Here is a 144179-nt window from a genome sequence, read left to right as displayed (position 1 = left end):
AAGTCACGTAGCCTGTGCGGAGCTCTTGTGTGGATGGGCTCAGTAATTGTCTGACACTGATGAACACAGTGCCCGCATCTTACAGGAGTTAGGGGAAAGCAGGGCCACATGCCTGCTAGGACCACACATGTCATCATTAGGCCCCCCAGGACTGTGGGGCCTCCCCTTGATGGAGACACTGCTTGTACTGATGGTATCATGTCTTAATGCACGCCAGGCAAGTCTTATCAGGCCTCCCAGGCTGACTGCTTCCTTCTCTCCATGGGACTCACCCCTGGCCTCAAGCCTAGGAAGACCCTTACCCGCTTCCTCCTGGCCCACTGTGTGATCCCAACCTTCTCCCATACCCTCTCAGACTGCCTGTGTGATCCTTGGTCTTCTCCCAGGCCCTGCTTGCCATCACCTCCCCCATTGCCTGGTGTCACACCCTACTCAGCTGTCCCTAGGCGGTCTCACAGCTCCCATCCGAAATTTCCCTGGCACCATGCCCTGCTGGGAAGAGGGGCTACTGCCAGATTGAACATACTGCCCCACCAAGGACTAGAAAGCCAGGCATAAGATATCTCTCAGGAGACCTTTGGCTCCATATCAGGAAGCCTGGTGTGCAGGAGTGGAGTGGAGTGGAATGGAGTGGGGTGAAGTGGAGTGCAATGGAGTGGGGTGGAGTGTTGTGGATTGGAGTGAGCAGAGTGGAGCTGAGTGGGTGTCAGGCTTGGGTGAGAGGACACCACTGGCAGGTGCACTCTGGCCCCCAGGCTGTGTGGAGAGACGGAGTCCCACTTCTTTTGTATCACAGGGTCTGTGGCATCGTCATCCCCTGGAACTACCCCTGATGATGCTCTCCTGGAAGACGGCTGCCTGCCTGGCTGCTGGGAACACAGTGGTGGTCAAGTCTGCCCAGGTGGGTGTGGGCATGTTCCAGAGAGGGCCTGTGGGCTGTAGAGGGTATTGGTAAGCACCCTGTAAAGGAGACAGGTGCCCACCCAGGACTGGTTTCTCCTCAAGGGTGGAGGAGTACTGGCCTTCTATGGGTCCCATTCACAGTCAGAGGCGGCATGCAGCAAGGACTGTTCTTTCAGCGGTAGGGTGACAGAATCAGGTTAACCGACCCTGTACCTATTGTTGCTTGGTGAACAGTCAGGGATTTCTCCACAGGTGCCAGCACTCTGGGTTTGGGGGAGCAGAAATCCTGTTTGGTAACACTTGTCCAGGCCTCATGCTCTGAGACTGAAGCCCAGCCCCTCACAGAGAAGATATAGAGGTAGGACCTTCAGGTCACTCAGTCTGGAAGGGCCTGAGCAGGGTCCCCCTGGGATGAGGACACTCTCTGAATGAGCCTCAGCTGCAGTAGCAGCCCCTCCCCTGCCTGCCCCCAATGGTGTTAGGAACAGAAGGCAAGATTCTCCATCACGGGGCTCTATACAGTGTGCCCCAGAGGTCTCTTGCTCCTCTGGCTGGTTTGGGGCAATTTGGCTCCAAAAGTATTATAATTTAAAAACCAGAAATAAGGGGGAGGAGTCAAGATGGCGGAGAAGTAGCAGGCTGAGACTACTTCAGCTAGCCGGAGATCAGCTAGATAGCTTATCTAAAGATTGCAAACACCTGAAAATCCATCGGCAGATCGAAGAGAAGAAGAACAGCAATTCTGGAAACAGGAAAATGACCACTTTCTGAAAGGTAGGACCGGCGGAGAAGTGAATCCAAAGCGACGGGAAGATAGACCCTGGGGGGAGGGGCCGGCTCCCGGCAAGCGGTGGAGCAACGGTGCACAAAATCGGGACTTTTAAAAGTCTGTTCCGCTGAGGGACATCGTTCCAGAGGCTAAACCAGGGCGAAGCCCACGCAGGGTCAGCGTGGCCTCAGGTCCCGCAGGGTCACAGAAGGATGGGGGTGTCTGAGTGTCGCAGAGCTTGCGGGTATTGGAATGGGAAAGCCGGCTACAGAGACAGAGCCGACAGTAGGCTCACAGCTCGGAGTTACCTTGAACTGGTCGCAGGCTCGGTGAGCTCGGAGCGCGGCCGGAGGTCAGGCAGACTGGAGTAACTGGGCGCTGTTCTCTGAGGGCGCACTGAGGAGTGGGGCCCCAGGCTCTCGGCTCCTCCAGGCCGGAGACCAGGAGGCCGCCATTTGTATTCCCGTCCTCCGGAACTCTACGGAAAGCGCTCAGGGAACAAAAGCTCCTGAAAGCAAACCCGAGCGGATTACTCACCCCGGCCCCTGATAAGGGCGGTGCAATTCCGCCTGGGGCAAAGACACTTGAGAATCACTACCACAGGCCCCTCCCCCAGAAGATCAACAAGAAATCCAGCCGAGACCAAGTTCACCTACCAAGGAGAGACCAAGTTCACCTACCAAGGAGTGCGGTTTCAATACCAAGGAGAGCAGCAGAATTCCAGAGGAGGAGAAAGCAAAGCACGGAACTCATGGCTTTTTCCCTGTGATTTTTTTTAGTCTTGCAGTTAATTTAATTTTTTTCTTTTTCATTTTTTGTTTTTTTTTTCTCGCCTTCTGGTAAAATTTTTTTTTTAACTTTTACCTTTTTCTTTTTTAATGCTTTTTAACTAGTTTATCTAATATATATATTTTTTCTTTTTTATATTTTTCTAATTTGTTTTATTTTTTTTAATTCTTTTCTTTTCTTTTTTTTTTCTTTTTCCTTTTTTTTTCTTTCTTCCTTTTTGAACCTCTTTTTATCCCCTATCTCCCCCTTAAAGATTTGGGATCTCTTCTAATTTGGTTAAAGCATATTTTCCTGGGGTTGTTGCCACCCTTTTAGTATTTTACTTGCTCCTTCATATACTCTTATCTGGACAAAATGACAAGACGGAAAAATTCAACACAAAAAAAAGAACAAGAGGCAGTACCGAAGGCTAGGGACCTAATCAATACAGACATTGGTAATATGTCAGATCTAGAGTTCAGAATGACAATTCTCAAGGTTCTAGCCGGGCTCGAAAAAGGCATGGAAGATACTAGAGAAACCCTCTTGAGAGATATAAAAGCCCTTTCTGGAGAAATAAAAGAACTAAAATCTAACCAAGTTGAAATAAAAAAAGCTATTAATGAGGTGCAATCAAAAATGGAGGCTCTCACTGCTAGGATAAATGAGGCAGAAGAAAGAATTAGTGATATAGAAGACCAAATGACAGAGAATAAAGAAGCTGAGCAAAAGAGGGACAAACAGCTACTGGACCACGAGGGGAGAATTCGAGAGATAAGTGACACCATAAGACGAAACAACATTAGAATAATTGGGATTCCAGAAGAAGAAGAAACAGAGAGGGGAGCAGAAGGTATACTGGAGAGAATTATTGGGGAGAATTTCCCCAATATGGCAAAGGGAACGAGCATCAAAATTCAGGAGGTTCAGAGAACGCCCCTCAAAATCAATAAGAATAGGCCCACACCCCGTCACCTAATAGTAAAATTTACAAGTCTCAGTGACAAAGAGAAAATCCTGAAAGCAGCCCAGGAAAAGAAGTCTGTAACATACAATGGTAAAAATATTAGATTGGCAGCTGACTTATCCACAGAGACCTGGCAGGCCAGAAAGAGCTGGCATGATATTTTCAGAGCACTAAACGAGAAAAACATGCAGCCAAGAATACTATATCTAGCTAGGCTATCATTGAAAATAGAAGGAGAGACTTAAATCTTCCAGGACAAACAAAAACTGAAAGAATTTGCAAACACCAAACCAACTCTACAGGAAATCTTGAAAGGGGTCCTCTAAGCAAAGAGAGAGCCTACAAGTGGTAGATCAGAAAGGAACAGAGACCATATACAGTAACAGTCACCTTACAGACAATACAATGGCACTAAATTCATACCTCTCAATAGTTACCCTGAATGTTAATGGGCTAAATGCCCCTGTCAAAAGACACAGGGTATCAGAATGGATAAAAAAACAAAACCCATCTATATGTTGCCTCCAAGAAACTCATTTTAAGACCGAAGACACCTCCAGATTTAAAGTGAGGGGGTGGAAAAGAATTTACCATGCTAATGGACATCAGAAGAAAGCAGGAGTGGCAATCCTTATATCAGATCAATTAGATTTTAAGCCAAAGACTATAATAAGAGATGAGGAAGGACACTATATCATACTCAAAGGGTCTGTCCAACAAGAAAATCTAACTATTTTAAATATCTATGCCCCCAACGTGGGAGCAGCCAACTATATAAACCAATTAATAACAAAATCAAAGAAACACATCAACAATAATACAATAATAGTAGGGGACTTTAACACTCCCCTCACTGAAATGGACAGATCATCCAAGCAAAAGATCAGCAAGGAAATAAAGGCCTTAAACGACACACTGGACCAGATGGACATCACAGATATATTCAGAACATTTCATCCCAAAGCAACAGAATACACATTGTTCTCTAGTGCACATGGAACATTCTCCAGAATAGATCACATCCTCGGTCCTAAATCAGGACTCAATCGGTATCAAAAGATTGGGATCATTCCCTGCATATTTTCAAACCACAATGCTCTAAAGCTAGAACTCAACCACAAAAGGAAGTTTGGAAAGAACCCAAATACATGGAGACTAAACAGCATCCTTCTAAAGAATGAATGGGTCAACTGGGAAATTAAAGAAGAATTGAAAAAAATCATGGAAACAAATGATAATGAAAATACAACGGTTCAAAGTCTGTGGGACACAACAAAGGCAGTCCTGAGAGGAAAATATATAGTGGTACAAGCCTTTCTCAAGAAACAAGAAAGGTCTCAGGTACACAACCTAACCCTACACCTAAAGGAGCTGGAGAAAGAACAAGAAAGAAACCCTAAGCCCAGCAGGAGAAGAGAAATCATAAAGATCAGAGCAGAAATCAATGAAATAGAAACCAAAAAAACAATAGAACAAATCAACGAAACTAGGAGGTGGTTCTTTGAAAGAATTAATAAAATTGATAAACCCCTGGCCCGACTTATCAAAAAGAAAAGAGAAAGGACCCAAATAAATAAAATCATGAATGAAAGAGGAGAGATCACAACTAACACCAACGAAATACAAACTATTATAAGAACATACTATGAGCAACTCTACGCCAAGAAATTTGACAATCTGGAAGAAATAGATGCATTCCTAGAAACATATAAACTACCACAACTGAACCAGGAAGAAATAGAAAGCCTGAACAGACCCATAACCAGTAAGGAGATTGAAATAGTCACTAAAAATCTCCAAACAAACAAGAGCCCAGGGCCAGACGGCTTCCCGGGGGGAATTCTACCAAACATTTAAAGAAGAACTAATTCCTATTCTCCTGAAACTGTTCCAAAAAATAGAAATGGAAGGAAAACTTCCAAACTCATTTTATGAGGCCAGCATCACCTTGATCCCAAAACCAGACAAGGATCCCATCAAAAAAGAGAGCTATAGACCAATATCCTTGATGAACACAGATGCGAAAATACTCAACAAAATACTAGCCAATAGGATTCAACAGTACATTAAAAGGATTATTCACCACAACCAAGTGGGATTTATTCCAGGGCTGCAAGGTTGGTTCAACATCCGCAAATCAGTCAATGTGATACAACACATCAATAAAAGAAAGAACAAGAAACATATGATAGTCTCAATAGATGCTGAAAAAGCATTTGACAAAGTACAGCATCCCTTCCTGATCAAAACTCTTCAAAGTGTAGGGATAGAGGGCACATACCTCAATATCATCAAAGCCATCTATGAAAAACCCACCGCAAGTATCATTCTCAATGGAGAAAAACTGAAAGCTTTTCCGCTAAGGTCAGGAACACGGCAGGGATGTCCATTATCACCACTGCTATTCAACATAGTACTAGAGGTCCTAGCCTCAGCAATCAGACAACAAAAGGAAATTAAAGGCATCCAAATTGGCAAAGAAGAAGTCAAATTATCACTCTTCGCAGATGATATGATACTATATGTGGAAAACCCAAAAGACTCCACTCCAAAACTGCTAGAACTTATACAGGAATTCAGTAAAGTGTCAGGATATAAAATCAATGCACAGAAATCAGTTGCATTTCTCTACACCAACAGCAAGACAGAAGAAAGAGAAATTAAGGAGTCCATCCCATTTACAATTGCACCCCAAACCATAAGATACCTAGGAATAAACCTAACCAAAGAGGCACAGAATCTATACTCAGAAAACTATAAAGTACTCATGAAAGAAATTGAGGAAGACACAAAGAAATGGAAAAATGTTCCATGCTCCTGGATTGGAAGAATAAATATTGTGAAAATGTCTATGCTACCTAAAGCAATCTGCACATTTAATGCAATTCCTATCAAAGTACCATCCATCTTTTTCAAAGAAATGGAACAAATAATTCTAAAATTTATATGGAACCAGAAAAGACCTCGAATAGCCAAAGGGATATTGAAAAAGAAAGCCAATGTTGGTGGCATCACAATTCCGGACTTCAAGCTCTATTACAAAGCTGTCGTCATCAAGACAGCATGGTACTGGCACAAAAACAGACACATAGATCAATGGAACAGAATAGAGAGCCCAGAAATAGACCCTCAACTCTACAGTCAACTAATCTTTGACAATCCAGGAAAGAATGTCCAATGGAAAAAAGACAGCCTCTTCAATAAATGGTGCTGGGAAAATTGGACAGCCACATGCAGAAAAATGAAATTGGACCATTTCCTTACACCACACACAAAAATAGACTCAAAATGGATGAAGGACCTCAATGTGCGAAAGGAATCCATCAAAATCCTTGAGGAGAACACAGGCAGCAACCTCTTCGACCTCAGCCGCAGCAACATCTTCCTAGGAACAACGCCAAAGGCAAGGGAAGCAAGGGCAAAAATGAACTATTGGGATTTCATCAAGATCAAAAGCTTTTGCACAGCAAAGGAAACAGTGAACAAAATCAAAAGACAACTGACAGAATGGGAGAAGATATTGCAAACGACATATCAGATAAAGGACTAGTGTCCAGAATCTATAAAGAACTTAGCAAACTCAACACCCAAAGAACAAATAATCCAATCAAGAAATGGGCAGAGGACATGAACAGACATTTGTGCAAAGAAGACATCCATATGGCCAACAGACACATGAAAAAGTGCTCCATATCACTCGGCATCAGGGAAATACAAATCAAAACCACAATGAGATATCACCTCACACCAGTCAGAATGGCTAAAATCAACAAGTCAGGAAATGACAGATGCTGGCGAGGATGCGGAGAAAGGGGAACTCTCCTACACTGTTGGTGGGAATGCAAGCTGGTGCAGCCACTCTGGAAAACAGCATGGATGTTCCTCAAAATGTTGAAAATAGAACTGCCCTATGACCCAGCAATTGCACTATTGGGTATTTACCCTAAAGATACAAACGTAGTGATCCAAAGGGGCACGTGCACCTGAATGTTTATAGCAGCAATGTCCACAATAGCCAAACTATGGAAAGAACCTAGATGTCCATCAACAGATGAATGGATCAAGATGTTGTATATATACACAATGGAATACTATGCAGCCATCAAAAGAAATGAAATCTTGCCATTTGCGACAACATGGATGGAACTAGAGCGTATCATGCTTAGCGAAATAAGTCAAGCAGAGAAAGACAACTATCATATGATCTCCCTGATATGAGGAAGTGGTGATGCAACATGGGGGCTTAAGTGGGTAGGAGAAGAATCAATGAAACAAGATGGGATTGGGAGGGAGACAAACCATAAGTGACTCTTAATCTCACAAAACAAACTGAGGGTTGCTGGGGGGAGGGGGTTTGGGAGAAGAGGGTGGGATTATGGACACTGGGGAGGGTATGTGCTTTGGTGAGTGCTGTGATGTGTGTAAACCTGGTGATTCACAGACCTGTACCCCTGGGGATAAAAATATATGTTTATAAAAAATAAAAAATAATAATAAAAAAATAAAAACTAGAAATAACAATAAATAAATAAATAAATAAATAAATAATGAAATAAATTTTAAAACCAGCAATAACAACAGTTGACATTTACAATATTCACACTGAGTCAGGAACTCCTAAAGCATTTTAATATACAACAAATTATACTAAAAATTTGCATGTATTTGTTTATTGAGCATCACAGTAACCCTCTGAGTTGACCCATAAGTCTCTTGTTAGCATGGGGGTGCTGCGCACAGATCCAGGCAATTATCCCTGGAAGAGCCCCCGACGGGCCTGTGCTCTCCCAGGGCCAGCACCCCACAAATGTGGTGATTCTGAGGCTCATTGGTAGGTGGGGCACAAGCCAGCCTTTACAAGGAATATTACCTGGGCCCGAAGAGGAATGGCTGCTGGCAGGCCAAGAGGAGAGGAATGGCCTCCAGCAGTGAGAAGGTAATCAGAATCTGGCACTGAGGTGCATCCAGGCTGTCCTGGGACTCCCCACTGCCCGAGTGAAAGGGGGTATGAAAGTTTAGGAAGAGCCCAGGCCTAGCCACAGGGCTGAAGCCTGCCAGGAGAAGACACTAGAAGGTACATGAGGAAGCAGGCCTTACTCCCAGCTTTCCACTGGAGCCATGGGGGAAGCTGGCTGGGTTGGCAGTACCCCCTATGATGGGGCTTCCCCTCAAGAGTCTTCCTGCCATGACTGCTTCTCCCTGCTTGCTATCTTAGGCTGCTGGGAGAGGATGGAAGAACCTCACTTCCCAATTCCTCCTGACCCAGTCTTCTTTCCTGTCTCCTCAGATCACAGTCTTGAAGTTTACAGAGTTGACCTTAAAGGCTAGCATTCCAAAGTGTGTGGTCAACATCCTCCCGGGATCTGGTAAAGGATGTGGACATGGGCATCTGGGGGTGCCAGGGCTCCAGGGAGTTGGAGATGCCCATGGTCAGAACAGGGCTTGCTGCGTGACATGCTCTAGGGAGGCAGAGCAACCAGGGACACAGTGATCCAGTGGGCATGACCAGCCTGATGAGGAGACACCCTCTCCTGTGATGGAAGAAACAAATACCTGGAAGTGTTCTAGTTTTCAAATGCTTCCCCAAATATTTTCCTTTTTTTTTTTTTTTTGTATGTCTATATGTGCTCTGACATAAAGTACATAACTTGGGATCTGCCCTTGGAAGTTTGAGAGAATTTATCTAGGCTTGGGGCATCTGGGGAGGTATAACATGAGTTGCTTTTTTAGTTTCTACTGTGGTTAGTAGCCTAGTTTATTGGAAAGTTTCTCTCTTCTTGCACACATTTTAAAATATATTGACCTAGAGTTGTATTAACACTGTCTTATAAGTAATTCTTTTTGATTCACCCTTTGATTGTTAGAATACCCCTTTATACTTTACAACAGTTTTTCTTTCTCTTTTAAAATTGGTTAAATTTGTGAAAAGTGCTTGTTTGTTCCCATACTCCCCTCAAAAACAAAAACAGCCCTCAAATTTCTTTACCCATTGCATTGATATTCTGGATTTTTTTCTCTGCTTTCATCATTATTTCCTTCTGTGTTCTCCTGTGTTTTTTTGTATCTTTTTGAGTTGAAAGTTTAATTCGTTTATTTCCACTTTTTGTCATACAAAAATCATTCAAAGAAAGCTTTGGTGACATCTCATACCTTTTCATTGACATATGCATTATTATATAAATGCCCCCCCTCTTTATTTTTTTTAATTTTTAATTTTTTAAATTTCTTTTTTCTTTTTTAATTTTTATTTATTTTAATTTTTTATTTTTTTTGTATATGTAAGATTTAATTGTAAGAAACCAACAAATTGTCTTCCAAAGTGGCCATACTGTTCTACATTCCCACCAGCAATGAATAAAAGTTTCTGTTGCTCCATATTGTCACTGGTATTTGGTGGTGTCAGTATTCCAGATTTCAGTCATTCTAATAGGTGTTTAGTGGTATCTCTTTGTTGTTTTAATTTACATTTTTTCTGATGATATATGTCATGGAGCATCTTTACCGTGCTCTTACATGATCTGTATATCATCTTTGGTGAGGTGTCTGTTAAGGTATTTGGCCAGTTTTCTAATTGAGTTATTTGTTCTCTTATTATTGAGTTTTAATAGGTCATTGTATATTTTGGGTAACAGTCCTTTATCAGATGTGTCTTTTTCAAATATTTTCTCCCAGTCTTCCCAGAGCAGAAGTTTTAATCTTTTCTTTTTAGTGTTTTATTGTTTTTCTATTTTTAATTTTTTTAATTTATTTTCAGCATAGCAGTATCATTGTTTTTGCTCCACACCCACTGCTCCATGAAATCCGTCTCCTCTCCAATACCCGCCACCTGGTTCCCTCAACTTCCCACCCCCCGCCCCTTCAAAACCCTCAGATTGTTTTTCAGAGTCCATAGTCTCTCGTGATTCACCTCCCCTTCCAATTTCCCTCAACTCCCTTCTCCTCTCCATCTCCCCTTGTCCTCCATGCTATTTGTTATGCTCCACAAATAAGTGAAACCATATGATAATTGACTCTCTCTGCTTGACTTATTTCACTCAACATAATCTCTTCCTGTCCAATCCATGTTGCTATAAAAGATGGGTATTCATCCTTTCTGATGGAGGCACATAGTGTACATGGACCACATCTTCCTTATCCATTCATCTGTTCAAGGGCATCTTGGTTCAATCCACAGTTTGGTGACCGTGGCCATTGCTGCTATAAACATTGGGGTACAGATGGCCCTGTTTTTCACCACATCTGTATCTTTGGGGTAAATACCCAGGAGTGCAATGGCAGGGTCATAGGGAAGCTCTATTTTTAATTTCTTGAGGAATCTCCACACTGTTTTCCAAAGTGACTGCACCAACTTGCATTCCCACCAACAGTGTAAGAGGGTTCCCATTTCTCCACATCCTCTCCAACACATGTTGTTTCCTGTCTTGCTAATTTTGGCCATTCTAACTGGTGTAAGGTGGTATCTCAATGTGGTTTTCATTTGAATGCCCCTGATGGCTAGTGATGATTAACATTTTTTCATGTGTCTGACAGCCATTTGTATGTCTTCATTGGAGAAGTGTCTGTTCATATCTTCTGCCCATTTTTTAATATGATTGTCTGTTTTGTGAGTGTTGAGTTTGAGGAGTTCTTTATAGATCCTGGATATCAAACTTTTGTCTGTACTGTCATTTGCAAGTATCTTCTCCCATTCCGTGGGTTGCCTCTTTGTTTTCTTGACTGTTTCCTTTGCTGTGCAGAAGCTTTTGATTTTGATGAAGTCCCAAAAGTTCATTTTTGCTTTTGTTTCCTTTGCCTTTGGAGACATATCTTGAAAGAAGTTGCTGTGGCTGATATCGAAGAGATTACTGCCTATGTCTCCTTAGGATTCTGATGGATTCCTGTCTCACGTTGAGGTCTTTCATCCATTTCGAGTTTATCTTTGTGTAGTGTAAGAGAATGGTCGATTTTCATTCTTCTACATATAGCTGTCCAGTTTTCCCAGCATCATTTATTGAAAAGACTGTCTTTTTTCCACTGTATATTTTTTCCAGTTTTGTCGAAGATTAATTGACCATAGCGTTGAGGGTCCATATCTGGGCTCTCTACTCTGTTCCACTGGTCTCTGTGTCTGATTTAATTCCATTTCCATGCTGTCATGGCGATCACAGCTTTGTAGTAAAGCTTGAAATCAGGCAACGTGATGCCCACAGTTTTGTTTTTCTTTTTCAACATTTCCTTAGCGATTCGGGGTCTCTTCTGATTCCATACAAATTTTAGGATTGTTTGCTCCAGCTCTTTGAAAAATACTGGTGGAATTTTGATCGGAATGGCATTAAAAGTATAGATTGCTCTAGGCAGTATAGACATTTTAACAATGTTTATTCTTCCGATCCAAGAGCATGGAATGGCCTTCCATCTTTTTGTGTCTTCTTCGATTTCTTTCATGAGTGTTCTGTAGTTCCTCGAGTACAGATCCTTTACCTCTTTGGTTAGGTTTATTCCCAGGTATCTTATGGTTCTTGGTGCTCTAGTGAATGGAACTGATTCTCTAATTTCCCTTTCTGTGTTTTCATTGCTAGAGTATAAGAAAGCAACTGATTTCTGTACATTGACTTTGTGTCCTGCCACATTACTGAATTGCTGTATGAGTTCTAGTAGTTTGGGGGGGGGGAGTCTTTTGGGTTTTCCATATAAAGAATCATGTCATCTATGAAGAGAGAGAGTTTGACTTCTTCATTACCAATTTGGATACCTGTTATTTCTCTTTGTTGTCTGATTGCTGTTGCTAGGACTTCTAATACTATGTTGAACAAGAGTGGTGAGAGTGGGCATTCTTGTCATGTTCCTGATCTCAATGACAAGGCTGCGAGCTTTTTCCCATTGAGGATGATATTCACTTTGTGTTTTTCATAGTTAGATATGATGAAGTTCAGGAATGTTCCCTCTATCCCTATACTTTGAAGGGTTTTAATCAGGAATGGATGCTGGATTTTGTCAAATGCTTTTTCTGCATCAATTGAGAGGCCCATGTGGTTCTTCTCTCTTCTCTTATTGATTTGTTGTATCACATTGATTGATTTGCGAATGTTGAACCATCCTTGTATCCCAGGGATGAATTCCACCTGGTCATGGTGGATAATCTTTTTAATGTGCTGTTGGATCCTATTTTCTAGGATCTTGTTGAGAATCTTAGCATCCATATTCATCAGTGATATTGGTCTGAAATTCTTTTTGGTGGGGTCTTTGCTTTGTTTGGTGATCAGGGTAATGCTGGCCTTATGTATTGAATTTGGAAGTTTTCCTTCTGCTTCAATTTTTTGAAACAGCTTCAGTAGAATAGGTATTATTTATTCTTTGAATATTTGGTATAATTCCCCAGTGAGTCCTTCAGGCCCTGGACTCTTAATTTTTGGGAGGTTTTGATCACTGCTTCAATCTCGCTGCTAGTGATTGGTCTATTCAGGATGTCAGAATCTTCCTGTTTCAGTCTTAGATGTATCTAGGTTTCCAGGAATGCATCCATTTCTTCTAGGCTGCTTAAAACTTATTGGCATATAACTGTTGATAACAATTTCTGATGATTGCTTCCATTTCCTTGCTGTTAGTCATGATCTCTCCCCTTTCATTCATGATTTTATTAATTTGGGTCCTTTTCACTTTCTTTTTGATAAGTCTGGCCAGAGGTTTATCAATCTTATTAATTCTTTCAATGAACCATCTCCTAGTTTTTTCAATGTTTTCTAGTGTATCTCTTTTGGTTTCTAATTCATTGATATCTTCCCTAATCTTAATTATTTCCCTTCTTGTGCATGGGGTATGCTTAATTTGTTGTTGATTCTCCAGTTCTTTAAGGTGTAAAGAGAGTTTGTGTATTCAGGATTTTTCTTTTTCTTTTTCTTTTCCATAGGTTTTGGACTAATGTGTCTTCACTTTTTTTATTTCCATGAATTGTTTAAGTTCTTCTTGTTTTCCCATTTGCTTCAAACCTTCTAAACAGGATGGTCTTTAGCTTCCAAGTGTTTGAATTTCTTAACAATGAATACTGTTATGCTGAAAATAAATTTTAAAAAATTAAACTTCTCTTGTGATTGAGTTCTAGTTTCAAAGTATTTTGGTTTGAGAATATGCCAGGAATCATCTCAATATTTTTGTATCAATTGAGATCTGATTTGTGATTCAGTATGTAATCTATTCTGGAGAAAGTTCCATGTGCACTTGAGAAGAATGAGTATTCTGTTGTTTTAGGGTGGAATGTTCCATATATACCTGTGAGTACCATCTAATCCAATGTGTCATTCAAAGCTCTTTTTCTTTGTTGATTTTCTACTGAGTTTGTCTGTCCCTTGCTGAGAGTGGCATGTAAAGTTCTCCTACAATTAATGAATTCTTATCAGTATGTCTCCTCATTTTGTTTAACAGTTGGCTTATGTAGTTGGCAGTTTTCATGTTGGAGGCATAGATATTTACAATTGTTAGATATTCTTGTTGAATAGACTCTTTAAGAATGATATAGTGTACTTCTGTTCTTTATGCACAGTCTTTAGCTTAAAATATAAATTGTCTGATATGAGAATTCTACCCCAGCTTTCTTTTGAGGTGTGTTGACATGAAAAATTGTTCTCCATTCCTTCACTTTCAGTCTGGATGTATCTTTAGATTCAGAATGAGTCTCTTAGAGACAGCATACAGATGGGTCCTGTCTTTTTATCTAATCTGTAATCTTGTGCAATTTCATAGGAGCATTTAAGCCATTCAAGTTGAGAGTGATTGTTGACAGGTAAGATATTATTATTATCATGTTGCTTGCGATGTCCTTGTTTCTGTGGATTGTCACTGTATATGTCTGTTCTGTATCACTCTTGGGCTCTTTCTCCTTTTATAGAACCCCCCTTAACTTCATTAAGATAAAAATTTCTGCACAGCAAAGGAAACAGTCAATGAAACAAAGAGGCAACCCACGGAATCAGAAAATATATTCTCAACTGACACTACAGACAAAGGGCTGATAAGAACTTTTCAAAATCAACAACCAAAAAACAAATAATCAAGTCCCCCCAAAATGGGCGGAAGACATGAACAGACACATCTACAATGAAGAATACAAATGGATCACAGACACATGAAACAATGTTCATCATCATTGGCCATCAGGGAAATTTGAATCAAAACCACATTGAGATACCACCTTACATCAGTTAGAATGGCAAAGATTAACAAGGCAGAACACTGTTGGAGAGGATGTGGAGAAATGGGAACAGTCTTACACAGTTGGTGGGAATGCAAATTGGTGCAGCCACTTTGGAAAACAGTGTAGAGATTCAATTGTTTGAACAATTGAAAATAGAACTACCCTATAACCCTGCAATTGTACTACTGGGTATTTACCCCAATGATACAGGTATAGTGAAAAGAGGGGCCATATGTACCTCAGTGTTCATAGCAGCAATGTCCACAATAGCTAAAATTTGGAAGGAGCCAAGATGACCTTCCACAGGTGAATGGATAAAGATGATGTGGTCTCTATATACAATGGAATACTACTCAGCCATCAGAAAGGATAAATACCCAACTTTTGCATCAACATGGATGGTACTGGAGGAGATTATGCTGAGTGAAATAAGTCAAGCAGAGAAATCCAATTATCATATGGTTTCACTTACTTGTGGAACATAAGAAATAACATGGAGGACATTAAGAGAAGGAAAGGAAAAATGAAGGGGCAGAAATTGGAGGCAGGGGGTGACCCATGAGAGACTGTGGACTCTGAGAAGCAATCGGAGGTTTTAGAGAGGATGAGTGGTGGGATGGGTGAGCCTGGTAGTGCATATAAAGCAAGGTATATATTGCATGGAGCTCTGGGTGTTGTACATAAACAATGAATTTTGGAATACTGCATCAAAAACTAATGGTGTGAAGGAACTCAAACACCTGGAAGCTAAAGACCACCTTGCTTAAGAATGCTTGGATCAACCAGGAGATCAAGGAAGAACTGAAACAATTCATGGAAACCAATGACAATGAAGACACTTCGATCCAAAACCTATGGGTTTTCCTTTCCTTCTCAGCAAAAGCGGTCCTAAGGGGGAAATACATAGCCATCCAAGCCTCCCTCAAAAAAAATTGAAAAATCCAGAACACAGCAGCTGTCTCTACACCTTCAAAAACTGGAGAATCAACAACAAATCAAACCAACTCCACACATAAGAAGGGAAATCATCAAGATTAGAGCTGAGATCGATAAGGTAGAAACCAGAGATACAGTAGAACGTATCAATGAAACTAGAAGATGGTTTTTTGAAAGAATCAATAAGATCGATAAACCATTGGCGACACTAATCCAAAAGAAAAGAGAGAAAGCTCAAATACATAAAATTATGAATGAAAAGGGAGAGATCACAACGAACACCAAGGAAGTAGAAACAATCATCAGAAGTTATTATCAACAGTTATATGCCAATAAGCTAAGCAACCTAGATGAAATGGATGCATTCCTGGAAAACTATAAACTACCAAAATTGAATCAGGAAGAAATTGACAACCTAAATAGACCAATATCTAGTAATTAGATTGAAGTGATGATCAAAAACCTCCCAAAAAACAAGAGCCCAGGACCTGATGGATTCCCTGGGGAATTCTACCAAACTTTCAAAGAAGAAATAACACTTATTCTCCTGAAGCTGTTTCAAAAAACTGAAGCAGAAGGAAAACTTCCTGACTCTCTCTATAAAGCCAGCATTACCCTGATGCCCAAACCAGGTAAAGACCCTACCAAAAAGGAGAATTTCAGATCAATATCACTGATGAATATGGATGCTAAGATTCTCAACAAGATCCTAGCCAACAGGATCCAACAGAACATTAAAAATATTATCCACCATGACCAGGTGGGATTCATCCCTGGGATACAAGGATGGTTCAACATTCGCAAATCAATCAATGTGATACAACAAATTAATGTGAGAAGAGAGAAGAACCACATGGTCCTCTCAATTGATGCAGAAAAAGCATTTGACAAAATCCAGCATCCATTCCTGATTAAAACCCTTCAAAGTATAGGGATAGAGGGAACATTCCTGAACTTCATCAAATCTATGAAAGACCCACAGCAAATATCATCTTGGGAAAAGCTAGCATCCGTCCCATTGAGATCAGGAACACGACAAGGATGCCCACTCTCTCCACTCTTGTTCAATATAGTATTAGAAGTCCTAGCAACAGCAATCAGACAACAAAGGGAAATAAAAGGTATCCAAATTGGTAATGAAGAAGTCAAACTCTCTCTCTTCGCAGATGACATGATTCTTTATATGGAAAACCCAAAGACTCCACCCCCAAACTACTAGAACTCATACAGCAATTAGGCAATGTGGCAAAATACAGAGTCAATGTACAGAAATCAGTGGGTTTCTTATACACTAACATTGAAAATACAGAAAGGGAAATTAGAGAATCGATTCCATTTACTATAGCACCAAGAACCATAAGATACCTGGGAATAAACTTAACCAAAGAGGTAAAGTATCTGTATTCATGGAACTACAGAACACTCATGAAAGAAATTGAAGAAGACACAAAAAGATGGCAGATCATTCCATGCTCTTGGATCGGAAGAATAAACATTGTTAAAATGTCTATACTGCCTAGAGCAATCTGTACTTTTAATGCCATTCCGATCAAAATTCCACCAGTATTTTTCAAAGAGATGGAACAAACAATCCTAAAATTTGTATGGAATCAGAAGAGACCCCGAATCGCTAAGGAAGTGTTGAAAAACAAAAACAAAACTGGGGGCATCATGTTACCTGATTTCAAGCTTTACTACAAAGCTGTGATCAAGCTGCTGACCAAGACAGCATGGTACTGGCATAAAAACAGACACATAGACCAGTGGAACAGAGTAGAGAGCCCAGATATTGACCCTCAACTCTATGGTCAAATAATCTTCGACAAAACAGGAAAAAATACACAGTGGAAAAAAGACAGTCTCTTCAATAAATGGTGCTGAGAAAACTGGACAGCTATATGTACAAGAATGAAGCTCAACCATTCTCTTACACCATACACAAAGATAAACTCAAAATGTATAAGAGACCTCAACGTGAGACAGGAATCCATCAGAATGCTAGAGGAGAACATAGGCAGTAATCTCTTCGATATCAGCCACAACAATTTCTTTCAAGATATGTCTCCAAAGGCAAAGGAAACAAAAGTGAAAATAAACTTTTGGGACTTCATCAATCAAAAGCTTCTGCACAGCAAAGGAATCAGTCAAGAAAACAAAGAGGCAACCCATGGAATGGGAGAAGATATTTGCAAATGACAGTACAGACAAAAGATTGATATCCAGGATCTATAATGAACTCCTCAAACTCAACACACACAAAACAGACAAGCATATCAAAAAATGGGCAGAAGATATGAACAGACAATTCTCCAATGAAGACATACAAATGGCTGTCAGACACATGAAAAAATGTTCATCATCACTAGCCCTCATGGAGATTCAAATTAAAACCACATTGACTTTGGGGAGGGTATGTGCTTTGGTGAGTGCTGATTCACAGACCTGTACCCCTGGGGATAAAAATACATGTTTATAAAAAATAAAAAATTAAAAAAAAAACACATTGAGATATCACCTTACACCAGTTAGAATGGCCAAAATTAACAAAACAGGAAACAACATGTGTTGGAGAGGATGTGGAGAAAGGGGAACCCTCTTACACTGTTGGTGGGAATGCAAGTTGGTGCAGCCTCAAGAAAGATTCCTCAAGAAATTAAAAATAGAACTTCCCTATGACCCTGCAGTTACACTCCTGGGTATTTACCCCAAAGATACAGATGTCATGAAAAGAAGGGCCATCTGTACCCCAATGTCTATAGCAGCAATGGCCACGGTTGACAAGCTGTGGAAAGAACCAAGATGCCCTTCAACAGATGAATGGATAAGGAAGATGTGGTCCATATACACTATGGAGTATTATGCCTCCATCAGAAATGATGAATACCCAACTTTTGTAGGAACATGCACGGGACTGGAAGATATTATGCTGAGTGAAATAAGTCAAGCAGAGAGAGTCAACTATCATATGGTTTCACTTATTTGTGAAGCATAACAAATAACATGGAGGACATGGGGAGTTATAGAGGAGAAGGGAGTTGGGAGAAATTGGAAGGGGAGGTGAACCATGAGAGACTATGGACTCTGAAAAACAATCTGAGGGGTTTGAAGTGTCGGGGGATGGGAGGTTGGGGGAACCAGGTGGTGGGTATTATAGAGGGCACGGATTGCATGGGGCATTTGGTGTGGTGCAAAAATAATGAATACTGTTATGCTGAAAATAAATTTTAAAAAATAGTGCATGGCATTTGAAAGTATTCAATAAATATTTGCTAAATAAATGACTTCCCAATAAAAACAAAACAAAACAAAACAAAACAAAACAAAAATAAAAAACAGATGCATAGAGCAGTGGAACAGAGTAGAGAGCCCAGATATGGACCCTCAACTCTATGGTCAAGTAATCTTCAACAAAGCACGAAAACAATATACAGTTGAAAAAAGACAGTCTCTTCAAATAATGGTCCTGGGAAAATTGGACAGCTATGTGTAGAAGAATGAACCTCAACCATTCTCTTACACCATACACAATGATAAACTCAAAATGGATAAAAGACCTCAATGTGAGACAGGAATCCATCAGAATCCCAGAGGAGAACATAGGCAGTAACCTCTTCGACATCAGCCACAGCAACTTCTTTCAAGATATGTCTCCAAAGGCAAAGGAAACAAAAGTGAAAATAAACTTTTAGGACTTCATCAAAATCAAAAGCTTCCGCACAGCAAAGGAAACAGTCAAAAAAACAAAGAGGCAACCCACCGAATGGGAGAAGGTAGTCACAAATGACAGTATAGACAAAGGGCTGATATCCAAGATCTATAAAGAACTCCTCAAATTCAACACACACAAAACAGAGAGTCATCAAAAAGCGGGCAGAATATATGGACAGACACTTCTCCAATAAAGACATACAAATGTCTATCAGACACATGAAAAAATGTTCATCATCACTAGCTGTCAGGGAGATTCAAATTAAAACTACATTGAGATATCACCTTACACCAGTTAGAATGGCCAAAATTAGCAAGACAGGAAACAACATGTGTTGGAGGGAATGTGGAGAAAGGGGAACCCTCTTACACTGTTGGTGGGAATGCAAGTTGGTGCAGCCTCTTTGGAGAACAATGTGAAGATTCTTCAAGAAATTAAAAATAGAACTTCCCTATGACCCTGCCATTGCACTCCTGGGTATTTACCCCAAAGATACAGATGTAGTGAAAAGAAGGGCCATCTGTACCCCAGTGTTTATAGCAGCAATGGCCACAGTCACCAAGCTGCGGAAAGAACCAAGATGCCCTTCAACGGACGAATGGATAAGGAAGATGTGGTCCATATACACTATGGAGTATTATGCCTCCATCAGAAAGGACAAATACCCAACTTTTGTAGCAAAATGGACGGGACTCATGCTGAGTGAAATAAGTCAGGCAGAGAGAGTCAATTATCATATGGTTTCATTTATTTGTGGAGCATGACAAATAGCATGGAGGACATGGGGAGTTACAGAGGAGAAGGGAGTTGGGGGAAATTGTAAGGGGAGGTGAACCATGAGAGACTATGGACTCTGAAAAACAATCTGAGGGTTTTGAAGGGGCGGGGGGGTGGGAGGTCAGGGTACCAGGTGGTGGGTATTATAGAGGGCATGGATTACATGGAGCACTGGGTGTGGTGTAAAAATGATGAATACTGTTATGCTGAAAATAAACAATAAATTAAAAAAAACAGATAATCATATCAAAAAATGCGCAGAAGACATGAACAGACACTACTCCAAAGAAGACACAAATGGCTAACAGACACACGAAAAAATGTCCATCATCACTAGCCATCAGGGAGACTCAAATCAAAACCACACTGAGATACCACCTTACTCAACTTAGAATGGCCAAAATTAACAAGACAGGAAACAACACGTGTTGGAGAGGATGTGAAGAAAGGGGAACCCTCTTACACTGTTAGATGGAATGCAAGTTGGTGCAGCCACTTTGGAAAACAGTGTGGATATTCCTCAAGAAATTAAAAATAGAGCTTCCCTATGACCCTGCCATTGCACTCCTGGGTATTTACCCCAAAGATACAGATGTAGTGAAAAGAAGGGCCATCTGTACCCCCAATGTTTATAGCAGCAATGGCCATGGTCGCCAAACCGTGGAAAGAACCAAGATGCCCTTCAACGGACGAATTGATTAGGAAGATGTAGTCCATATACACTATGGAGTATTATGCCTCCATCAGAAATGATGAATACCCAACTTTTGTAGCAACATGCACGGGACTGGAAGAGATTATGCTGAGTGAAATAAGTCAAGCAGAGAGAGTCAACTATCATATGGTTTCACTTATTTGTGAAGCATAACAAATAACATGGAGGACATGGGGAGATGGAGAGGAGAAGGGAGTTGAGGGAAACTGGAAGGGGAGGCAAACCATGAGAGACTATAGACTCTGAAAAACAATCTGAGGGTTTTGAAGGGGCGGGTGGTGGGATGTTGGGGGAACCAGATGGTAGGTATTAAGGAGGGCACATATTGCATGGAGCGCTGGGTGTGGTGCAAAAACAATGAATACTGCTATCCTGAAAAGAAATAAAATTTTTTTTAAAAAAAGAAAGAAAATAAATAAATAAATAAATACACACTGAGATACGACCTTACGTCAGTTAGAGTGGCCAAAATTAACAAAACAGTAAACAACATGTGTTGGAGAGGATGTGGAGAAAGGGGAACCCTCTTACACCGTTGGTGGGATAGCAAGTTGGTGCAGCCACCTTGGAAAACAGTGCGGAGATTGCTTAGGAAATTCATACTAGAGCTCCTCTATGACCCTGCAATTGCACTATTGGGTATTTATCTCAAACATACAGATGTAGTGAAAATAAGGGTCATCTGTACCCCAATGTTGTTAGCAGCAATGGCCACAGTCGCCAAACTGTGGAAAGATCCTAGATACCCTTCACCAGACAAATGGATAAAGAAGATATGGTCCATCAGAAAGGATGAATACCCAACTTTTGTAGCAACATGAACGGGACTGGAAGAGATTATGTTGAGTGACATAAGTCTAGCAGAGAGAGTCAATTATCATATGGTTTCACTTATTTGTGGAGCATAATAAATAGCATGGAGGACAAGGGGAGATGGAGAGGAGAAGGGAGTTGAGGGAAACTAGAAGGGGAGGCGAACCATGAGAGACTATGGACTCTGAAAAACAACGTGAGGGTTTTGAAGGGGCGGGGGTGGGAGGTTGGGGGAACCAGGTGGTGGGTATTAGAGAGGGCACGTATTGTATGGAGCACTGGGTGAAGTACAAAAATGATGAATACTGTTACACTGAAAAGAAATAAAAAATTTTTTTAAAAAAGAAAGAAATACTAAGGACTATAGCTCTTAATTAATAGTTTTATTATCCTGCCATAATACTTTATGTACTTTCCATCCACTGTGACAGGGTTTAAAAACTTTAGTGTTCTTCTTACTAAAAGTTGTTCTTTGTGAAGGTTCTGCGCTATAAGTCACTGAAAATATTCTATTAATAAAGACAGATATTCAAGTTAAAAAAACGGAAAATCCTCCTTAGATCTGTAGTTCCTATTTAAAAAAAAAAAAAAAGATATGGCCCATATACACTATGGAGTATTATCCCTCCATCAGAAAGGACAAATATCCAACTTCTGTATCAACATGGACGGGACTCGAAGAGATTATGCTGAGTGAAGTAAGTCAAGCAAAGAGGGCCAATTATCATATGGTTTTGCCTGTTTGTGGAGCTTAAGGAATAACATGGAGGACATGGAAAGATGGAGCGGAGAAGGGAACTGGGGGAAATTGGAGGGGGAGACGAACCATGAGAGACTGTGAACTCTGAGGAACTAACTGAGGGTTTTTGAGGGTAGGAGGTTGGGAGGTTGGGTGAGCCTATTGGTGGGTATTATGGAGGGAATGTGTTACATGGAGCACTGGGTGTGGTGCACAAACAATGAATTCTGGAACACTGAAATTTTTTAAAAAATCATAAAAATGTGTTTTAAAGTTCCACTTTGTTCTTTACTACAACAACATGGTCTAGATTCAATGCCTAGGCTTTAGCTAAATTTAGCATTGTATTTGTGACAGAGCTCTTCCTGTTTTTGCATCTCCTAAGTCTACAGTACCAATTTCTGCCCTCCTTCTTCTTCACAGAACACATATCAATGTCTTGGGGTAGTAAATTACGGTAGCAAGAAAGACTATTTGCTCCACCTCTGATCAGAATCACCTTCCTTTGTTTAACCCAAAGTGTCTCTCTTCTTAATATAAAGATATAAGAGTTTGACCGTCAAAGAAAAGTATCACACTTCCTAAAGTCATAAGCATTCTTCTTCCCTTAGTCACATGACATTTGTATATTCTACAGAGGGGATATTTGGTCTTCCTTAACTATGCCAAATTGTTTCTCTGTATTTCCCTCAATGGTTTTGACATTGATTTCATGAGCATTGTGTTGAGACATGGATTCTCATTATCCCTGGATTCCATTAGAAATGTGTATTGATAAAATCATTCTGACAATCAGTTGGTTAAGCATCTGCCTTTGGCTCAGGTCATGATCTTGGGCTTCTGGGATTGAGCCCTGCATTGTGCTCCCTGCTCAGAGGGGAGTCTGATTCTCCCTTTTCCCTGCCACTTCCCCCTCTGCTTGTGCACACACTGTCTGTCTAATAAACAATAAAGTAAAATCTTTCTGAAAAAAGAAATGTGTGGCTTTTTTTTTATTTTTTATTTTTTCAGCGTAACAGTATTCATTATTTTTGCACCACACCCAGTGCTCCATGCAAAAGAAATGTGTATTGATAAAATTAAATGGTTATCCTAGATCTTTAGAGTCATTTATTCCATCATTCTTACTATTCACATGGAGATTGAGGGGAAAAATATATATTACATATATCATATACATATATAAGCAACATATATATATATATATAAATATATATAATTGTATGTATATACAACTCTCTCAAGCCAAAGTTAGATGGTGATAAATAAGTCAATTGTTAACAAGTCTATAGTGCTTCATGTATGTTATGCATTTTCTAAACGGTCTTCATATATTTACTTATATATTCCCTACAACAATGCTGTGATGAAAGCACTATTATTATCCCCCTTTTACTTGTGATGTTAATGGAGACAATATTAGTTAACTGAAAAAACAAAGCTCACCCAGCTAGTCAGAGGTGGAATCTGGGTTTAAACAAAGGCATCTGAATCTAGGGCACAAAATACTAAATCCTTCATAATTTTGCACTTCTGTAAATAAATGATGAGAATAGTCCTGTTGGGATTGCTTATCCGGAGGATTCTTATTTCCTCTTGTCCACAATTTACATCAACAGGCTTTAGTGAGTTGAAACTCAAAGGCTGAATAAAAGCAAGTCATGTTTATGTAGAATTATTGTGGTTAAAATGATGATTCTAGAGATTGAAAAAGATGATGTGATGATTCATAGAATAATAAAAACAATACTGTTGTCAGAATCTCTTATTTTTCTTTCCAGAAATAACATTTGCTTTAACATTCACATGAAGATGAATGAATGTTCCAGTTACGTTGTCATTAGAAAATGCCTTTTATCTTTAAGCTGGTATAGGATCTCAGAAACCTCACTTCTTTTCCTCCACATTTCACTTTTCTTTGTGGGACTTAAGCCCAAGCTCACTGACCTGACCATTACCCACTTTAGCTATAGTCCATATAATGATACTCCTCATCATGGGGTTCTTGTCTACAGACATTTGGTGACATGGGATATGCAAAGTGACTTCAGATGTGGAGTGATTGTCTTCCTTAAGGTACCGAGGGGACTCTCTACTTGTACACCTGCCTCTTAAGTGTGCTTTGGGCCATCACCATCAGCCCCAGGAGCTCCTGGCTGCTAAATTCAAACTTAAATCTCCAAATCCCATCCTGTGTTTATTTCTTTTCTTATAGGTCCTGAACATATCCATCTGTAGCAATTTGTTCCTCTGTACTTTGACCACAGCCAATGAGACCTAGGCTAGTCTTTTGTTCCTAATGGAGCACTGTTCCTTTCTGCCCATGAGCTAAACAGGGGCCTATGTTTCACACTGATGGCATTCAGAGATGTCTTCTTCATGGGTCTTAGCTCCTGTCAGGTGCATACATGATAATTCTCTTAAGGAGACATAGGCAGCAGTCACAGCATCTTCACGGCAAGAGTCTCTCTCCAAGAAGCTCCCCAGAAAAATGGGCTACTCAGACAATTATGCTGCTGATGAGTTGTTTTGTGATCATATATTGTATGGATTTCATTTCATTTTCCATGGGCAAGACATGGACAAATGATCCAATCTTGTTATGTATCCAGATGTCATGGCCAATGGTTATGACATCATCAGTCCTTTGGTGCTAAGCACTGGTGAGAAACAATAAAAATTATGCAAACCATGTAGGGGAGGAAAGGTCAGTGTTTAACAAAACAGCAATAGAAATATTTTAAGAGAAAAATGCTTCCACTCTTGTTAGAGCAATCTTATGTTTCACAGAATTTTCTCTCTGAAAAAAATTGATTAAATATAGCATTAAAAATTTTCTGTCATAACTTGGTAATTTAGTATCTATATGACTAAAAACTACATTGTAGATAATTTGGGCAGTCTTTTTTTTAATATTTATTTATTTATTTGTCAGACAGAGATCACAAATAGAGAGGCAGGCAGGGAGAGAGGAGGAAGCAGGTTCCCCGCTGAGCAGAAAGCCCAATGCGGGGCTCCATCCCAGGACCCTGGGATCATGACCTGAGCTGAAGGCAGAGGCTTTAACCCACTGAGCCACCCAGGCGCCCCTTGGGCAGTCTTTTTTTGAGAATTATGTTGTCTAATGAAAATTCTTTTTATGAAAGATTGTTTTTTTAACTTTTTCTAAATTCCCTCCACTCTTGGTGGTTTTAATTTCTTGTATTAAACTCTTCTGTATTTTCACTAAAATGTATCTATGTGTGTATATACTTTCTATATTGATATTGTTATATCTCTTATTAAGCCTTATTCCATGTAAGTGATTATCCTTCCTAGGAAGTTCTAAATCTTTATCACTTCAAATACTTGTTCTTTTTTTCCCCCAGTATTTGTGAAGTTCCAATTCAGTGTGTGTTAAACCTTATTATTTTATTTTCTATGTTCCTTAATATTTTTCATATTTTCCATCATATTTTCCATATGTTCTATGAACTAAATCCTGAATAATTTCTTCAATCTATTACTCTAGTTCACTAATTCTCTCTTCAGCTGTGTTTCAAACTGCTATTTCACACATCCATTAATAGTGTATTATATTTATTGTTTATTCCTAAGAGTTAGTTTCATTTGTTCTTTTTAATCTGCCTGGAGTATTTTATAATTACATATTTTCTTCATATTTTATTAGTTTTGTATGTATGCCTTTCTAAAAAACGTTTTACTCTACTTAATAATAAATATCTGATATCCACGGAAATATAATTCCATTTTCGTTTTTGAGGGCTATTCTTAGTATTTGAAAATTTTTAATTATGGCTTCATATTTAGCAAATTTTAATTCATAGGGAAAATCCTAGTTGAGATGTATTTATCCAGTGAAGGGGGATTTGAATTCTCTTCCTCCTAGTATATGACACAAGTCTGGGGAATTTTCAGATTAATCTTTTGTTTAGATTTTCCTGGACTCTACACAAATGGGGATAAATTTGAACTCCAAGCCAACATAAAAGCAAGATTTTGTTCCCAAAAGAAGCCAACAAAGCAGCGGGGTAATTTCATTGTTAAGTTCCTTTACCAGATTTTCCAAGCTCACATTTTTGCTAAAGACATCAATCCTTATGCACACTGGCTTTATGTAGGAGTCCTGTTCCTCCTCTATGCCTTGTGTGGATTCATGATATTGTCACCTGTCTGCATATAGTGGTCAAGATCCCCCTTTCTAGGTTCAATAAACAACTCAAGAGGAACCCACTTTCTCCATTTCAGATTCCTCTTCATATTATCCCAAGGATTTCCCACAGTTTTATAAACTGTTACACATTTTTTAAAAGGCTGCTTTGTACATGGTTTATAACACATTAGTGGTGGAAAGTTCTTCTGTGTTTCTAGTCTGTGTTATTACCAGAAGAACCACTACTTGTATATGAAAGAAAAAAAAATTTAGACTAATTATATAATAACTTGTTAGGCCACAGTGTCTCATGAGAAATACCAATTTTGTGATGTCTTTACAAATGCTTCAAAAAAATTCCAGGGATCTCTGTTTCCGTTTTTACCTCTTAATTTGGGAAGTGGTATGTAAAAGAATAATTATTATATTAAATAGAATTAACCCTATTAAAATCACCATTCAGCTTATTAAAAAATGGGAGTCTATTCATATATTTGAAGCTCATGTGCATCTTTCTCTAAATGCATTGAACCAAAAATCAAAACAAAAAATAAAAAACTTCTCCCAAATGAATTGCTATCTTGATTATTACAATTATTTTCTTTGCTTTTCATTTTAAAGTTGTTACAATATATGTATATGAATATATCATTAGCTTCCCTATAACCCTACAATTGCTCTACTGGGTATTTATCCCAAAAGATATAGATGTAGTGAAAAGAAGGACCATCTGTACCCCAGTGTTCATAGCAGCAATGGCCACAGTCACCAAACTGTGGAAAGAACCAAGATGCCTTTCAATGGACAAATGGATAAAGAAGATATGGTCCATATATACTATGGAGTATTAGGCCTCTATCAGAAAGGATAAATACCCAACTTTTGTATCAACATGGACAGGATTGGAAGAGATTATGTAAATGAAATAAGTCAAGCAGAGAGAGTCAATTATCATATAGTTTCACTTACTTGTGGAGCATAAAGAATAACACGGAAGACACGGGAAGATGGAGAGGAGAAGGGAGTTGGGGGAAATTGGAGGGGGAGATGAACCATGAGAGACTGTGAACTTTGAGGAACTAACTGAGGGTTTTGGAGGGGAGGGTGGTGGGGGGTTGGGTGAGCCTGGTGGGGGTATTATGGAGGGAACGCATTGCATGGAGCATTGAGTGTGGTGCATAAACAATGAATTCTGAACACTGAAAAGAAATTTTTAAAAAATATAAATGCTAAATTAAATTGATGTTTCCATGTTAAAAAAAAAAAAAAGGTATGTAGTTACTGGGACACCTGGGTGGCCCAGTCAGTTAAGCACCTGCCTTTAGCTCAGGTCATGATCCCAGGGTCCTGGAATAGAGCCCCACATCAGGCTTTCTGCTCAGTGAGACTTGCTTCTCCCTCTCCCTGCTGCTTCCCCGCTTGTACTCTTTCTTTGTCAAATAAGTAAATAAAATCTTAAAAAAAAAAAAGATATGTAGTTCCTTTCACAGATTATATATGTAGATAATTCTCGATGAAGTACCAGTAGTTTATTTTTACTTTTGTTTCCCTTGCCTCTGTACCTAGATGTACCTACTAAGAAAGATGTACCTAGTAAGAAGTTGCCACAGCAGAGGTCAAAAACGTTGCTGCCTGTGTTCTCCTCTAGGATTTTGATGGTTTCCCATCTCACATTTAGGTCTTTCATCTATTTTGAGTTTATTTTTGTGTATGGTATAAGAAAGTGGTCCAGTTTTATTCTTTTGTGTATTGCTGTTCAGTTTTCCCAATACCATTTGTTGAAGAGACTGTCTTTTTTCCAATGGATATTCTTTCCTACTTTTCCAAAGATTAGTTGACTATATAGTTATGGGTTCATTTCTGGGTTTTCTATTCTGTTCTACTGATCTATAGATCTGTTTTTGCCAGGACCATACTGTCTTGATCCTTTGGGCTTTATAATATAGCTTCAGGTTCAGAATTGTGATGCCACAGCTTTGCTTTTCTTTTTCAGGGTTGCCATAGATAATTCTATATTCATTCCTGGTGACTTGGTTTCTATGCTAAGCCTTCTGTTTTGAGAATATCCTTGATGCATGAAGCTGTAGTTCATCAACATTTCCATGGAATGGCATCACATGAATATAAAAAATGTCTTTTTCCAATCATCTGACTGTGTGCAGGTAAAAAGTCTCCTCTGAATATTACTCTAGATGTTTCCTGGTCACACACATAACATTTTTTCTAGGATGCATACAACTGAGAGAATTTATTTATTCCTAAATTATGCCTGTTTTTATTTATATTAGTTCATGCTAAATTGTTTTCCAAATGGTTCTATAAATTTACCTTCTATATTTGCAGTATGTAAGAGTTTTCATTCTAACCAACAGTATAATCAAAGTTTTAAAATTCTTCCAATCTGGTGTGCTTGAAATTGTATCTTATTTTATTTTTTATTTTGTATTTCCTTGATTAATAATGAGGATAAGTACATTTTCAAATACATTAAACATTCTTGTGTATTTTTCCCTAAATAGCCTGTTCACATGTTTGCCCACTTTCCCACTGGGCTATTTGTAGCTTTATTATTAGGAGTCCATTTGATATTCTGTATATTAATAATTTGCCAATTACATACACTACAAGTACCTTCTCCCAGTTTGCAGCTTGTTTTTTACACAGTTCATGGTATCTCTTCAACTTTTAAACTTACTATATAAAATATGGGATATAAACAAAAAAAGGGTAGTATAATATCAGCTATGTACTCATTACCCTTCTTCAAAAATCATCAGTTCATGGCCAATTTCATTTCATTTCATTTATAGCCACTACTCTCCCAACTTATTTTTTTAAGATTTTATTTTTCACTTGAGAGAGAGAGACAGGGAGAAAACAAGCAGTGGGAGAGGCAGAGGGGGCAGGGAGCCCAATGTGGGGCTTGTGATCCCAGGACTCACAACCTAAGCCAAAGGCAGACGCTTAACTGGCTGAGCCACCCAGGTGCCTCCTACCCACCCATCTTATGCTGAAACAAATATCTCTGACAAATTACTTCATCAGTAAAAAGTCAATGTTTCTATTAAACAAGGGAATTTTCCTTTTTAAACATATTCACAATATCATTATTGCACCCCAAAATTTAACTTAATTAGATATATCATCAAATATCAAATGGCCATGTTTTCTGTATTGTGTATATATCTTCAGTTTGTTTGTTTGAATCTGGTCAAATAAAGTACCACAATACCTTGTGATTGATTGATATGTCTTTTAAAACAGCATCCATGTATCCCAAGAAAGTAGTCTGGGAGAGTTTCAGTTTTCATCATTTACTTTGTTTGCTAGCATAATCCAAAGTGACTAAAGAGTTATTTTTGTATTATTATGAATTCAGATGCTTAAACATGTTTAATACGTTTCAACATATTACATTTATTATCCTTACTGAAGATCAAACTCTCCTGTCTTTGGTATATAGAAGTCTATTCAGTGTGGCTTCTGGGTCCTCATAGTATTTGATAGCATAGTATCCACACTTCTTTGTATAAGAAATTCCAAGTTCATCTACCTTTTCTGCCCCAGACTTGAAGTCAGCCATTTCACCAACAGGTGAATGCTTTGTATAGACCACAAGCTGGATGCTAGAGAAATTCATTGCTATTGGGTTTGTAATTTTTCTTAGACATTCTTTATCAAAAACTGAAAAGCATTTTATTAAAAAATACATATGAGTTTACACTGATAACTTAAATTTGAATTAGAACAAAGGGTTTTCACTATATTTTATCAATTTTATATATTTGTTTCTTTCTGATTTTATACCATCCTTTCTGCTTTTGTTTATATTTCAAATTTTCTATAATAAAAGAAGTTGAAAAAAGATATCATAGATGGTTTTAAAAAAAAGTTGCAAACCAGAAGATATTTGTAGGATATATTATTGACCAAGAATTAATAGTTCTCTAAATTTCCAAAATTCCTAGTTCTCAAAGGCATGAAAATCATTTCTCATTTGCATTATCCCACATTACAATCATCCATTTACAATAAGAACTTGGACTAGTTACTTCTTGAAGTCAGAAAGGCAAGGAAGAGATTTTTTGCCTTCCTGGTTCCACTATGATATTTCAAGATATGCTCTTAGCTGTAGTCAGCCTACTCATGTATGAGAAGCTTTGAGCCATGTCACCTTACTTTGGACCGAGGGAAACCTGGGCTACATTCCTAGATCTTGTATTTTGCAGAACCTGATAACTCATTTATTTCCCTGCATTTCTTCCTTACTTCCCTACTCATTCTAAATTTATGCCATTTTCAGTCTTTCATATTTTTCATTTATATATTTATTTATCTAAAAATATTCTTGAGCCCTTAGTATGTGCCAGCCACTGAGTAAGGCTTTCAAGAGGAAATTTTTTTCATATTTATTTATTTATTTATTTATTCATTCATTTATTTATTTATTTTTTTTTTAGGATTTTATTTATTTATTTGACAGAGATCACAAGTAGGCAGAGAGGCAGGCAGAGAGGCAGGCAGAGAGGCAGGCAGAGAGGCAGGCAGAGAGGAGGAAGCAGGCTCCCCGCAGAGCAGAGAGCCCGATGTAGGGCTCGATCCCAGGACTCTGGAATCATGACCTGAGCCGAAGGCAGGGGCTTTAACCCACTGAGCCACCCAGGTGCCCCTCATTTTTATTTTTTAACAGCATTATTGATGTGTGATTAATATAAAAATTGCACATATTTAATGTATACAGTTTGATGGGTTTGAACATATGTATGCACCTGTGGAACCAGGATTAATTTGTGATCAAGACACATACAGTCACTGCCCTCATAAATCTTACAGCCTAATAGGGGATCCAGACATTAATAAAGTATTCACGCAAATAAATGCAGAAGATAAATATGGTGAATGCCATGAAGTACAGATGTAGTGTTTAAGGGATAAATATGTCCAAGGTATTACAGGAATTTTGAGCAATGGCCTATGAGGTTTAGAGATATGTGTAAAAGTGCAGAATGTACATTCCAAAAAGTGTGGAACTCATGCAGATAAACACAGGATTGAGAAATAGTTGATTTGAAAGGAGAACTATAGGCTATGCTATGTTTTAGAAATTAAAAGTGAGTCAGAGAGTACAGTAGATCCCTGTAAGTGAAAAGTACCTCAATTCTTCACTGAAAAACCATCCTTCCCCCTTTTTCACTCCATGTAATTCCACAGAGTTGACTCCAGCAATGAAATCATGAGGAAGACCTCTAAAAATGTCAAATCCAGAGAGTTTATCTCATCTACACTGACTGATACAGAGATAACCATGTGAACCATCATGAACCTATCAGGGAAATCAACTTTGTGTTAGGTTCCAAAACAGACATTATTCTTTCAACCTGCTGTACCTCTAACAAGGGCATAGGAGTTGATCCTGCTGTCCCTATCTGAAGCCTGATTCTAAAACCAATACAGAAGCACCAAGCCCTCCAAGCCTACCAAGCCCAAAGCTGCAAAAATAGGAAACAAAGATTCTTCAAAGTGGATTGCTACATGTAATCATAAAAGGGCCTACCCTCTTGCCTCAGGTTTCCAGATCTGTGCACTCTGGATAAGGTAAGCAGATCCATTTATTGAACATACAACCCTGTCTGTAGCAGCATCCCAAACCCACAAGGTTTTGGATGTTCACAGATGGTTGTGTAGGGAGAAGATCTGTGGGCAGGGATTCAAATCCATACTCAGATTATGTCTACCCCAGTGCATAATGTGTCACCTTCTCTCCCCACCCCTCGCCATGATCAGAGAAGTCCAATACAGTCAATCTGTCACTATGGAATATTTACATATCAAAGACTCAGTATCAACCTCTACATTTGGAAGGCTGGGTGCCTAGCCGTGGTAGCCATATCAGCCTTGGTGAGTGGGAAGTCACGGTGTTCACTCCTTACAGAGCCATCTCTTCTGCCATGGCCATTTTGTGCATGGTCACAATGAATATGGAGGAAGCTGGGCCAGAAGTTGAGTGATATCCACAGGATCATGATTATGGAGAATTCCCTCTGATATGGCTGCCTTTGCTGGGCAATTGTGTGGTGATAAGTATATACATATTCCGCCTATTCTGCAGGATTGATCCTCTTACCACCCTCCCACCTCCACTGCACCCTCCCACCCCCACCCCATGAGACTGTAGGTATAGATTGAGGGAGAGAAGGTAAAGCAGAGGAGAGATGACTGATTGTCTAAGTTCTCAGTCTATGAACTTTACTTGTGGCTATTGAAATGGCTTTGGCCCAAACTTGCATATGCCCAAATCAACTTATATTTATTTTATATGCATTTTTTGTGATTCAGTGGATCACATTATACCCAATTCATAAGACATTCAGTTTACTTGCTGTCCCATGACCAGGTATCTACTTTCTTGCAGTGTTCATACAAAGCGGGAATAACTTTTAAAAAGGAGAGTAGTGGACAGCAGAAAAGGAGAAAGGCACAATCTTTCTTTTTATGGCCAGTGCTGATTCTACTGTAGGTTTTACCAGTGGAACCCTGTAGCCATCTGTCTGCCATGAACACCTCTGATACAGTTAGGTTTGCTGGGGCTTAAGGACCAAGAACCAGAGCAACTTGTCCTGTTACAGAGACGTTTCTTGTTCCAAGTCCCATTCCAAACTGGGAGCCTTATGGATTACCTTGTAAAGCATCAGCACTACAGGTCCCAAAGTAAAGCACGTTGCCTCCAAAATCCTGAGACACTCACCATTATGACTCTTTCTTTGTTGTGAGTAGTACAATATACAGCAACTTCTCTTTCACTTTCCTATAAATATCCCCTTTTGCTCCAGAATTTGGACTCTTAGGAACTCCAACTATTTGACAATGATGCTGAACTTTATCTCCCACCATCTGGCACACTTAATCGTCTTAATAGGACGGTTATCTAGAGTGCTTCCTGTAGGGGCCTACTTAGCCAGTGACTCCATCTCGGTTAAACAGCCATTTTGTTGTTTGTGCAGTAAAACTTAAACTGACCCTGGCTCCCACCCCCGGAGGAACTTACTTAAAAGCAAATCTAGAAAACCAGTAAAATATGGTTGACCAGTCCCTGGTAACAGAGCCCAAATACAAGAACGGGTCAGGTCAGGTGGAGATAACAGAGCCCAAATACAAGGAAAGGTCAGGTCAGGTGGAGACATCCAATCAGTAAAGCACACATACTATCTCCCTAACCACCAAAGAATGTAAACTCCACCTTATGGATGCCAAACTAGGGTGCCAATTCTGATCAGAGTGATAGGCTAGTTCAAACAGCTACTATAGGGTAAACTATAATTCAATTGGCCACCCACGTGTGACCTAACATGACTATGCAACTTTTTCTGCATGTTACAATCTCATTGGCCAGGTTCAACCACATGGCCTTTGATCTATAAAAGCTAGTCTGTGAGGCTGGGGATGGTAGCTCTCTCTGTAAGAGACGGCCCTGGCCAGTTGGTTTGATTCTTGATGCTGGCGCAAAATAATCTTGGCTTGACTTTCGCTTTAGTCTCACTCCTTTGATCACGGACCCCATCACTTCCTAATGCCCGATCACCAGATCCCATTAGCATGGGGTCATGAACCAACATGATGATCTGGTGCATACAAAGATGAAAAGCTCCCCCAGACTTTATTATAATACAAAGGAGGAAAATGGGTATAGCAGTTGGCAAAATAGTCAAGTAATTTTGTCCTTGCTTTATAAATGCAAATTTGTCTTTTATTATCAGTGGGAATGGAAAATCAAACACATGCCTGGATCTATTCCCCATGTGCCTTGTACCACATCTGCCTCCCCTCTTCTGGCTATCCCCTGTGCTCAGGCTCCACCCAGATGCCTAGAATCATAGCTACAAATCATCGCCCCATGCTAGGTTTACAGTAACCTTTGGTCATTCTCCATCACCCACTGTTGAGAAGTCAAGTAGTCCCTAATCAGCAGCGTGGTGGCTCACAGGGCATCAGGGATCAGTTATGGAGCTATAAGACTGGCTGGTTACACTTCCACAGAGTCAACCAGAAAGGATGCAACAGGCCCAGAAGGATTCAGAATGGAGGGACACGTTATTAGGTCCCCACTCATCTGGTCCCATAGGACGGCATAGAAATGGAGGGACAACATGAGAAATAGCACAACTGGCAGTTTGCTCTGCCACCCAAGAGCCAACTCTAAACTCCAGCCAAGTCATTTTCAGATTCACATGGAAGCAGGAAAGCGGTTTCTGACTAGAGTTTTCCTTCTTGTTGAAAAAATGTCCTTTAGAATTTTTTAAAAATTTCAACAGGGCTCTATATAAGTAGTAAGATTTCATTTATTTTCAAATATTCTTGTGCCTTTTCCCCTCTAATATCTTTAATTGTATGTAGATTCTATTGGGAGCCACCAATTACTATGACCTCTCTGCATTTTGGAGATACTTACTCACTTTATTACTCATCTGTTTTGCTGATGAGAAATCCACTGTTATTTTTACTGTTACTGATTTTTTTGAAAAGTTGTCTCTTTCCCTTGAAGGTATTTAAGATTTTTCTTTATTCTCGATGTATCAGTAACTTCTTCGCTAGTGTTCCACTTCTACGTATGGACAAAAAAAAAAAAAAAATCTGTGTTGCATTCTGGTAAAGAAGCTCCCCAAACCCTTTAATTTGTGGGATTTTGCAAAGGTCCCATTATGTAGACATGATGGATTAAACCACTCATCACTGGTGATGAGACTGGTTTATTTTTTTAATTTTTATTTTTTAAAGATTTTATTTATTTATTAGAGAGATAGAGAAAAAGCACAGTAAGGAAAGCAGCAGGCAGAGGGAGAGGGAGAAGCAGGCTCTCTGCTGAGCAGGAAGCCTGATATAGGGCTTGATCCCAGGACCCTGGGATCATGACCTGAGCAGAAGGCAGCCGCTTAACTGACTAAGCCTTCCAGGTGCCCTGATGAGACTAGTTTAAACTCGATCTTGACTTTTGAAGAATTTTTCCTTTCAACAGTCTTTTTTTTTTTTTTTTTTTAAGATTTTACTTATTTATTTGACAGACACAGTGAGCAAGGGAACACAAGCAGGGGGAGTGGGAGAGGGGCAGACGCTCAATGACTGAGCCACCCAGGCACCCCTCAATGATCTTTTTATATTTCTAAGTGTTCCATTTTTTTCTTATCTACTTGTATTTATTTCTGTTTTAAGTTTTTATTTGAATTCCTGTGAGTTAACTTCCAGTGTAATATTAGTTTCAGGTGTAAAATGTAGTGATTCAACAATTCTGTATGCTTCTTAGTACTCATCGTAAGTGCATTCTTAATCCCCTTCACCTGTTTCACCTATCCCTGCCCTCCTGGGTGACCATCAGTTTCTTCTCTATAGTTAGGTGTCTATTTTCTTTCTCTCATTTATAGCAGCATTATCTACAATAGCCTAATTAAGGGAACAGCCCAAGCGTCCATTGACTGATGAATGGATAAAGATGTGGTACATATGTCTGCAATAGAATATTATGCTGCTTGTTTTTCTCCCCTTGGGATAAAATATTTAAAAAAAAAAAAAGTTTTACTAATGTATAACTGATACTCTGTTGGATGTATATAACTGATACAGATGGATGAGTTTTGACATATATATGCAACCATGACACCATCTTCACAATTAAAATAATGTATCACCACCTGCAAAATTTTCATGAATTGCCTTTTCCCTCCTGATCCAACCCTATCCCCAGGCAATGGGGATCTATTTTATTCTTTTTTTCTTAAGATTTTATTTATTTATTTATTTATTTGAAAGAGAGAGAGAAAGAGGGACAAGCAGACTCCATGCTGAGTGTACAACCCAACATGGGGCTTAATCCCATGACTGTGAGATCATGATCTGAGCCAAAATCAACTGAATGAGCCACCCAGGCATCCCGATCTGTTTTCTATTATTACTGTTTGCACTTTGTAGAATTTTTATAGAAATGAAAGCACACAGAATGTACTTTTTATCTGGCTTCCTTAATTAAGATTCATCCATGTTGTAACAACATTTCAGTTTTTATTGCTGAGTATTCCGTTGTATGAATATACCATAATTTGTTTAATCACTCACCTGTTAATGGGCTTTTTAGTAGTTTCCAGGTTTTTGTTACTACAAACAAAGCTAGTATGAACACTCATGCACAAGTTTTGTATGGACATGTGCACATTTCTCTTGGATAAATAGGTAGGTGTGAAATGCCTGGGTCATATGGTGGGTGTGTGTTTAAACTTTCTAAAAACTGTCAAACTTTTTTCCAAAATGGTTGTACCATTTTGTACTTGATTCCCTTCTCCCTGTAACTGGGATTTCAATTTTTAAAAAACCGAGGTAAAATTCACATAACATACAATTGTGTTAAAGTGTACAACTTGGTGTTTAGTGCATTCACAATGTTGTGTGACTTCTCTCTAGTTTCAAAGCTTTTTCATCACCCCTAAATATCCCATACCCATTAAGTAATCACTTCCAATTCTTCCCTACTCCCTGGCAACCATTAATCTGCTTTCTGTTGCTTTGGAGTTGGCTAATTCTAGAAATTTCATAAAAATGGACTCACACAGGGGCGCCTCGGTGGCTCAGTGGGTTAGGGCCTCTGCCTTCGGCTCAGTTCGTGATCCCGGGGTCCTGGGATCGAGTGCCGCATCTGCCTCTCTGCTCAGAAGGGAGCCTGCTTCCTCCTCTCTCTCTGCCTGCATCTCTGCCTACTTGTGATCTTTGTCTAAAAATAAATAAACAAATAAATAAATAAATAATCTTTTTAAATAAATAAACAAATGGACTCACACAATTTGTGACCTTTTGCGTCTGGCTTCTTTCACTGGGCATGTTGTTGAAGCTTATCCAACTTGTATTATCAGTACTGCATTCCTTCTTCTGGCTGAATATAGTCCACTGTATGTATGTATATGTGTATGTATATGTATATGTATGTATCACATTTTGCTTATCCATTTATCTATTGATGAGTATTTAGGTGGTTTCCACCTTTTGGTTATAGTAAAGAGTGCTGCTATGAACATTAATAAGTGACTTAATACCCATTTTCAATTTGGAGGAAATATACCTAAGGAAATTGTGGGATAATATGCTAACTTGGTGTTATGCTAACTTGCTAATTTTTGAAGAAACTCCAAGGTTCCTATGTTTCTATATGCTTACTAACAGTTATTTTCCTGTTTGTTTGTTTTTCTTAAATAATAGCCACCCTAATGGGTGCAAGGTGGTTATCTCATTGTGGTTTTGATTTGCACTTTCCTAATGACAAATGATGTTGAGCACCTTTTCATGTTGGCCATTTGCATATCTTTAGAGAAATATCTATAGGGCCATTATTTTGGACAGCAATAATTTGGCTATGAGCCTCCACTGACTTGAGGTAATAAGGAGCGCTTAAACATTCTTGCTTAGCATATGCTTTTTAACTTTCTATTATGGAAAATTTCAAAGATATGAAATTAGTTATTCAATTAATAGTTCATAGATATCCCTTGTAGTATTAGCCCTGACAATATTGGGTTTTCTTTCCTTATTTGATTGCCTAGCCGTTCACTTCAAAGATGGCCATCTCTAATAAACACATTGCCAGCTATACCCTAAGATGCCAGCATTTACTCCCCTATGGCCCAGGCTTCTTGGTTTTAGGGATCCTAGTTGGTTTCTGTAACTGTCTACTTAAGCCATTTGTTTTTTTCTCTTCCAGCAGTTTAAATTCCCACTCTTACGTGTTTTTTTTTTTTAAATTTATTTATTTATTTATTTATTTATTTCCAGCATAACAGTATTCATTATTTTTGCACTCTTACGTTTTAAATTCACCAATAAAGTGTGAGTTCATGAAACCCTAGGCCCCACCCTCAACCCCAATAAAAGCATAACCCCGGGCCCGCTCATTCACTCTTTCTCCTCCTCCCCAACCTTCCCCCCAATCTCACTGCGTGGCACACATAACTTCAGGTCCTGTAAGTAATAAACTTTTTTTTCAGTTTCTTGATGTTGACTGCTGCAAGGGATCTTGTAAACATTTACTAAGAACCATAAGGGCTAGTCCAGTCATAATACTGGTTAATGATAGGCTGTACCCAGCACCAAACAGTCCTACGGTCTTCTTAATACCTGATTTTGACAAACTATGTGCTTTCTTTCTCCCTTTGTTTAATTAGAGGAAAAAGCCTGTCTACTTACATCACACTAACAAGTGATTTCTGCAAGTACTATTTTGGGCCTATAGCAGACCTATAAAGTTATGTGTAAAATTATCTAATGCATGTGATTTTTCTTTGGTTCTTCCAGGAGAATGAGAAGGCTTTTATATTTATATAAGAGCTATTTTCTAATAGTTTGGGCTACTAAAATGTTACTATTATAATAATATTTATGGGTTACCAAAATGTTGTTAAAATCTATATAGTCATAGAACTTACTGAGAAAAAAAATGAGAGCATACAACACACCAGCCTGCATCACAAAATAACAAAACACAGATCGAAAACACTGTGTGTAGGTAGCTGGTGCAAATAAATCACTGGGATTCTGGGTCACAGCTTCACCTTGCTCTCACTTGTTCTCACAGAAGCCACTCACCATGTTATCAGCTGCCCTAAGCAGAGGCCTACGTGACCAAGAACTGAGGGAGGATGCTGGCAGACAGGCAGTGAGGAACTGAGACCCTCAGCCCCACCACCCCAAAGGAACAGATTTTTGCCCCCAACTACCTGAGTGACTTTGGAAGGCCTGTCAAGCTTTGAGATGTTCACAACCCTGGCTGACACAGGGTGTCAGATGATCACAGCCTTTTGAGACTCTGAGCCATGGACCCAGGTAAGCTGTGCCCAGACCCCTGACCATCAGAAGCTATGAGATAATAAATGTTTGTTTCAAACTTCTAAGTTTTAAGGTTAATTTTTTACATGGCAATAGATAACTAATACACCAGGAACAAACGAGGTAGTACTATATCCTGGCCTGGAATTTGTCCTAAAGTTGCCTTGGGCTAGTTACTTAACCTGTGAAGGCGGCAGTTCCTTATCTTCAAGATGGGCAGAGCCTTCCCTGCCTCACAAATTAACTGTGGTATCTGCATGGAAGATCTACTCATTGACAAAAACAACAGGCTTGCTAGGAATTCAACAGAAAACTTGAACAGATTCAAACCTGCTTACCAATATCTTCAAGGAAGAATTTCAGGGAATTTTTCATATTTCTATTTCCTTATACCAAAAATATTTATAATTAGTAAAATCAAAGGACACACTCAACATCAGGTAAAAATCACGTTTTCCTTTAATTGCCTACTTAATTCACACCGTTTCGTCTCTTGGTTGCTACTTTGGTAACAATTAAGTCCCCACCTCAAGAACATTGCATTCTGAACGGGCTGACACAGAGCCAGTATGAACACAGGCCCCAAACCAGGGCTTTTGGAATAACTAGAACAGCAGAACCAGCCTTTCTCTTCACTCAGAAAGGGATATTGAATCAGAGGGTCTAAAGCTCCAATTTCCAAACACAGAAAACCTGGAGCTCAACGTAAAAATGGAAACCAAAATGCATCAGAAATGAAATATTGCACCTCCTCATATACTCAAGGTCAAGATGGCTCGTGAGAAGTATGTTATCTGATCAGTTGACTTGTTGTGTTAGGAATGGCCCCACTCCAGCAACTCTAAAGGAAGCTGTTTTTGTTTCTATTTCATTTCCCAGAGGGGTATAAAAATCTACTAAAAGGGATATAATCAATCAGAATAAATCAGCTCACTCACAAGACACTCCCAGATAATGATTTTTGGTTGCTGAACACAGTCAGCACATTATTTCAAAGTGGCAAAATTCAGGATAATTTGAAAAGAGAATTCAAAAATGACAGCTACATTGGCTGATAGGTTTATGTGAGACACACATACATTTTTTTCCAGTGTATATGTCAAAGGACCAAGATCCCTGATCATCAAAATAAGTTATTTTGTACATTATAGTGCACAGAACAACAGAGGGAAAGACACTTTCTCGGAGAATGACCAAAAGGCATTTTGCAAAAGGTTCGTATCACTCTGAAGCATAAGGACTGGAGCCCAGTGCCTTGTGGCCTTCATTAGCTTGACCCCTCTTCTTCTTTGGTTGCAGTGGCCTCAGTGGCAGCTGTCTCTTCTAAACGTTCTGCTGGCTTCTTCTCTTCCTCTTCCTCCTCGTCCTCCTGGGGATAGAGGTCGGGATATTTCTGCATGCATTCCTGCATGGCCCGGAACTGGTCTACACAGTCTGACCCCTTGATATCCTGTGTGCTATAGTGGAAGCAGGAAAAGGCTGACTTGAACTGTTCCCCGCAGGGGCCACTGGCCATTCCCCCAAGGCACGGGCAGTTCCAGTTAATGTCTCCATTTGGCAGGATCAATCCTAGAATGGGAAAATGTGAGACAGGCTCTCGAAGGTTTCTGAAAAAGCAAAACCAAGTCCAGTCCTCAAAAGATACTTGGGAAGTACAGAACAGCAGGAAATACTGACTGTAGGCCCTTGCCTGTGGACCTACCTCTATATTTGGATTAGGCTCAAATGCCTGTGCAAATGCAGCATTCTTTGGCTTGGCTGGAGAGAAGCCACCAATGGCAACTTTCTCCATGCACTACCCTGATCTATATTTTCAGCCGCCTCCCAGTGCAATGGCTCTGGCTGTGCTAAACATTGTAAAGCACTTAATCTGAAGAAGAAACCACCGCTGGGTTGGTGAGCAAGAAGCTTTAAGGAGCTGAAGTACTGACCTCCTTCTTTCACCCTCTGCTCAGCTCCTGCTCAAATGATCAGAACCAGAACACCCCTGCCTCCAAAAAAGACACCTTGCCCCCTCAAGCCCCTCTGGCTCTGCAGATGCTCTCAGAAGCTCAGTGTGAGGACTGGTCAAGAGGAAGCTGAGCCTTCTGCACTGGCAGGGAGCTACCCAAGGCATGCTGTACGAGGAAAAAGCTAATGGCACACCAGATGGTGTATTCTAGTTTTATAACAATGAAAAACCTAGAAGGATGTTAACCATACTGACCAACTGTTAAATAGCACGTGTGCTTCAGGGAAAGGGGGCCACTACAGACTGAATTCAGTTGCAATATTCTACAGGGCCCCTTACTTTTGAAATTTACACTTTCTTTGAACCTTACTCACATCTAAATAGTATTTCCTGGTTTTCTAAAAAGCTTTCAAGATGACGGCTTCATTTCCAGCTTTGTAACAGACAGGGAAATAGGATTCATATGAAAGTTTCTTAACATGAGTTTTTTACAGGATTGCGAGCACTCTGTAAGATTCTAAGATGCCCAGTGAAGTGACAAAATTTTTCGCTCTAACCAAATACCCAGGCGTGGTCCTCTGAGTTAGTGTCCAAAGTCCTAGGCCTAGGCTGAGCCCCACCTCTTTGTTCTAGCTCAGGAAACTTCAATGACCAACAGATCTGCTGCTGCAGTTGCTTACTGGTAAACTGGGCTACCAGTGGAGATGTCAGTGGTTACCGCAACCCCAGCAGGCAGGTCACCACTAGACCATCACTAGCTGCAGGGCATGCTCTCAAGTACCGAACTATATGTAGCAAAACACATACTCCTTCTGACAACCTTCTTCAGCATGTACTACAAATCCCAGTTCGCACAGGAGATTTTGTGGTTCAGTGGGGTCTAAATCAGGACTACAGCCAGGGCCCAAAGGATTCCCAGAGCCCAAGCTGTCTCCCTCACATTGTACCACCTCTCCCTATGCAGGCCAACAGGTGCCAGAAACCTACGGGTTCCCCTCAGAGATACTGTGGGTTAGCCTCCAGACACAATAAAGCTAGTAGCACATAAAGCATATCACATTATGTTCTTGGTTTCCCGGCGCATATGAAAGCTGTGTTTGCACCCCCCTGTATTCAGGGCATAATAGCATTATGTATAAAAAACAATGTATATACATTAATTGAAAATACTTTATTGCTAAAGAATGTTAACCATCATCTGAGCTTTCAGAGAGTTGTAAATTTTTGCTGGTGGAGGGCCTTGCCATGATGTTGATGGCTGCTGACTGATTTGGGTTGTGGTTCTGGCAATTCTTAAGGTAAGACAACAATGAAATTTGCCGCATCAACGGCCTCTTCCTTTCACAAAGAATTTCTCTGTAGCATGTGATGCTGTTTGATAGCATTTTACCGGAACAGAGCTTCTTTCAAATTGAAATCAATCCTCTCAAACCCTGCTGTGGTTTTATGCCCTATTCTAAATCTTTTGTTGTCATTTCAATGATCATAGCATCTCTACTAGGCATAGATTACTTCTCAAGAAACCACTTTCTTTGCTTAGCAATCAAAAATAACCTCTGATCCGATAAAGCTTCTTTTTTTTTTAATTGAAGTGTAATTAACTTACAGTACTATATTAATTTCATGTGTATGATATATAATTCTATACCCTTCTCGGTGCTCATCAAGATAACTGTACTCTTAATCCCCCTCCCAGTTCACTCCCCCAATCCTGCAACCATCAGTGAAAGCTTGATCATGATATCAAAGCAGTTCAGTCACGCCCTCAGGCTCCACGTTTTGTTTTGTTTTTTTTTAAGATTTTATTTATCTGACAGAGAGAGAGAGATCACAAGTAGGCAGAGAGAGAGGGGGAAGCAGGCTTCCTGCTGAGCAGAGAGCCCAATACAGTGTCCAATCCCAGGGTCATGAGATCATGACCTGAGCTGAAGGCAGAGGCTTGACCTACTGAGCCACCCAGGTGCCCCTTCAGTCTCCACTTCTAATCCTAGTTCTCTTGCTATTTCCACCACATCTGCAGTTACTTCCCTCCCTGAAGTCCTGAACCCCTTAAAGTCCTCCACAAGGCTTGTAATCTGCTTCTTCCAAATTCCTCTTCATGGTGATATTTTGACCTCTTCCCATGAGTCACACATGTTCTTTATGACATCTAGAACGGTAAATCCTTTCCCGAAGGTTTTCATTGACTTTGCCCAGATCCAACAGAGGAATCACTGTCTAACAACAGCTATAGCCTTACAAAATATACTTCTTAAATAGTAAGACTTGAAATCAAAGTGACTCCTTGATCTATGGAATGCAGAATGGATGTTGTGGTAGCAGGCATGAAAAGAACAATCTTGTACATCTCCACCAATGCTCTTGGAGGACCAGGTGCACTGTCAATGAGCAGTAGTATTTTGAAAGGAAACTTTCTTTTCTGAGCAGTAGGTCTCAACAGTGGGTTTAAAATATTCAGTAAACTACACTGTAAACAGATGTGCTATTATCCAGGCCCATCCTCAAGGCCCTAAGGATTTTTGGAATGGTAAGTGAGCACTGGCTTCAACTTTTAAGTCACCAGTGGGATTAGCCTCTAACAAGAGAGTCAGTCTGCCCTTTGAAGCTCTGAAGCCAGGCACTGACTTCTCTCTGGCTATGAAAGTCCTCATTGGCATCTTCTTCCACTACAAGGCTGTTTCATCTGCACTGGAAATCTGTCGTTTAGGGCGGCCACCTTCATTCGTGATCTCAGTGAGATCTGGGCAACGCGCTGCAGCTTCTGCACCAACACTGGCTGCTTCACTTGCTCTTTTCTGTCACGGAGACGGCTTCTCTCCTTCACCCTCGTGAACCACCTCTGCAGCTTCACACTTCTCTTCTGCAGCTTCCGCACCTCGCTCAGCCTTCACAGAATGGCGGGGAGAGGGCCTTGCTCTCCATGAGGCTCTGGCTAAGGGGATGCTGTGGCTGGTGTTATCTTCTCTCCAGACCACTGAGACCTTCTCCATATCAGTGATGAGGTTGTCGGCTTCCTTACCATTTGTATTCACTGGAGGAGCACTTTTCATTTCCTTTGAGAACTTTTCCTTTGCCTTCACAACTTGGCTAACTGTTCAGTGCAACAGGCCTAGCCTTCTGCCCATCTTGGCTCCTGACAGGCCTTCTTCACTGAGCTCAATGACTTCTAACTTTTGGTGAGATGGGAGAGACTGCAAACTCCCCCTTTCACCTGAACACTTAGAGGCCACAGCCAGGCTGTTAACTGGCCTAATCTCGGTATTGTCGTGTCAGGGAACGGGGAGACCCGAGGAGAGGGAGAGAGACAAGGAAGAGCCAGTCTTGGAGCAGTCAGAACTCACACAATATTTACTGATTAAATTTCCTGGCTTATGGCACCCAAAAGAGTTATAAGTAACAGCAAAGATCACCAATCACAGATCACCATAAAATTTATAATAATAACAAAGTTGGAAATACTGCAAGAATTACCAAAATGTGACAGAGACATGAAGTGAACAAATGCTGTTGAAAAAAATGGCACCAACAGGGCTTCGAGCATGGTCCTAACAAACCTTCAATTTGTAAAAAGCACGGTATCTGCAAAAGTGATAAAACAAGGCCTATATACAAACACTGCCCTCGGAAGGCTCAAGACCTGGAAACCTGCACAGCCAATTTCCAAATGAAATACTAACTTTTTAAAGTAACAGCCCAGGTCTGCAGGAGTCTATGCTTCGTCATTTCTCAGGGGAAGGCAAGCTAGAATGAGGTCGCTTCTCCCAGAGGGCGCTTAGGCAGCCAATCTGCATTTCAAGGACAAAATGTAAAAATACACAGACATCAAGATGTCAAATTAAGCCCAGATGCTGCAGGTTTGGAACATACAATCAAAAGCCTACAGTTCTAGTCCCTGCCACTAACTTCCTTGACCAGTCCCCACTTCCTCCTGGGCCCTCAGTTTTCCCCCAGACCAGGAGATCTTTAAGGCCCTCCTCTAGCCTTTTTGAGTGTGTGCAAATTCCTTCTTGCCGCCTTTCTCGTGGCACTCTAACAGCACGAAGTGCTATCTTAGCCACAGAGCTGGGTGCTTGGATGCAGGCGGCCGGCAGGAACCGGGGGCCTACTTAGTCTGCTGAGTGGTTCTGCCACTGATGGCTCAAACCCAGGTCCCAGAGCTCTCTGGTGTATAAGTTTTTTGGTTAAATCATTCATTAGAAGGGGCTGCAAAGGCATATACCTCTACGGTCCAAGCAGATTGATTATAAATGACAGAATGAGTAGCACAGAAAACAGCAGGGATGGTAAGTCCTGGCAGGAATGGAAGGGGAATGCACAGGCTCAGCAGAGACATAGCCAATTTTTAAAATGCCATGAGGCAAACAAAACATGGCGTGATTGGTTCTGTAGGCCCCACAAAATGTGCTTAACTAATACAGACCTCAAGAAAGGCAGAGCACTGGAACTGACAGGCGACTTATTTCCAGAGCACTGGAACTAACAGACCGAGTGCTGATTGAAGGTCACTTCCATAGCTGCCTTTCTTTTAAAACACCTTTGCCTCCCACCATTCCCAAAGGGGTGCTCAACATGCCGCCTTGGCTCGACTACTCTCAACCCCAAGAGCAGTAAGTCATTCTCCCTGAAAACATATGCTTCAATTAGCGTCTGAAAAATTCCAGTTGGGAGCCTATACCCCATGGGCTGCTGCTGCTACAAGCTCTCTCGACCACAGTTACCACCAGGCAGCACTGGAAGGGTCACTAATTATCATCACAGGTGTCAGAAATGGCTTTAGATTGGTCAACTGAGTACTGTTTATGATACAGACTGTATATAAACCCTGCACACACACACACTGGTCAGCCTTACGCACACGGGGGAAGTTCCAGTGAGCCCAGTGGTCTAAAGCATTCAGAATGGCATCCTAAGCCCAAAAGACTACTTACCATTACTAAGTTGTACGCAAAAGGTCCATCTAGGTGAGCTGGATCCTGCCACTGGAAAACTGTCCCTCAGTCCTGAATGAGCTTTTGTGCAGGGTCCTTGCTGGAGCCCCAGTGAAAAGACAGCTGACCTCACCACCTCATAGAACATGGGGTAGGGCTCTTCCGGGCCTGCTTGCTAACGGTCTGTAGATGTGGCAGAATCCCGTCTGGCAGCTTGACTGAGCAGGAGGATCCCTATCCCCTTAAAGTGCCTGCCAGACCAGATTCCATGACCACCCCCACAACCCCTGCCTAAACCTTCATGGTCAGGAAGCAGCCAACCAGCTTCAGCTGTGTAAAACCTCAAAAGAGAAAGAGGCAGAAGACCTCAGTTCAGAAGAAACTTAGGTTCTGGCCTAAAAGCCAGGGAGTGCAAAAGCATGAGGGCTGGAAAGCACTCAGCCAGCCCCTGATACCTGGGAAAGCTGGCTAAGCTCCTCGTTCTTGGGAGATAGTCCATGGCTAGGAAGGACACCTGAAAAACCTGACCTTGGCCAGAATAAAATGGGAAAACAATTCTGGACATTTTCCCCCAGGAAGGGTCCGTGGGTCCCCAGCAGGCCCGTGTCGCTCACCATGCTCCTCATACGGATCACTGGGATCATCGGCCACCAGCTCTGCGTTGCTTGGAGTTTCATGGTCCTCTTTGGTCACAAAGATGATTCGATCCTTCCCTAGTGTTTGGAGAACAGAGAAAGATACATTTTGCTCAAGAGCAGCCAAACAGCCCCAAACCCAAAAGCAGCACAAAAACCAAGTTTTAAGACTGTCCTATGCCAAACCCCCAAGTGAGGTGACCATCAGACTGTCCTTCCTGGGCTGCATCACTGAGTCTGTGTGATGGTCTAGCAGCCACTTCTACGGAGTGCTGCAACTGGAACAAAAACTTGACCAAGGTCATGGGTGAGGGAGAAGATGCCATATGCACCCTCCAAGTAGGAGCCAACATGCCCAATCCAATGAAATGCAGCTGCTTCAATCCCCAGATGTGCTGATGGCAGAGAGATGCAACAACTTCTTTCTTCCTCCCATCAAGAAAGGGCCAGTCCCGTCTCAGAATTCCTATGGCGCTTGGACTATCGACTGGCTGGAAATGTCAAGGCAGGCCCCTCTGCCATCTGCCACCCTCCCAGCTCTCTCCCCTGCACCTTCCAGCCATCGACACTCTCTCACCATCCTAAAACCTGTGCACACCAGCTCACCACACAGCAGGTGTCTGTCTGATATTCCTGTTGTGGTCGGAAGCACTTTGTCTTCGGCACCCTACATACTGCATGTCATCGGTTTCCCCTGCAGTCCCTGGATGGCAGACTGAGGCCAGCCCCTCTCTGGGTCTTGTGTGTCAGCTAGCTCCTGCCATCCCATCACTACCCTGACAGGAGCCAGCAGGGCCCCATACTAAAGTGGTGAGCCTAAGGCTCTGGAAAGTGACGAACCTGAGCTCACACTGGGCTGGAACGTAAACCCAGCTCCATGTGTCTCCAAAGGCCATGCTGTGGAGATCCTTGACTCAGACCCACACTGCCCCTACCACCCCCAAGACACACAAGAATAAAAGCAATAGCTAACACAGCGTACTTAGCATGACTCAGACACTTCCTGAGAGCTTCGTGTGCTTGGAGCAGGAATGAATGTTTTATACAATAAGCCCCAAGACGCTGAGAATCAAGAGAATGTTTGCTGAATGAATGAATAGGAGCTTTCTTCTAGCTACTGGGTACCCACCTGGTGAAGGGCAAGGACATATGCAACAACCCTACTGACCACCCATTCTCACCCAGGAGATGTGGGACAATGGGACCTCATCTGGAAGGAGATGGGACGTGCCTGGCATTTAAGAAGACTTCTCCAGGTCCCATCCAGACTGGCCCTTGGACAAGGCCCTCATCAGTGGCATAGAGTGAGTTAGCTACAATGGGGACAGAGGCTAGGCCTGCGGAAGTGTGGCTCTTTGGGAGCTGCTAGCAATTTCTATGATTATTTCAGTTGTTTTACCTTTATATTTAGGGAAGTTCAGTCACAGGCTTGTTAAGAGAAAACAAGGGAAAACGGTTGGCCCCCACCAAGCCTGGAGTACTTATGGAACAGGCTTGAGGCAAGTACAGGGCTAAAAGCAGAGCAATATCTCCAGAGAAGACAGTTCTGGGGACAGAGGGAAGGCACCCTTCTCATGCCTCCACAGGGTCTCCCACATGGGGTAACAAACAGTAAGGACAGCTGACCACTGGCATGCTTGGGGACAGGCCTCCAGCCCACCTGCAGTTCTGCCATCCTGTGACTAACTAGGTCTCCCTCCATGCGCCAAACTGCAGTCCTGTCCCTGACTGTGAACTCCAAGGCTGGGTTCCTCAATTCCTCTATCTGGCCAAGGCCACTCAGCTGGTTAAGTGTCCAAGAAGAACTAGGGCCCATCTGCCTGCTGTTCGTGCCAAAGCACAATGCAGCCCCTCTGGGTCTTTGACTGAGGTTTGGTGTCCTCATCAGCACCGGTGTTCTGTCATTACCTGAGCAAAAATAGCTTCATCCGGACCATTCTTCGGATTTGCCTTGAGCGCAAAGTCCTGCATCTTGCTGCTCTTTGCCTCTTTCACCCGTTTTTTTAATTTACTGGATGTTTACCTACACATTCTAAATTAAGCTGAAGTTTATCGATACCTTTAGTTGATAATGGTGGCTTCACCTAAGTCTTAGAGGCTTCACAGACTGTGCGGGGAATGGTCCTGCTGAGCTGTCTGGCAGAGAAAGTAAGGATTCCAAGCCTCCCTGAGTGACACTTTTCCTACCCTGGATGGGTGTCTTGGTCCATGCAGGCTACTATAACAAAATACCACCACCAGGGTAGTTCCTAAACAACAGAAAGTTATTGCTTACAATTCTGGAGGCTGCCAAGTCTAAGATCGAGAACCCAGCATGGTCACCTTCTGGTGAGGGCCCCTTCCTACGTCACAGCAGCCGCCTTCCCTTGCGTCCTCACAGGGTGGAAGGGGCTGGAGATCTCTCCAGAGCTTCTTTTCTAAGGGCATTCATCCCATACATGAAAGCTCCACCCTCATTCCCTAAGCACCTCCCAAAAGCCCCTTCTACTAATACTACCACCCTTGGAGGTTTGGATTTCAACCTATGAAGCTGGAGGGACACATTCATTATCATCCAACTTGGGGGAGAGGATTCCCTGGGTGATCTGACTGGTTTCTAAGCAGGGATCTGTCTTTGCATCCCCAATCCTGGTATCCAGGTGGAGCTCCTTTTGTTTCATGGACAAGTAACAGTAAGGGCCAGAAATCATCTGTAGAAAGAACAGAAGCATAGCTCTGAGGCTGAGATGGAAGCCCAGCTTTGAGGGTCTGGCTCAGTGGTACTGATATCACAGAGTTTTAGACCTAGAGTTCAAATCTGAAAATAAGCACATAACAGCTGTGATCTCAGGCACCTTCTTGTGGCCTTAGGAAACAGGTCCCCCAGCAGCTCAGCATCTCTGAACCTAGTAAGGGTCAGGAATCAGGGGCCCCAGGGCCCACTCTGAAAGCAGGACTTAAGGGTGAACAGAAAGCCTGATTAAACAGTTGGATACCAAGACACCCCCAATTCAGTATTTTTACTCTCTGTACACCATCCTTAACTCCTTTCAACCTTCATCATCAAATCTGGTTGGCTCTACCTTCAAAAACAGCCAGAAAGATCTGCATCCCTCACTACCAAGACCCTATCTCCCACTACTTGCTCCATCCATTCCCACAACTCGTTGCTTTTACTGGACACACTGGGGGCACACCTACCTCTAGGCCTGAGCCCAGGCTGTCTTCACATCCAGGAGCACCCTCCAGATCCACAGTCATCCTCTCCCTGCCTTCATACTTCCTGCTCAGATGCCTCCTTCTCCAACCACTCTCCATCTCCCTTGGTCTGCCTTTTCTCCAAAGCACTTTTCCTCATCTAACATATTATTATATATTTGCTGACTCCCTGTTTCCCCCACTGAAAGATCAGCTCTTCTGGGGCAAGAATTTCTCTATACCATTCATTGCAGTATCGCCAGAGCCTAGAACAGTGTCCAGAACATGGTGGGTAATCAATATTTGTAGAACAAATGAAAGGAGAAAACAAAATGAAGACCTTAGCAGAGAACAGGGACACAGAATGGTTCTTACCATTAAGTAGACTACAAACAAAACAAAACAACTTTGGATACGTAGTCTCATTTCCCCCAGAAATGGGAATAGGAACACACAGAGCATCTTGACATGTCAAATTCTTCAGCAGATCCAACCCAGATGGAGCGCCCATCTCTTCCCCAATGCCACAAAGTAGACGATGGTACCTGCACTCACCAGCACCTGCTCAGGGGCTGGCATACCACAGGTGCTCAATAAATGTCTGCTGAGGAACCAGAGAAGGCAGACAGCCACAGAAAAGAGGAAACTAAAGAAAAGAATGGTGTGGCACCAATACATCCAAGTGTGGGTGGTCTAAGGCCAGGGAGCGAGGCTGAGTCTACGCCATGGAACACCTAGGATGCCAAAACGTTTAACCTGAAAGCTGGGTGGTGGGGGGGGCCGGAGGGGGGCCCTTGAAGTAAATTTGCTCAGGCAAGTGACTCATTCAGAATGAAGAGCCAGCCGTGGAAGAGCTGGGGAAATAGAGGTATCAGGCAAAGAAACAACTAAGACACCAGTGTAGCTTGGCACTGACAGGGTAGTTAGAAATCAGGCTGGAGCCAGATCACGCAGGGGCTTTCAATTCTCATCCCCAAACTAAGAGAGGGATCTTTGACCCAGGAAAAGATAAAGTTACATGTTTTGGGTGGCAGATGGAAACCACCTTTCCTTCCCAAATAACCTGAGACTCCTAGATATCCTAACAGGCAAGGGGAGGTATTATTCATCTGGCACAGCTTCATTATACCTAAAAAGCTCAAAATTATTTGAGTAATTAGAGACATCAGTGAGTATTATGGCTTTATGACCATAAACTAGAACCAAAGAAGCAGTTCTAGAAGCAGCATGAGGTACTGGGAAAAGGCTTGAAATTTTGGATTGAGCTATTCTCCTAATTGGGTATATGACCTCAGGTAGGTCTTTCACGTCTCTGGTCTTCAGATTCCCTGAATTAAACTGAGGGAATCAGACTGACTATTCCCTAAAGAATTTCTGGGTGAGTTCCAACTCTTTGTAGTTTTATATTCTCATGTGTCCACCATAACTGCCAGGCACAGAGAAGATGCCCCTGAGTACCTTGTTAAATGAATGAAGACCAACTTTTCATTGTACCATTGGAAACTGTGGCCTAGAAGGGTTAGGTGGCAGCTCAGGGCCAAAAAGCCAGTTAATGGCAGTGTGTGGGGAGGCCCTTGTTGTACTCCAGCCAAGAGACTCCTGGGTTCTTCAGTAGAGGTAAGAATAGATGAAGCAAAGAGAAAATAGGTGGAGATGGGCACTTCGTTGGAAAGGTGGGGGATTCCCAGAAGAGCGCTCCCTGGAATCCAGCGGGCCCCAGACTGAATGGTGCAGTTTCTGTGATCAGACTGATGAACCCCAGCTCCAGGATATTCGGGGTCAAGTGCCTTAGGCCAGCCACCTCTGTGTCTTAGGGTCCACTCTTTGATAAAATGCAGGTAAAAGAGCCTCACTTATAATTATTAAAATCGCCTCGAGATCAATGAGGTAAGCCATATAAAGACTCTTGAACAAGTGCCTGGTACGTAGTAGGGGCTCAATAAATGTCCACGTGGGTGACATTTTTACACTCCAGAACAGCCCCTAACCCCTGGGGCAACTTTTCAGGAGGGACAGTTAAAAAGCGAGTACAAATGCAAACGCGTGGTGGGTGGTAAGAGCGACAGTAAAAAGGAAAAAAATCCCAGTTACGAGCCAGAGGAAGCGTGCTCAGCACTTCCTGTGCCCCCCTGGCCTAGTTTACTAAATCTCCCACGTGCCGGTCCTTCTGAGGTCCGGGTTCCAGTCTCACAGTGACCTTGGACCAGCCTCGTCCGTCCCAGTCTCGGCTTCTCATCTGCAAAACGGACGTGGCGACCCTACTGCCCAGCCCTCCCAAGGGTCCCGAAGAAGGTACCCTGGGCCGCGCCTGCAGTGCCCCCGGGGCACCGGGGCCTAAGTGTCCCGGGGGTGGCAAAACCGCATGTCCCCTGCAGGCCCTCGTAGGCCGGTCTCCATGGCAGCCCGCCCTGCCTACCTTCCTGCCGGCAGTAGGCCATGGCTCCAGCCCCGGCACTCAGACCTCGCGGCGACACTGGTGGTGGCAGCACAGGCGGCGACGGGCTCACGCTGTGACCTCTTCTCGGGCAGGGCAGACGGCTCCGAGGCCCACGCGGAAACCCCCCTCCAGGACTGCCCGCCGCGCGCCTGCCTCTGCGACCTCCCAACCCCAGCCCGGTCCCAAACAGCCAGGAACTACGTTTCCCAGGAAGCCGAGCGCTTCTCTGTTTCTCTTCAAGGCCGGAGGAACTACATATCCCGGAATGACTTGCAATGCGCAGGCGCATCAATGAGGTACAACACGTGTTGTAACTCAGTGGTCAAAGCGCCTGACCCCGGACTACATTTTCCAGGAGGCCCTGCGGCGCGCATGCGCAGGAAAGCTGTGGCTCTCGGGGCTGTAACTTTTGCACGTCGTCTCTGATTCCAGGCTTCGCGCGGATTTTCGCAGCTTTTTGTCGGGCGAGAGGCCTCTGGGCTTTGCACTCAGGCGGTAACCCGTTCCGTAGCCGAGCACAGCGTGGGTGAGCGCCCAGCCGAGTCCCACCATGGCCGCGAACGTGAGTGTCTCCTGATCTGCTGGACCCCATCTTCCCCATCTCCCCGAAGGGGCCGCCTGGGTCCGTCTTGCCTGCCTGACCCTTATCTGTGCGGCCGGTCCCTTCTCCCTCTACATGCCCTTGTTCCGGGTTTCAGGCCGCTAATACGTCCGTTCACCTCTCTTGGTCTGTCTGGACCTTCTTGTCCGGCCGCACGTTTGCGGGGAGGGAGACACAGTGTTGTTCCTGGCATTGGGATCTCCTTGTGCTAGGGCGCCTTCTCGCAGCCTTTCCTTTCATTCTCAGCTCCCACCCGGGCCCTTGGGCTTCTCCTTTACGGGCTGTGAGAACTGGACGCGACCTCCGAAGAAGCAGGTCCACGGGAAGGGTGGGGAAGCCGATACCGCTCAGGTGGAACTTATTCATCAACTGACAGACTGGGTTGTGTGGACGGGCAGGGAGTTCCCCGCCCTGGGGAAGCGTCTAAACCGAGGCTGTGATGCTGCAAAGGGGTGCGGGCGAGATTGAGAGCGGAGGAGTTAGGATGACTGTGAGAGGGAGCATTTTCCTCTGCCCAGCCCCTTGTCTTCCTAGGTGTATTTGGTTAGAGACGTCATGGCTGCAGGTGCTTCCTTTCAAAAGCCTGTGGGCCGTTTCTCCCTGCAGCCTACCCCTCTCAGGAACCTTTCGATTTAAGATTTAAGCCCAACATTCATTCAACAAACCGAGCAAGCACCTCCCACCGCGGTGCTGGGTGTGGGAGAGACTGGTGACTGACTCACCACTCTGATACTGTGTGAAAGTGCTTCTGGAGCCAGCCCTGGTGTCCTGCCAGCCCCAGGACGCTCCCTCCCTCCTGCTTTGCTGGAATGTCCTAGCTGCTCTTCCCTGGCCTGTTACACCCTCCTTCCAGCCCCTCCTCTGTCCCCAAGATCCCTCTCTGCCCCCTATACCCCTGGAGAGGAGGTTTGTATCACTGACAGCCCTAGTATGCTCCGCCTCAATTGGAGTTGTCTAAGAGACCTAGAAACTTCCAATGCTGCCCCTGGAAAATTTTCAGAGGTAGTCCGGGACCCAGGGTCTGCCAGGGGAGAAGACAGCCCAGAGACCAGCCTGCCCCCATACCATGTTCTACAGATGGAGAATTTCCCCCAGCAGATGAAGGCACTTGCCCAGGGCCTCACAGCTGGCTTGGCCAGCTACTTCACAGAAAGATACTGAAGACAGCAGGCTCTGGGGGCAAATCCAGTTTCTTCCTGTCAGAAGCAGTGTGGCCCTAATCACTCTGGGTTTGTGTTTCTTCGTGGGGATCTGTTAGTGTGAAGTTTAAGGGAGTTAGTCTGTGCTTCCTACAGTGCCTGGTGCATAGAGGGAGCTTAATACATTTAAAAAAAAAAAAAAACTATATTCACAGTCTGACACAGATGGCCCCGGTGGGCACAGACCATCTTGGGTATACTGGCACGTGCTCTTTGCCAAGGAATGTGTATGAATGTGGGTATCTTCTGCAGCCAAACCTTTGCTGAGTCACCCAGGAGCTGGGTGCACGCTTACTGGAGCCACCAGACCTGGTGAGGAAGAAATTTCTGAAGCTGGTGGGGTGGAGCAGGGAGGTGACAGGATTTCTTAATTGGTATAACGACAGAACTGCCCTGTGACAGAGGTACTGTGAACCATCGCCATTTTGTATGGGAGTAAACTGGGTCAGAGAGGTAGAGCAACTAATGCAGGGTTACACAGCTAGTAATTCTCAGGGTCTGTGTGTCAGTTTCTGTTCCATCACTCATTGCTCTTTGCTCCTGAGCCTAGAGTGCTCACTGAGGACCCATGTATATATTCAGCACATATCAAGGAGCCAACATCAAGATAAGGAGCTCAAAGATGACCTTGAAGGGGAAGAAGAGAGGCACTGGAAGATCTCCCTCAGGATAGGGAAATAGTCCGTTTAGGGAGATATGGGTGGAGGAAATCACCGTAGTCCTCCATTCCAAGACCTCCATGTTTACTGGGATTTTGTTTTGGAATGTGGACAGAGTGTGCCCTGTCATAGCCCACCCTACCCCCACCGTAGACTGAAGTACACCTTCCTGAGCCTTTCTTTCTTCCCTCCAAACCCTTCCAGGAGCTCCTCTCTTTGACATTGGCTCCTGGATGGATGCTGAGGGGAGGCCCAGAAGGAAATCATAGCCTGCTGGCTTCCAGTTTGGGGACTGTGCTCTAATAGCGGAACGGACTCCTTTTCCTGAACTCTCTGCAGCTGGCTTCCAGTGTTCAGCTCTCCTTATGGCCCAGTGTTCATTTCCTCCTTATGAGGAATGTGGCTTGGAGTAAAGTGGTCGGAGAATGGCCTCTGGTCTGTCCAGATATGAAACCTAACTCTCCCTCTTAGAGGCTGAGTGATCTGGGCTGATGACGTAACTGATGAGCCTTGTTTTCCTCATCCGTGAAATGGGATAGCAGTAGCTTTCCTGTGCCTGACCTGTGACAGACTGGCATGTTGCCACTGTCATCATTATGTTTGATGGTCACCTACCTGCCTGCAGTGAACTGCTCTACTAATGTTTCCCAATGGTGTGGAAATTTAAGACCATTTCTGAATCTAATGGACATCTGGACTCTGGCAGGCCTGGGCTGGGGGCATTGGGGGACAGTCAGAGAATATGGCATCAGCCTTATTCAGGCAGAGATTAACCCGAATCTTTCCTCTGGGCCCCTGTGCCAGGGGCTTGGCTCACTCTGAGTGCGCATCTCAGAACCACTTTACACCTTTGTGACTTTTGTCAGCGTACCCCCAGCCATGGCACTGGTCTTGCTGTCCATTGCAGAGAAAGGTGATAACATTCCCACCCTTTGCACCCGTACATTATGGCCTATGTCCTAGGCACTGAGCTGTCTGATAATTAAGACCTTTGGTTCTTACCAGAATACTGTATACTGGATTTTTATCCCCATTTTACTGACAAGGAAATGAAGGGCATAAAGGGGTTAATTGCTCGCCCCAGGTCCCGTAGCCTGAATTGAAACCCACTCCTGTGACTCTGGAATTCTGCCATTGACAATGATAGTCCGCAATGGCCACACTTCAAACCATACTTCTGTTATTGCCTGGATGAAACTTGACCCACTGACCATACTAGGGATGTACTCCAGGGTCTGCCTCTGACATCTGTATTCAACACTATCTGCTCAGGCCCTGGAACCTGCTGGGATCCCCCAGCCGGCAGGGGTCTCTCATTTGGCACTGGACCTGCTCCTCACTGAACACTCAGCACGGCTTAGTACTATTTGTGCCTGCAGCTCAGTGGCCCTGCAGCCTCCCCTCACCCCTGCAAGACCCAGCACAGCCCTTGGGAAACTGAAGTGTTCAAGTGTTGTTCAAGTTTGTTGAATCAAATTAATTGTGTATGTCTGATAACCTCTTCGTAAAACAGTTTGGCAGTTTCTTAAAAACACACATCATCCCTGTGATCCAGCAATTTCCCTCCTCCATGGGTACTCGTTACCCAATACCCAAGGGAAATGAAAGCACATGTCTTCATAAAGACTTTACAGGAATGTTCATGAAGCATTGTTTATAATAGCTAAAAACTGGAAACAATCAAAATACCCATCCACTGGTGGCCAAGTCAGCAAATGCTGTATGCTCCTAGACAGAGTACTACTGGGCCATGTAAAGGAATGAGCTACCACCGCAGTGTAGATGACCCGTCTCAGAATCTGGACAGAAAAGAGGTTGTGCTGTATGATGGCCCCATTTATATTGGCTTCTGTAAGAGGCAAGAGTCATCTGTAATGATACAAACTCAAGGACATATTACCACTAGGAGGTGGGAAGAGAAGAGTATTGGCAGGAAAGAGGCACAAGGTAACTTCTGGGATGATAGAAGCGTCCCGTATCTTGATCTGGGTGTTCGCCAAATGGGATAAGCATTTGTCAAAACTCATCAAACTTTATGCTTAATATCTGTGCATTTTTACTGTATATAATTGAAACTAGTATACACAAATAGCAAAATTCAATTTACTTTTTAAAAAACTGATTTTCATTTTGATTTCTTAAAATATTTTTTCCTCAGTATTCCAGTACGACTAACAGGAGAGAACATGTCAAAATGACAACCAGCCCCCAGCCAGGCTTCTTGGAACGGCTCAGCGAGACCTCGGGTGGGATGTTTGTGGGGCTCATGACCTTCCTACTCTCCTTCTACTTAATTTTCACCAATGAGGTAAAATGTCTGGCTTCCCTCTGTACAGAGTGAGGGTCCCTGCAGTATCAGAGAGCAAAGGCTATGAATCCAGAGGCTGGATGTGCTAATAGGGCCTACCTAGATTTTACAACAAGTAGGGTGGAGGGGGAGGGTGATGGTGCTGAATTAATCAGAATTCTTTCTCTTGTGACCTGTCTTATAACTGCCCTAAGTAGGAAGACAAATGGATTGGTTCACATGCCTAAAATCCTGGGGTGGCAACAGGTTCAGGCATGGCTGGATCCAGGTGTTCATGTTGGGTCACTAGGAGTCTCCATTTTTCCATCTGTTGCCTCTTAACTTAGCAGCCCCATCTCTTCCAAAATCAACTTAGCAACAGTTGCAGAGAAATGGGTTAGTGTCCTGGCTTGTCTCAGTCCTCTCTCTGAACTAATCCCTGTGGACAGTGGACCCATGTTCTGATTGGCTAGGCCTGGGTCACATGTTTTGGGCAGCAGTACAGATGGGCCCATAGAAGCTATAAGGACTCAGGAGTGGAGGGAAAAAGGCAGAGTAAGATGAGGGGGGGCACACACAAAAGCACCAGCTGTTCCCAGCATGGGGTGGTGCTGAGAATTAGGGGAGTTGGGGTGTGCAGCAAGAAGAGGGCTGCCTGGGAAAGCAGGAGTCTTTGGCTCCAGTTCCAACTGTGCCACTCACCAGGCCTCAGTTTTCCAACTGTAAAATGGACCATGCTTCCCAAGGTCCCAGACTGCTGGGATATACTGCCATGAGCCCAACTGTTGAACCACACCTAAGTTGAAAGGTGGCCTCACTCCCTTTTGCTCACAGGGCCGTGCACTGAAGACAGCAACTTCCCTGGCTGAGGGGCTCTCACTTGTGGTGTCCCCTGACAGCATCCACACCGTGGCCCCAGAGAACGAGGGAAGGCTGGTACACATCATTGGGGCCCTGCGGACATCCAAGGTACATTTGAGAAAGGTGGCTGACCCCACCAGATGCTCAGGGCACATGGCTGGATGTTGTCTGGGTGGGGATTTTGAGCACGTGGGCTCTGGAGATGGGCACACATGTGTGACTCCCGGCCGCATCACTCAGCAGCTGTGTGGACCAGTCACTTGAGTCTCAGCATCTTTATCTGTAAAATGCAGAGCATACCTTCTCTGAGCAGTCAGTGGGATTAGGTCACTCACCTCTTGGCACGGTGCTTGGCCCATGGCCAGAGCCTTACAACAAGGTGCTTTAGCGGTTAGGCTCAGCGTGTGTGGCTGGCACAGGGCTGAAAGGGACTCCAGTTGTCTGATCTCTTGTGTTTGAACCCTAGTACACTGTTTTTGGCACCATGCCATCAGACCTTGCCAACCAAGCCGGGACCATGAGGCTCCCGGTCCCCAGGCAGTGGATGTGAAGGACTTAGGATGGGCAGCCTCACCCGACTCTCCCGCCCAAGATAGCCATGGTAGTCTCCGCTGTGTTCCTGTCCTTTGTGCCGGTCTCTTGTCCAGTCCCTCTTTCTCTGGCATCCTGGGCTCATGGGAGCCTTGGCCTCTGTTCTGTGTTTTGACTTGTGTGATTCTTTTCGAAGCTCTTGTCTGATCCAAACTATGGGGTCCGCCTCCCAGCTGTGAAGCTACGCCGGCACGTGGAAATGTACCAGTGGGTGGAAACCGAGGAGTCCAGGTGAGTGGCCAGGGACTGAATCCTCAGGCAGGAATACTAGAGTGACAGGTGTTGGGATACAACACAGGTGGCTTTTGATCTTGATGCTTCTAATGAGAGTGGCTCCAAGAAGGAGGGAAGACGAATTAGCCCCCTTGTGTACTACCCCATCGGGGGATGCCCAGGCTCAAGACATGTCTGCATCCAGGCTGCAGACAGTGCTTTCCTATGTGTGGGCTCTGTGTCCTCTCCCAGACCAGAGCAGAGATGGCCCCGAACTATGTCCTATCCTAGTACGAGTCTGAGGGCAGGCATCCTTAGGCAGCCAGGGGCCTCTTGGAGCTGAGCAGCATGGACTGTGAGTGAGGGGTGAAGAGGTGGCTAGGGGAGCCAAGGCAGCTGGAGAAGGGGGGCCTCCGTGGGGCTATCCAGCACAGAGGGTGCAGCCAGGTCTCTGAGCTCAAGGCAGGGCTGCCACCCTTGGTGTGGGCCTAGTGGAAGCACATTTCAACTCAGGATGAGAAAGCTCTTTTCTTCAGCATGGGCCTTCAAGAGGTGGAGAGGACTGCATGGTGGGGAGTCAGCACCCTCTTACCAGGCTGCTCCAGACAAGGCCTGCTCTCATTTAGGGATTTTGACCTGGTGGCCCAAGTTGCTTCCAGCCGGAGATGCTTAGAGATGGGAATGCTTCTGGGGTGAGAGGCTAACTCTGGGGCTGCCTGTGCTTTCCCCGCAGGGAGTACACTGAAGATGGGCAGGTGAAGACAGAGACAAGGTACTCCTACAGTGAGTACCGCCACCCCCCTATCTCCACATACATGGGGTCTCTGCCCTTAGCGGAGACTGACGGCAGTGGGAAAGGCGTGGAACCAGGCATCGGAAACCCTGGGTGCCGGTCCTCAGGGTCCTGCTGTTCCATTCAGTGAGGCTCCAGGAGCCACCCTTCCAGCACTGAAGTGACCACAGGCGTAGATAAAAGGACAGAGCCAGTGGGCCTCAGACATGTGGCCACTCTTACCTTGTGTCTGAGTTGTTCCCTCTCCCTGTGACAGACACCGAATGGAGGTCAGAAATCGTCAATAGCAGAAATTTCGACCGGGAGATTGGCCACAAGAATCCCAGGTGAGAGCTGGGTGCCCAGGCCTGAGCACAGTCTTGGCTGCTCCTCAAGGGTCCCCAGCCTCAGCTTCCTCATCTGAGTGATGGGATTGAGTTCCTTCTGCCTTGTGAACTGATGAAAGTCGGGGACTTGGTTCTGAGGCCAACTCCCAGGCTGGGCAGGACCCAACTTCCTGAACCCACACAGGCTCCCCTCACACTAGTCAAGAACGAAGGGCCTGGACTGAGTGCCTGAAGGAACTTGCATGTCCAGAGCCAGGGTGGGAATAGCCATGTGGGTGGGAAGATAATCAAGAAGGGTGTTCAGGAGGCAATGGAATTTGATGTGGGCCTTTGTAGGATTTTGGCAGAGAGCGGCTAGGTCAGAGAAATGGAGGTGGTGAGCTGGTCTTAGCGCTGGAGCATGGCTTGGGCAGGGCTGTGCCAGGATGGGTTGGGAGCTCTCTGGGGCTGGGAAGGGTCAGGGAGGCTGTGAAGTCCACAGAAGTTCCATCTGACAATAGGTGGCTGGGGAGGGGGAGGCCGGTAGGGGCCTAGGCAAGGAAGTACGAAGCACTGGGTTGTAGGAGACAGGAGGAGGGTGCTTTACTCGGGCGAGGAGGACAGGAGCATCCTGGGGGTAGGTGTGGTGAAGACAAAGTGCCTAGGCTGGTCTGGACTTGCAGGAGCCCCCTGGGTGGGAACCCTGCTGGGCATAACCCAAAGAAACCCGCAGAGCTCCCAGCCGGCACCGTACTCTGCCAGTAGCGCCTTCTCTCTCCCACAGCGCGATGGCGGTGGAGTCGTTCACGGCCACAGCCCCTTTCGTCCAGATTGGCAGATTCTTCCTCTCAGCAGGTGAGTCTCCAGCCCCTTCAGATGAGCCAGCAGCACCCAGAGGCCCTGTGCTTCTACTTGGCTTCCTCCCAGGAGCGGTGCGGGTACAGGTGCGGGATGAGCCTGCCGGAGGGAAGGCGGGTCCCAGGAGTAGGGGGACTTGTACAGAAGAGCCCCACCCCAGCCGGCTCCTCTGAGACACTGTCTCTTCTAGAGAATAACTACCAGGCCTTGCTGGTGCCTGATCTGATCAGACAAAGCTGAGAGCCAGTGGTAGAGACAAGATCGCCCCCCAAGGGGTGAGCAATTCATTGCAGGAAGCCACCCCCAAGTGACTCCAAAGAGAGGTTCTTCAGGGACAAGGCAGCACCTGGCGTGGGAGAGAAAACATGCAGGCACCAAGTAGCCAGGGCAGGGAAGGGTGGAGCCCCTGCGCTCCGCCAGGAAGCTCCAGGGCCTAGCTTGTCTGCCATCTGCCTTGTCGCTTGACTGGTGGCTGCTGTGCCAGGCAGCCCCCGCCTCAAGGGTACTGCACGCAGCAGGGGAGCCAGGCACGGACCGGTAACAGCATCAGAGAACAGCTCAGGCTGTTCCCGGAGCTGCAGTGGCTCCTGCTGGCCATGAGGGCAGACAGGAAGGCTTCCTGGAGAAGGCAGAGACTGAAGGGGACCCCCGCAGTACAGAAGGAGGGGTTGGAGAAGGGTGCTCCCGATGGGAAGGAGGTCAGGTCAAGGGGTGTGCCGATTGGGGGAGGTTGTTTGCACACCACTGTTGTGACCACTGCACACTCCCCAGGCCTCATTGACAAAGTGGACAACTTCAAACCGCTGAGCCTGTCCAAGCTGGAGGACCCGCACGTGGATATCATTCGCCGGGGAGACTACTTCTACCACAGTGAAAACCCCAAGTATCCGGAGGTATGTAGGGGCTTGGGCTGCTCACACAGCAGAGATTAGGGCCCTGGGATTACCGCCCCTTGGACAACACACAGGGGACACATTCCTGCTTGGGACACGGTTTCGGTTCAGTTGAACTGCTTGGCTAAATGAGATTGGAAAGGAGAAGCCTCGAGGTGCTGGGAGCACCTGGGCCACAGTGTGCAGGCGGGAAGAGCGTGTGAGCTTTGGGATTCGATGGGGCCACGGACACAGGCCCAGGCTGGCTGCTCCTGGCGTACCCCAGCCCACTTCTCTTCCACCCCCAGGTTGGAGACCTGCGCGTGTCCTTCTCCTATGCGGGGCTGAGTGGCGACGACCCTGACCTGGGCCCAGCTCATGTGGTAACCAGCTTCCCCAGGGCCGAGCCAGGCAGGGCCTCCTCAGCTCCCACTGTGCACGGTGCCCTGAGTGGGGGGACCCCTCCTCTAGGCCACGCGTGCATGCACTCCCCTCCGTACCCGGGCGGCCCTGCCTCTGAGCGGCTTCAGAGCCCGTGTGCTGGACAGCCGTCTGCGGGCGTCCGTGGGCCGCAGGTTACGGGGCTGCTCCCAGGCAGCTTTGCAGAGACTGCCTAGTGATGCTGGTGAGAGTTCTGCCAATTGCATGCAGCTTTTCTTCCCCCCGGCTCCTAGATTTTGCCCTATAACTACTTGGTCTTAGGTGCCTGACCCTGTCACCTGAAGTCCCAGCCCTTCCCCTGCGAGGGGTCCTCCCTGGAGCCTGAAACAAAGCAGCTCAGCCCAGCTTCCCCAGGGGGCACACAGCGTGAGGGGTGCTGGGCAGGGCCAGCTGATCCCCTCGGCTCTGACGCTAAGGTCTCTGACCAGGTCACCGTGATCGCCCGGCAGCGGGGTGACCAGCTACTCCCCTACTCCACCAAGTCTGGGGATACCTTGCTTCTCCTGCACCATGGGGACTTCTCGGCAGAGGTGAGTCCATTTGTGTGAGGGAAGGGAAGGCAGCTCCCTCCTCCCCCATCCCCGCCCAGAGTTGTTCAGTCCGTGCCTACACGGAGAGCATGGTCTGTGCAAACGGAAGGAGTAAGTCTCCGTGTGTGTGCAGCACGACGGGGAGAAGAGCGGGCACAGCACACCCCTCCTACTCCTCAGGCTTCTAGTCTCCTGTGGGGGCAACTCGCCAGAAGAAGCAATGAGGGAGGATACCCTTGTACTGAGTATTGTGAATGTGGGGGCAGAGGAGGTCAGCAGAGGGGTCAGCAGAGGCCTCTCTGAGTGACAGTTTGGCTGCATCACAAGTGAAGAAGGTGGACTCAGAGCCAGCAGCATGCAGGGGTCAGGCGGTCACCAAGGCAGGAACGGGAGCACAAGGGTTCCCCTGGCAGGTGCTGCCCAGAGGAGGCAGGGCTACCCAGTGGGCAGGGGCCTCCATAGGGGTGAGGGACTTCTTTCAGAGCTTCAGGAAAGTGGGGGGATTTAGGGCCACAGAGTCCTGGATGGGAGTGAGGGCCGTACCCCATCCCCATCTGTAAACTGGGGAGGGTCATGCGTCACTGGAGTCCTGTCCTTGGCTGATCATGGGTAGTTCTGTTGCAGGCCCTAAAACTTAGCCTCTCTTCTCTAGGCAGAAACCCTTTTCTTTAATGGAAAAAATTGTTTTGCGTTGTTGGTGAACACTGTGTGTCACTGATGGGAAGTTCTGTGCTTGCCTGGAGTAGGACTGCAGGACTCCCAATCCATAAGAGAAAGGGCTAGTGGCTGGGGGGATAAGGCGTGGCTGTGGCCTTCCGACCCTGTTATTAGGCCCTCAACTGCCGTCTTTCTCACTTTAGCCCCCAGCTCCAGGTGGTGATGGGCCTGGCCTTTTCCTTTATCCAGGACCAGGGTGTGGCAGCTGGTTACCAGCCTTGGGGCACAGCTGCCACCTCCCACTTGGGCGGGGATGAGTCACCCTTTCCATCAGCCGCTCTCAGGGACTTTCTAAAATTAGGAGGCCCTGCTGAGGCCACCTCTCTCTCCAGCAGCTCTGTGCACTTCAGCCCCCTGCAAGTGGAGGCCTGGGTCTCCACACTGTCCCCCCAGAGAGGAGTGGCCTCCAAACTTCCCAGGCGGGAAGTCTTGGACCACACTGACCACCCTGGGCCTCTGGCACAGGGTCTGGGGTCTCTGCCAAGCCAGGAGAGAAGGTCCTAAGCCATAGAGGTGGTGAGGGCCCTGAGGAGGAACCCAGCCCCTGTGAGTCAGGATGCCCAGATTCCAGTCCCAGAGGCAGGAAGGTTGCGCATGGACAAGTATGGACCCCGGACATGGCCCAGGTCAAGCCCCGCTCTGCCTTCCGTGGGCTACAGGACCTTGGGCCCATTGTTTATCTTCTTGGAGAATAAGAATTATGATCCCTACTTTATTTAGTTGTTGTAAAGATTATGCATCCATTTATTCTGAGGCTCCATTTCCTAATCTGTAAACTGGAGATGAGCATGTCTACCTTGTGAAGTTAGTTTCAGGTTTAAGTAAAGCAATGCTGGAAAGCACTGAGGACAGTGACTGATAGATGGCAGACACTAAGTGTTAGCTGCTGTTACTGTTATTGTCCTAGATAACGACGGGGGCCTCTCCAAAGAAACACATTCAGGCCAACACTGGAAGAAGTGTGGGAGCTGACTGGGCAGGACTGTGGGCAAACCAGCTCCAGGTGGAGCCAGCACACGTGCAAAGGCCCAGGGGCAGGAGGTGGACATTTGACCTGGTCCCAGACAGGCGGCAGGGCCTTGGCTGGGGGCCATGGGGGAGGAGGTGACGGAAGCAGGGAGACCAGTGGGAGGAGGGTCTTGGAGTGGTCCTGGTGAGAAAGTGTAATTGTGGTGAGAGATTTGGGGAAACGGGGACACAGCTTGATAGGATTTAGGTGGTCCCTGGATTTCGGTGGTCCCTGTGGGGAGGCACAAGCTGTGAAACACCCCAGTCGTGGCCTGTGCAGGCAGGTGGTGGCTGTAGCACTCACTGAGGGGGATGCGACAGAAAGGACCAGGTGTCAGGGAGGCTACAGGGTTGGTGTCGGACAGCATGTGGGCAGCGGAAGGCCCAGCCCAGGGCTGTAGCTGGAAGCTGGGGGGAGAGAGGGCACTGGCGGGGAGGACATGGGACTGACGCTGCTGCCGAGGTGCAGAGAGCAGCCTGAGGGAGGGGGCAGCTGCAGGTGCGGAGAAGCAGGGGCGACGTGGAAGGTGAGGCATGCCAGAGTCGCAGGAGGAGCATCTGAGGTGAAGCACCACGCACACTGCTATCAGAGGAAGGGCCGGGCAAGGCATGCCAGCCAAGGCGATGGGCTAAAGACTCTTACCTTCACCTATGGGGCAGACGCTTAGGCCTGGGCAGGCAAGGTGCCCTTACATCCTATCTGCTCGGAAATGGCCAGCGGCTCCTAGGTGGGCATGGAATGCACCCCTTGGCACCTGCCCTGCCAACTGGCAAGACGGGGGCCCCTGGGAGACCGGAGACGTGACACCTCTCCCCGGCTTTGTCCTGCAGGAGGTGTTTCGTAGAGAACAGAAGAGCAACTCCATGAAGACGTGGGGCTTGCGGGCTGCTGGCTGGATGGCCATGTTTATGGGCCTCACCCTCATGACCCGGATCCTCTACACCTTGGGTAGGTGTGCAGACAGGTCGGGGGGATCTAGTTCACCCTCGTGTGGGCCCGTGTGCCGCCTCTGTGCTGCTCACGCGCCCGTGGCCCTTTCTAGCCCGCAGTGCTCTTCAGGGCCAAGAGCGGGCAACTGGTCCATGTCTGTGTCCTGCTCCACAGCACTGGGCTGAATGGGCCGAGGAAGACAGATACGAAGGATAAAGGCTTTCAGGGGTGGGGTGGGGAGTTCCAGCTCCTAGGAGGCTGGTCTAGGCCTGGGGATCTGAGAGCCTTCTGTCCCCAGCCCACCTGCTCCTTCTTTTAGCCCTTTACTCCACAAGTGAAGAAGCACAGCGAGCAGGCTAGCCAGCCTCTGCAGTGAGCCAGCCCTGGAATCGGTTACGTCAGAGTTCTGGGACACTGGGGCCGTGCTCTTTCCTGTCTCAGCTTCAGTTACCTCACCTTGTAGGCAGAGTTTTGTGGATGTTTGGCAAATAGGAAACACCCCCCCCCAACCCATGGTGGTTCCCTCCCCACCCCAAGACCTGGGCCCAGTTTGGGGCGACCAACAAGTTGGAGCACAAGGCAGAGTACTGGGTGACACACTTGGCCAGAGTTGGCACCAGTGAGCTTAGCAGTTGCCACGTGACCCGGCCTGGTGTAGGACTGAGGCCCTGGGTGACTGAGTAAGTGCTGGCCCCACACTGTTGATCTGGGAGGATGGTATCTCAGGGGACTCGCAGGCAAGCCTTTACCCCAGTGTGTCCATACCCAGTCTGTTGACTGTGTCCAGCCCGTGCCGAGCCGCACGGAAACCTCTCCCCTCTTTACCCTTTTCTGGCTGAGAAGAGGTCTGGCCACAGTACCTCCCAGGCTAGGAGGAAAAAGGACACTTCCTCCCCTCCAAGGCATTTTCGGAGTCGGTCAGAAGTGCAGGTGGAGTGACTGGGGAAGTTACAAGGCAGAAGCCCTCATTCACTGTTCTCTTCAGGCAGTGAGTACTTACTGAGTGCCTGCTGTTTAGGACACTACTCTAAGCTCCAGAGAGAAATGCAATGAGCAGAACAAAGTCCTTGTCCTCTCAAGGCTCAGAACCACGGCTAAGAGTTCAGGCTCTGGCCTCAGACAGTCTTGGGTTTAAAACCTGGGTCTGGCACTTTCTAGCTGCAGGACATTGGGCAAGTTGAACTCCCTGGGCCTGTGACCTTGTGGGTAAAAGGAGGGTAAGAATAATACCAGCCTCCCCAGGCGGTTTGAAGAGATGGTCCACACAGTGCCCTACATATGGTCAATGCACAAAAACATGAACTCTGCTTATTAGGAGGGCTATGGTGGGGTATTGGTGGGAACAGACCAAGAGGAGCCAAGAAGTGGCCTGCAGGGTCCTATAGTCATGGCAGGGCAGCAGGCCTTGCTCTGCAAACCCAGTGGCAACAGACTGCGTGGGCCTTCTAGAACTGAGGGGGAATTCCCCCCACAGACTGACATCAGCTAGGGAATGCCAACCTGGAGGGATAGACAGGCCAAGGACAGAGTAAGTCCAGATGGATTAGCTGGGTTCTAGACTTCACCATACTGGGCCAGTGTGGCAAATGCAACACGCCACCCTTGCGACCAGATGTCTTCTCTTGGCTTCTGACTGAGAGTGACATCCAGTCTTAAAGGCTACAAGGCACTTCACCTGCCTGCTCCTGAAGTGGTGCGTGGTACCCGGGGCACACACCTTCTCTGGATCCACCAGCTTTCATGGGAGGCTGTTTGCCTTCCGCCCCAAACCCCTGCCTGTCCAGACTGGACATCGTCGGCCCATCCTTGTCTACAGACAGGAGCGACCTGCTCACCTCATGTGATGCAGAGCCTGGTGGCCTCAGAAGCCTCACCACCTTTCTCTTCCCCACAGTGGACTGGTTTCCCGTCTTCCGAGACCTGGTGAACATTGGCCTGAAAGCCTTTGCCTTCTGCGTGGCCACGTCGCTGACCCTGCTAACCATAGCTGCCGGCTGGCTCTTTTACCGGCCCCTGTGGGCCCTCTTCATCGGCTCCCTGGCCCTGTTGCCCATCATCGTTGCTCGGACGCGGGTACCAGCCAAGAAGCTGGAGTGAATCAGGCCCTGGTGCCCAGCCCCACCCGTGTGAGCCTCAGGATCCTGCTCCTCCCCCTCTCCCCCTCTTGACCCCAAGTCAATTTTGGATTCTGCGCCTGCTCCGCTTCTTGAGGAGCCACACTTGGCTCTGTGCACAGGTGTCAGGCACTGGTTTATGAGTTCCCGTTTTGCTTGCCAGTGGGCAGCTCTGGTGAGCAGAAGGCAGTCCCCATCTGGCAGGGTCACAGGTGTCCTCCTTGCTTCCTTCCCCTCTCTTGGGACTGTGTGGCCGGTTCACGTGCTTCGCTTAGCTGAAATCTGCAGACAGGGAGGTGGTAACACTGCACAGACTGCTGCCTGATAACTTGCCGCACCCCTCTCCTTGGAGACAAGTGCCAGGGCTCTGTCACAGTTGGTGTCCACTGTGAGCCCACAGGGCCAGCGTTCTCGCTGTCCCTGAGCAGGGCCGAGTGCCAGGACAGACTGAGCACACTCCCCTCCCCGCCGTGCACAGGCGCCCCCCATCCAGCCTGGGCACAGAACCCACCTTGGTACTCAAAAAAGAGGACTTCCCCTGAGGTCATGGTAAGGAAAATGAGACATTTGGTGGGCTTGATGTGTATTTTATGGTTTAGCCAGAAACTTCGTATGTAGGATTTCCAGAGGTCCCGAAGGTTGTTTGCCTTTGTTATATGCTTCATGGGTCTTCTACCCGAAAAGGGAATTGTTTCAAATCAGATTCAAACAAACAAAGCCCTGCTTAAATGATGAGCCATTCAGACTGTTACAGAAAAACTCCTTATAATCTGTCCATTGAAGTTAATTCAGGCACAGGAATGTATGAAACGGGGGTGTGACTTACTGGTTTAAGAAAGTTTGCTCTGTCAGTACTTGGGGCTAGTGGAAGGCTCGAAGATGCTTTTGAAGCTAGCGCTTGCCAAGGGCTTCCATTCTGGGAGGAAATGGGAATTTGTACAAGGCGGGGGAAGGCCTTTCCTTTCATCCTCTGGCATCAGAAACAACCGATTTCCTTGAAGATGAATTTTGAGTTTTTAGCTAACCATTAAAGGAAGAGGTGGGAAGCTTTCCTAAGTGGTCTCCCTCAGCGTGACCCCCATCAACTTGAATCAGGAACTGGAGGCCTGAGGCTTGTGCAGCTCTCAGGCCTCATTCCTTTCGCTGTGGGGCAGAGGGGTGAGGCTTTCCCTTAAGCCACTGGGCACCTGCCGCTGAGTGACTCCTAGAACGTCCATAGCTTCACTGCTATGTACAATCTACATGTACTTCACCCTGTTCCCTCTCACCCACCGCTGAAAGATCGAGAATGTTGTCACCTTGATGGTTTAAAAGATCTTTCGTGTACCCTTTATCTTTTTATGACTTGGACTTGGACTTACTCTCCCTGGCTGGGAATGGCTGCTTTCAAAAATTGGTTGGTGGTTGAATAAGTGATCGGAACTCGCAAAACTAGCACCCTGACAATCTCGTTAGCCTGCGAGGTCTGTGGTGGCTTGAGATTCTTCACGCCGACAGCTGGTCCCAGAGATGACATCTCTCGATCTAAGAACTGATACAGTATTCACTGCTGCAGTTGTCACTGAATCTCTAAACTCTTAAAGGATGCTTCTGGAAAACAGTACATCTAGGTGGTAGCTATCTGTGGGATTTGGTTTGTGTAACTTGTTCTGGTACAGATTTTAAATTACTACAAATTTCAGTCATGTTTTTAAAGAGCAAAAGAATGTTAAATATTTGAAGTCTTTGGGAAATCATGAAATTTGTATTATCTTCGTATTTTTTGATAAGAATTCAAAATAAATTTTAAAATAGCTTTTATAGGACCTTGCCGTTACTCTTTTTTTGAAATTTCTCTTAAACAATTCAGCCACAGAACTAAGAACCAAATGAATTTTTAGAATTCAGTTCTAAGTAGCTTTTAGTAGTTAAAATAGGTTTCTATTTTTCTTAAAAAGGCAGCTCGATACTTTTAGCACTTTGAAGCCTTACTTACCAAAGCCCACTTTGTTTTTGGATTGATTTAAAGTACTCAAACCTCCCTCAACTTCAGAATGCATCAGAAAAGGTGGCTGGAGCCACAGTGTGACACCATGTGATAGGGTCCCTCCACCCCAGGGCTTTAGGTCAACACAGACCCGAGTTCCAGCCCCAAGCCTGGCTGTGTGCCAGTGGCGCGTTGGGATCCCTGCCTCTCAGCTTCCTCATCTAGAAAATGGCGGTGAGGCTGTTCTCCCTCCAGCAGCATGGTGAGGCCTCAGTGAACTCAAGCCCATGACATGCCTGCCTTGTGGCACAGCACCTTTTCCCTTTTTGCCTCCTGTTCAGAAGCAGAGCTGTTGATTGTCTGCCCTGGAGCTGACAATTTGTGTACTCTTTGTGACAAGCTCTGAAGCAGGTGATTTCCCAAAATTACCTCTTCTTTGTCAGACCTGAGGTTCGGTTCCATAATGCCTCTAAGGAGCAGACATCGGCCGGAGTGAGTAACAGGTTGCTTGCTTCTAGGGTCCGGAAGTGCAAGGCTCTGCAGTTTCCATGGCAACCCCGGTTTGTTGTTCCACACCAGCCCTCCAGCCAAGCTCTCACTGCTGATGAGTCACACCCCAAGTGTTTTGTTTGTTTCCCTTGGATAGAACTGGCTCCGATTTTTAAGGGCTCCTGTCAAAGGTTAAGTAACATCTCTCCTCACTTGAACGTAGGAAGAAAAATTTCCATGTGTGGAATGATGAGTTCACCATCTACCTGAGAACAAAACCTGGTCTTTAGTCTCATATGTGGACAAATCACTCTGTCATGCGGGTGTTCTTAGCCGACCATAAATCTGAAAGAAAAACGCAGAGCTGAGTCTTTTTAGGTAAATGTTTTATTTTTTTCCTCAAAATGTTACAAAAGTTATTTCTCCTGAATATCTACAATGCATAGAGCTTTTACAAATTTATCCACAGTGGATAAAATCTGGTTGACACTAACCCACTTTCACTAACATTTCTTTAACTCTCAGTGTGTTTCCTTTCCTGATTTCAGCTCTTGGTTTGAGTCTTCTGCCACCCTGAAACGTTACTTCCAAAAGTGGGTCCCGCTACCATCAAAACTGGAGATGCCCATACTTCCCAACTGCTCTCCCTAACCCATGAAGAGGCAGCATTAGGCAGTGTTAGTACATCTGGCTGAGAGAAAAAGGCATGGCCCTGACAGAAAGGCTCCACCAGCTGCAGGAGAGGCAAAAGCATGAGGGTCTGACAGATGAAGAACTCACCTGGAAGGAACTGTGCATTTCTAAATCAGCCAGTGGTTTCTATAAGAAAATGGACTCCTGTTTCCAAAGGCGGCTAAGCGACATCAAGGTGGTGGGAGAGTCTCCTGGGAAGTGTCCCAGAGCTCAAAGTATAAGGTGCAGAGATGGACAGCTCCAAAAGCCCTACCCCACATCTATCCGACAAGGCCCGGGCAAGACCAGACCCACAGCACCCCCTCAGCTTAACCCCTCTGTCCCCTGGCCCTCGTCCATAGCACACGCTGCTTCTCTGCCTTCTCAGAGGAGATACCACAGCCACCAGGGCCGGTACATCCCCCAAGACAGGTGTGGGGTTCAACAGGTGGCCACTCCCATCACAGCCTCTCAAAAGGGAACAGGTGGGAGGCCGCAGCCGCCTTCTCCTTTTTGGTCTTCTTAGGGCACTTTGGCTTCTGTTGTTCTTCAGCCTCTCGGTTCTGGGGCCAGGAGGCAGCCAGGATCCTCGATGCTTCTGCTTGAGAGCTGGTCCCCTCCTCTTCATCAGAAGACAGTCCACCTCCAGCAGGTCCTTGGAGAGCTCTCTCCTCTCTCTGGATGGGGAGGGACAATGGTGGGCCTCAAGTCAGCCATCAGATGGCAGGGAGCACCGCCAGAGGGCAGTCAAGCCCCCAGCAGCAGCCACCCCGACGCCCCCCCCTCCTCCAGCCAATGGCTTTGGGAGGGCAGGGAGGGCCACCACACGGGGCTGGGGGAGAGCCTGCCTCACACTGGGGACTCCACCGAGCAGGGACTGGAGAACTTACTCTGGGCTCAGTGCTGGGAAACAAAAATGTTTATGCAGGGGACCGCGCTCAGGGAGCGTACAACTGAATGTAGATCACAGGACTGGTGCTTTGCACTTTTTTACCTCACTCCTGCACAAAAGCGCACTACCGTCTTCAACTGCACAGGACCAGCTTTCTGTGCCAAATATTCCGAGGAGGCACTCCCTGACCAGGACCCACTGGGGAGCTGGGCATGGAGGGTTTGGATGCAGGTAGAGCATGTGGGTGGACGAAATCAACATAGAGCCTGGTGAGACGTCACCCAGGGGATTTGAGGGAAGAGCGTGTCAAGAATATTTTGCCAGTTTTAAAGGCAAAGTGGCAGCATGTGGAGTTGCAGACAGGGAGAAAACGGGTGTGGTTATAGCTGTGCCAAGAGCACATTTCTGACCCAATACTGATCTCACCACATAACCATGTGGAGGGGCCTCTGCCCCTCTGGGAGACCCTCTGAGGGCGACACATCCACCTCGCACAGGCTGGCCCAGCCCAGGGAAGGTACCATGAAACACGACTTAAGTGAGCAACCCCGGCCCTGGAGGATAGTCACAGGCACAGGAAGTGCAGCCAGGCTACGGAGGGCACGTCAAACACAGACACACAGGGTGCCTGTCCCTCCCTGGATGGGCTCAGCATGAGCTCAGACCCCAGCAGGCACCTGCTTGTGGCAGACGGGAGCAGGAAAGGGGGTTGTTGGGCTGAGGGCTGGAAGGACAGCTGAGGCACACACCAGGGACCCGGTTCCCAACAAGGAAAGTTAAGGACACAGGTGCCTCAGAGACACAGGACTCTGGTGACAAAACAAGGCATCTCTGGGCAGAATCCAGGCCCAGGGTTCTGAGTCCCCCTCTCCCACTTGAGCTTGTCTCTTTCCAAAAAGCCACACTGACCTCGTCCCCATAGCGAAGCTTCAGCCTCTCCCTGATGAGCAGTCCCCTGACCAACAGCTTCCAGTTCCCGAGGGCCCGTTTCTCTCTTTTCTGCAGGCAAAACAAAGAACACAAAATGTTAAGTACTATCACTTTCAGGAAAAGTGTCCAGATGGAACCTATGAACATCTGAAGATCTAAAGATCCAAAATCAGATTCTTCGGTTAAGAGTTTCTCAACCATGCCATGTCTTTTAAAGGAGCATGATTTTATAAAGTGATGCATGTAAAAGGCACCAAAACAGAAGCCTCTTTTTAACTGTTAGCAACTTGAACATCTTTAAGGTGGAGGCTTGGATCACAGGCAATGCCTTTCAGTAGAGGCAGTGGTGGATGGCAGGTGCGGCAGCCACCAGAGCTGGGATCCAGGTACACAGTGGACAGGGATGCTGGATGGTGAGGTAAGGACAGGACCCTGTTTATCCAGGGCTGGCTCCCTAGGGTGCCCTCTGGCGTCTGAGAGCTGGAAAGAGCTTCGGGGCCCACGGTCCCTCCTGTTACCCACAGTGCAAGTGAGGCACCTGCCCCCACGTGGGGGCTCGTGTTCCCTGCCCTTCTGCTTTCACCTCAGGCCCCCATCCAGCCCACCCTGGCCACATGGCTCACCTCCTTCTCCCGCTTCTCAATGAGCGCCTGCTCCTTCTCCCAGGCAGCTAGAAGCACATCTTTGTATTCCTCGCAGACAATGTACCCGTCGGTTCTGTAAGGATGCAACAAGGATGGCCCTACTTGAGGCTGCCGCCTCCGGCTTCGCCTCCCTCTGGCCTCGCCTCCCCCTTGCAGAGGCCAACCAGCTGCTCCCCAAAGAATTTCCAGCATCAGGTATCTGCAGTCCCAGCCCTAGCTGCCGACAGCACCCGTGCAGGAGGCAGGCCTGTGGACTCCGGCCCTGCATCTTCCCCACGCCCAGCCCCACCCGCTGGGATGACAGAGGTCACCTAACCAAGAAACATGCTACCTCGCCTGGTCCCTTGTCCCCAACCCCCAGGAGATGGTTTTCATCTAGCATCACGAGCATGTGGTGTCATTGGTTTTGCTGCCTCTGGATGGAGGCAGTCAGCCCGAGTAAAAGTGTGAAAGAAAAAGGTAAAGAGTTAAGGCTGACTTGGCAAATCCAGAGTAAAACCCGGAAAATGGCCTCAACCCCCACATCGACTTCCTGCCCCTCCTCTAGGACAGCCCAGCCCTCCTGCCGGTGCTGCAGAAGGACCCTCACGCACATGGGATGGGAGTAGCCTTTATGGAAATCGAAGCCGGTGATGGCCTGGACACAGTCAATGTCCAGCTTGCGGGCCACGCGGTGCAGGTTGGGCAGGTTGAGCTGGACGCAGCCAATGGGCATCATGCTGGGCAGGAAGAGGTACACGTTCCCAAACTCATTCCGGGGGACCTGCAGAGAGAGGGTAGCACAGCCAGTCTAGCCAGCAGCAGTGTGCAGCAGCCCGGTCCTGACCCATCACAACACTGCCCTCACCTTGCCGTCCACAGCCACAGGCGGCTGGTACTCCTCCGTCTGCCACTCGCCAAACAGGCCCAGGTCGTTGTGGTCCTGCAGCTGGGGCTCAGCAAGGCGGGCCTTCCGGGCCCGGTTGGAGTAGCCTTTCACCATCTGCACCAGAGGGAACAGCCAGTTTAGAGGAGGACCACCGCTTTCAGAGCACTTACTATATACCGAGTACTGTGCTGAGGGCTTTCCTGAACCCATGGCCTCATTTAACCTCCACCATGAGCCCGAGATGCACGCACTTCCCACCTGCTTACAGTGCCTAGTACCACCGTGGCCCCAAGGACAGCTGCTGCTAGCCAGCACCTGCAGATGGTCCCTGCTCTATGCACTGTGCCCCAGAGGGCGGTCCCACCACTGTCTCCACTGCGCAGACAGATGGGTGACCCGCGAGCTGCAAGCCACTGCCTACAGCCATAGGCCAGAGGGCCAGAACCAGGCTTTTACCAGCCACACCATGTGCTCTACCTTCATCGCAGACAGGGTCACTGGGGCCTGGAGATGAAGTCACTGAAGTCCCATCGCTCAGTGAGTGACAGGGCTGGGATTTAAACCTGGGAACTAGCTGTGTCATGCATTCTGGAAGGCACTGACAGCATGGGACCCGCCGCACACTACCTGACCATGTCTAGTGCCCAGAAGTTTCACTGGGGAGCATGAGCAAGAAAGCTGCGTACGTGTCACAAGGAGGAGCAGGATGGGCACACTGGGCGCCTCTGGCTCAGGGCTCAGCATGTTTTTTTGGAAAGGGCCATATACAGCCTAGCCTGTATTACAACCCTTAAAAAATGTCACATGTCTTGCATGCTCGAAAGATCCATCTTACAAATTCTCCCATTAGACTAAGACATAATTGAATGCTTTTTCTTCCTTTGGTCTTTCTCAGGTTAGAAAAGTCAGCCCTGGATTCCTCTCCCGGGTGTGCACTCAGCAGCCCGAAGTGCCCAGGCCTCTGTCCCCAGTGCGCCGCAGCCCCCGCACCCTCCCCCTCTCCCCGCCCCTATGGTTACCTTGTAGGGCACTTCTCCCAGCCTCACCACTCTGGCCTGTTTCAGCCACGTGTCCCGGGAGTGCAGGGTATGCACGCAATCCCTGAGGGAGCCAACAGAGGGAGACAGGACAAACTGAGTCCATACCCAGATTGGAGCACTCGCGGCACAGATGCCTGCCTCACAAGGCTCCCCAGAAGGAAGGGCTCAGGCCTCCATTCTCTCCTCAGGCTGGGCTCCTGGGGGGACCAGGAGACCTGGTTATACAAACAGCTAATCTGGACTTCCTATCTTCTCAAAAATGTGTCCGTTTACAAATCTGACCTAAACAGAGTTGTCTTGTCTGTCTTGGACTGCAAGCCAGGACTCCCCCACTCCTCCCACAGTGGGAGGCAAAGCAGTACTGGTACCCTCCACACCACCGTGCCAGCACTTGGCTGCCCAAGGCCCGGTCTGCTACTAAACACAGAGATGGGGGAAGGACCGAGTGTCCAGAGAAGGGGCAGGGAACCCCCAAAAAGACCACACCAGAACTGCGAGCTAGGGAGTTTGCACGGAATGACGACTCACGCACATGGACAGTCTTAATTCCTGGCAGCCAGTGACTGCAGAGCACGCCTCTGGCTTCACTCTCCTTCCAGGGTAAGCACTGGGTTACCCTGGCAGGTGCCCAGCCTTGCAAGGCTACCCCACCACGAGTTCCAACTGCCTTCCTTGCTGAGCTTTCTGTGACGGGACATGCTCCTCTCCTCCTCAGTCAGCAGCCCTGCACTCTGGCCAGAGAGTGGGCTCCGCAGAGTGAGGGCATGAAGTTCCCTTCCAGTGCAGAAACCAGACCCTCTGCTCCTGCCTCCTCTGTGCCACGGCCTACCGGGGAGACCCTGCATGAGCCACAGTCCCTTCTGGAGCCTTGGGGGCATCCTCTATCTGTCATGATATGAGCTCTGTCCTCTCTGCTCTGCCAGGCTGAGGGAGGACCAGACGCTTTCCCGGTGCTAGAGCATCCCGATTGGGGCTGAGACCTCCACTTGCACGTCCCCCCACCCCTTGGCAGGCTACACAGCTCTGATCGCCCCAAGAAGCCATTATGTCATAGTCATGATCTTCACATGGGGGCTGGGAAGAGGCTGGACACTGTCAGAACATTCCAACGAGCACGGTGGGGAAGTGGACAGACCCCTGTCAGGCTAAATCTCAACTTCTAACCACTTTACACCCTCAGAATGGCTGTTATCAAAAAACTCAAAAAGTGTTGGCGAGGCTGTGGGATAACTGGCATCCTTGGGTGTTGCTGGTAGGGCTATAAAACCATGCAGCCATTGTGGAAAGCAGGAGCCTAGTTCTTCAAAAGTTAAACATAAAATTACCATATGACCCAGCAATTCTACTTCTGGGCGTGTACCCAAAAGAAATGTAAGCAGAAGCTCAAAGAGATTATCTGTATACCCATGTTCACAGAAGCACTATTCACAACAGCCAAAAGGGGAAGCAATGCAAGCGTCCGTCCCTAGAGGCCAGTCACAAAAGGACAAATACTGCATGGTCACATTTACGTAAGGTCCCCACAAGAGTCCAGTAAAAACCAACACGGTGGTTGCCAGAGGTGGGGGGACAGGGGTTAAAGTGAGTGTTTCATGGGGATGGAGTTTCAGTTCTGGAGATAAAGTCCTGGAGGGGCGCCTGAGTGGCTCAGTGGGTTCAAGCCTCTGCCTTCGGCTCAGGTCATGATCCCAGGCTTCTGGGATCGAGCCCCACATCAGCCTCTCTGCTCGGCGGGAAGCCCGCTTCCTCTCTCTCTCTGCCTGCCTCTCTGCCTACTTGTGATCTGTCTGTTAAATAAATAAAAAATCTTTAAACCAAAAAAAAAAAAGTCCTGGAGACAGATGGTGGGGATGGGCGTATGAGCGAATGTTCTTAACACTACCAAACCATACATTTACAAATGGTTACATGGTAAACTTGGTTTTGTCTATTCTACTATCCAAAAAAACACGTCCGCCTCTAATGCTCTTTCTGATGACTGGCATGGTTGGTCCCTGGGGACCAGGTCTGCTTCCTTCTCACTGGACCTGCTTTCCTCCCACCACCTGAGGAAGCCTATGCCTTCCAAGCTCTGACTGCCAGGGGCTGAGGCCCCAACCAGGTAGGACACTCTTTGCAGATAATATGATACTTTATGTGGAAAACCCAAAAGACGCCACTCCAAAACTGCTAGAACTTATACAGGAATTCAGTAAAGTGTCAGGATATAAAATCAATGCACAGAAATCAGTTGCATTTCTCTACACCAACAACAAGACAGAAGAAAGAGAAATCAAGGAGTCAATCCCATTTACAACTGCACCCAAAACTCTAAGATACCTAGGAATAAACCTAACCAAAGAGGCTAAGATCTATACTCAGAAAACTATAAAGTACTCATGAAGGAAACTGAGGAAGACACAAAAAAATGGAAAAATGTTCCATGCTCCTGGATTGGAAGAATAAATATTATGAAAATGTCTATGCTACCTAAAGCAGTCTACACATTTAATGCATTTCCTATCAAAGTACCATCCATTTTCTTCAAAGAAATGGAAAAAATAATCCTAAAATTTATATGGAACCAGAAAAGACCCCAAATAGCTGGAGGAATGTTGAAAAAGAAAACCAAAGTTGGCGGGATCACAATTCCAGATTTCAAGCTGGACAGCCACATACAGAAAAATGAAACCAGATCATTTCTTTGTACCACACACAAAAATAGACTCAAAATGGATGAAGAGCCTCAATGTGAGACAAGAATCCAAAACCCTTGAGGAGAACACACGCAACAACCTCTTTGACCTCAGCCACAGCAACTTCTTCCTAGAAACATCACCAAAGGGAAGGGAAGCAAGGACAAAAAATGAACTATTGGGACTTCACCAAGATCAAAAGCTTTTGCACAGCAAAGGAAACAGTCAACAAAACCAAAAGACAACTAACAAAATGGGAGAAGATACTCATAAATGACAGATCAGATAAAGGGCTAGTATCAAAATCTACAAAGAACTTATCAAACTCAAAACCCAAAGAACAAATAATCCAGTCAAGAAAGGGGCAGAGGACACGAACAGACATTTCTGCAAAGAAAACATCCAAATGGACAATAGACATATGAAAAAGTCCTCAACATCACTCAGCATCAGGGAAATACAAATCAAAACCACAATGAGATACCACCTCACACCAGTCAGAATGGCTAAAATTAACCAGTGAGGAAATGACAGGTGTTGGTGAGGAAGCAGAAAAAGAGGAACCTTCCTACACCGTTGGTGGGAATGCAAGCTGGTACAGCCACTCTGGAAAACAGCATGGAGGTTCCTCAAAAAGTTGAAAACAGAGCCACCCTATGACCAAGCAATCGCACTACTAGGTATTTACCCTAAAGATACAAATGTAGTGATCTGAAGGCGCACGTGCACCCCAATGTTTATAGCAGCAATGTCCACAATAGACAAACAATGGAAAGAGCCTAGATGTCCATCAACAGATGAATGGATAAAGAAGGTGTGGTATATATATATACAAAATGGAATACTATGCAGCCATCAAAGGAAATGAAATCTTGCCATATGAGATAAGTCAATCAGAGAAAGACAATTATCATATGCTCTCCCTGATATGAGGAATTTGGGAGGCAGGGTGGGGAGTTGTGGGGGGGCAGGGAGGGGAAAAAATGAAACAAGATGGGATCAGGAGGGAGACAAACCATGAGAGACTCAATCTCAGGAAACGAACTGAGGGTTGCTCGGGGGTTGGGGTTAGGGATAGGGTGGCTGGATGATGGACATTGGGAAGGATATGTGCTACAGTGAGTGCTGTGAATTGTGTAAGACTGATGATTCACAGACCTGTACTCCTGAAGCAAATAATACATTATATGTTAATTTTTTTTTTTTAATCCTCTACTCTATTTTTTTTGTCTTTTATTCCAGTTTTAAAAAGCCACTTCTTGGGACACTTGGGTGGCTCAGTTGATTAGGCGTCTGCCTTCAGCTCAGGTCATGATCCCAGGGTCTTTGGATCGAGTCCCCCAGGGGGCTCCTTGCTCAGCGGGGAGCCCGCTTCTCCCTCTCCCTGCCGCTCCCCCTACTTGTACATAGTCTGTCTGACAAATAAATACATAAAATCCTTAAAAAAAAAAAAAAATAAAAAATAAAAAGCCACATTTTAGTTATCATTTTTGTTTTTTTAGATAACAAAACTGTTATCTGTTTTTTATTTAAATTCAATTTAAATTTAAATTCAATTAATTAATATATAAGGTATTATTGGTTTCAGAGGTGGCGGTCAGTGATTCATCAACCTTACATAATACCCAGTAATCATCACATCACGTGCCCTACTCTATCGTTTCTCAGCCTTTTGGCTAAGATCAAGTGTAACATCACATGCCCTCCTCAATGTCCATCACCCAGTTACCCCACTCCTCACCCCTCCAGCAACCCTCAGTTTGTTGCCTATGATTAAGTCTCTTATGATCTGTCTCCCTGATTTTGTCTTCTTTTATTTTTTCCTTTCTCCTATGATCCTGTTCTGCTTCTTAAATTCCGCATATCAGTGAGATCACATGATAACCTTCTCTGATTGACTTGTCTCGCTTACTGTATTCTTCTAGCTCTAGCCGTGTCATTGCAAATGGAAAGATTTCATTTTTTGATGGTTGAGTAGTATTCCATTGTAATTTCTTTCTATTGCTATTTTCTTAAAAGGTCTGCTTCTACTTTTCTTTCTTTCTCACCTTAAATTGACATTAAAATTTTTTGTTTTAGGGGCACCTGGGTGATGCCATTGGTTAAGCGTCCGACTCTTGATTTCGGCTTAGGCCATGATCTCAGGGCTGTGCAATGGAGCCCTGCTTTGGGCTCTGTGCTCAGCAAGGAGTCTGCTTCAAACTCTTTCCCTCTGCCCCTACCCTGTGTGCATGCTCTCTCTCAATAAATAAATAATCTTAAAAAAGTATCTTTTGTTTTAATTTTGTATGTACTTTACGTTCTTCTCTTATTCCCTTCCCCACTTCTTCTGCCATTTTTTTTAGTGTGAACAAAATATATACAAAATATACCATTTTAACCATTTCTAAGTGTGCAGTTCCATGGTGTTAAGTACATTTATGCTGTTGAGTAACTGTCCCCACCACACACCTCCAGAACTTTTCCATCTTCCCAAACAGAAGCTCCGTCCCCATTAAAATATCCACTCCCTTTAATTTTCATGATCAAATCTTTTATTTTCTTCTTTTGTATGTTTGTAACTTACATTTTAGGGATGTATTTCCTATTGTCCCATATAAGCCTTGTCATACTTTTCAATTTTTCCCCCATAACTCTTTTGCACCTGCTGGTCTTTTAACCCTTGTTTTCATCTTCAAGCCTGAATCCCTTCTACATGTGCCCCCATGAAATGGCACACACATACACACACCATAAAGCTCATCCCGTTTGACATAAGGGCTGACATAAGCAGCACTCCCCGCCCCCATCCAGGAGCCTGATAGTCCCAGGCCATCGGGAGGCCCACAGGGCCACCAAGCTGCCTCACGCACCTGGAGTAGACAGCTTCTCCACGACAATAGCCAAGAATCGCAGCTGTCTCAGGGTAGATGGCCTCGTATTTCAACAGATGCCTCTTCAGCGCATACAGAGGGTGGTTCTTGTATGTGCCAATGACAGTAGGCAAAGGCTGGCCCAGGTGCTTTGCCTGGAACTGCAAAGGCCAGAGAGATAATGCTGAACATGTCTGGAAGAGGAGGGGAGGTCTGAGGCAGGCGAGCCCTAGACCACCTTGTTCAGCAAAACAGTGAAGCAGAGGTTTCGTGAGCACCAATAACCATAACATTGAGCCTGCAGTCTGGTTCTAGGCAGGTTTCAGATAAAGCATGGAATCCCCGGGCTTGTGGCAACTGTGAAAAGTCATCTAACCTATTCATTCTCAGTGCTTGGACACCCTGGCCAACACAAGCAGGTTAGTGCCTGCTCTTGTCCTCAGGGAAGACACAAGGTTTTCTTCAGGAAGGCCTTACCTGCTCTGTGATGGGGGTCTACTTGGGTCTACTTGACCCTACTCTCCCAGGAAACTCCAATGGGCCATTGGCACTATGTCTCTCCTTGCCCTTGTGCTACCTGTGACAAACACTCATTCTTTTAGTAGTTCTTTCAGGATTCTGATTTCTCAGTGGACAATTCCACATGGGGCTCAAATAGGGCAGGGAGACACACGGCCACCACACTCATGAGTTTTGTCTTCTTTCACTCAGAGCAATTTATATGGCTGTGTAAATTGTTTTAAAGCTCCAAATTTACAAATAGAAGGTAATTAAAAGTGTGCTGCATAACGGCCAGATAGATGCGGGCTCAAATACCAAAGCAGTTAATCTCTCAGAGCCTCCATTTTTAACTGGTAAAATCAAGGCAAAAGCCATCCCAGGTCTATAGTATTGTGAAAATTCCAGATCACACACAAAGATACCCCCACCACATGGGACTGGGCATATATAAGGGGCACCAAGATGGGCCTTCAAGTCCACAGCAGCCAAGGCCTTACCTCTGAGTCTTCTTTCTTTTCCCTCTCCACCAACGGGCTCTGGTATGGTCTCAAGGTTTCAGCCCACCACTTGGCATCGACCCGGCACTTGCGGGTCGCAGTCATCCAGTCTGGATCGTACCTCTGGGTAACATCCCGGACCCAGCCATCACCATCGATGCCCACCACATAGGTCATGGGCTTGGTGGCATACTTGTAACAGGACAGAGCCTGGCCCACCACACCATGCACACAGTCCACACACACCCACTTTTCCTCTTGCTCACAGAACACCTCTAGCCACTGGTCTACACCAGCTGCTTTCCCTCTTTCTGCCCCCTCACCATCACTGAAGATTTTCTTGCCTCGTTTACTCTTACTGCTTGAAGAGCTCGTGGTTGCTGCTAGGAAGCCAGGGTGCTTAGGGTGCCTTCCACGTTGGGTCCTGGAGTCACTCCTGGACCCTGCCTTTGATCTCTGCCTGGGAAGGCCAGGTTCAGAATCCTCATCAGATGAGTGATGGGCTTCCCCGCTGGAGAGCTCGAACTCAGAACTGCTACTACCCTTGTCACTCCCACTCTCTTCTTTATAAGACACCCTGGAGGCCACCTGCCGCTCTCGGCCATGCCGACGTCTCTGGGTATCCTCCTGCTGCCCTCCTGCCTTGTGCTCTTCTTCCCCACTGGAGGGCTCTCTCTGTCTCTTCCTGACTGTAGCTGCTTTGCTCCTCTTCCCTTTGGCACTTGGACGGCCAGGGCCCTTAGATGATGTGACTTCTTGTCTGGTTCCTTGGCTGGTCTTGGGTTTGGTTTGGCTTTCTAGAACTGGGCTGCAAGTTTCCAAGGAGCCTCCAGCACCTTCCACAGATGTCACCTTTGGAGCTTTCTTTCCCTTAAACAGAAGAGGAAACTATGTTTTTCCTTTCTGTGCTCATATGATAGAGATCCTATACTCTGCCAGGGCTAAATCACTGGCAACAGAACCAGCACACACAGGATGTCCCCAGCTCAGACAGGGTAGGGCAGGGCCAACAATCCTTTAGGAATGTAAGAATGTATTCACTAAAATCTGTGGTATCTTAGCTAAGCCACAAAGTAAACTCTTTGCACTCTAGAACCTGGTGGGAGGGGCAGGGGTGTGAACACAGGAAACACAGGAACCTGGTTTCCAACTCCAGTTCTACTTCTCATCCATTATGTGTTCCAGTCAACTATATATACATTTATTTACATTTTCTCAAATATTTATTTATTACATATGGGTAAAACTCTGCATCAGTTTCCTCGGTAACAGTACCCACCTTGCACATAACATGCCTTGCAAATAAATACTGATGGACTTAAAACACTTGCTGCATTAAGATGATGGAATTAAATCCACCTCTGGACCACTAAGTCTCGACAGTACCAACAGTACAGCTCGTCTAGTGCCAACCCTCCTCCTCAGATGACAGCAGAAGGCAGAGTCTTTCATCCCTAACTGTTCAGCACAGCCGAGGAGGAGGAGGATAGGGCCATTCTGCTGTGTCACAAGGCAGAAACTAAGCCACCAGGCAGCCAGGACCTCTCTTGGGCCCCTCTGTGCCCTCTGTGCCACTGGCGACCAGTCTTCCAAACATGGGGGTGAGCAAGGTAGGCTCCAAGGGGCCCACGCTCCATAAAGGCCGACCCATAAAAGTAGTCCAATGACCAATTTTTTTGTTATATGATAATTTCTCCCTCCCCGCTGAGCCAACTGCCCTTTGGGAGAACCCCACCTTTGCTGCGGGTAACTTCAGAGGAATCGGCTGCAGAGACAGAACCAGTCGGGTCGAGAGCTGTAGGGCCCGGAGGATCAGTAAAAATATCTGTGGGGAAAAAGAATGATGCATTTATCCTAAGAAAAGAATGGAGGTTTTAACAAAATTCACGGTATTTGTTGTGGTAGTTCTTTTTTTTAGAATACAGAAAAGTTAGAAACCACCAAATAGGTGCATAAAACCCTGAACACTACTAAAAATGATGCCAAACAGGTATCTTTTTATAGAAAAATGGAAAGATGTTCACTACATCTCAGAGAAGTTTGGTTTTTAATGTGTTATGTTAAATTTCATTAAAAAAAAAACAAAAACAAAAACAAAAAAAAACTGGGGCACCTGGGTGGCTCAGTGGGTTAAAGCCTCTGCCTTTGGCTCAGGTTGTGATCCCAGGGTCCTGGAATCGAGTCCCACATCAGGCTCTCTGCTCGGCAGGGAGCCTGCTTCCCCCTCTCTCTCTATGCCTGCTTCTCTGCCTACTTGTGATCTCTATCTGCTAAATAAATAAATAAAATCTTTTAAAAAATGTAATTGTTTTTAAAAAAAAAAACTGACAAAAAGAATAACTCTTGGAACAAAAAAGCGACCACATTCTGGAAGGCAGGATGTGCAGAAAAATGGAAAAATGAATATGAGGTGACAGAAGGGAAGATAGGTCGCGGGGGGAGGGGCCGGCTCTCGGCAAGCCGCAGAGCACCAATGCACACAGTTGGAACTTTTATAAGTTTGCTCCACTGAGGGACGATGCTCCAGAGGCTAAGTGGGGGGGTTGTAGCCCTCGCGGGGACAATGTGGTCTCAGGTCCTGTGGGGTCACAGAACAACCCAGGGTGCCTGAGTGTGGCACAGCCCCCAAGTATCAGAGTAAGAAAGTAGGCTACAGAGACAGAGCCGAGGAGTGGGTGCTCAACTCAGGGGTGCCATAAACCGTAATCGTGGGCACAGTCGGGCAACTGCTCCTCATGCAGGAACCCCACAAGTGGCAGATCCGGGGAACAACCCACCCTTCCTCCACCAGGAGGAGAGGCACGGGAGCACGCTGCAGGAATCTGCTGTGTTTGGAGACTCTAAGCAGGGCCATGCACCAGAGCTGGAAAACGCTCAGCCACAGGATGGGTGAGCCTGGAGTGCAGCCGGAGATCAGGGAAACAGAAGGGACTGACTGCTTTTCTCTGAGGGCACACTGAGGAGTGGGGCCCCGAGCTCTCAGAGCCTGGCCCCCGGCAAGGGCGGTACAAAGACATTTTGGAGAGTCACTGCAACAGGCCCCTCCTCCAGAAGATCACTAACAACACCTAGCCAAAACCAAGTTCAGCCATCAATGACAACTGTTGAACTCCAGAGTAAGGGGAATGCAGCACATACAACTCCTGGCTTTTTTTTAAACCAGGACTCTTTAGTCTCTCCAAGTTAAATGTTCTAAATTTTATTTTTCTCTAACTCTATTGTTTTTTAATTTTTTCTTTACTATTTTAACTATCTTATCAATACCTTTTTAAAACCTTTTTTAATTTTCATTGTTTTATTCATATTCTATCTCTTCACTGTATTTAACCTTATTTTTTGGATACCTGTAAGTTTTCCTTTCTTTAAAATTCTAGGATACAGTTTCTTCTAACAGATCGACATATACCTTAAATCTAGCATATGGCTTTCTTCTACTCTCTAGCCTGATGACATTTTTTTGTTTTTCTTTTTTTTTTTTTTTTAAAGATTTTATTTATTTATTTGACAGAGAAATCACAAGTAGGCAGAGAGGCAGGCAGAGAGAGAGAGAGAGAAGGAAGCAGGCTCCCTGCTGAGCAGAGAGCCCGATGCGGGACTCGATCCCAGGACCCTGAGATCATGACCTGAGCCGAAGGCAGCGGCTTAACCACTGAGCCACCCAGGCGCCCTCTTTTTTTTTTTTTTTAAGTGAGTTCTCATCAATTCCTTTTTTAGAATCATTTTTAATTTTCATCTTTACAATTAGAATCCATCCCTTCATTGTGTTTACCCTTATAATTTTATATATATATTCTTTTCTCTAAAATTTTGGCAGTTTCTTCTAACAGACCGAAATATACCTAAAATCAAGTGTGTGACTTTATTCTATTCACCAGTGTAATCTTGTGTGTGTTTGTGTGTGTGTATAAAAACATATATATTTTCTTCTCCTTTCTTCTCCCCCTGGCGTCAGGTCTCTTCTGATATGGTTAGTGTACATATTTCTGGGGTCGTTGCTACTACCCTTTTAGTATTGTGCTCTCTCATTCATCTATTCTTACCTAGATAAAATGTCAAGGCGGAAAAACTAACCTCAAAAAAAAAAAAAAAAAGAACAAAAGGCAGTACTGATGACTAGGGACCTAATGAATATGGACATTAGTAAGACGTCAGAACCAGAGTTCAGAGTTCAGAATGACAATTATCTAGATGCTAGCTGGCTTGAAAAAAAGCACACAAGATACTAAAAAATCCCTATCTGGAAAAATAAAATAACAAAAATCTAACCAATGTGAAATCAAAAAAGCTATTAATGAGGTGCAATAAAAAATGGAGGCTCTTTCTGCTAGGATAAATAAGACAGAAGAGAGAATTAGTGATATATAAGACCAAATGATGGAGAATAAAGAAGCTGAGAAAAAGACAGAGAAACAACTACTGGACCATGAGGAGAGAATTTCAGAGATAAGCAATAACATAAGACAAAACAGTATTAGAAGAATTGGATTCCCAGAAGAAGAGGGGTGAGCAGAAGGTATATTGAAACAAATTATAGAAGAGAACTTCCCTAATATGACAAAGGGAACAAGCATCAAAATCCAGGAGACATAAAGAACCCCCCTCAAAATCAATAAAAATAGGTCAACACTGTCATCTAGAGTAAAATTTACAAGTCTCCGTGGCAAAGAGATAATCCTGAAAGTAGCTCTGGACAAAAGATCTGTAACCTACAATGGTAGAAATATTACATTGGCAGCAGACTCGTCCACAGAGACCTGGCAGGCCAAAAAGGCCTATATATTCGGGGCAATAAATGAGAAAAACATGTAGCCAGGAACACTATATCCAGCTAGGCTGTCACTGAAAATAGAAGGAGAGATAAAAGGTTCAAACAAAAATTAAAAGAATTTGCAAACACCAAACTAGCCCTAAAGGAAATATTGAGGGGTCCTCTAAGCAAAGAGAAAGGCTAAAATAACAGACCAGAATGGAACAGAGACAACATACAGTAACAGTCACCTTACAGGCCATACAGTGGCACTAAATTCGTATCTTTCAGTAGTTACCCTGAATGTAAATGAGCTAAATGCCCCAATCAAAGACACACGGTATCAGAATGAATACAACAAACAAAACAAAGACCCATTGAGATGCTATCTGTAAGAAACTCATTTCAGACCCAAAGACACCTCTAGATTTAAAGCGAGGGGATGGAAAACAATTTATCATGCTAATGGACATCAAAAGAAAGCTGAGGTGGCAATCCTTATATCAGATAAATTAGATTTTAAGCCAAAGACTATGCTAAGAGCTGAGAAAGGACACTGTATCATACGCAAACGGTCTGTCCAACAAGAAGATCTAGCAATTTCAAGTATCTATGCCCCTAACATGGGAGCAGCCAACTATATAAACCAATTAAAAACAAAACCAAAAAAACACATTGACAACAATACAATAATAGTAGGGGACTTTAACACCCCCCTCACTGAAATGGACAGATCATCTAAGCAAAAGATGAACAAGGAAATAAAGCCTTTAAATGACACACTGGACCCGACGGACCACACAGATATATTCAGAACATTCCATCCCAAAGCAACAGAATACACAGTCTTCTCTAGTGCACATGGAACATTCTCCAGGAGAGATCACATCCTGGGTCACAAATCAGGTCTCACCCGGTACCAAAAGACAGGGATCACTCCCTGCATATTTTCAGGCCACAATGCTCTGAAACTAGAACTCAACCACAAGAGGAAAGTTGGAAAGAGCTCATGTAGTTACATGGAGGCTAAAGAGCATCCTACTACTACTCCCGATGAGTGAGTCAACCAGGAAATTAAAGAAGAATTTTAAAAATTCATGGAAACAAATGAAAATGAAAACACAACTGTTCAAAATCTTTGAGACACAGCAAAGGCGGTCCTGAAAGTATATAGCAATATAAGCCTTTCTCAAGAAACAAGAAAATCTCAAGTACACAACCTAACCCTACACCTAAAGGAGCTGGAGAAAGAACAGCAAAGAAAGCCTAAACCCAGCGGGAGAAGAGAAATAATAATCAGAGCAGAAATCAATGAACTAGAAACCAAAAGAACACTAAAACAAATCAAACAAACTAGGAGCTGGTTCTTTGAAAGAATTAGTAAGACTGATAAACCCCTGGCCAGACTTACCAAAAAGAAAAGAGAAGGGACCCAAATTAACAAAATCATGGATGAAAAATAAATAAATAAATAAATAAATAAATAAATAAAATAAAATCATGAATGAAAGAGGAGAGATCACAACCAACACCAAAGAAATAAAAACAATTACAGGAACATATTATGAGCAACTACACACCAGCAAATTTGACAACCTGGAAGAAATGGATGCATTCCTAGAGACATATAAACTACCACAACTGAACCAGGAAGAAGTAGAAAACCTGAACAGACCCATAACCAGTAAGGAGATTGAAGCAGTCATTAATTATCTCCCAACAATCAAGAGCCCAGGGCCAGAGGACTTCCCAGGGGAATTCCACCAAACATTTAAAGAAGAATTAACATCTATTCTCCTAAAACTGTTCCAAAAATCAGAAACAGAAGGAAAACTTCCAAACTCATTTTATGAGGCCAGCATTACCTTGATCCCAAAACCAGACAAAGACCCCATCAAAAAGGAGAATCACAGACCAATATCCTTGATGAACACAGATGCAAAAATTCTCACCAAAATACTAGCCAATAGGATCCAACAGTACATTCAAAGGATTATTCACCACGAAGAGTGGGATTTATTCCTGGGCTGCAAGGGTGGGTCAACACCCACGAATCAATCAGTACGATACAATGCATTAATAAAAGAAAGAACAAGAACCATATGATACTCTCAATAGATGTTGAAAAAGCATCTGACAAAGTACAGCATCCTCTCTTCATCAAAACTCCTCAAAGTGTACAGATAGAGGGTACATACCTCGATATCATCAGAGCCATTTATGAAAAACCCACACTGAATATCATCCTTAATGGGGAAAAAACTGAGAGCTTTTCCCCTAAGGTCGCGAACACGACCTTAGGGCTGTCCACTATGACTACTGCTATTCAAATAGTACTAGAAGTCCTACTAATCAGACAACAGACAACAAACGGCAATCAGACAACAAAAAGAAATAAAATGCATCCTAATCAGCAAAGAAGTCAAACTCTCACTCTTTGCTGATGATATGATACTTTATATGGAAAACCCAAAAGACTCCACTCCAAAACTACTAGAACTCAAACAGGAATTCAGTAAAGTGGCAAGACATAAAATCAATGCACAGAATTCAGCTGCATTTCTTTTTTTTTTTTTTTTAAAGATTTTATTTATTTATTTGACACAGAGAGAGAGAGATCACAGGTAGGCAGAGAGAGAGAGAGAGGAAGGGAAGCAGGCTCTCTGCTGAGCAGAAAGCCCGAAGCGGCATTCGATCCCAGGACCCTGGGATCATGACCTGAGCTGAAGGCAGAGGCTTTATCCCACTGAGCCACCCAGGTGCCCCTTCAGTTGCATTTCTATACACCAACAACAAGACAGGAGAAATTAAGGAGTTGATCCCATTTTTTGGACCCCAAATCATAAGATACCTAGGAATAAATCTAACCAAAGAGGCAAAGCATCTCAGAAAACTATAGAGTACTCACGAAAGAAATTAAGGAAGACACAAAGAAATGGAAAAACGTTCCATGCTCATGGAAGAACACTGTGAAAATGTCTATGCTACCTAGAGCAATCTACACATCTAATGCAATCCTTATTAAAATACCATCAATTTTTTTCAAAGAAATGGAACAAATAATCCTAAAATTTAAATGGAACCAGAAAAAAAAACAAATAGTCAGAGGAACATTGAAAAAGAAAACCAAAGTTGGTGGCATCACAATTCTAGGCTTCAAGGTCTATTACAAAGCTGTAATCATCAAGACAATATGGCACTGGCACAAAAAGAAACATATACATCAACTGAACAGAACAGAGAGCCCAAAAATAGACTCTCAACTCTATGGTCAACTAATCTTCAACAAGGCAAGAAAGAATGTCCATGGAAAAAATACAGTCTCTTTAACAAATGTGTTGGGAAAATTGGACAGCCACATGCAGAAGAATGAAACTGAACCAATTCCTTACACCACACATAAAAATAGACTCAAAATGAATGAAAGACCTCAATGTAAGACAGGAATCCATTAAAATCCTTGAGGAGAACACAGGCAGCAAACTCTTCAACCTCAGCCACAGCAACTTCTTCCTAGACACATCTTCAAAGGCAAAAGCAAAAACGAACTATTGGGACTTCATCAAGATCAAAAGCTTTTGCAGAGCAAAGGGAAGTCAACAAAACCAAAAGACAACTGACAGAATGGGAGAAGATATTTGCAAATGATGTATCAGATAAAGGGCTAGCACCCAAAAATCTACAAAGAACTTATCAAACTCAACACCCAAAGAACAAATAATCCAGTCAAGAAATGGGCAGAAAACACGAATAGACATTTCTGCAAAGAAAACATCCAAATGGCCAACAGACACATGAAAAAGTGCTCAACATCACTCAGCATCAGGGAAATACAAATCAAAACCACAGTGAGATACCACCTCACACCAGTCAGAATGGCTAAAATTAACCAGTGAGGAAATGACAGGAGTTGGCGAGGGTGCAGAGAAAGGGGAACCCTCCTACACTGTTGGTGGGAATGCAAGCTGGTCCAGCCTCTCTGGAAAACAGTATGGAGGTTCCTCAAAAAGTTGAAAATAGAGCTACCCTACGACCCAGCAATTGCACTACTGGGTATTTACCCTAAAGATACAAAGGCAGTAATCCAAAGGGGAACGTGCACCTGAATGTCTAGCAGCAATGTCCACAATAGCCAAACTAAAGAAAGAACAACAGATGAATGGATAAAGAAGATGTGAGATATATATATATATATATACACAATGGAATACTACGCAGCCAACAAAAAAAAATGAAATCTTGCCATTTGCAATGACATGAAAGGAACTACACAGTATTACGCTAAGCGAAATAAGTCAATCAGAGAAAGATAATTATCATATGATTTCACTGATATGAGAAATTTGAGAAACAAGACAGAGCATCATAGGGGAAGGGATGAAAAAATGAAACAAGATGAAACCAGAGAGGAAGACAAACCATAAGAGACTCTTAATCTCAGGAAACAAACTGAGAGTTGCTGGACAGAAGGGGAATGGGAGGGTTGGGGTGACTGGGTTATGTGCATTGGAGAGGGTACATGCTATGGTGAGAAAAAATAAATAAAATAAAAGAATTAAATGAAGTATCACTTTGAGAAGAAAAAGTACAAAACATCATTATCACCAGATCTCCAAAGCCTATTCCGTTTATAATTTTTCCCCATAAACAAGTCTTTCCACCAGAAGCTGCAGTTCTAAAAATTCTGCTATCCTTTAAGGAGGGGAGTCTTCTCATCAGAATGAAACTCCAAAATGGCAAGCAATAAAGCATCTGAGCAAGAACTTCCAGGCAGACATCAGTGTCTCCTGAGTCACTATAATGCCTCACTGAGAAGGCCAGAAAGAGGAGGGCATATTTTCTTTGAGACACTGTGTCACAGCGAAAAAAATAATAATTTTTGCGTATTTATTCTGGAGTTCCATGTTGGGGGGAGAATGAGAAAATAACAGAGAAACCCAAATTGAAGGACACTCTACAAAATTCCTAAGCAGTACTCTGAAAAGTGTCAAGGCAGGAAGGATGAGGGAAGACCCAGAAACTGTCAGAATGGAGGAGACAAAGGAGTCATGATGGTTAAGGCAATCAGAAGTAAGCCAGACACCAATAGCCAACTGCTTTTTGACATGGGTACCAAGGCCATGCAATTCCCGTTGAAACACTTGTCTTCAACCAGTAGTGAAGATAACAAAATAAATAACTGGAAGAATAGTCTCCTCAACCAAGGGGTCTGGGACAAGTGGATATTCACATGCAAAAACGAGGGAGTCAAACACCGGCCTCACATCATATATAAACATTAACTCAAAATGGATGAAAGACTCAAAATGGATGTTAGAGCTGAAACTGTAAAACTCTTAGAAGGAAACATAAAGGGTAAAATTAGATTTGACACTAGATTCTTAGATATGGCACCAAAAGTATAAGGAATAAAAAAAAAAAAAAATAGGGCGTCTGGGTGGCTCAGGTGGGTTAAGCTGCTGCCTTCGGCTCAGGTCATGATCTCAGGGTCCTGGGATCAAGTCCCGCATCGGGCTCTCTGCTCAGCAGGGAGCCTGCTTCCCTCTCTCTCTCTGCCTGCCTCTCTGACTACTTGTGATTTCTCTCTGTCAAATAAATAAATAAAATTTAAAAAAAAAAAAAAAATAGAAAAAGCAGACTTCATCAAAATTAAAACTTTTGAGGCTCAACAGACTTTCTCCAGAAAGGGAAAAGACAACCTCCAGAATAGGAGAGATATCTGCATGTATCTGAGAGTGGATTAGCATCTCCAATATAGAAAGAACCCTCACAACTGAACAACAAAAAGATGAAGAAACTAACCAAAAAATGGGCATAGGATTTGAACAGGCATTTCAATTTGAACAGGCATTTCTCTTGAGAAGATATATAAATGGCTAACAAGCACAGAAGATGGTAACATCATGAGTCAACAGGGAAATGTAAATCCAATCCACAATGAGCCAGCACTTCCCACCTATTAGGATAGCTAGAATAAAAAATAAAAAAGGAAAATACAAGTGTTAGAAAAGATCTGGAGACATTGGAACCCTTGTATGTTGCTCGTGGGAATGTAAAATGGGGCAGCCGCCATGGAAAAGTTTGACAATTATTCAGAAGTTAAACATAAAATGACCCAGTAGCTTTACTCCTAGGTATATACCCAAAGAATCAAAAACAAGTACTCAAGTACATACACGTTTATGGTAGTACTCCTTACAACCGCCAAGAGGTGAAAACAACCTAAACATCCATCAACTGACGAATACACAAAATGGGTCTATTCATACAATAAAATAATATTCACCCATGAAAAGGAACAAAGGGCTAACATAAGCTACAACTTAGATAAACCCTGAAAAGGTTTTAGTGAAAGAAGCCAGACACAAAAGGTCACATAGGATACTTACTTCCTCCACATAAAACATCCAAAATACATAAATCCATTAGGGACAGAAAGCAGACTGTGGCTGTCACGTGCTTGAGGGAGAGAGAGGAGGGAGTAGAATGGGGAGTAATTATTTAATGGGCACATGGTAGCCTCTTAGGGGGTAAAATAATTTGGAAATACACACAGGAACCGAGTTTTGGAGAATGATACTCAAATATTAATGCTTTTCCCTGGATGGTGGTATTACGGCATCATCACTGACTATGTCAGATATCTTAAGACTTTTTTTTTTTTTAAAGATTTTATTTATTTATTTGACAGAGAGCGATCACAAGCAGGCAGAGAGGCAGGCAGAGAGGGAGAAGGAAGCAGGCTTCCCGCCGAGCAGAGAGCCCGATGCGGGGCTCGATCCCAGGACCCTGAGACCATGACCTGAGCCAAAGACAGAGGCTCAACCCTCTGAGCCACCCAGGTGCCCCATCTTAGACTTTTTTAAAGTGAATCAGAAGAGAGGTAAAGATGCCAGTTGTTTGGGCTTTGAAGATCCAAGAAGCCTGGTCTCCTTCCGTAAACAAACAGAAAATGTATGTAATGAATAGGAACCTTCCGGAAATAAAGCCGTATTTCTATCTCTATTTTTGGTAGACAGAACTCTCCTGACTGCACCACTGCCAACCAATATCATTTCTCAAATCGGAAGGTAGGGAAATGCTTCCTGATGGATTTCAGCAGACAAGGTTTGAAAAAACATTTCCTATGGACTTCTGAACATAATTTTTGAATAGTTAAGGGAAACAAGGCTAGGGCACCTGACCAAAAAATAAGTGTTTACAATCCCAGGACACCAAGCAACTGAAAGAGTGCAGGCTTTCCACCCATATACTGGTCCCAAACCTGACTCTAGTTGCTTACCAGAAGAATGACCCTGAGAAAGTTCTTTGGCCTCCTTGAGCTTCTAAATGTATTTTTTATTTCACAAGGCCTGAATAAGGAAGAACATGGAAAACTCTGGAATGGTATCTGGCACGTGACTGCCATGGCCATTAGCTCCCAGCACTAAAAAACTGTGCCAGGGCACCTGGGTGGCTCAGTGGGTTAAGCCTCTGCCTTCAGCTCAGGTCATGATCTCAGGGTCCTGGGATCGAGCCCTGCATCAGGCTCTCTGCTCAGCAAAGAGCCCACTTCCCACCCTCTTTGCCTACTGCTCTGCCTATTTGTGATCTCTCTGTCAAACAAATAAATAAAATCTTTGAGATGGAGAGGAGAAAGGAGTTGAGGGAAAGTGGAGGGGGATATGAACCACGAGAGAGAGACTATGGACTCTGAAAAACAATCTGAGGGTTTTGAAGGGGCGAGCGTGGGAAGTTGGGTGAGCGTGGTGGTGGGTATTATGGAAGGCACGTATTGCATGGAACACTGGGTATGGTGCATAACCAAAGAATTCTGGTACACTGAAAAGAAATTCAAAACAAAACAAAACAAAAAACCATGCCAGGAGGAATGACTTACATGTACCAACTCTTCATCATCCCGTGCAGAGTAAATAGCAAACCTCCTTTCCAATGTTGTCTGCAGATCATCTCGCTCATTGGTTGAGAGGTCTGCATTCACTGTAAATGTACCAACGAACCTGGAGAGAAACCAGACATTCCCCATGTCACGAGTCAGGGCCAAGAGGAACACTCGCTATCCTCTTATAGCCAAGAAAATCAGACGGGAGAGTCTCAAGAGGGAATCGGGAGTCCTGCTTGCCTCTGCTCTCATCTTCCCAGTCTGTGTGGCTGACCCCGGCTCCACTCAAGACCCCAGCAGACTTCACACGTCCTTGGGAGGTGCATCTAAAGGACCATGCTTAGGTGCTCCATGCACCTAAAGTACCCAGCAGCTCTCTTCTAAAGCACTCCTCACACTACCCTGATTACCTGGGGTGCATCTGTCTCCTCAGCCAGGCTGGGAGCTCTTCCAGGGCAGAGAACGTGCCTGACGTGTGTCTATCTTCAGGGCTGTGCACTCAAGGCCCAGCATAAGGGGTCCCCTCAGGGAAGTCTGTGCAACTGCCCGGCCCCCAACCTCTTAGAGACACAAGTCCTACTCTAGGGCTCTGCAAGACAGGCCAGAGGGCATACCATTTCACCAGGTTTGACAGATAGCAGGCATCCACATCCCGAGGTGGCACTCTGGTAAAACGAGCTGGGATGATGGACAGGCTGATAGCAAGTAGATCTGGCTGGCTGCAGATGTTACTTCGATAGAAACCATTTGCCAGCAGGCATAGCAGGTGAACCTGGGAAAAAGGGGAAGATGGTAGGCTGAGAACTAGAGGGTTTTCTGCTGCCAAACTGAGAGATATTTTGTGGGCAGGAATTATTTATTATTTCTATACACAAGAAAGTAAAAATCCCAACATTAGCCATTTCCCAAGACCTTGTCTTTCACCCTGTGCTCTCCCTAGATACTTATTCCCTCGACAAATTAACCAAATCTCAAAACTGCAGCATATAAACTTCTATATTTTAAGAGGCCTTGCTGTTTAGGATTTGCTCCAAAAAGATCAGGAGGAAAAGTGAGACAGGGGTGAGAAGGGAGAGACTGCGCAAGTGCCAGTAGCTGTCCAAGCTGGCGGATGGCGCGGGTTCACCACAGGGTTCTCTGCCCTTCCCTGGGTGCCAGGACCCAGCCACTTCTGCTGCAGACCCTAAAGCCAGCTGGCCCTGCTCCCAAGCTCCAACCGCTCCCCAGCCTCCGGAGATGATAATGTGACTCCTCACCGCCTCCTCCAAAATCTTACATCCTTTTCCCTTCAGAACTGTCTGCCTCCTTCCCCACCTCTGACCTCCCCATTTCAGTCCACAGCTCCATTCTTCTCCCCTCACTTAAGCTTCCCATCTTAGAGTCATATGAACTCTTCCCTTCCTTCCATCTCTTCCAAAAGGTACAAGCAGCACCGCTATCCCACGTGCTCCTCAAGGCCTCAGGGAGGTGGGTGTCTCATCTCCTCACTGTCCTTGCTCTGAGCTCATCTCACTCCCAGATCTCTGCAGCTGCTCTAGACGTACTGTCTCTTCCAGCCCTGTCAGCTCTTCTCACTCTGGCTGCCTGCTGCCCATCCGAGGGAAAGCTGAGCGCCCTTCCCTCACTCTCACAGGCCACCAATGCATGCACCCTCCATTACACAGACACACAGAGAACTAGAGGGCCCTCTGAACTTGTCACAGGCAGCCTCCCCAGCTTCTGTCCTCCCACCTCTCCCCAGTGGCCTTTCTCTTAAAGAAAGCCACCTTCCTCAGCCACTCAACCCACACCGTTCCCTTTCCTCATTCTGAGCCTTGAATTTCCAGTTTTGACATCTGTCTTGTTCCGTCTGTGAGAACAGACACTCCTTAATGGTAGGAAATAAGCTTTCTACAAGTCTCCATCCCCACAACGCCAAGTACCTTGCTAGGTCTATAATGTGGTTCACTAACTGCTGGCTGAAGTCAAATACACGTCTCTTCAGCAGTGGTAGGAATGGAGGTTATGAGGGGTGCCTGGGTGGCTCAGTGGGTTAAGCCGCTCCCTTCTGCTCAGGTCATGATCCCAGGGTCCTGGGATCAAGCCCCGCATCGGGCTCTCTGCTCAGCAGAGAGCCTGCATCCTCCTCTCTCTCTGCCTGCCTCTCTGCCTACTTGTGGTATCTTGTCTGTCAAATAAATAAATAAGTAAATCTTAAAAAAAAAAGAAAAAAAAAGAATGGAGGTTATGAGACAGGTGGAAGAAGGGACGGAGGGAGCGTACCCATGGGTCCGGCCCTCCTTTGTGCCGGGTCTGTGCTCCGGACTTTGCATGTCATATTTGCTCCATCCCCACAACCCCCTCCAAAGCAGGCACTTATCACACCCCACCTCAAAGATGAGGAAACCGCTCAGGGAGACAAAGAAACTGGCCAAAGTCACAGAGTGAGTAGAAGAGCCAAATAAAACCAGGCTTGACTGAGAACCAAAGCTGTGTGCACCACACCACCCCGCCATGACACAAAGGACCCTGTCCCTTCGCCTCCCACCCTTCCTTACCTTGTGTGTGTCCTCATGGACTTCTTTACTGAAACGTTTCATCATCCTCCGAAGATAGGTCTCAAACTCCACTTTTATCCTTTCACTGCCATGCATATTGAAAAATCCAAGAATGAAGTGGGAGACTGACCCCTGGGCCCTGACCCCAGGCCCCCAGTCACACATCATGGCTTGTGACTCACTCTCCTGGTTCTCTTATACAAGGCCGTGCTACTCAGGCATATCTGCAAGCTGGCTATTTTCCACAGACTTTTCTGTTCCTTCTCACCTGCACACCTTGGCTCAGGACACTCTCCACCCATCAGGCCTCATGCACGTGCTTTGAGGCGCACATCCCACAAGGAGTCTTCCCTGCCTGACTGACCTCCCGACTACTGACTCCCTCCTTTGCACCAGTACTTCCGGGCTAAATTGGTGTACACACATTTCTATGGTGCCGTGAAATCTTTCATGCCTGCATCCAGACATCTACCCTCCTCCTTCATGCCTAATGATGTACCCATCACAGTGGAACTCATTTGCCAATTGACCACCAGGCGTTGTGTTCATATTCCCAAGCCGCCAGCAGATGCAGCCGTCCTGGGAATGGGGGCTCCTTACCACAGGGGGCACGGCACTGCCTCAAATCGTGCAGTGTGATGTAATGTGAAAGCATGAGTGTCGAGTTGGCAGGAGAGGGATTTGAGTCTTGGCTCAACTGCTTCCTAGCTGAGTGACTCCTAAAATGTTACATCTCTGAGCCTCCACATCTTCATTCACACACTATCTTCAAGTTTAAGTTAAACAAGGGACAACCTGCAGAGTCCTCAGCATATACCAGATATTCACGTTTCCTCTTCGCATGTCCTGCCACAGCCATAAAACAAACCAAGATTCTTGTTCAAGTCCTCAAGGTAAACCCAGGGCTCTCTCACCTAAGCCTGCTGACCACACTGGTACTCAGCCCCAGTCTCCTATGTGTTTCTCAAAACCTTTCATTAAGTATCAGCTCTTGTTCAAGATGTGTGACAGGAACTTAGAGAGAAGGGCCTAATCTTACCTTCTTTCCCTTGCTTTAGCTTGTTGGGGTGTTTCGATCTCTATCTCCACTGGTTCCACAGGCAGGACAGATTCAGAGAAAGCTGTGTTTTCTCCCATGTCACCTGGCACAGGCTCACCAAGTTCTATCAACAATAATTTTTTATAAAATCAGTAATAATAAGGGTACCTGGGTGGCTCAGTCGGTTAAGTGGCCATCTCTTGGTTTCAGCTCATGATCTCAGCATTGTGGCATCGAGCCCTGCACTAGGCTCCATGTTCAGTGTGGAGTCTGCTTGAGATTCTCTCTTCCTCTCCTAATGCCTCCCCCAAATGCTCTCTTCCTCGCTCTCTCTCTCCCTCTCTCAAAATAAATAAAATATGTTTTAAAATCTGTACTAATAATAATTATTATGATCGCTATCATATTAAACAAAATGGAGGTTCTGAGGGGAGTGAAGAACAGATGAAACGTAGGAGACCCCTACTCCTGCAGTGTGCTTTGAGTATCTCAAAAATGCGACAGACTGAGTTGTTTCACATTTATTTCTCATTTAATTCAAACAACACAGAGAAACAGCCCTTAGAGCAGGGAACTGAGGCACAGAAATACTGACTTGAATTCAGACCTCTGATATTAAGGATCTGATGTTAACGTGTGTGTTTTAGTAGAGACTTAGTCTTTCTCCAAGAGACAAAAACAACAACAAAGAAGAATAATTACCTATTCTTCTTACTACAATAACCCATATCACAATTTGCACCATATACAGGCATGAATTTAGGGGTCTTGCAGCCCCAATCACAATCTTATAATGGTAAGGAATACATCCTTTTTATCTCTTTATCCTCTATATCGCTTATAAATACTAGCTGAAATAAACTGAATTCGCTGAACTGGATCTAACTGTAAACTTTGTTAGCAAAGGCCTCGTCAAAGATGCTCTGGGCCAAGAAGCAGTGACACCCCACTGGCGGCAATGAATACACCTAATGCCAAGATTTGGTTTCTACATGTCAGTCACTGATGAAATGAGCGAGGGCTTGCTGGAGAAACAAAAGCTGATCATAGGTCTGGAGCAAGAAGAATACAAGATGGGCCTGGAATATCTTCTTGTGCCAGAGAACAAAAATGTACTCAAAAACGTTTTTGAGGTCCAGAGGAAGCAAGACCACGGAGCAGTAGGAGACTGAAATACCATTAGGTCCCAGCAGTTCAGCTAGATAGTTCTCAAACCATTCTTAACACCTACAAACTCAACAAGAGATAGAAGAGAAGAAGAGCAGCAATTCCAGGAACAGAAAATCAACCACTTCTCAGAAGGCAGGATGTGGGGGAAAAGTGAATCCGAAGCAATGGAAAGACAGACCCCAGGGGAACAGGATGGCTCCTGGCAAGTGGTGAAGCAGCACAAAATCAGAATTTTAAGAAGTCTGCTCCATTGAGAGACATCGCTCCAGAGACTAAGCAGGGGGTGGAGCCCTGGCGGGGACAGTGTAGTCTCAGGACCCGCGGGCTCACAGAAAGACTAGGGGTGTCTGAGTGTGGCAGAGCTCCCAGGTATTAGAGAGAGGGGAAACTGGCTACAGAGACAGACTAAGGAGTGGGATCTCAGCTCAGGGTTAACTTAAACTGTGATCCAAGGCACACTCAGACCACTGCTCTTCCAGGAGGGACCCCACAAGTGACAGATCTGGAGAGACTCCCTCCTTCCTCCTCCAGGAGGAGCAGCACGGGAGTGTGGAGCAGGAATCTGCTGGGTTTGGAGAATCCAAACAGGGCCATGTACCAGAAATAGAAATGCTCAGTCACAGGCTGGGTGAGCATGGAGTGCAGCTGGAGACCAGGGAGACAGGAGGGACTGAATGCTTTTCTCTGGGCACACTGAGGAATGGGGCCTCAAACTCTTAGCTCCTCTGGGCTGGAGACTGGGAGGCTGCCATCCTCATTCCCATCCTTCAAAGCTGTATGGAAAGCATTCAGGAAACAAAAGCTACCAAAAGTGAACCCAAGCAGATTGCTTAGCCTGGCCCCTGGCAAGTGTGGTGCAATTCCACCACAGACAAAGAGATTTGAGAATTACGACAACAGGCCCCTCCCCCAGAAGATCAGCAAGAACATCCAGCCAAGACCACATTCACTGATCAATGAGAACCGCAGAACTCAAGAGCTAGGGGAAAGCAAAACACAGAATTCGTGGCTTTTTCCCCATGATTCTTTAGTTTTTCAAAGGTAAATTTTTGTAATTTTATTTTTTTCTTATTCTATATTAACTTTTCCTCTTCCCTTTTTAACATTTTTTAACTATTTTATCTTATCGATACCTTTTAAAAAAAATCTTTAAATCTCCACTGTTATAGTCATATTTTATCCCTTCATATTTAACCTTTTTTGTATACTATAGGCTATTTTTCTTTAAAATTTTGGGATACAATTTATTCTAACAGATCAAAATATACCATAAATCTAGCACATGCCTTTGTTCTTGTCTCCAACCTAATCACATTCTCCCCTTTTTTTGACTTTTTTTCAAACCAACTTAACAATTCCTTTTCTAGAATCTTTTTAAATTTTCATCCTTACATTCATATTCCATCCCTTCATTGCATTTACCCTCTTTTTGCATATATGTAAGTTTTTCTTTCTTTAAAATTTTGGGAGGTAGTTTCTTCTAAAAGACCAGAATACAACCAAAATCAAGTGGGTGGCTCTGTTCTATTCACCAGTCTAATAAATTCTCCCCATTCTTCTCCCCCCAGTTTTAGGTCTCTTCCGAATTGGTTAGTGTATATTTTTCTGGGGTCTTTGCCACACGTTTAGTATTTTATTCTCTCATTCACCTATTCTTATCTAGATAAAATGACAAGGCAGAGAACTCACCACAAAAAAAAGAACAAGAGGCAGTACCAACAGCTAGGGACCTAATCAATACAGACATTAGTAAGTTGTCAGAACTAGAGTTCAGAATGATGATTATCAAGGTGCTAGCTGGGCTCTAAAAAAGCATGGAATATATTAAAGAATCCCTTTCTGGAGAAATAAAAGCCCTTTCTGGAGAAATAAAAGAACTAAAATCTAACCAAATTGAAATCAAAAAAGCTATTAATGAGCTGCAATAAAAAATGGAGGCCCTTACCGCTAGAATAAATTAGGTAGAAGAGAGAACTAGTGATGTAAAAGACCAAATGATGGAGAATAAAGAAGCTAAGAAAAAGAGAAACAACTACTGAGCCATGAGGAGAGAAATCGAGAGATAAGTGATACCATAAGACGAAACAACATTAGAATAATTGGGATCCCAGAAGAAGAAGAAAGAGAGAGTGGGGCAGAAGGTATATGGGTGCAAATTATAGTAGAGAATTTCCCTAATATGGCAAAGGGAACAAGCATCAAAATCCTGGAAGCACAGAGAACCCCCCTCAAAATCAATAAAAATAGGTCAACACCCCATAATCTAATAGTAAAACTTACAAGTCTCAGTGACAAGGAGAAAATCCAGAAAGGAGCTAAGGACAAGAGGTCTGTAACCTACAATGACAGAAATATTAGATTGGCAGCGACGTATTCACAGAGACCTGGAGGCCAGAAAGGACTGGCATGATATATTCAGAGCACTAAACAAGAGCCATGATCCCAGGGTGCTGGAATCGAGCCCCACATCGAGCTCTCCGCTCAGCGGGGAGCCTGCTTCTCCCTCTCTCTCTGCCTGCCTCTCTCTCTGCCTGTCGAATAAATAAATAAAGTATTTAAAAAAAAATAAAAAATGAAATTAAAAAAAAAAAAAAGAAAAAATGGAGCCAAGAGTACTATATCCAGCTAGGCTGTCACTAAAAATAGAAGGAGAGATAAAAGGTTCAAACAAAAATTAAAAGAATTTGCAAAAACCAAACTAGCCCTAAAGGAAATATTGAGGGGTCCTCTAAGCAAAGAGAAAGGCTAAAATAACAGACCAGAAAGGAACAGAGACAACATACAGTAACAGTCACCTTACAGGCCATACAGTGGCACTAAATTCGTATCTTTCAGTAGTTACCCTGAATGTAAATGAGCTAAATGCCCCAATCAAAGACACACAGTATCAGAATGGATACAACAAACAAAACAAAGACCCATTGAGATGTTATCTGTAAGAAACTCATTTCAGACCCAAAGACACCTCTAGATTTAAAGCGAGGGGATGGAAAACAATTTACCATGCTAATGGACATCAAAAGAAAGCTGAGGTGGCAATCCTTATATCAGATAAATTAGATTTTAAGCCAAAGACTATGCTAAGAGCTGAGAAAGGACACTGTATCATACGCAAACGGTCTGTCCAACAAGAAGATCTAGCAATTTCAAGTATCTATGCCCCTAACATGGGAGCAGCCAACTATATAAACCAATTAAAAACAAAACCAAAAAAAACACATTGACAACAATACAATAATAGTAGGGGACTTTAACACCCCCCTCACTGAAATGGACAGATCATCTAAGCAAAAGATGAACAAGGAAATAAAGCCTTTAAATGACACACTGGACCCGACGGACCACACAGATATATTCAGAACATTCCATCCCAAAGCAACAGAATACACAGTCTTCTCTAGTGCACATGGAACATTCTCCAGGAGAGATCACATCCTGGGTCACAAATCAGGTCTCACCCGGTACCAAAAGACAGGGATCACTCCCTGCATATTTTCAGGCCACAATGCTCTGAAACTAGAACTCAACCACAAGAGGAAAGTTGGAAAGAGCTCATGTAGTTACATGGAGGCTAAAGAGCATCCTACTACTACTCCCGATGAGTGAGTCAACCAGGAAATTAAAGAAGAATTTTAAAAATTCATGGAAACAAATGAAAATGAAAACACAACTGTTCAAAATCTTTGAGACACAGCAAAGGCGGTCCTGAAAGTATATAGCAATATAAGCCTTTCTCAAGAAACAAGAAAATCTCAAGTACACAACCTAACCCTACACCTAAAGGAGCTGGAGAAAGAACAGCAAAGAAAGCCTAAACCCAGCGGGAGAAGAGAAATAATAATCAGAGCAGAAATCAATGAACTAGAAACCAAAAGAACACTAAAACAAATCAAACAAACTAGGAGCTGGTTCTTTGAAAGAATTAGTAAGACTGATAAACCCCTGGCCAGACTTACCAAAAAGAAAAGAGAAGGGACCCAAATTAACAAAATCATGGATGAAAAATAAATAAATAAATAAATAAATAAATAAATAAAATAAAATCATGAATGAAAGAGGAGAGATCACAACCAACACCAAAGAAATAAAAACAATTACAGGAACATATTATGAGCAACTACACACCAGCAAATTTGACAACCTGGAAGAAATGGATGCATTCCTAGAGACATATAAACTACCACAACTGAACCAGGAAGAAGTAGAAAACCTGAACAGACCCATAACCAGTAAGGAGATTGAAGCAGTCATTAATTATCTCCCAACAATCAAGAGCCCAGGGCCAGAGGACTTCCCAGGGGAATTCCACCAAACATTTAAAGAAGAATTAACATCTATTCTCCTAAAACTGTTCCAAAAATCAGAAACAGAAGGAAAACTTCCAAACTCATTTTATGAGGCCAGCATTACCTTGATCCCAAAACCAGACAAAGACCCCATCAAAAAGGAGAATCACAGACCAATATCCTTGATGAACACAGATGCAAAAATTCTCACCAAAATACTAGCCAATAGGATCCAACAGTACATTCAAAGGATTATTCACCACGAAGAGTGGGATTTATTCCTGGGCTGCAAGGGTGGGTCAACACCCACGAATCAATCAGTACGATACAATGCATTAATAAAAGAAAGAACAAGAACCATATGATACTCTCAATAGATGTTGAAAAAGCATCTGACAAAGTACAGCATCCTCTCTTCATCAAAACTCCTCAAAGTGTACAGATAGAGGGTACATACCTCGATATCATCAGAGCCATTTATGAAAAACCCACACTGAATATCATCCTTAATGGGGAAAAAACTGAGAGCTTTTCCCCTAAGGTCGCGAACACGACCTTAGGGCTGTCCACTATGACTACTGCTATTCAAATAGTACTAGAAGTCCTACTAATCAGACAACAGACAACAAACGGCAATCAGACAACAAAAAGAAATAAAATGCATCCTAATCAGCAAAGAAGTCAAACTCTCACTCTTTGCTGATGATATGATACTTTATATGGAAAACCCAAAAGACTCCACTCCAAAACTACTAGAACTCATACAGGAATTCAGTACAGTGTCAGGACATAAAATCAATGCACAGAAATCAGTTGCATTTCTATACACCAAGAGCAAGACAGGACAAATTAAGGAGTCCATCCCATTTACAACTGTACCCAAAACCATACGATAGTTAGGAATAAACCTAACCAAAGAGGCAAAGAATCTGTACTCAGAAAACTATAAAGTACTCATGAAAGAAATTGAGGCAGATACAAAGAAATGGAGAAACATTCCAACCTCATGGACTGGAAGAACAAATATTATGAAAATGTCTATGCTACCTAAAGCAATCACCACATCTAATACAATCCCTATCAAAATACCATCAAATGTTTTCAAAGAAGTGGAACAAATAATCCTAAAATTTAAATGGAACCAGAAATGGGTTCCATGCATATTCCATATATACATATATATGTATATACTGTGTGTGTGTGTGTGTGTGTGTGTGTATTCACTCATATATATATATATATATATGCCATACATATATACATATATATGCACATGCCATATATACATATATATGGAATAGGCATGGAACCCATTTATATATATAAATGGAATATGGTTAGTCCTTAATAGCCAGAGGAATGTTGAAAAAGAAAGCCAAGGTTGGTGATGTCACGATTCCCGACTTCAAGCTCTATTACAAAGCTGTAATCATTAAGACAGTATGGACTGGCACAAAAACAGACACACAGATCCCAGAAACAGACTCTCAACTCTGTGGTCAACTAATCTTCAACAACGCAGTAAAGAACGTCCAATGGAGAAAAGTCCCCTCAACTAATGGTGTTGGGAAAACTAGACAGCCACATGCAGAAAAATGAAACTGGACCATTTCCTTATACCACACACAAAAAAAGACTCAAAATGGATGAAGGACCTCCATGTGAGACAGGAATCCAGCAAAAACACAGGCAGCAACCTCTTCGACCTTAGCCGCAGCAACTTCTTCCTAGAAACATTACTAAGGACAAGGGAAGGAAGGGCAAAAATTAACTATTGGGACTTCATCAAGATCAAAAGCTTTTGCATAGCAAAGGAAACAGCAAAACCAAAAGACAACTGACAGAATGGGAGAAGATATTCAAAAATGACATATCAGATAAAGGACTAGTATCCAAAATCTATAAAGAACTTATCAAACTCTACACCCAAAGAACAAATAACCCAGTCAAGAAATAGGCAGAAGACAGGAACAGCTATTTCTGCAAAGAAGACATCCAGATAGCCAAGAGACACATGAAAAGGTGCTCAACATCACTTGGCATCAGGGAAATACAAATCAAAACCACAATGAGCCAGGTGGTGGGTATTAGAGAGGGCACAGATTGCATGGAGCACTGCATGTGGTGCAAAAACAATGAATACTGTTACGCTGAAAAGAAATATAACAAAAACAAAAACAAAAACCCACAATGAGATACTACTTCACAGCAGAGGATATGGAAAAAGTAGAACCCTCCTACACTGTTGGTGGGAATGCAAGCTGGTGCAGCCACTCTGGAAAACAGCATGAAGGTTCCTCAAAAAGTTGAAAACAGAGCTACCCTATGACCGAGCAATCACACTACTGGGTAGTTACCCCAAAGATACAAATGTAGTGATCCAAAGAGGCACATGCACCCGAATGTTTACAGTAGCAGCAATGCCCACAATAGCCAAACTATGGAATGAACTTATATGTCCATCAACAGATGAATGGATAAAGAAGTTGTAGTGTGTGTGTGTGTGTGTGTGTGTGTGTGTGTATTTTTTTTCCCAATGGAATATTATGCTGCCATCAAAATAAATGAAATTTTGCCATTTGCAACAACATGGATGGAACTAGAGGGTATTATGTTAAGCACAATAAGTCAATCAGAAAAAGACAATTATCATACGATTTCTCTGATATGAGGAATTTGAGAGGCAGGGAGGGGGTTATGAGGGGTAGGGAAGGAAAAAATGAAACGAGATGCGATCAGGAGGGAGACAAACCATAAGAGACTCTTAATCTCACTAAACAAACTGAGTGTTGCTGTGGAGGTGTGTAGGGAGAGGGTGGTGGGGTTATGGACATTGAGGAGGGTATGTGCTATGGTGTGTGCTGTGAAATGTGTAAGCCTGATGCTTCACAGACCAGTACCCCTGGGGCAAATAATACATTTTATGTTAATAAAGATAAAAAATTAAAAAAAGAAAAACGTTTTTGAGAATGAGGCCATGTCAGAAGGACACTATTAGGCACAAGGCTTAAAGGGGCTCTCACTAGCCAAATCTGGGACAATCTGAAGATCAACAAGTATAATGATGATAACTGATAACATGTGAGTTTTAAAAATATCTCTAAGTCCATAGTGATACTCAAAATAAATATAATTTAAAAGAGAGAGCTCTTCTTTACAGATCACAGTCACCTGAGAAATGCATATGAGATGACAGAATCAGAGAGTCCCATTTCATGATGCTCAATATAATAATCTGATTCAGTAAAGATCAAAGCATATGAAAAACTGTTAAGTAAAAAGTTACTAGAGAATAAGATATTCACACAGAATCAGAGTATCACCCGATATGGTTAATTACAGAGGGAAAATGTACCTTTATGTTTTCACAAACTGGCAGAACCACCTTGTAGGATCACACTTAGCATCACTAGTGGGGCAAACTGACATTAGGAGTCTCTTAATGGATGCAGTATGAAATACAAAGCTATGAAGTATACTTGCCCCCCCAAAAAAGTTTAGCCTAAATTCAATCAAGCCTTCACTTACAGTTTATAAGAAACCTGGGGATACTGAAACAAGTTTACCATCACCCTGAGATGCATATCACACAAAACTGGAATCAAAGACATCCCATAAGAGAATAGGCCAGGACTCTTCAAAAACAGCAGTGCCACAAAAAGAAAAAAAGAAAAAAAAAGGTGTTGGGGGGTGGACACACTGTTCTAAACTAAAGGAGACTAAAGAGGTATAACTCACATTTTGATTAGATCCTGGATTAGAAACAAACAATGGCTATGAAGGATATTTTTGCAACAATTAGGGGCTTTTCATTTTCTTAAGTATGAAACTATTTCATCATGCAGGAGAATGTCTTAGTCTTAGGGGAACTGATGAAGTATTTACTAGTCAAGTACCAGGATGTCTGCAACTTACTTTCAAATGATTCCACGCTGCATATTTACAGAGAAAGATACATTCACTACTGGCAAATGTTAAAGTTACTAAATCTAAGTGAAGAGTCCATGTACTACATTTTCCATTTTGTAGGTTTTCAAAAATCATTTTCAAAATCAAAAGCTGAGATAAAGTTAGCACAGACAGAAGGAATCAGGGATGATTACATTACTGTGAGCATATGATGCTTTAGGCCCGTTACATTTGCAGACCTTTCTTCCTCTGCTACAATCCTGCAGCCTAGCCTGTAAACAGCTCACACGGAGCAGTCAATGCTTACTGAATGCTATTGGTGAAAAATCTCTGATTTTTTCAGAGTGGATTTACTTGTTCACACAGCTATACAAGTAGCAAGGCTGGACCCTGAACCCAGATCTCACTACTCTCAAAGCCTATGTGCTGAAACAATACTGCCTCTCAGTTTCACAATCTCCTCCACTGACAGCCACAAGAGGAAGAGAATATACAACCATCTTTGGTAACCTGGTCATGAATTTGTCTTTGCATCAAAAGCAAGTCCCTACTGTAACCTTATTTGGTCTTAGTTTCACAAGGAAACAAAAGCACTGCAACTAAATGATGTGACTCCAAGCAGATTCAAACAGAAAAACAGGATCACACAGCAATGTTTTACCTTCAACCTCTTCCCAATCATCTTCACTTTCTTCCTCATCTTCTCCTTCACAGCTGCCTTTGTCCACAGCAGCTTCTCTCCGTGGGGGCTGTGCCTTCTTGCCACCTTTTGTGAAGTCCCTGTGTAAAGATCACAGGAAGGAAGGTGAAGAAGGCTCACACATCCTAGTGCTACATTTAAGCTAAATGGAATCCTAAGGACTCCTTCTATTTATTGAGACACTGTTGCAATTATTTAAAGATAATGGGTGAGCTCTGAGACTCATTCCCTCCACTAAAGGTCTCAAGGGCTCCTCGAGATGAGCTCTGATCATCAGTCTAATACTAGATGTGCTGTCAAAAAGAAAGCATGCAATGGACCTAAAGCCTAGAGCTGTGGGAGGGAAAACAGAGCTGTGCCTTGAAGTGGTACAGGAGTAAGAAGAAACCACAGTAACATTGTAAGTTCCAGAAGTAAAAGCTGGAATATGGATTATACATGCACAGGTGGACACCACATTGAAGAGGGCATTCACATTTGCTGATCATACCATGAGCCAACTCAGATGACTGTTTCTCCCCACCTCTACAATGTAAGGAAATGGAAGCTGGTAGAATTCTAACCGCAAAGTATGTGGGGATGTGTCCATACATAGGTATGTCACAAGTAACAACAAAAACACAGATAACTAGCTAGTTAAATAGGTACCAACACAGATAAGCAGCAAGCTGAATACTGACTAAAGATGCAATGGTTGCTAATATGTAATCCATTTTCGCAATTTCATATATAAAACGTGCTTGGTGGGGGAGGAGTCAAGATGGTGGAGCAGTAGCAGGCTGAGACAACATCAGGTAGCAGGAGATCAGCTAGACAGCTTATCAAAACATTCCAAACGCCTACAAATCCAACAGGAGATTGAAGAGAAGAAGAGCAACAATTCTAGAAACAGAAAATCAACCACTTTCTGAAAGGTAGGACCCGCAAAGAAGTGAATCTAAGTATCAGGAAGATAGACCGCGGCGGGAAGGGCCCACCCTCAGCCAGCGGCAGAGCAACACAGTACAAAATCAGAACCTTCAGAAGTCTGTTACACTGTGGGACTTCACTCCGGAGGTTAAGCTGGGGTGAAGCCTACATGGGGACAGCGTGGTCTCAGGTCCCGCAGGGTCACAGAAATATCAGGGCTGTCTGAGTGTTGCAGAGCTTACAGGTATTAAAGCGGGGAAGCCAGCTACAGAGACGGATCCAAGGAGTGAGCTCTCAGCTGGCGGTTACCTTAAATTGTGATCCGTGGCACAGGGACCCCACAAAATCCGGGGAGACCCCCCCCCCGGAAGAGCTCAGGTATCTGTGTGGTTCGGAGACTCCAGGTGGGGCTGTATGCCAGAGACAGAGATGCTGCGTCACCAGCTAGGTCAGCTCGGAGCACACCGGGAGCCCAGGGAGATGGGAGTGATTGAGCGCTTTCCTTCCAGGGCGCACTGAGGAGTGGGGCCCTGAGCTCTCAGTTCCTCTGAGCTAGAGATTGGGAGGCGGCCACTTTCATTCCCGTCCTCCAGAACTCTATGGAAAGCAGAAAGCATTCAAGGAACAAACGAACTCGAGCAGATTACTTACCCTGGCCCCTGGTAAGGGCGGTGCAATTCCACCTCAGGCAAAGACACTTGAGAATCTCTACAACAGGCCCCTCCCCCAGAATATCAACCAGAAATCCAGCCAAGACCAAGTTCACTTACCAGGAGAACAGCAGAATTCCAGAGGAGGAGAAAGCAAAGTATGGAATTCATGGCTTTCTCCCCATGATTCTTTAGTCTTGCAAAGTTAATTAATTTTTTTAATTTTACGTTTTTTCTTCTGCTAAATTTTTTTTAACTTTTACCCTTTCCTGTTTTAACAATTTTTAACTAGTTTATCTTAACAATACCTTTCATTACAAAAAAATCTGTTTTGAGCCTTCATTCTTATAGTCGTATTTTATCCTTCACTGTATCTAACTTTATTTTTGGTATACACATAGGGTTTTTCTTGTAAAAAAAATTTGGGGTACAACTTCTTCTAATAGATCAAAATACACCCTTAATCTACACAGGGATTTGTTCTAGTCTTCAGCCAGAGCAAATTCTCTCCACTTTCTTTTTCTTTATTCTCCCAAACAACTTATCTTATTAACTCCTTTTTTAGAAATTAAAAAAAAAAATTTCATCTTTATAATCATACTCCAACCCTTCATTGTGTTTATCCTTATATATGTTTTTCATTCTTTAAAATGTTGGAAGGTAGTTTCTTCTAAGAGACCAAAATACTCCCAAAATTAAGTGGGTGACCCTGTTCTAGTCACCGGTCTAATGTATATTTTTTTCTTTATTTTTTAAATTTTTTAAATTTATTTTCAGGGTAACAGTATTCACTGTGTTTACAACACACCCAGTGCTCCATGCAATCCGTGCCCTCTCCAATATTTTTCTTTTTTATATTTTTTATTTGTTTTCTTTTTTAATTTTTTTTTCTGAAATTCTTTTTACTCCCTTTCTCCCCCAATGATTTGGGATCTCTTCTGATTTGGTTAAAGCACATTTTCCTGGGGTCTTTGTCACCCTTTTAGTATTTTATTTGCTCCTTCATATATTCTTATCTGGACAAAATGACAAGGCAGAAAAACTCACCACAAAAAAAAGAACAAGAGGCAGTACCAAAGGCTAGGGACCTAATCAATATGGACATTGGTAATATGTCAGATCTAGAATTCAGAATGATGATTCTCAAGGTTCTAGCCAGGCTCGGAAAAGGCATGGAAGACATTAGAGAAACCCTGTCTGGAGAAATAAAAGCCCTTTCTGGAGAAATAAAAGAACTAAAATCTAACCAAGTTGAAATCAAAAAAGCTATTAATGAGGTGCCATCAAAAATTGAGGCTCTTGGGGTGCCTGGGTGGCTCAGTGGGTTAAGCCGCTGCCTTCAGCTCAGGTCATGATGTCAGGGTCCTGGGATCGAGTCCCGCATCGGGCTCTCTGCTCAGCGGGGAGCCTGCCTCCCTCTCTCTCTCCCTGCCTCTCTGTCTACTTGTGATCTCTCTCTGTCAAATAAATAAATAAAATCTTTAAAAAAAAATTGAGGCTCTTACTGCTAGGATAAATATGGAAGAAGAAAGAGTTAGTGATATAGAAGACCAAATGACAGAGAATAAAGAAGCTGAGCAAAAGAGAGACAACTACTGGACCATGAGGAGAGAATTCGAGAGGAAAGTGATACCATAAGACGAAACATTAGAATAACTGGGATTCCAGAAGAAAAAGAGAGAGGGGAGCAGAAGGTATATTGGAGAGAATTATTGTAGAGAATTTCCCTAATATGGCAAAGAAAACAAGCATCAAATCCAGGAGGTGCAGAGAACCCCCCTCAAAATCAGTAAGAATAGGTCCACACCCTATCATCTAATAGTAAAATTTACAAGGCTTAGCAACAAAGAAAATATCCTGAAAGCAGCCTGGGACAAGAAGACTGTAACATACAATATTAAACATATTAGATTGGTAGCAGACTTATCCACAGAGACCTGGCAGGCCAGAAAGAGCTGGCATGATATATTCAGAGCACTAAACGAGAAAAACATGCAGCCAAGAATACTATATCCAGCTAGGCTGTCTTTGAAAATAGAAGGGGAAATAAAATGCTTCCAGGACAAAGAAAAACTGAAAGCATTTGCAAACACCAAACCAGCTCTACAGGAAATATTGAAAGGGGTCTTCTAAGCAAAGACCCTAAAAGTAGTAGATCAGAAAGGAACAGAGAAAATATACAGTAACAGTTACCTTACAGGCAATACAATGGCACAAATTTCATATCTCTCAATAGTTACCCTGAATGTAAATGGGCTAAATGCCCCCATCAAAAGACACAGGGTATCAGAATGAATACAACAAACAAAACTCATCAATATGCTGCCTACAAGAAACTCATTTTAGACCCAAAGACACCTCCAGATTTAAAGTGAGGGGGTGGATTTACCATGCTAATGAACATCAAAACAAAGCTGGGGTGGCTATCCTTATATCAGATAAATTAGATTTTAAGCCAAAGACTATAATAAGAGATGAGGAAGGACACTCTATCATACTCAAAGGGTCTGTCCAACAAGAAGATCTAACAATTTTAAATATCTATGCCCCTAAAATGAAAGCAGCCAACTATATAAACCAGTGAATAACAAAATCAAAAAAACACATCAACAACAATACAATAACAGTGCGGGACTTTAACACTCCCCTCACTGAAATGACAGATCATCCGAGCAAAAGGTCAACAAGGAAATAAAGGCCTTAAATGACACACTGGACCCGATGGACCACACAGATATATTCAGAACATTCCATCCCAAAGCAACAGAATACACAGTCTTCTCTAGTGCACATGGAACATTCTCCATGAGAGATCACATCCTGGGTCACAAATCAGGTCTCACCCGGTACCAAAAGACAGGGATCACTCCCTGCATATTTTCAGGCCACAATGCTCTGAAACTAGAACTCAACCACGAGAGGAAAGTTGGAAAGAGCTCATGTAGTTACATGGAGGCTAAAGAGCATCCTACTACTACTCCCGATGAGTGAGTCAACCAGGAAATTAAAGAAGAATTTTAAAAATTCATGGAAACAAATGAAAATGAAAACACAGCGGTTCATAATCTGTGGGACACAGCAAAGGCAGTCCTGAGAGGAAAATATATAGGGATACAAGCCTTTCTCAGGAAACAAGAAAGGTCTTAAATACACAACCTAACCATACACCTAAAGGAGCTGGAGAAAGAACAACAAAGAAAGCCTAAGCCAGAAGGAGAAGAAAAATAATAAAGATCAGAGCAGAAATCAATGAAATAGAAACCAAAAAAACAACAGAACAAATCAAACAAAGCTGGTTCTTTGAAAGAATTAATAAGATTGATAAACCCCTGGCCAGACTTATCAAAAAGAAAAGAGAAAGGACCCAAATTAATAAAATCATGAATGAAAGAGGAGAGATCACAACCAACACCAAAGAAATACAAACAATTATAAGAACATAATATGAGCAACTCTATGCCAACAAATTTGACAATCTGGAAGAAATGGATGCATTCCTAGAGACATATAAACTACCAAACTACAACTGAACCAGGAATAAAGAAAACCTGAGCAGACCCATAACCAGTAAGGAGATTGAAACAGTCATCAAAAATCTGCAAAGAAACAAAAGCCCAGGGCTAGACGGCTTCCCAGGGGAATTCCACCAAACATTTAAAGCAGAATTAATTCCTATTCTCCTGAAACCGTTCCAAAAAATAGTAATGGAAGGAAAACTTCCAAATTCATTTTATGAGGCCAGCATTACCTTGATCCCAAAACCAGATAAGGATCCCATCAAAAAAGAGAATTACAGACCAATATCCTTGATGAACACAGATGCAAAATTTCTCACCAAAATACTAGCCAAAAGGATCCAATAGTACATTAAAGGATTATTCACCACGACCAAGTGGGATTTATTCCAGGGCTGCAAGGTTGGTTCAACATCCGCAAATCAATCAATGTGATACAATACATTAATAAAAAAAAGAACAAGAACCATATGATACTCTCAATAGATGTTGAAAAAGCATTTGACAAAGTACAGCATCCCTTCCTGATCAAAACTCTTCAAAGTGTAGGGATAGAGGGCACATACCTCAATATTATCAAAGCCACCTATGAAAAACCAACCGCAAATATCATTCTCAATGGAGAAAAACTGAGAGCTTTTCGACTTAGGTCAGGAATACGGCAGGGATGTCCATTATCACCACTGCTATTCAACATAGTACTAGAAGTCCTAGCCTCAGCAATCAGACAACAAAAAGAAATTAAAGGCATCCAAATTCGCAAAGAAGAAGTCAAACTCTTTGCAGATGATATGATACTGTACGTGGAAAACATCAAAAGACTCCACTCCAAATCTGCTAGAACTTGTACAGGAATTCAGTAAAGTGTCAGGATATAAAGTCAATGCACAGATATCAGTTGCATTTCTTTACATTAATGACAAGACAGAAGAAAGAGAAATTAAGTCAATCCCATTTACATTTGAATCCAAAACCATAAGATACCTAGGAATAAACCTAACCAAATAGGCAAAGAATTTGTACTCAGAAAACTATAAAGTACTCATGAAAAAAACTGAGGAAGACACAAAGAAATGGACAAATGTTCCATGCTCATGGATTGGAAGAACAAATATGGTGAAAATGTATATACTACCTAAAGCAATCTACACATTTAATGCAATCCCTATCAAAATACCATCCATCTTTTTCAAAGAAATGGAACAAATAATCCTAAAATTTATATAGAACCAGAAAAGACCTCGAATAGCCAAAGGAATATTGAAAAAGAAAGCCAAAGTTGGTGGCATCACAATTCCGGACTTCAAGCTCTATTACAAAGCTGTCATCATCAAGACAGTATGGTACTGGCACAAAAACAGACACATAGATCAATGGAACAGAATACAGAGAGCCCAGAAATAGACCCTCAACTCTATGGTCAACTAATCTTCGACAAAGCAGGAAAGAATGTCCACTGGAAAAAAAAACAGCCTCTTCAACAAATGGTGTTGGGAAAATTGGACAGCCACATGCAAAAAAATGGAATTGGACTATTTCCTTACACCACACACAAAAATAGACTCAAAATGGATGAAGGACCTCAATGTGAGAAAGGAATCCGTCAAAATCCCTGAGAAAAACACAGGCAGCAACCTCTTCGACCTTAGCCGCAGCAACTTCTTCCTAGAAACATTGCTAAGGAGAAGGGAAGGAAGGGCAAAAATGAACTATTGGGACTTCATCAAGATCAAAAGCTTTTGCACAGCAAAGGGGACAGTCAACAAAACCAAAAGACAACTGACTGAATGGGAGAAGATATTTGCAAACGACCTATCAGATAAAGGGCTAGTATTCAAAATCTATAAAGAGCTTAGCAAACTCAACACCCAAAGAACAAATAATCCAATCAAGAAATGGGCAGAGGACATGAACAGACATTTCTGCAAAGAAGACATCCAGATAGTCAACACACACATGAAAAAGTGCTCTGTATCACTTGGCATCAGGGAAATACAAATCAAAACCACAATGAGATACCACCGCACACCAGTCAGAATGGCTAAAATTAACAAATCAGGAAACGACAGATGGTGGCGAGGATGTGGAGAAAGGGGAACCCTCCTACACTGTTGGTGGGAATGCAAGCTGGTGGAACCACTCTGGAAAACAGCATGGAGGTTCCTCAAAAAGTTGAAAATAGAGCTACCTTACAACCCAGCCATTGCACTACTAGGTATTTACCCTAAAGATACAAACATAGTGATCCAAAGGGGCATGTGCACCCAAATGTTTATAGCAGCCAGGTCCACAACAGCCAAACTATAGAAAGAACCTAGATGTCCATCAACAGATGAATGGATAAAGAAGATGTGGTATATATATACAATGGAATACTACGCAGCCATCAAAAGAAATGAAATCTTGGCCTTTGCAATGACGTGGATGGAACTGAGAGAAATACATCAATTGGAGAAAGACAACTATCATGTGATCTCTCTGATAATGAGGAAGTGAAGATCCAACGTGTGGGGTCTGGGGGATAAGGAAAGAATAAATGAAACAAGATGGGATAGGGAAGGAGACAAACCATAAGAGACTCTTACTGAGGGTGGTAGGGTTATGGACATTGGGGAGGGTATGTGCTATGGTGAGTGCTGTGAAGTGTGTAAACCCGGTGATTCACAGACCTGTACCCCTGGGGCTAATAATACATTATATGTTTATAAAAAAAATTTTTTTTAATGTGCTTAGAGGGGTGCCTGGGTGGCTCAGTGGGTTAAAGCCTCTGCCTTCAGCTCGGGTCATGGTCTCAGGGTCCTGGGATCGAACCCCGAGTCAGGCTCTCTGCTCAGCAGGGAGCCTGCTTCCTCCTCTCTCTCTGCCTGCCTCTCTGCCTACTTGTGATCTCTATCAAATAAATAAATAAAATCTTTAAAAAAAAATGTGCTTAGAGCACATTTACTTTTTGCTTTCGTAAGGTCTGACCTGTGGTATCAAGTGAGAACATCATCTAAGATTTGAGCTCAGACTTTTAAAATAACCAGTTGGTCTTCAGCTCTAAAATTACATGCATTCCCCTTACGGTCAACCACTTTCAGCACCAGAGAAACAAAAATTTCTCCTTAGAATAAATGTAGTGAAAATGTCCATGAACTATGGATCTGACAGCAGTTGACTATCAATGTAGAGGGGAAGGGGGGCCCAGAGCTTTACCTACCAGCACAGCATCCTGGTCTATGTGTACATGGATTTCTCTGATAATTCAACTAGTGGGAAGAGACAACTGGGAAGCAGGAAGATCAGAGGCAAGCACTCTCAGGAAAAGTCTAAGGGAAAAGAAGAGGTGACTTGAGTGCAAAATTCCCATGCTTCCATGGCCTGTCTACTGCTGGCCCTCTCCTGGGCTGCCTTCCTCTGCCAGGCCTGCAAGCTGCAGGGAAAGCCAGCATGAAGATGGAAGACTGGTTTCTGAAGGAACTACTACCTCTCTGTTCTGCCTCTTCCACCCCTCCCCACAACTTTCCTGAAAGGTGAACAATCAAGTGTTCACAAGGCTTGTAGTCACTGTTCACCACACATTACTATGCATGTTTACTCAACTGCAAATTCAGCCCAACAAAAGGCCCTGCCCTAGATGCCACAGGGCCTACAAAAACAAACCAGGTGTGGCTGGCTCCAGGCTTCAGAAAGCCTGCAGGGTAGTAAGCCAAGATACATGGCCTAGGCACAAATAAATGCAAGAAATCAGAGGAGAAAAAAGGGGAAGAATCAGTGAAGACTGTCGAGTGGACGGATTCTGATCCACATCTTCCAGGTGGAAGAAAGCATTCCTATAGCAGGAAGAACGAGCACGCTTCAGAGGCAGAAAAGTCTGAGCATGTGGCAAGAGAGCGACAAGAAGTCCAGTTGGGTGGGAGCAGAGAGAACTTGTGGAGAGCAGTACAGGTGAAAGCTGGAATGGCAGGCCAGTATCTTAGGTATGTAGTATCACTGTGTAGTATAAAGAGCACTGGACCAAGTCAGAGGCCTAAATCTCATCTGGTTTTTGCCACTGTCCAGTTGTGTAACCACAGATAAATGCCTTTCTGTTGACCATCGCTGTCATCCAAAAAGTCTGGGAGGCAAACAATACAAAGCTGACCCTTGAATAACACAGGGTTAGGGCACTGACCACTTGCACAATCAAACATCTGCACAGAACTTATGATACCCCTAAAACTACTACTACTAGGCTACTGTTGACTGGAAGCCTTACCAATAACATACAGTTGATTGAACATATATTTTGTATGTTATACATTTTATATACTGTATCCTTCCAGTAAAGTAAGCTAGAGAAGGACACATTTTTTAAAAGTTACAAGAAAAACTACATTTATAATACTTACTAAGGTATTTGACAAAAAAAAAAAAAAAAAAGAAAAAAAACCTCCATGTAGATGTGGAGCCATGCAGTTCCAACCTGGTTGGTCAAGGGTCTACTGTAATTGTGAAGAATCTTACTAGTGGTCTGAGCTCCAGCTGGAGGAGCTTAAAGATCCCATCTTGGGCACAGATACCAGTGACAGCAAAAAGAGACTCACACTTCCAGAGAGACAGAATCAAGACCTGGCTGGAAGCTTTTCAGCCATCTCACCTGAACTCCTCCCCATCGCTGAGGGCTTCATCCTTCACAACTGTGGGGTTTTCAGATTTAACAGTCACCTTGGCCACTTTCTTTTTGGCTGGACCGTGGGCAGGGCCACCAGGATCACTGCAGCCTCTCTTCCTCTTTCCTTGTGAGACTTGGGAGAGAAGGCTTGTCTTTAATGGTTTCTCGTCTTCCAAGACATCTAGATGACCACAAAGAACACAAGGTAAGCAACACAGGAAAGGCAGAAGCAGTGTGCCTTCACAGGCAGGTGATGGAAAGCCCTCTTCTGTCACCTCCCTCCAGAGTCCATCTCCATCGCTGGGACACCATTCCACTTATTCCACAACCAGCCTCCAGGCTGCTCCTGCCTCCAGCCCAGTATACACCCTGCACTCCCAGTAAAAACCAGCTTCCTTTATCAGGGTTTATTCCATTTCCTCGTGAGGTTACAAGAAATGCCACATAACCCTAGTAAAACCTGGCTTCCAAATCTCAAATTTCAGCGAATAGCCAGGAAGGAAAAATACATCAATCTGCTAAGTAATACCTTGCTTACTTATTACTTGCCAAGACTAGTTACTTTAGGAGTAACCTAAACCTATTTATTAAGTAAATGTTTTGAGCTCATAAAGACGTCCAAGTTTTATCACAACCTTACTATTACTAATCCATGTTTCTACTATCTTTCAAAACCAAATCCTGCTCAAAATATACTTCATAAAACCTTTCTAATCTAACCCAAAAGTATACTCATATACCATCCATCTCAACAAGCTTAGGGTTGGAATAAGACAGTAGTAATTCAAAAATACCTTTATTTCCTTAAAATAATTGTTTTGATAAAGGGAGATTTTAAAAATGTACAGGCTGCTGGCTTTAGTTAAATTAGGGTAACTAAAGGTATGGTCTGTTTCTTAATATATTGATAAATCAATTTTCAATAAAGAATAACACAGCAGGGAAAGATATCTTCTATTTTGCAAATATATTCATAAAAATAATCTTGAATCTGAAATAAAGCATCTTCCTTTGTCTTTGGGTGACCACTTCAGTTAATTTTGGAAAACAAAAATACTTTAGTTGTTTTTCAGGTTCTAAAAGGAGCAGCAATACTAACCTAATATCAGATTGTTCATTCCTTTCATTTATGTTTTGTCCTACTGACTCTACTGATAGATATTTCTATTCCCCAAGAATATACTCTTGCATGGGAGAAAAGCTTTCCATCTAAATAAAATCATAATTTTAATAGATTTCTCCTAGTAGTAGGGCATTTGTTCTAACACTAGATAAAATCACTAATTCAGTTCAGTTTCTTTACAATGTTTTATAAAAGGAATTCAGGCATTCTCATGCTTTAAACATTCTAACCAGGGCGCCTGGGTGGCTCAGTGGGTTAAGCCGCTGCCTTAGGCTCAGGTCATGATCTCAGGGTCCTGGGATCGAGCCCCACATCGGGCTCTCTGCTCAGCAGGGAGCCTGCTTCCTCCTCTCTCTCTCTGCCTGCCTCTCTGCCTACTTGTAATCTCTCTCTGTCAAATAAATAAATAAATCTTTAAAAAAAATAAAAATAAAAATAAACATTCTAACCAAAACACAAACAATTTCAAAATTCTTTCCAATCTGAGACGCTTCTTATTCCAAGGCCAGAAGCTGCTTAAAGGTTTATGACTTGACAGTTTGAGTAGGATATTCCTGACATCAGGATTTCTGGATCTTTTTACACTTTTTAGCCCTCTATGAACACATGTGAAACAAAGGTGTGAAATGCTTCATTTTTACTAATCTAAAAACACAGGTGGGAGGATAACTCAAAAGCACCATTTCTTCCACACCAAACTTATATAGTTGGTTAAAAAAGTACAACTGTGTCCATTTTTGTGCTCAGAAGGCGGGCAAGAATGGAAACAAAAAACTCTGAATCAAAAAAAATTTCCACACGATTATTTTCAATCATTCCCCCCATCTGTGGTTTCAGTTGGTGCGGGGAAGGGACCAATCAGGGTAGAAGCCAATGATCCCCCTTCTGACACTCTCCTGAAGGACAAGAGTAGCCTAAGACATTCGTCACAATGCCTAAGTCATTCACTCAGTCACTAAGCATTTTATCATCTCACATCACCTTAAGAATTAGAAGGCTGAGTACAATACAATTAAGATACTCTGAGAGAAAGAGAACATAACTTCTACTACAGTATATTGCTTTAACTGTTCTATTTTATTATTATTGGCTATTAATCTCTTACTGTGCCTAATGTGTCAATTAAACTTTATCATAGGTATGAACATATAGGAAAAAAACACAGCATATACAAGGTTTCGTACCACCCATGTTTCAAGAATCCACTAGGTTGGGGGGGTCTTGGAATATATATCCCTGCAAATAAGAGGGGGGACTACTCTAATACCCGTAAAATTTTTAAAATCTGCATGCCCAACCATGATATAATCATTATGCACATACATTAGAATATTAACTCAGTCATCTTTTAAGACAGAGGAAATGACATGATAAAATGTTAAACATGCAAAATTGTTTTTACAGTATGGTTTCCACTACTTAGAGAAACAGATGAGAAGGAAATATGCCATTATTTCTGGATAGCAGAAATACAGGTTACTTTTTTTTTTTTTAATTCTTTACACTTCTGGGGTCCCAGAGAATCCAGAGGCTATTTTCTAGGCCTCTCTTAAGATCTAGAGCTACCTAAGCAGTCTCCTTGAGCTCAATATGTTAATTTTAGAAGGGCAGGAATTATCACTTTGGTCTGCTTAGCCTTCTATTGAGGTTTTTAAATACCTGCTTAAAACTGCGAGTACTTAGAATAAAATATGAACTCCTTAACTTGGTTTCCAGACAAGGGTCCTGCTTACCTTTCCTGCCTCAATTCCTACTACTTGCTTCTCACTGTGTCCAGTCGTGTGCCAACCACATTTCCTTTCCTCCTAAGTCTTTAAACATATTGATTCCTCTGCCTATAACTCTTCTCTGAGAACTTCCTTTGAAAAGCTCCTTCGGGACCCAAATTGATTCAAAGTTTCACCTCCTCAAAATAGGTGTCCCTGGACCACTGACTCTGACTTACTTCCCCCCGAACCTGCCACCCCCATGTCAGTTCTATTACCTTTAAGTCTTTTCATAACTCTCATCACCATGTGAACTTATTTAACTTTTTATTGTCTGCCCTACCAAGACCTCCCCACAAACTGTAAGCATCGTGACAGCAGGGACCTTGCCTGACCCATTCACTACTAGAATTTTAGTGCCTAGAACAGTCTCTGGAAATAGCAGGTGCTCAGTAAATACTTGTTGAAGGAATTAATGAGTCGTATCAATGAAAGCATTAACACAATGAAGAAACATGAAGAAATTAGAGGGGCACCTGGGTGGCTCAGTGGGTTAAAGCCTCTGCCTTCAGCTCAGGTCATGATCTGAGAGTCCTGGGATCGAGCCCCACATCGGGCTCTCCGCTCAGGGGAGAGCCTGCTTCCTCCTCTCTCTCTCTGCCTGCCTCTCTGCCTACTTGTGATCTCTGTCAAATAAATAAATAACATCTTTTGAAAAAAAAATAAAAAAAAGAAATTAGAGATGCCCTAATAGAAACACGGAAATACTGTGGAAGACCATTTTCTTTGAACCTAAATGTTGAATGATGCCAGGGGTCATCTTGGCATGCACTGAGGTGCTGCTAGAAACCACACTGAAGGTCACTGAGTCAGTGTCACCTGTAGCCCAAACCACAGGATTTTCCTCCACCCAAGCACAGCAGAAGTAGTTAACTCTTCCTGGAAGCTGCTCACCGGTTAGCTCCTCCAGCTGAGTTTCAGTGAAGCTTGGGTGCATCCTTGCCTACACCTAAGCTGAACTGATAGAAGCTAGACCATCTGATTGCCTGATATGGACCATGGCAGGAGTGCCTATCTCACTGAAAACTCACAACCACCCTGAAAGACAGTAGTATGTTTCAGAGCGGCTAAACTACTTGTCCAAAATAATTTACACAAGTACATATGAACAACTAATTGTTGGAGCTGCACCAAATAAAGTGTTTGGCATTTGGATTTGGCATCCAAATAAAGTGTTTAGCAGGAAGGAATGGTACCCAGGCAGGTGGAATTTCCATCAGATTACAACTTCTAATTTTTAAACTGCCACATATTCAGAATATATTCTGACTGGAAATAAAAACCCCTTTCATAGCCATTTGCTGAAATGTTACTCATTCTCAAAGTCGCAGATCAAACATAACTCCTTTAGAGAGCATTTCCCAATCTCTCCAAACTTATTATTCCTTCAGAAGCCACAAAGCCTGCTACCTTCTTCCAATGTATCACAATGTCTTGAGTATTTTTTGTAAACATCAACACTACGGGAACTTTAAGCTCCTCCAAGTAATCTCTCTCACGTCAACTAGCGTGTGCACAGCACATATCAGGTATCCCAAAAATGTCATCTGAATGAGTAAATGAATAAAGTAGAACTCCTAGCATTAACCATGAGGTAAATCACCTTCTAAGTTTAGAAATGACTTCCATTTGCCTATGTACTAACGGATGATAAACTTATGTAAAGAATCACAGGATTATTGAATCTAGGGTCACAGGAGTCCTTGCTGGTTACCTAAACCACACAGATTATTTTAAGAACCCCAGAAATCCCTTTTACAGCATGCATTATGCAATTATTTAAAATATTTACTGAGCACTTAATAAATGCACAGCAAGAGAGAACAATATAGGACACAGCAAAAATAAAACATGTTTCATAAACTTAAATTGTGGGAAGCAAAAAAGAAGTAAATTAACAATATCATTACATTATGTGACAGAGGCTGTTAGAGCCTGTGGTAAAGAGTACCTGGGGAAGATCACCTTAGCTAAGGCACTCAAAGTGGTGTGATTTCTGAAGGAACAGAAGAAATCTGCCACCCTAGAGCCATGGAGAAAGGAACATCAAAGCCAAAGGCTCACGGTGAGAAACAACATGGCATGTCTGAAGAATAGAAAGGAAGCCAGTAGAGAGGGTATCTGGCAGAGTCATAGGAGACTACAAGAGAAGCAGCAGCAGCCAAATCATGTAAGGTCTTGCAAGCCATGGTAAGGAATTTGGAGTTTAGGCCAAGAGCAATGGAAAGCCACAGGTCTATCAGAGGAACATGGCATGATTCGATTTTTTTTTTTTAATCACCTGGGCTCCTGGGTGGGAAAACCACTGCAGGGGGATAAAAGAAATTCGGGAGTCCAGTAAAGAGGCATCTGTAATCGTTCAACTGAAAAGTAATGGTGGCTTTAGGCAGGGATTGTGACTGTGGAAACAAAGTGAGGTGAAGAGATTTGAGATACAGATGGATTAGATGTGTACCTGTAAGGGAAAGGTGTGCTTAAGAGCTAATTTAATTTCTGAACTGCCATATATTCGGAATGGGAAAAGGTGGGGAAATAGGTTTAAAGGGGGAAATCAGGAGTTTTGCTTTGCCCTTGACAAATATAAGAAATATATTTGATATCCAGGTGGAGAAGTCAGATTGGATCCGAATCTGGAACTCTGGGGTGAGATTTAACTGAAGATATTATTCTGGGAGTCTGCAAACTACAGCACTCTGGTCCATCCGTCTTCTGGGACCACAAACAACTGCAATGCCTTTTTCCCTATTCAGCTGTTTGCATCTGCAGGAGGCTGGACCGTATCCTGTGGGTAACAGGGAGGAAGAAAGAAGCTACGCGCGAGAGCCAATGGCCAGGCAGAGCTCCAGGGGGAACGCCTAGGGTGCATCACTCCTCACGAGGACTAATGAGCAGCGACGTCGGTAAGGACCAGAGCACCGACACAACCGCCTGTCTCCCCTTGCAGCGTAATGTCGTCTCCTCCGGGAAGATGGATACGGGGCAGCCTACGCCCCCCACCTCCCAGAGCCCGGCCTCCCCGCTCCCCACTCCTTGCCTCCTGCCCTCCGCCAGCATATCCCCCTAAGCCCGGCTAGATCTCGCTCTCACCCGCCTCCTTCTCCTCACGCCCGGCCATGCTCTCGCCCTTGGCCTTCCGGCCGCAGGGTTCGCGTCCTTGCGGCTCCCTACCGGCCGCGCGCTTCCGAACCATATTGCCCAGGCAAGACTTCCCTAGAGAGTGACGCACCACACCACGGAAAGCTGAAAGCGGACTCCGCCCCACAGGAGAAAAGACGCCGCAACGCCCCTGCCTTACGGACCTAATTAAGCCCATGAAGCTCCGCCCAGCCTCAAATGACCAATACAAACCCTACGAAGCAAGACGGCGCGTAGCAGTATGTTCTCCTTCCGTCGCATTGCGTTTTCGCATTTCCGGAGACAATAACGAGGGGCTCGCGTACTCCCGCGAGAGGCGGGAAAGGGCGCAGGGTTTGAAACATGGCGGACGACGTGGACCAGGTGAGTGGGTTCTGAGTCGCTCGCTCCAGGAGGACTTCTTCGCTATGGGTCCTGGCCCCGCTGGGCTTTGCGTACTAGGGCTACCTTCTCCAGCCTCACCGGAAGGTGGCCTGTCATGCCGCCTTTTTCTGGGTTATCACGGCTTTAAGCTGCCTCTTGGTAACCGCGCCCCCTCCGAATTTTGTCTCAGGCCCTGAGGTGTTTTCCTTTCCGAAGCCAGCCTGAAAACTAGTTATTCTTCATGCTGTTAACTTCCTTTCTCTTGAATCTCATCTTCGTCTGCAGGGTGAGAATTATTATCCCTGCCTGCCTTACGGATTCTGATAGAAAGCGTGATAATAAGGCTTACTAGTTACGATTATTTTTTTTAAAGATTTTAGTTATTTGACAGACAGATCAAAGGTAGGCAGAGGCAGACAGAGAGAGAGGAGGAAGCAGGCTCCCCGCTGAGCGGAGAGCCCGATGCGGGGCTCGATCGCAGGACCCTGGGATCATGACCTGAGCCGAAGGCAGAGGCTTTAACCCACTGAGCCACCCAGGCGCCCCACTAGTTCCGATTATTGAGCGCAGCAGTTTCATCTATCCAACAGATACGTAGTAAACATCGGCTTTATATGGTTAGATACCGTTCTGTGCACCAGAGACACCGGCATTGACGAACATCCCTATCCCCACTTGGAGCTTATATTCTGGGGAATGGCAGATAATAGAAACATGTGCAATAGGTAGGAACTGTAATGTGGTATGAGGAAAACAAGCAAGGAATCGGTCTATAAAATAAGTTGATGGTCCTTCAGGCTTTCTCATCTGCTCTTCTTTTCCCCCAAAATCCTTTTCCTCAGATATATCTGTGGGTGAGGCCGCAACTTAAGCTTTCTCCTGAAATCTCAGCCTCAAGAAGGACTCATGTGGCCGCCTTCGTAAAACAGCACTCTTTCTTAGTCGCCTTGATTTTTCTTCATAACATGTTGTTAATATTAAATATACTCTTCGTTATTCAGTGTTTTATCTTCCCTTCCAGAATATGAGGGGGTTTTTTGTTGGGTTTTTTTTTTTAAAAAATTTTTAAAGATTTTACTTGTTAGAGCACAGCACCGGTAGGGGCAGAGGTAGAGAGAGAAGCTGACTCCCCACTGAGCAGGGAGTCGGTGGTGGGTCATGATCCCAGGACCTGCGATCATGAGGTGAGCTGAAGGCAGATCCTTAGCCTGCTGAATCCAGGCACCCAGAATATGAGTTCTTTAAAAACAGGAGTTCTGGGCACCGTCCTGACCATCCTGTTTAGAACAGTGCTGGAAACACTGAACAAATAATTTACTGAACAGATGAATTGGTTAATCCTTTGAAATGGCAGTATTCAAAGCTGCAGGAGGAAGAGTATGTGGCTAGTGGGCATTCTAGACTAAGCCTAAAGGAGCACTAGGGCTCTGTGGTGTGTATCTTACAGTATTACTATATATTTGTTAATATGCCTCTCCCCACTAGAATGAACTTGAGGGCAGGGACTGACCTCTCTATCGTCTCGTAGTTGGTTAGCTCTTCCTTAACAAACACCTGTTTTTCTGGGAGTGGGAACTAGTTTGGTTCCCCACCTCCCTCCACACCCCAATCTAGCTTTTTAAGCTGAGAGCCTGTAGCATTCAGTCACATACCTCCACTAGCCTAATGTACTCACTGAAGAAGCGCTCCTTGAATAATCTTACCAACTCCTGGCTTCAACCATCCCTTGCATTTGGATGACTCAGAGTCATCTTAGCCCTGATCCGTCACAGTTCTTTAATTGTTAATAACAAGAACCATTTCTAAGTACTCTCAGATTGCCAGGTACTATTTTAAATACATTAAATATGTTGATTTCATATATTAGCTCATTCTACACTCACAAGATATGAAGGGAAGACATGGCTTCCTCATTTTACTAACAGGGAAGCTGATAATTAGAGATGGCATGATTTTTAATCTGAATTCATAAGTATCACAAGATGTCTGTCGGTGGCTCAGTTAGTTAAGCATTTGACTCCTGATTTTGGTTCAGGGTGGGGTCAGATCAAGCTGCAAATGGAGCTGCACACTGGGCATGAACCCTGCTTAAGATTCTGACTTTCCCTCTGCCCCTCTGTAAGTGACAGCACGTACTGTCTCATAAATTAAGTAATTGATAATACAGGTTTGAATTCATGTAAGTATCAGATTCAGGAGTTGAACCCATACTGCCTGACTTCAAAGCTAGTGCCTTCAACCAGTATTCTGTATATTCATCTTGTGGCCAGTTGGTACCCTAAACTCAACCTTGACCCAAACTGAACCCATAATCTTCCCTCAAACATTCATGTTTCCTTAGCATTCTGACTAGTGTGTGGTAATCATTAAGTGGATGTTTTTCAAATCACTAAGTGATATTTGAGGTAAGGCTAAAGTCCCAGAGACTAACTTCCCATAACTGAAATTGGGTTAGGCAGTTTGGATTTTGAGGCAACAAATACAGTGATGATTATTTTGCCATATAACTACTTCCTGTGTATGTATGTTTCAGCCTTCATTTATACAGCACTTACTATGATCCAGGATCTGTTCTAAGCCTTCATACATGTCATTTAAGCCTCACAACAACAGTATTAGATTGGCACTATTATTACTCACATTTTACATATTCGGAGACTGAGGCATACAGGGGTCAAGTAACCTGCCCACAATCACACAGTATAGCAATGATTTGAACACCGCACTCCCTAGTTCTGTATTACTAAGCCTGTTTTCTTTCATTAGCAACAAACCACCAACACCGTAGAAGAGCCCCTGGATCTCATCAGGCTCAGCCTGGATGAGCGAATTTATGTGAAAATGAGAAATGACAGAGAGCTTCGAGGCAGATTACATGTAAGTAAATTTATTAAATTACCTTGAAATCAGATTATTTCCTTGTCATCCCTTACTAACCCAACCCCTTTGAAATATAAACACTGTCCAGTGTAGAGGAGTATTTTGAGTGTAGATAAGAGAAAGGTAGGTCATCCATATTTGTACAAGCCAAATGGAACTGCATTTTGTTCATGTTTTTAACATGTTTTCCCCTCACAGAAATGATGTGTTTATTAAAGAACATTTTCATCTCTTTCCTTCTGTTTATTTGTAAATAGCATTTACTCTCCATTCTTACTTCAGTGTTCTTTCAGTTACTGACATGTACATAAATTTTTGTTTTCTTGTGACAAAAATTAAATAGCATAGAAGTACATAGAGTGAAAGGTATAATCCCATTTTTTCTTTTGCTAACCACTTAAAAATCAGGTCTGTGGTCTTTCAGATCTTTTCTGTATATTTACGCAAATATACATATATATGTGATCACATGCATATATATGCACTGTATACATCAACTCTAAATAAAAATGGATCTTACTATACATGTTTTTGAGCCCCTTTCTTTTTCATTTAATCTTTCTTGGAGATTATTGATCATGAGTGTATATAAATCTTTATTCTTTTTAATGACAGCATAGAATTCCATATGGTAATAGTGGGTTTTTAAGACTGTTCTCTATTTCTTGCTACTACAAATAATGCTGCGGTATATATCTTTATACATATTTCTTTGTGTGTGTCCGCAAATATTTCTACAGGTTTGGTCCTTTGAAGTGGCGCTTTATTCAAAAGAGAGTATACTGAACCTTTTGCCCTTTCTTGGCAACTCGTTCTTTTCCTGAGTATATTGTTTTTATTACTGCCATTCTGCCTTAAAGTGATTTAAAATAGCTAGTATTTATTGAGCATTAATTACATGCCAAGTGCATTTATTATAAATGTTTTGTATGGGGGCACCCAAGTGGTTCAATCAGTTACGCGTCTTGATTTTGTCTCAGGTCATGATCTCAGGGTCATGGGATTGAGCCACACCTCAGCCTCCACATTCAGCACAGAGTCTGTCCCTCTCCTTCTGCCTCTCCTCCTGCTCTTCTCTCAAATAAATGAATGAAATATTTTTTTTAAGGTTTTATTTATTTATTTGCCAGATCACAAGCAGACAGAGAGGCTGGCAGAGAGAAGGGGAAGCAGGCTCACTGCTGAGCAGGGAGCCTGATGCAGGACTCAATCCCAGGACCCTGAGATCATGACCTGAGCCGAGGGCAGAGGCTTTAACCCACTGAGCCACACAGGTGCCCCTCGAATGAAAAAATTTAAAAAAATAAATAAATAAGTGTTTTGTCTGCAATACCTCATTTAACCTTTAGAACAATTCTGTGAGGGTAGATACTTATTAATCCTGTTTTGCATTTGAAGAAGCTCAGGCTCAGAAAGGTGAAGTTACCTGCTTGAAGTTTAACAGCCAGTAAAGGAAGGGCCAGAATAGGAACTAGGCCTTTTGACTGCAGCCCTACTCTTTTAAGTACTTTGATTTTTACTTTCCATAAAACCTAAAGTGAAGGACCTCCTGTACTTGGAGAGGAAGTAGGGACCTAGGGAGACAGTAGCCTTAATACACAGCTAGCTTTACGAGAAGAGGGACCCCCCAGAAATGGAATAGTGGCAATTTTGCCAAGAAAAATAGAATAGCGCTTAATCATGTGGGCTGGTGGCACGTGGACAGGCACTCCCGGTCTGTTATGTTGTCTGAGCTCTCAGAGGCTGCTTCTGTTCCCCGCTAGATTTGATTACCTCTATACTAAATGGCCCTCAAACTTTGTGTGTTTGTTTTTTGGCCCTCGTATAGATTTTTGCTCTGTTAGTGTGCTTTGCTACCAGTTCCCCACGTGGCTGATTGGCTGCTTTTATTTTCATACAGTCTGGTCAGCCATTTAATTAATACTGTTACAGGTAAGCCTCAGTGGGTTCTGAATAAGGCCCCTGGAGTTTCACCTTTCAGTAAAATACATGAGCTTTGGAGTTTGGATTGAGGACATCCCTGAATATCAGAATTGCAGCATTTATTGATTGAGCCCACAAGTGCCAAACACAATTTATTTTGGCTAGATTTTCAGTGGACAGGGTGTTGCTCTACTTACTTTACATGGTGGTGGTTAGGACAGGGAGGGTTGAAGGGCAGTATCCTGTGCCTTTGGGAGACTGCAGTGCCATCGTCTTAGCAGTTGAAGAATTTTATTTCCTTTACTGTCTCTTTCCTGTCATGCTGTTCCAGAGGGAATTGAAAGAAGTCTACTGAAAAGTGATGAATTTCCCTTTTTTCATAATTAAATATTACAAATGATGTGATTGCCTTGGATGACCAGTAAGGTGGATACTTTAAAAAAAATAATTTCAAGTTATTTTGCGTAAACTCATATAAAGAGCTTTGTACTTTTATCAGGTTAATTAAATTATCACTGGAAATAATTTGTGAAGAAACAGTATATTACTAGCAGAGTTATTCTTTGCTTGCATATAAAATTTGTGGTATAAGTATTGTGCAGAAGACCTGTTCATAGTTTCTTAATTTGATTATTAAATTTCTTGGTCCCTCACCTTTCCACTTCAGGCTTATGATCAGCATTTAAATATGATATTGGGAGATGTGGAAGAAACTGTGACTACTATAGAAATTGATGAGGAAACATACGAAGAGATATATAAAGTAAGTCATGCAGTTCTGTTCCTGACTTTTAAAATGTCAATTGTTCTTAGTCTCCAGCAGCTTCACACTTACAGGAAGCCTGTCATGATTGGATACCTAATAGGGCTCAGTAAAGTATAGCAATCAAATGTAAAAGCTTTGGGGTCAGACAGACCTGGTTTCTAGTACTGGTCTGGCCATGTCCTATCTAGGATACACTGGGCCAGGGAATTAACTTGGGAGATTTAATTTCCTCATTCTTAAGTGGGAATACTACCACTACCTCATAGGGTTGCCAGGGTTCATGGATACATGAGAGTGTAAGATGCCTATGTATGCTAATATATGAGAGTAATGCTGGACAATGTTGCTAATGTTTGATATGGATCTGAGCTATAAAAACTAAAACTGAGAAATTCTAAAAGTACTCCTTAAAATTAATAGTAAGCCTAGTACATGTTAGCATAAGTAACATTCTTATTTAACAATAACTAAAAATGGTGAGAAGCATCTTTATTGTACCTGTTTGCAAATTTCTTTCATACCTGGCTTATTTGATGACATCTAGATTCTCATACCTTTCTCTGCATTTAATCTGTTATGATATGTTACTGTTGAAGAAAATGCAGCCTCACAGAGAGGTAGTTAGAAAAAGGAGGAGTATTTTTTGTGGATATTCGCCTTTGATGCTATGTTAAAACTCAACAAGTGGTAGTTTCTTAAAGGTTAGATGCCGGATGCCTGAGTGACTCAGTTGGTTAAGCATCCGCCTCACATCATAATCCAGGGTCCTGGGCTGGAGTCCTGCATTGGGCTCCTTGCTTAGTGGGAAGCCTGCTTCTCTCTCTCTGACAAATAAATAAAATCTTGAAAAAAGAAAATTAATTGCATTGTGGCATCTGAGACCATTATCAGTGAACTTCTCATACTCTTATTATATGCAAATTCATTGGTCTACTTTCGTCCTTTCAGCCGATTTGTTACAATGCAGGATTCTGTAACAACAGGCATGACACTTATTTGGAAAATATTAGTTTGTGGAGTTATGCAGATCTTCTGAATGTTGGCATATTTCATTGTTCAATATAAAAGAAGAAAATTACACTTAAATCTTCTAAGTATTGGGAAGCCATTCTGATGCTCCTAGAGCATAGTGGTTTAAAACGTAGACTGAGAGTGTAGGACTGGATTTAAATCTTGACTCCTTCGCAGACCAGCTATTTAATTTTATCACACTACCCAACCTGTCTGTGACAAGTGTCCTTACCTATAAAATGGAGTTGGTAATGAGACCCACTTTATACAGCTATTTAGGATTCATTGAGAGGTTATGTGAAAAGCCTTTAGATTAGCAATAGGCACATAGTAAGTGTTCAGTTGTTAGCATTTGTTGGTTTTTGTAGTTCTGCTTTATCCTGGCTTTCTGTCTTCAACCACTGCTGACTCCTTTACAAATTTTCTTCCTTTCTTCCTGTAAACATGGGCTTTTAAATTTTGATCTACGTTTTTTTCCCCTCAGATCCATCATTTAGTCACTATCCTATGTGATAAGCCCGGAGTCCATTCCAGTAATCAGTACAGCACCAAAGCTTGGGCTCTTCATAGATCTAGGCTCAAATGTTTGCTGCTGGTGATTAGTTTCATGACCTTAGGCAAGTTAGAGAAACTTCCTAAGCTTCGGAGGCTTCTGTAAAGTGACAACTATGCCCACCTCCCAGGATTACAACAAAATGCACTAAATTTGGTATGTGTAAAGCTCTGGCATGTGGTGATTGGTGGCCATTGTGATTGTGGATAAATCTGTATCTGCAGTTACCTCCTTTTCTGATCTTCACTCTTTCATATCCAGTATTCTAACTGAAAATATTTTCCCTTTTGATGTTATCTTGAACTCAGTGCCTCTAAAGCTAAATTGCTGGTGTTCTTCACCTTCAAAACAAGTCATTTTCAATTCCCTGTTTCTGTTCACGATTTTCTACTATTTAGACCATAAATTGCAGAATTTTCTTGGACTTCTCTCTTTCAGTCACACTGATCAATAACTAATTAGTTGATTCTTCCTTCATGCTGATTTAAATGTGTCATTTTCTTTCCTATTGCCATGACTCACTCAGGTATTTCCCTTTATGTCCACCTCCATTTCAGCCCATGCACAACTAAGTGCCAAAGTAATTGTCTCACATAATGCTTTCATTTGTTACATTCATGCTTAGAGACATTTAAAGCTTTCTGTGGCCTATAGAGCAAAGCACAAGTTCAGGCTGGGTTAAGACCCTCTTCAGTGTGATTGAAACTTTCTAGTCTCCTCTCTGATGACTCCTCTGGCCATACTGGTCCACTTGAGTCTTCAAAGTGTGCCCTCTGTAATCCTGCTTCTATTTTTTTTCCCATAATGTGCCCCCTAACTGGAACGTTGCCCTTTTCTTTTTTTCTGCAAAGCCTGTTTCAAGAACTGCCTCAGTCCCAAATCCTCAGTGACACTTTATCTCTGACCACCTGGGCCTTCTTTCTTCCTTTGGTCATTTCCTCCTTTGGTTGGATCGTCTAACCTTTGGTACTCTCAGCTGACACTGATCTTACTGACTCTTCATTTCTATAACCCTTTTCATCTTGTGAGCTATTTGATAGCAGAGCCCAGGACATTACTCATACTGTTCCCAGTAGTGCCATGTTAGCTACAGGTGATGAGTATATGTGCAGATTGTTAGAGGAGTATGGGAGAGGGCAGTAGGAGAGATAAGAGAGATAAAGTATAGATCTTCTTAACATACAGTGGGGTTACAGCCTGACAAACCCACTCTAAGTTGAAAATACATTTAATACACCTACCAAACATTGTAGCTTAGCCTAGCCTAGCCTACCCTAAATGTCTCAGAACACTTACGTTAGCCTGTAGTTGCCCAAAATCATCTACCACAAAGCCTAGTTTTTAATAAAGTGTTGCATAATCCATGTAGTTTATTGAATAAAGTACTGAAAGTGAAAAACAGAATGGTTGTTAAGTATATTGGTTGTTGACCCTCTTGATCATATGGCTGACTGGGAGCTGTGGCTGCTGCCACTGCCCAGCATCACGGGAGAGTGTTGTACTGCATATAACTAAGACCAGGAAAAGATCAAAATTCAAATTTTGAAGTACAGTTACTTGTGAATGCTTTTTGCTTTCATACCACAGTAAAGTCAAAAGATAATAAGTCTAAGAACAAAAAAGAGATAAAAGTAGAGGGAAAATATCCAGGAAGAGAACAGAGAAATGGAGTAAAGGAAACTAAGACATGTTGAATAATTGCTGTGAGCCAAAGATTTACAGATTTTATTACATTTAATCCGGTAACAGGCCAGCAGTGTTATTCCAACTTTGTAGCCTAGGAAACCCAGGTTCAGCTAGGAAGAGATATGGTAAGATTTTCCAATACCAGCCTAACTGCCTTCAAAGCCTGTTGGGTTCATTTCTATGTATTAGGGCCTGGGGCTCAAAGTAGTTGACGATGGAATTGATGGACAGTGGTATCTTCAAGTTAGCAATATGGCACTAGTTCTTTTGGAGAGCTCAGGAGTAGCTGAGCTAACATGGGTAGACTGCCCGTTCTATAAATCTCTAGGATCTGGCAGACCATGCTCTGTCCCTGCTATGGTGTGCTTTAAAATCTAACTTAGAAAGTGCCCACTATACAGAAAAATTGTGGGTGCCTTGAATGTGAGCAGTTAGGCAAAATAGCTTCAGAGAGATAACACTAGAATATGGACAAGTATTCTGTCATAAGGTAAACTTACTCTAACAGTAAACAAGTGGAAATGGGAGGGATTGGAGAGTTAACCTTTGCTGAATGCTTGCTATATGTCAAGTGCTGTGCCATGCATTTTATATACATCATGTATAATTCTAATAGCTCAGTAAAATAGGCCTAGGTTAAAGCTAATTGGCAGTACTATCTCCAGAAAAGTATATAGTATGCAGTATTTCCCAAACTTAAATAAGCATAGTACTTTTTGCCTTAAGAATGCATATTGCTACATAACAGATTACCCCAAAACTTAAAAGCTTAAAAGCACATACATTTATTACCTCACCATTTCTATAGGTCAGGTGTCCAGACGCAGCATAGCTGGGTCTTCTGCTTCAGGGTCTTTGATGAGGCTACGCAAGGGCTGGAGTCTCATCTAAAGGCTCAGCTGAGGAAGAATCTGCTTCCAATCTCATTCACATTGATGTTGGACTGAAAGCCTCCATTTTTGCCATTGGGTCTTCACTACTTGGCAGCTTGCTTCATCAAACCTAGTGAGAGGGGCGCCTGGGTGGCCCAGTGGGTTAAAGCCTCTGCCTTCGGCTCAGGTCATGATCTTAGGGTCCTGGGATCGAGCCCCGCATCGGGCTCTCTGCTCAGCAGGAAGCTTGCTTCCTTCTCTCTCTCTGCCTGCCTCTCTGCCTACTTGTGATCTCTCTCTGTCAAATAAATAAATAAAATATTTTATAAAAAAAACACCTAGTGAGAGAGTTGGCTAGCAAGATGGAAGTCAACTTTTTTATGGACTCTAATTATGATAGTGACTCCCATTACCTTTGCTGTATTATGTTGGTTAGAAGCAAGGCATAAGTTTCACCCACACTCAAAAGGAGAGGATTTCACAAGGTTGTGAACAGCAGGAAGCATGAGGATCATTAAGGGCAATCGTAGAAGCTACTTGTCTTGGAAAATGCTGCCATGTTCATTTCTGTTCACTGAATCTCCAGAAAACTATCATTGAATTAATGGAGAATCATTACAGATGAAGTGGATTCCACAGGAAGGGAAGGAACTTTTTAGTTCAGAAATATGACCACTGAGTAAGAAATTTAAGTAAAATATATCAATTATTTTGATGAACACGGACTCTTTCACTAAACTTGCTGCCCTTGAACTAAGCATACCTTTTGCAAGTGGAAGGAAACCAGAAGGAATTAACTGCTTCGTAACAGCAGTCACATGACACTTGTTTCTCAGAGAGTGCTTCTTAGAGTATGCACCTTAAAGCCGGAGCTTTGGCATCACCCTCCACTGTGTTTGAAATGCAAACTCATGGGCCACACCCTGACCTCCTAAATGAGACTCTGGGCTTGGAGCCTAGGAAACTGTCTTAGGAGCTGGTAAAGAGGTGATTCTTTATGCACGATTGAGAGCCACCGTCCTGAGTGTTACAGGGAAGAGTTAGATTACTTTTTCAGTGATAGATAAGTGTACTTGAGTTTAGCATACTAGTAAATATAGAAATTTAGTGAGGAATTCTCCTTTTACGTTAGTTCCAGTACCCAAGAAGCTCGTAAAATGTGGTTTTCACATTTTAAAAAAAGTTATGAAAACACAGTCATCATGAGCACGCTATGAACGTGTACACTGAAGACACAAGAGTTGTGTCTCTCCACGATGTCAGCTTTATTCAGTCACGAAGCAAGGCTAACTTAATTATAAAGCAGGTTCGGGATTCCAAACTCAATGACATTTCACCCCGTGATTAACTTGGCTTCTTACACAGTACACAAAGCAGAGCACAAGACAGGCCACACAACAAACAAGATAACACAGAGGGCCGGAAGTTAACAAACCAAACGCCAAGTGAGTTTATGGAGGCGCAGTGGAGATAAAAGCTCGTCCAGTCCAGGTCAGCTCTTGGCACTTGCTGCTTCTGATGTTCAGTGAAGGTTCTCAGTTCTGTGTGGAGATCAGTTGGACAGAGAGCCTCTGGCGGCAGCTGCCCTTTTGAAGTGGTCAGACGGAGGGAGGGGCCCTTATCTGAGCGTCTTGTCAGTTTGCTGCAAAATTCCTTCCGTTTTGAAGGGATTTAATCAGTCTTGCACCCCTGTACATCTCCTCTGCTTCTGCTTGCTGTCAGTTCTGGGGTATCATCATCTGGTTCTGGTGTCGGTAATATCAGGTAGCTGCAGTCCACTTAAGCTCCTCCTGTCACTGCTTGACGCGGCCCCCCGCGCAACATGAAGGACTCCATCTTGCTCTCTACAACTGCTCTTACTAATGCTTTCTGCCTGGCAGACGCAGGTATCTACATGTGCTCACTTGTGGTATTCCTAGAACCTAAAAAGAATGAATTAATTACCATTGCCCCTCCCACATCCTCTGTAGCAGAGCAGGGACAGGATAATTGCCCCCTCCCACCCCCCCCCCAAAAAAAAAACCTCTTTGGAATGGAAACAGAGCAGAATCCCCTGGAGAGTTTTTCCTGACCTGGTAGTAAAAGTAATGTCTTTTAGGCCAAGTGTGTCCCATGTGGTATTTGGAACATATTTACACCAAGAAAATTCTTTTCTATTTATGTGGAATTCAAATTTAATTAAGCAGTCTGGGGTTTTTTTTGTTTTGTTTTTTGTTTTGTTTTAGATTTTATTTATTTGAGAGAGAGACAGTGAGGGCTAGCATGAGCGAGGAGAAGGTCAGAGGGAGAAGCAGACTCCCCATGGAGCTGGGAGCCCGATGCGGGACTCGATCCTGGGATTCCAGGATCATGACTTGAGCCGAAGGCAGTCATCCAACCATCTGAGCCACTCAGGCGTCCCATAAGCAGTCTGTATTTTTATTTGCTAAATCTGGCAACCCTAAGTGGGGGCTGCAGAGTTTTCACAGTCAAGTTCTTGTTTATGGTGGAAGACAAATAGTCAAGGGCTTTTTTAGCCAGGTTTAGTTTCTTTGAATGCAAATTCTTAAAAGCTTAGGACTTCACCTGTGTCTGATCTTTTCACTTGCGACAGTTCTGTGGGCCAGTAACCTCAAAGTTCTTGCCTGTACGTGGCAATTTAGTTTCTTCCCCCTGTTCTTCTCTCTAATTAACATTGACCCTTAATGCCATTTGCCTAAATTTGGGTGGGAAGGCAGCACCCTTAATCTGATCCTTGCCTCAGGGCTGAGTTTGTTTAACTGAGAAGGTTTACTAGGCTTGGTCCTCAAAGCTTTTGTTCTTGTTTATTGTCTATAGTTCTGGATCTAAAGGCAGTTGGCTTTTTGAACCAGTGAATCCTATTTCTTGTAATCTTTGCTTGAAAACCAGCTCAGTCTTGCCTGGGCTTATCTCTTATACTACCCTGCTGAGTGCATCAGCAACTATCTTTTGGCTTTTCCAACCTCTTTCCCTAGAACCTTTAGGTTTAGGAGGCCCTTAGACTACTTACCAAGTCATTGCAGGTAACAGTTGTACCCCACGTTTTGCCAAGGCATAAGAGGATTTTAGATATTCGTTATCTGTTTCCTTACTTCCCAAGTCTCAACCTGTAGGCTAGTGCCCCCAGGGTACTCATTCCGCATGTGTGAGTACAATGGCACATGGAAGCACCAGCTAATGACTCAGCACAGCAGAATTTTATTTCTCACCCACATAACAGTCCTGAGTGGAGTTTGAGTTTAGCATAGCTTTCTTCTACATGCTCAGTCAAGGACCCAGGCTTCCTCTGTCCTATGGCCCTGCCATCTTCAGAGTTCATTATCTGAGTCCCATCTAGTCATGTGGGGAAGACCACAGAGAGGCATTCATAAAAGGTTAATGGGTCAGTCACTTGTGTTTTCTTCCAATTTGTTAAAACCCAATCCTATGGCTGCACCTGGTTGCAGGGGAACATGAGTAATGTAGCTGTGTGCCAGGAAGGGGAAGAGAATGGATTTTGGTGGATAGCTCTACTCTGCCCCAATTGTTGACGTCTAGAAGAAACAAGTAAACAGTTAATTCAGTGGTTCATTGTGCTACAAAGGTAAGTAAGTGGTCAGGTTTTCAAATCAATTTGTGTTATGGTGAATCTATGTTATTTTTTGTTTTGTTTTCAAATTTCTCAAAAAATAAAAATGCTGCTATGTATTTGTTATAAATGTGTTGTGTTTTTGTTTTCCTCTTCCAGTCAACAAAACGGAATATTCCGATGCTTTTTGTCCGGGGAGATGGTGTTGTACTAGTTGCCCCTCCATTAAGAGTTGGCTGAAACAAAGAATTTATCGTGTCTGGAATATAGGAGTTTTTGTATGATTGCCTCTTTAAATGTAGAAGACATTCAAAAGAGAAACCTGCGTAAATTTTGATATTAAGAAGTGACCAAGGATTCTTCCACTCCTGAAATGAGTTGATTTACAGATAACTCAAAAATTCTGCACGCTAACGGGCATTTTAATTTTTTTTCCAGTGCTTTCAATAAATGTGATCGCCAAGATGCAGAACTCTTTTCAGGAATTAATTTGTTCTGTTGTTTTCTCAGACAATTTCTGGGTTTGCTTTTCTTTTAAATTAAACTTGTTTTTTCCTTTTTTGATACATATTTTTTTTCATGCAGTCTCCTGTCTTGTGAATTCTTTAAGCACACATCTTACATTGACTTTATTTGTACACATTTATCTGTGCGTGCACTAGGTTTGAGACACCAAGGGGAGTACTGAAAACTACAGTTTTGCCAATATGTGTCCTTCCTTGAGTCTTCTGGGTAGGCAGTTCTTTAAACCAAGAATCGGAGGACAGGGAGATAAGTGCTGATGTAATAATGCATATATAGGATGTCATAAGAGCACAGAGAAGAGAGCCCAAAGAACATGTTGAGTGGGCAGGTGACTGTGGAGGAGGTATCATGCCATTGTAAATGTTAATGTGGCCATGAGCTGTGAAGCATGATTTCTGTTACTTCTGCTCAGTCTGACTGATCTCTAAGGTCAGGCTCTGGTAGTTATACACCAGTGTGGTTCAGCTTGGTCCTCTCTACCAATGCTGCCCATATTTTAAGACACTCGAACATTTTTCCCCTCTTGGTGACAGGTCTACAACAACATACCTGAGTTGCACAATAAAACAAAGCTCCTTTTATTTCTAGCTTCAGTCAGCAGTTCATGCTTGAAAGGGAAAGAGGAAAGTATGTATGTTTTGCAGTCTCTAAAACTTTATTTATGCAGGAATTAGAACTTGACATCCTCTACTTAGTAGGTTGTACCATTTTGAACTGTAGAAAATCTGATAATGTGGATGGCTTGCCTGTAAATATGCTGGATGTGTGTTTGTTAATCTATTACCCAGCACGATATGCTAATTACGCACAATATTTTAAGCCATGTGCAGGAAGGACACTTTCGTTAAACATTGTGTAAAAAGATTTTATTTTCATTATTTATTGTACTTGTCCCTACAAGTTCATGGAAGGGGGGAAGACAAGTGTGGGCAAGCTGGCAGGTTTTATCTTACGTGAATAGACAAGAGAGAACCTTCCTTTGCTTCTGCTTACCCCCACAATTTGTCCTTGGGCTTCAATATTCCAGGAGGTAACCTGTTTACATTAGCCTGTTCAGTATGGGAAAAAATGGGACCTGTGCTTCTGGTGGTAGCAAATGGCCGATCCTTTGGATCACCCTTTCCTAGTAGAACTCTTGCCTAGATGATGATCTAGGATGATTACCATATGTACTGAACGAAGTATACCTGGCAAAAGTGGTTTGTGTGTGTATCCCTATTTAGTCTTCATGACAACTCTCCTACAGAATGTTACAAGACAGTGAAACTTAAAGAGCTCGTGTTGCTTGCCTGTGGTCCTATAGCTAGGTCCTATAGCAGTAGGTGTGAATCTGCTGGGCTCTTATCAAGCATTTTGTGGACACCCCTGGCTCTGGGTAGTATATTGCACCTAATGCCCACCACAGCCATGACATGACTGGCCATCTGGTCCTCTTGCTCTGCCACACCATCTAGTTCTTTCCAGGGCTGTGTTTATTTTAGTGGCTTCTGATATCCATGATTAGACCCTGGATACTTCTGTTCTTGATCATCTTTCTCCTTTTTTCCTAGAAGTGATAGATTATACTAGAACTTTTGGCAGTGAGGGGTGTTGTTCACATACCAAGGTTTCTAGAAACCGTGGGTCTTTAAAATCACACTGCTGCCGTCATGTGCCAGTAAGACTCAGCTGCAACATAACAAACATCCACCCACCTCCTGGCTGCTGATACAGGGAGAGGGACCATAAAAGATCAGCTGCAGGATAACCACTTGCATGTTACCAGACAGAGGAAAAGGAGGCAGTGTGCGTTTGGGGAGCACTTTCATGGTTCTTGCTACCTACCTGGAGGGTTGATGTCAGCACTCATTCTGCAACAGGGACAGCTCAAGCAGCATCCTGACACAGCCCTCATCAAGGCTGCACAGTGCTGCCCTCTGAGGGCTTACACAATATGAGGGCACCCTGGAGCCATGCCTTGGACTCACATTCCGCACAGCACTCTGAGCTCCAGCCAGCTGGACATCCTGTGGTCATTGGAGCTGGTGATGAGGTTTCTGCAACATGGTGTCACATAGCTCAAGAGGAGCCTTCTGACCATCTCTCCTTTGAAAGTCTCTCCAGCAGATGCCATACTTAGATCCCTGTCTTGGTGGTTTCCTGAAGGAGATTGTTACGAATTGTCATTGCTTCCTACAAAGGAAGATGGACAGACAAAATATAGGACCATGCATTTATCTTTGAGATGAAATGTGCCCAAACTGAAACCCAAGTAACTCAAGTATCTCGAGTTAGATTAAAATCATTAGGTACAAGTGGACAATTTTCATACATTTCAAATAGTGATTTTTTTAAAGATCTGCATAAACTCTTCCTGTACCCCAAGGGAGAAACTGGTTTCATACACCCTTTTATTACAAAAATACCTATTACCCACAATGCATTTAGCCTATAGTCAGGAGAGGAATGTTCCACTGGGAGTGTTTGCCAGCCAGGGAGCAATGCTCACCTGTGTTGAACCAGGAAAAGAACTGGAAATTCCAGGAGTCATTCTGGCAGAATCAAGAGGCCCAGGTGGTGTTTCTGCCACTCAGTTCCAATGAACTATATGGACAAGCGCTACCCTGTAGCAGAGCAGGCTTACAACCTACCAGCCAATAGCAGTGGTCTCACTCTCAGTTGGTTCATGTGCAGGTCCACAGCCAGTCATGGTCATGAGAATGTAGGGCTCTGACAGGCCTGAGCCACACCCCCATACTGGAAATAAGCAAGATTAGCCCTACCTGAGCCCTATGGCCTGTGCATAAAGGGGGTAGTTCTCTAAAGGGAACCTGAGGAAAGGGTGGATGGGAGCTGAGGACAAAAAATGCCTGTTAGATAGAGGTGACTTATAGTCTCCTAATTTATGGACAAAAGACTCCTTTAATTTACTTGATAACTGGTAAGATTTCTTGGAACACACCCTAGAGTGGATACCCTGATTTGAAGCCATTGCTCTGGAATCTAGTAGGAGGTCCCGGATCCTGAGGGGAAGTCAGCGTGGGTGGAGCTTAGACTTATTCCATGACTGGGCCTGAGGATAGCTGGAGTCTCCTCTGGGAGTTAGGTGTGGTGGGAACTGCCACACAGGAGGGTATTGGGCTGAGTGGAGGTACTGGAGTCCTTGGAGCTCTGAAGCAGGTGGGTTACTTGTAGGATGTGAGTGAAGTACACAGCCCCACAAGACAGGTGGCTGCTTAAGAGCAGGGACAGTGTACCCACAACCCCTGGCATGGGACCTGGCCAAGAGTTTGTCTTCAGTAAATGCTAAATGAGTCATTGAGTCACAGGAAAACCAGTGACAACACTCTGGGTGGAAGGAGCAAATGGTACTATTTTCTCTCCAGCTTTATGGAGGTATTATTGAAAAAATTACAAGACTCATAAAATGCTTGTGGGATTTGATAGATGTATACATTGTGAAAGGACTGTCACCATGTAGTTAAGTGACACATCCATCACCTTACAGTTTTTTTGTTTCATTTATTTGTTTGGGGTTTTTTTGTTTGGGGGTTTTGTTGTTTTTTGTTGGTGGTAAGAACATTTAAGTTCTCTCTGAGCACATTGCAGTTATACAATATAGGGTCATCAATTCTAGTTACCATGTATTACATTAGATCCTCAGACCTTACTCACCCTTACCAGCCTCTCCCTATTTCCCCAACCCCAGCCCCTGAAAACCATTATTCTAATCTCCAAAGGTTTGATTTCTTTCTTTCTTTTAAGTTCCACATATAAGTGGTACCATGTAGTATTTGTCTTTGGCTTATTTCACTTAGTGTAACTCCCTCAAGGTCTACCCATGTTTCAAATGAAAGGATTTCCATTTATGGCTGATTAATACACACACACATATACACATATACATATACACCACAATTTCTTTATCTGTTCATGGCAAATAACACTTCCAAGGTGAACTTGGCACACTTTTCCAGATATTGTGATGTCCTCCATATAACTGGACAATGCTTCCCACTTCTTTGCCCCAGTCATCTCGTCTCCATTACCATTTACCTGAGAATAACAGTATGTGCCAACTATAGACACCAAACTAGTTATCAATTTACATGGAAAACTAACACCAAGAAATGAGGAAGCCAAGGCCAAGTGTTTTAAATTCCTTTTAGATCCATTGCTCACTTTTAATACCCAGAGCATGTAGATTCTTATTTTCTTGGCTGCTTCTCGAAGCTTGCTGGATGTGGAAGCAACATGCCCCACTGCAGTTCCTGGTATTGATGACCCCAGAGAAATTCTCTTCTTGGCTCCCATCCCACCCACCTACAAGCCTGTGGGGATCTGGGCTCTGGATGTTGACAGCATCTCCACAGAGTTGCCCTTGGTGGGTAGGAAAACTAACCAGAGAGTCTGGAAATGTGGTAGAGTCATAAACCTGGCTTTAAATCCTAGCTATGCCATGTACCAGCTAGGCAAATTATATATGCCCGAAGCTGTAAGCTGTAAGGACTGGAAAGCATTTATATAAATGGCTTAGGATAGTGCCTGGAATGTCCCTTGACACATCACACGCACCAGTTGCCGAAACCACAGAAGTGGAGACTGTATTGGAGGCCAGTTCCGTTTTCTAAGGTCACTCATTCATCTTAGTCCAACTATCCCCACTCTTTTTCTCCCTAGATAGTTTGCAGGAGGATCATGAATGTGAAATAATTTAATTCAATCAATTAAAAATTGTTATCAAAGTCTACTAACTGCCAGGCTCTGTCAATAGAGGACCAAACAAAACAAAATGAGTACACAATGCTAAGTGCTATGAAAGACATGGATGGTAAGAAAAAGGGGCATGACAGTAGCAGGGAAGAAGGCAGAATATCAGGGAGGCTCAGAGAAAGGTTGTCCAACCAGGTAACATTTGAGCAGACATCTGCAGAGCTAGAGGGAGCTGGCCCCGTTGGGAATTGGCAAAACAGCATTGGTCCAGGCAACTGGAACCCATGCAGAAGCTCTGAGGCAAGAACAGAGGGTCAGCAAGGAGGCCAGTAGGTGGGAGGAGAGTGAGCCGAGGAGATGAGGTCAGAGAGGGACCAGATCCCAGCGACCTCAATGGTCCAGGTGTAATTCAGCACCTTCGTTGTACACATGGGGAGGAAGAGGCCAAGACTGAAAAAGACCTGCCGACCACCACAAGCAAGTCCAAACGAATCTAGTTCTAGAACCTCAACTTATGCCACTGTGTGACTCACTCTGGCAAGCGCTGCTCACACTGTAGTCCTTGGAGTTACCCAAGGTTTAATTTGTGCAGCAGTACGGGGTCCCCTAACTTCTACTTGCATGCTACTTGACATCCCTTTTTTTTTTTTTTTTTTTTTTTTTTTTTTTTCTTATCCAAAATGTGTTTCTTGGGATAGTTTTCCACTCATCTTGGTTCAGAAGGCTGCCTGTGTCTGAAGCAGCAACCTTCTGCAAGACTTGTCTTTCCTCCCGTGAGCTGGCAGAGGAGAGTGGAGCAACTACTGTTTGTGCCCAGCTACAGAGGGCGGTGACTTAAGAGCATGCTGGGCTCTTCCATCCCTGAAGTGTAGGAACTGGGGCTGGCACTTGTGTTTTTCTTCTTCTCTTCTGGAGAGGGATGAAGGAGATCTTTACAAGAGGCATGTTCTTGTGGGAGGTCATCACTGCCAGCAAGGTCATTCTCCTTTTCAAAGGAAGAGGTCTTCCTGCTGAGGGCCAGCTGCCATTTAGTCCCTGTAGGAGCTAGTAGGCCATCTCCACCAAGGGCAAATTGACAATGACGGTGCTCTCTCCCCTTCAGTCGGGAAAAGACAGAGTTGGAAATCAAAAATAGGACTTGGCTCTCATCTCCTGTTCTGCTAATCTTGGGGGTCCTTTTAGCCTTTCGAGTCTCCATTCCTCACCCAAAGGGAAATGCAGGGGAGAGTTTTACCCCTGAGGGACTTGTAGTTGAGCAGCTTCCAGAGGAGCCAGGGCACCGAAACTTACCTATCTTGATTGTCAACACCAGGTGGCACTGCGCTCTACGCTTTTCAACTGCAACTCTTCTTGGTTTGCAGTGTGTGTTAATACTGGCCAGCAAAGTCTGTGCCATTTATTTTCTTAACTCTGAACAGTTTGTGGAATTCCAACGAAGGAAAGAAAACAACATGCTGTTTAGGCCCCGGGGAGCAAGCTGTAAGGTGAAATGCCATTCTGATTGTGCCCACATCCTGTCAAGCTAAAATGAGATTGTTGACAAGGCCACATTCTAGATGAGATGGCTGTTGTCAGCTCTCTGTCCTTTGCGTGTAGTTGACTGGCGGCTGGAGAGCGCTTTGGTCAGGGTTTGAGGCCGGATGCTACCCCTCCGCAGAGCAGATTCTTTTACCTGCTCGAAGCCTCAGTGTCTTCATCTGTACCGTGTCCTTTCAGTTCAAACTTTGCGTTATGGAGGAAGGCCTGGGATAATTCTGTTACTAATGAAAAGAGCCCAAGTGTGGAGTCTTGATAAATTCTTGGTAACAGTATCTGAAAGCCAGTCAATTGTGTACTAGGTAAAGAATACAGATTTGGAGTCAAGACATTTTGTGTTCTCATTTCAGCACCACTACTTACTAGTTGAATAACAGACTCAGCCTCTCTGATCCTTTCTT

At 43.8% G+C, this 144179-nt stretch overlaps 5 protein-coding genes across 9 annotated transcripts; 3 read left to right on the top strand and 2 right to left on the bottom strand.

Annotated features, from left to right (window-relative positions):
- Positions 1-24297: 24297 nt before the first annotated feature.
- LOC116589149 (vomeronasal type-1 receptor 94-like) lies at positions 24298-28420 on the top strand. Its single transcript, XM_032341128.1, is given in 4 exon segments — positions 24298-24364; positions 24367-24478; positions 24689-24834; positions 28410-28420. Coding segments are annotated over 4 exon segments (336 nt in total).
- Positions 28421-40063: 11643 nt separating this feature from the next.
- CHCHD4 (coiled-coil-helix-coiled-coil-helix domain containing 4) lies at positions 40064-52700 on the bottom strand. Its single transcript, XM_032326229.1, has 3 exons — positions 52376-52700; positions 46762-46860; positions 40064-40837 (listed from the first exon to the last, which is right to left on the bottom strand). The coding sequence occupies exons 1-3, from the start codon at positions 52683-52685 to the stop codon at positions 40536-40538; spliced, it is 711 nt and encodes a 236-aa protein (XP_032182120.1). The 5' UTR covers positions 52686-52700; the 3' UTR covers positions 40064-40535.
- A 32-nt stretch (positions 52701-52732) lies between these two features.
- On the top strand, positions 52733-69181 carry TMEM43 (transmembrane protein 43). 2 transcript variants are annotated; one of them, XM_032324217.1, is made up of 12 exons: positions 52734-52958; positions 57014-57163; positions 57977-58111; positions 58731-58825; positions 59541-59590; positions 59857-59926; positions 60690-60760; positions 61535-61656; positions 61944-62018; positions 62505-62606; positions 65163-65280; positions 67157-69181. In XM_032324217.1, the coding sequence occupies exons 1-12, from the start codon at positions 52947-52949 to the stop codon at positions 67357-67359; spliced, it is 1203 nt and encodes a 400-aa protein (XP_032180108.1). In that variant the 5' UTR covers positions 52734-52946; the 3' UTR covers positions 67360-69181. The 2 variants fall into 2 exon arrangements, with proteins under 2 accessions (XP_032180944.1, XP_032180108.1); XM_032325053.1 differs by lacking the exon at positions 57977-58111 and having other exon boundaries at positions 52733-52958.
- Positions 69182-70202: 1021 nt separating this feature from the next.
- On the bottom strand, positions 70203-123561 carry XPC (XPC complex subunit, DNA damage recognition and repair factor). Of its 4 annotated transcripts, none has more exons than XM_032320617.1 (16): positions 123356-123561; positions 117365-117560; positions 107634-107752; positions 97608-97731; positions 96569-96653; positions 94646-94803; positions 94029-94149; positions 83138-83227; positions 81403-82272; positions 80405-80565; positions 74857-74938; positions 73817-73951; positions 73563-73732; positions 72949-73042; positions 72305-72394; positions 70203-71180 (listed from the first exon to the last, which is right to left on the bottom strand). In XM_032320617.1, exons 1-16 carry the CDS (start codon positions 123456-123458, stop codon positions 70965-70967), a joined length of 2814 nt encoding a protein of 937 aa, XP_032176508.1. In that variant the 5' UTR covers positions 123459-123561; the 3' UTR covers positions 70203-70964. The 4 variants fall into 4 exon arrangements, with proteins under 4 accessions (XP_032176508.1, XP_032178960.1, XP_032178132.1 ...); XM_032323069.1 differs by having other exon boundaries at positions 123495-123553; XM_032322241.1 differs by lacking the exon at positions 123356-123561 and adding an exon at positions 115946-116054 and having other exon boundaries at positions 117365-117453.
- A 98-nt stretch (positions 123562-123659) lies between these two features.
- LSM3 (LSM3 homolog, U6 small nuclear RNA and mRNA degradation associated) lies at positions 123660-137501 on the top strand. The gene is made up of 4 exons (XM_032327411.1): positions 123660-123766; positions 126533-126643; positions 129237-129332; positions 137185-137501. The coding sequence occupies exons 1-4, from the start codon at positions 123746-123748 to the stop codon at positions 137263-137265; spliced, it is 309 nt and encodes a 102-aa protein (XP_032183302.1). The 5' UTR covers positions 123660-123745; the 3' UTR covers positions 137266-137501.
- The last annotated feature ends 6678 nt before the right edge of the window (positions 137502-144179 follow it).

The sequence above is a fragment of the Mustela erminea genome, chromosome 1, assembly GCF_009829155.1.
Source record: "Mustela erminea isolate mMusErm1 chromosome 1, mMusErm1.Pri, whole genome shotgun sequence".
Classification (NCBI taxonomy): domain Eukaryota; kingdom Metazoa; phylum Chordata; class Mammalia; order Carnivora; family Mustelidae; genus Mustela; species Mustela erminea.
This window is presented reverse-complemented; position numbering and strand designations above follow the sequence as displayed.

Coding starts and splice junctions, on each gene's coding strand:
- CHCHD4 (XM_032326229.1), bottom strand. CDS start 52,685: ATGCGCCTGCGCATTGCAAGTCATTCCGGGATATGTAGTTCCTCCGGC. Junction 46,861..52,375: donor GGCCTACTGCCGGCAGGAAG/GTAGGCAGGGCG, acceptor TCCAAACACTAG/GGAAGGATCGAATCATCTTT. Junction 40,838..46,761: donor TGATCCGTATGAGGAGCATG/GTGAGCGACACG, acceptor TTCCCATTCTAG/GATTGATCCTGCCAAATGGA.
- TMEM43 (XM_032324217.1), top strand. Junction 58,826..59,540: donor GTGGAAACCGAGGAGTCCAG/GTGAGTGGCCAG, acceptor CTTTCCCCGCAG/GGAGTACACTGAAGATGGGC. Junction 59,591..59,856: donor AGAGACAAGGTACTCCTACA/GTGAGTACCGCC, acceptor TCCCTGTGACAG/ACACCGAATGGAGGTCAGAA.
- LSM3 (XM_032327411.1), top strand. CDS start 123,746: ATGGCGGACGACGTGGACCAG. Junction 123,767..126,532: donor TGGCGGACGACGTGGACCAG/GTGAGTGGGTTC, acceptor TTCTTTCATTAG/CAACAAACCACCAACACCGT. Junction 126,644..129,236: donor AGCTTCGAGGCAGATTACAT/GTAAGTAAATTT, acceptor TTTCCACTTCAG/GCTTATGATCAGCATTTAAA.
- XPC (XM_032320617.1), bottom strand. CDS start 123,458: ATGGTTCGGAAGCGCGCGGCCGGTAGGGAGCCGCAAGGACGCGAACCC. Junction 73,952..74,856: donor TGGGAGAAGTGCCCTACAAG/GTAACCATAGGG, acceptor CCTCTGGTGCAG/ATGGTGAAAGGCTACTCCAA. Junction 73,043..73,562: donor AAAGGCTACTCCCATCCCAT/GTGCGTGAGGGT, acceptor GCATCCTTACAG/AACCGACGGGTACATTGTCT.